At 38.9% G+C, this 144,179-nt stretch overlaps 6 protein-coding genes across 8 annotated transcripts; 4 read left to right on the top strand and 2 right to left on the bottom strand.

The window, feature by feature from the left end:
* Window positions 1-42,468: 42,468 nt before the first annotated feature.
* Window positions 42,469-48,032, bottom strand: cdk9 (cyclin-dependent kinase 9 (CDC2-related kinase)). Its single transcript, XM_042509270.1, has 8 exons — window positions 47,962-48,032; window positions 47,715-47,828; window positions 47,096-47,177; window positions 46,260-46,350; window positions 45,871-46,037; window positions 45,449-45,620; window positions 44,848-44,996; window positions 42,469-43,436 (listed from the first exon to the last, which is right to left on the bottom strand). Exons 1-8 carry the CDS (start codon window positions 48,000-48,002, stop codon window positions 43,071-43,073), a joined length of 1,182 nt encoding a protein of 393 aa, XP_042365204.1. The 5' UTR covers window positions 48,003-48,032; the 3' UTR covers window positions 42,469-43,070.
* Window positions 48,033-49,729: 1,697 nt separating this feature from the next.
* fpgs (folylpolyglutamate synthase) lies at window positions 49,730-75,229 on the top strand. Its single transcript, XM_042509238.1, has 15 exons — window positions 49,730-49,879; window positions 56,738-56,866; window positions 56,978-57,031; window positions 57,199-57,263; window positions 58,850-58,964; window positions 60,533-60,610; window positions 60,919-60,980; window positions 64,894-64,996; window positions 66,038-66,115; window positions 66,209-66,356; window positions 67,881-67,964; window positions 68,687-68,837; window positions 69,605-69,680; window positions 70,839-70,905; window positions 72,495-75,229. The coding sequence occupies exons 1-15, from the start codon at window positions 49,730-49,732 to the stop codon at window positions 72,869-72,871; spliced, it is 1,737 nt and encodes a 578-aa protein (XP_042365172.1). The 3' UTR covers window positions 72,872-75,229.
* Window positions 75,230-75,899: 670 nt separating this feature from the next.
* Window positions 75,900-84,527, top strand: skp2 (S-phase kinase-associated protein 2, E3 ubiquitin protein ligase). 2 transcript variants are annotated; one of them, XM_042509240.1, is made up of 10 exons: window positions 75,900-76,023; window positions 76,671-76,921; window positions 77,019-77,130; window positions 78,176-78,319; window positions 79,268-79,402; window positions 79,935-80,033; window positions 80,201-80,328; window positions 81,825-81,876; window positions 82,799-82,906; window positions 83,474-84,527. In XM_042509240.1, exons 1-10 carry the CDS (start codon window positions 76,010-76,012, stop codon window positions 83,679-83,681), a joined length of 1,251 nt encoding a protein of 416 aa, XP_042365174.1. In that variant the 5' UTR covers window positions 75,900-76,009; the 3' UTR covers window positions 83,682-84,527. The 2 variants fall into 2 exon arrangements, with proteins under 2 accessions (XP_042365174.1, XP_042365173.1); XM_042509239.1 differs by having other exon boundaries at window positions 77,016-77,130.
* A 5,328-nt stretch (window positions 84,528-89,855) lies between these two features.
* Window positions 89,856-100,766, bottom strand: nadk2 (NAD kinase 2, mitochondrial). 2 transcript variants are annotated; one of them, XM_042509271.1, is made up of 12 exons: window positions 99,990-100,766; window positions 98,921-99,009; window positions 98,703-98,791; window positions 97,842-97,923; window positions 97,539-97,622; window positions 96,036-96,175; window positions 95,800-95,893; window positions 95,500-95,643; window positions 92,273-92,328; window positions 92,137-92,190; window positions 91,487-91,610; window positions 89,856-91,378 (listed from the first exon to the last, which is right to left on the bottom strand). In XM_042509271.1, the coding sequence occupies exons 1-12, from the start codon at window positions 100,236-100,238 to the stop codon at window positions 91,240-91,242; spliced, it is 1,344 nt and encodes a 447-aa protein (XP_042365205.1). In that variant the 5' UTR covers window positions 100,239-100,766; the 3' UTR covers window positions 89,856-91,239. The 2 variants fall into 2 exon arrangements, with proteins under 2 accessions (XP_042365205.1, XP_042365206.1); XM_042509272.1 differs by having other exon boundaries at window positions 95,500-95,595.
* Window positions 100,767-107,208: 6,442 nt separating this feature from the next.
* LOC121960205 (excitatory amino acid transporter 1-like) lies at window positions 107,209-124,607 on the top strand. The gene is made up of 10 exons (XM_042509822.1): window positions 107,209-107,355; window positions 110,481-110,623; window positions 110,763-110,900; window positions 112,537-112,741; window positions 112,829-112,871; window positions 115,392-115,672; window positions 115,768-116,001; window positions 120,552-120,746; window positions 121,574-121,708; window positions 123,773-124,607. Exons 2-10 carry the CDS (start codon window positions 110,485-110,487, stop codon window positions 123,981-123,983), a joined length of 1,581 nt encoding a protein of 526 aa, XP_042365756.1. The 5' UTR covers window positions 107,209-107,355; window positions 110,481-110,484; the 3' UTR covers window positions 123,984-124,607.
* Window positions 124,608-127,819: 3,212 nt separating this feature from the next.
* LOC121960206 (sepiapterin reductase-like) lies at window positions 127,820-133,009 on the top strand. The gene is made up of 3 exons (XM_042509823.1): window positions 127,820-128,180; window positions 129,225-129,515; window positions 132,767-133,009. The coding sequence occupies exons 1-3, from the start codon at window positions 127,859-127,861 to the stop codon at window positions 132,955-132,957; spliced, it is 804 nt and encodes a 267-aa protein (XP_042365757.1). The 5' UTR covers window positions 127,820-127,858; the 3' UTR covers window positions 132,958-133,009.
* Window positions 133,010-144,179: the final 11,170 nt, after the last annotated feature.

Here is a 144,179-nt window from a genome sequence, read left to right as displayed (position 1 = left end):
TCGTGTGTGCGTATGCACCCGTCAGTTCAGAGTACTGGCCTTCATGGAGTCTCTGGGACTTCAACACTCACATGGGCAATGACGGAGAAACCTGGAGGGGCGTAACTGGGAGGAATGGTCTGCCCGATCTAAACCCAAGTGGTGTTTTGTTACTGGACTGTGCCAACCATGGACTGTCCATAACAAACACCATGTTTGAACATAGGGTTGTGTATCTGGTACCAGAGCTCCCTAGGCCAAAGATCGATGATTGATTTTGTGATCATATCACCTGATTTGTGGCCAACTCAACTGATCACCACCTGGTGGTGAGTTGGATCAGGTGGTGGGGAAGGCTGCTGGACAGACCTGGTAAACCTAAGCGTGTAGTGAGTGTGAGATCTTCAACTCATGCCTCTGGAGGAACTTTTCGTGCATCCTGGGGTAGGTCGGGGACATGGAATCTGAGTGGTCCTTGTTCAAAACCTCCATTGTGGAGGTGGCTGCTAGAAGCTGTGGTCAGAAGGTCGTTGGTACCTGTCGTGGCGGCAGCCTAAGGCTGAAGAAGGAGGCCACCCGGGCTTTGTTGGCTCGGGGGTCTCCGGAAACAGCGGACAGGTACCGGTTGGCCAGAAGGACTGTAGTGGAGGAGGTCGCCAAAGCAAAAACTTGGACTTCAGTCGCCCTCAAGAAAGTTCTGGCAAACCGCGAGACACCTCCGAAAGGGGAAGCAAGGCTTTTCTCAGGCTGTCCTCAGCAGGATTAGAGAACTGTTGACCCGGCCTGGGGATATTGTCAAAAGGTGGAAGGAACACTTTGAGGAACTCCTGAATCCTGCCTTCACGTCCTCCGTGGAGGAGGCAGAGCCTGAACACTTGTGTGAACCATTTTTCATATCCCTGGAAAAGGTCACTGAGATGGTCAAAAAGCTCCTCAGTGGCAAGGCGCCTGGTGTAGATAAGATTCGCCCTGAGATGCTCAAGGCTCTGGACATTGTAGGGCTGTTCAGTGTCACGTGGAGGTCGTGTATGGTGCCTGTGGAGTGGCAGACCGGGTTTGGGGTTCCCATTTTCAAAAAGGGGGACCGGAGGGTGTGCTCCAATTATCGGGGTATCACACTACTCAGCCTCCTAGGGAAAGTCTACGCCAGGTGCTGGAAAGGAGGCTCCCTGCAATTGTCGAACCTCAGATTCAAGAGGAACAATGCAGGTTCCGTCTAGGCCATCGAACAGTGGATCAGCTCTTCACCCTAGCAAGGCTGCTGTAGGGATGTTGGGAGTTTGCTCATCCAGTCCACATGTGCTTTGTGGACTTGGAGAAGGCTAACAACCACGTCCCTCAAGGAGTCTTGTGGGGAATACTGTGGGAGTACATGATGGGTCACTTCTACGAGCCATTCAGTCCCTGTATAACCAAAGTGAGAGTTGTATCCGCAACACGTTCCCACTTGGTGTTGGCCTCCACCAGGGTTGTCCCTTGTCTCCAATCCTGTTTGTGATTTTCCTGGACAGGATGTCAAGGCGCAGCCGCGGGGAGGATGGGGTCCTGTTTGGGGACATCAGAATTGCATCTCTGCTTTTTGCAGATGATGTTCTGTTGGCTCCATCACACCATGACCTCCAGCATGCACTGGGGCAGTGTGTAGCCGAGTGTGAAGCAGTCAGGATGAGAGTCAGCACCTCCAAATCTGAGGCCATGGTTCTCTGCCAGAAAACTGTGGACTGTTCCCTGTGGGTGGGGAGTGAGTGGCTGCCCCAAGCAAAGGAGTTTAAGTATCTCGGGGTCTTGTTCACGAGTCAGGGTAGAATGGAGCATGAGATGGACAGATGGTTTGATGCGGCATCCGCAGTGATGCAGGAGTTGCATCGGACTGTATTGGTGAGAAAGGAAGGCGAAGCTCTCGATTTACCTGTCCATCTATGTTCCAATCCTCACCTATAGTCGTGGGCTCTGGGTAGTGAATGAAAAATTGAGATCGCAGACACAAGCGGCCGAGATGAGCTTCCTCTGGAGGGTTGCTGGGCTCAGCCATAGAGATAGGGTGAAGAGCTGTGCCAGCCAGCTGTGTGGTGTACTCCAGCACCTCTTCAACCTGAGCCTGCACCTTCAGAGAGTCCCAGTGCTATGGAAAACATCCTGCCTGGTCCCAGTGCCCAAGAAGAGACATCCTGTAGCACTGAACGACTTTAGGCCAATAGCACTGACCTCTCATGTTATGAAGGTCATGGAGAGACTGGTTCTAGCACATCTCTCAGACCGCTGGTGTGCTCATCACAAGACCCCCTGCAGTTTGCATACCAGCCCCGAGTTGGTGTGGACGACGCAGTGCTGTATCTGCTGCAGAAGGCCTACTCCTCCCTGGACAGACCCAACACCTCAGTCCGCGTCCTGTTCTTCGACTTCTCCAGTGCCTTTAATACCATCCAGCCCAGACTGTTGAAGGCCAAACTGGAGGACATGCAGGTGGACGCTCCCCTGGTCACATGGATCGGTGACTACCTGACAGGCAGACCGCAGTTTGTGAAACTGCAGAGCTGCGTGTCTGAGCGACTGACCAGCAACGTCGGGGCCCCACAGGGAACGGTGCTGTCCCCCTTCCTCTTCACCACCTACACTGCTGACTTCAAGTACTGTACAGAGTCGTGTCATCTCCAGAAGTTTTCAGATGATACGGCCATCGTGAGCAGTGTAGAGAATGGGCGGGAGGACGAGTACAGGGACCTGGTGGACCGCTTTGTCAGGTGGTGTGGGGAGAATCACCTGCAGCTGAATGTGACAAAGACTAAAGAGATGGTGGTGGACTTCAGGAGGAACAGGCCCCCACCCTCTCCTGTCTGCATCAGTGGGACTGATGTGGAAATTGTCACATCATACAAGTACCTGGGCGTCCTTCTGGACAACAAACTGGAGTGGTCCACCAACACTGAGGCAGCCTACAAGAAGGGCCTGAGTCGGCTTTACTTCCTGAGGAGACTCAGGTCCTTCAATGTCTGCAACAGGATGCTCCTGATGTTTTATCAGTCTGTTGTTGGGAGCACCATCTTCTTTGCTGTGGTGTGCTGGGGGGCAGGCATCAAGGCAAAGGATGCAAACAGACTGAACAAACTGATCAGGAAGGCAGAGTCTGTTGTTGGCTCTAAGCTTGTCTCCCTGGAGGAGGTGGCTGAGGACAGAATGCTGCAAAACTGCTGGCAATAACGGACAATGTCACCCATCCCCTCCATAAGACACTGGACAAGCTGAAGAGTAGCTTCAACAACAGACTCCTCCAACCCCGCTGTCCTAGGGAGCGATACAGGAAATCATTCCTGGACTAAACTCTGTCACTCCACATCCAAACAGTACAGACTGCAGTATGTGTGTATGCATATCATGTATATATATGTACAAATATATAACATCGGATCGTCGCCTGTATTGTATTATAAATATTATATTATACATCACTACTATATATATATATATATATATATATATATATATATATATATACCATTATAATTATTCTATCATTATTATTATATTATATTATACATAACATTGGTCATCAGACATAAAAATGTCAAGTGCTAATGTCATGTTGCTGATACTATTATTAATATTAGTATTATGGATATTATTACTACTATTATTATTATTATTACTACTATTATTAATACTATCACTACTATTATGTGTGCGATGCCTTCAAACTGATGTTATTACCATTATTAGTATTATATGTACACCTCTAAATATTCCCCGGGGCAGACCCAGAACACGCTGGAGGAATTACATATCTTGTCTGGCCTGGGAACACCCTGGGGTCCCCCCAGGAGGAACTAGAAAGTATTGCCGGGGAGAGGGACGTCTGGAGCGCTCTGCTTAGCCTGTTGTCCCCACGACCCAGCCTCGGATAAGTGGACGAAAATTGATCGATGGATGGATATTTTACTATTTTCTTGCCAAGCTTCTCTATGTTTGAATGCTTATGAAAGGTGTCTGAATGCAGCACAAGAAAACTGATGTCTATTTATGTGTGAAAGGGTTATTAGCCAGACACACAGAACAGAACACTTTCGTTCAACCAAAGCCTTCAGTTTGTATCATAAAATGATAAAAAGCAAATCTAGAACACTGAATCTGTATCTTAGTGTAGCTGAGATAAAGTGAGACAAAAATAATAACCATAATCCCAAAATTAAATTTGAATGAATTGCTCCCAGATGTTGACACACAGCTGAAGCATCCTCCATGCGTGGTGTCATACATGTATGTACATATGAGGCCGAGCGTGAGTCATACCCTCTGAAAACTTTTGTTCCCCTCACCTTGTATCTTTGCAGTCTTGCTAATTGGCTCTCGAATTCGTCAGGCTAATTAATGATATGCAGATGAGGCTTGATTGGTTTGAGGGTGGCGTGGAACTCGCACCATGGAGGGAGATTGGGAGACCCCCCTCCTCGCTTATCAAGATATGGAGATAATTGCAATTAAAGTCATTTGCATGCGTTAATGAATTTGTCTTATGCTTTTCATGATCACAGACATGGAGTAAATAATTGATTTCCTATCAGCACCGAGCATGTCAAACTGCCTTTGTCACGACTGTGTGAAATCAACAAACTAAAACTGCCTGCAGTATTCCATTACTAAAGAGGGACATCTGCTACAGGACATGCAAAGCAGTATATAAAGGTAAAGATGTTTTTTTCCGTCTGTAAACCAAACACCATCACACAGACCGGGCACAGGCCCAGGGGCCAAAAGTGTCGGGGGCCCCCAGGCCTTCACCTGCAAAATGTCACTCTAATTAACACATACTGATTAGAAAGAGACTGAAGATGACCACAAAAAGGTTCAAACAAATTGACTGAAAGACAAAAGCACTACAGAGTGATGCACAACAACCAAAAAAAAAATGACCTCAAAAAGACTCAAAGCACTATAAAAAGCAACAAAACAACTACAAGGAGATACAAAAATACTAAAAAGGACACAAAGAGACCACAAAAAGACATACCACAATGGCTGTGTGTCTTACTCCTGTGTAGGACATGTGGTGGGGCTGAGCAGACTGGCTTGATTTCTTTCAAAAACATGGGAAGAAGGAAATATGCAACTTAATGACATATAATCCATAAATTAATGACAAATTAGTAAAAATTTACAAGGAAATTACTTGAAAAGTAGCCCATAAAAGGAGAGTAATTTAAAAAAAGCAAATTAACCTTAAAAGTGCTAAATATTATAAAATAATATATATTAATATGTTATTCCCTATCATCCCAAATACATTTATTGAACATTGGACATTTTCCCCCCTTTTTGATTTTTTTCTTTCTTTTTCTCTCTCTTTCTTTTATTTTTACATTAATTTCAGGTTGTTTTCTTGTCGCCTTCTACCAATTTCTTGCAATTAGCTCATGTGCTTTTTTTTTTTGCCCATGTGAGTGTTGAAGTCCCATTTTGAAGAAAATTAAACCCAATTTGCTCGGGTTTTAAAGGATGGAATACTTGTGAAATGCGTCTGAATGCAGCACAAGAAAAACTGATGTCCGTACAGGTTTCGAAGGGTTGAAGGAAAACTGCACTTCATTACGAAGTAAAATAGGTCCAACAGGACATGATCAGACATGTCCACCAACAAAAACTTTTAATTTGTGACTTTGGATCTACCTCTTCGCCATTCAGTGCTTTTAAATGTCTGCATGTGTTAAATCCAGAAAAGGTTGTGACAGATGTTACCTCCTGCACACTCCAGATGTTTAAAATCCCTGCATTTTACTGACAGCTAACAGCATGATGTGGCACAGCTTTTCTGCTAATGATGCACAGCCTCTTTACTCAGCTGTATGCTTTTAACATCCACTTCCCAAAAATCACAACAACACGTTTCAGGTGATTCAGACAGACCTTGTGGAATTTTCCATTAATTAGTTTCAGCGAGGCAGTTTTCCAAAGCCCACAACTTGGTAATGAATTTCTGAAGTTATCACGTGTTCTGTAGTATTACATTCAGCAGCCCCAGATTCAACAAGTGGAAACAAAGAGTTAAAGTGACAAATCAAGACAATAGGCAGGTTTCAAAATTGTGAAAACTGAAATTGCGAATATAAATACGTGTAAAAAAAACATGCAAAAAGCATGTAAATTAAAATAAAATCCCATTTATTTTATTTATTCATTGCAAAAAAGTTTTTCACTCACATGAGGTGGTATTTCAGGTGATCTGAAAAAGCCATATTTCACAAAACTGCAATGGAAACACTTTTTTGTCTTTTCTAGGTCTCACGATGCTATGGCTATGTGCTTGACAGTAGAAACTGTCTCCCTCAAGAGGTGTTATTGCACCACATAAAGCTTCAAAAGTTCAGTGGATCATCTGGAAGTTTTGAATCCACAATTCCTCTGTGAAATTGTGGACTATCACCTCCCAGAAATCCCTCATATGTGGCCGCTCCCACGTATTAGGGACTCTCCTTTCCATTATGGCTCCATAACATGTCTACGTGGCCTTGGATTGGAAATAATGACGGCTAGTGTGGTGGCTGCAATAGAAATAAAGCTGCTAATGTTTTGAACATCCATCGCCATGGCTACTGAATCTTATCACCAGAGGAGAAGTCACAGAACATTACTCAGTGGAAACACAGTCATCTCGCAATTGTTCTTTATTTTCTAAAATATCGCTTAAGGTTTGTTCAAATTTGTAATGGAAACATGCCTATTGCTGTGCTTGTAGCAATACACACTGACAGGGTAAAATATTATATAAATATAAATATATAAAAATATACAGAAGACTACATGACACAGAAACCTGTTCATCAACACGCTTGTGTGCTCAGTCGACAGACTGAGGATTCAGAGGGGAGGACAGTGAGGATGATGGGAGTGTTGGTGCCAGATGTGGTGCTTCCTGCATCAATGAAACCTGCCGCCCTCCTGAGGTTTTTACACACACATCGTGTGTACAGTACAGGCTTTAGAGAGGTTTAATGAATACAACAAACAAGCAGTCAGCAGCAGCTCTGTTGAGATGTCACATCCAGCCAAGCTAAGGTGTATTTTTAGCCAAACAAGCAGCATGGCTCTTGCAATGATGGTCTGTCAGGTGATCAAGTAATGCGCCAAACTGGTGGAGTCTGGAATGTTTCAAAAACTTTTGGATGGATCGCCATGAAATATAGTCTTGAGTCAATTATCCTCTGACTTTTCTTTGAGCGCTGTCATCAGGTCTATGTTTTTCCTGCTGTCACAATGCCACAATAAAAAAGACCTGTTAGACTGCATTCATTGTAGCTAGGCCTATCTGGTTACTGCGTGTTTAAAATTCCTGTTTTTTGTTGCTATGGCTACTTATTTATGAACTCAACTGACTCATCAACTGACTTAGTGGTGCATGTACAGAATGTTTCGATATGTGTGTACCATTAACCCTTTGAAACCTGGACCAATTAGTTTGCTTTCATTCAAAAACATGGGGAGAAGGCAATGAGCAACTTAACAAGACATGGTCCAAAAATTTGCAAGAAATGAGTGAAAGGAAAAAGTTATAAGAAAATAACCTAGAAATAAGAAAAAAGAAAAAAATCCAAATAATTTTGAGTGCATTCTCTTATCACATTTATTCATCTCTTGAATTAGTTAGTTAGTGTCTTGAATTAAATTTGTGGGACAATTCTCGCCAAGTTCGCAATTGCCTTTTCACCCCATGGTTCATCAAAGAAATCAAATCAATTTGCTTAGGTTTTAAAATGATAAAATAGCTTGTGAAAGGCATCTGAACCAAGGTTGGAAATTATCAGCAGCCACCAGCCAAATGCTGGTAAAATATGTAAGTGACTGCTAGACTTGCTGAACACAGGCCAAAAAAAAAAAAATAACAAAGGCAATCAAATGAGTGGCTTCTAAATTTTATAATCTAACAGCCACACTGGCTGGTGGACAAAAAAGTTCATTTCCAGCCCTGATCTGAGCGCAGCACATGAAAACTGATGTCAGTCCAGGTTTCAAAGGGTTGATCATCCTTGGCGACCGTAGGTAGAAGGAAGAATTTACAGCAGCTGATACAGGTTTAAATGCTTTGGTGGTATTTTCCAGATGGCAGCAGTGAGCTGGCTGCTATCCTCGATGTAAATATTGCTAAGTAATGATGGTACCTTCAGTCCAGTTATTTCTGCTTCTCTCCTGCAGCAGTTTGCAGTGCTCTGCAGTCAGTTTATTATTGATGCAGGTGGTGTTCATGTGAGTCAGTTTGTGATGTGTAGCCCACACTGTAAAATGTATTCAATAACTGACGCATCAACAAATGATCACAGTACATCTGTTCACGCTACACATGTTTGGCAAGTTAGCTGAAAGCAGTAGGGGAGAGCGGGGCCGGTTGGATCAGGGGGAAGTGTGGAACAGTGCCTTTATAGCAAGCTAGAAACAGACTGAACCTATGTCACTCACCATAGAAAATGTTCCCACTGCAAGCCTTTGCGCTCAATTCAGATTTTTTCTTCATGCAATTTTTTATTGTTGCTGTTCACATTAGCATTTAAAATGTGGCCAGTATTAGACTCCAATGTGAACTGGTCATGGCCCTGATGTGGACCACATGCCTAGAAGAACAACAACACATTACACACAGCACGCTGTGTACACTGAAGTAAACAAGGAGAAGAAGTCCATAACAAACATGGAGGCCACTGATATGATCAATTTTTTAATTGTGAAGTGAAGGAAGCGATTTTTATGAAGTAGTAGTAACAGTGCTGTTGAGCGTCTCCAAACCCTCCACACACATACATCACATCTTTGGTCATACAAACATCTTTAAATCAACCCTTTGAAACCTGGATCAACATCATTTTTCTTGTGCTGGTTCAGATGCCTTTCACAAGCATTTAAACCATCAAAAAAATGAGACAATATGTTTGATTTCTTTAAAAATGAAATCATAATTTATTGCAAATTTTTGGGCAATTTCTTGTCAAGTTGTGGTTGTAGTTTTTTGAAAGAAATTAAGCTAATTTCTTCAGGTTTCAGAGGGTTATGTTGCCAAGGGGATCTGCAGTTGGGCCCTAAAATGAGACAGGAAACATCTTATAACTATTAATGCCGCCCTCCACCCCTCCTGAAGGTCAAAGGATAATGAAAGCTGTAAAGGAGACTCTTCCTTTTTTGTCGTTGTGTTTAAGGAGCACAAACATTGTTTGTGATTTGATAAAAGATTTGAGCTCCTCCAGCTATCACATATTATGATATGGAATTGATATGCTGTGTGAGTGTGAAGAATGGGAGTTTGAAGCTGGGATTTTTTTGGTTTGTTTTTTTTTTTTTTTTGTGGGTGAGAAGGGGGGGCGGGGTAGTAATTTCATCCAATCACAGTACTTTGAATAATTAAACTGATCAACTTAATTAGCTCAATTAAGTTGATTTGACCACGGAACATTGCCATATGGCGCAAGGAAACAAAAGAGGGGGGAACTAATTAAAAGTAAAATAATGAGGATTTTAATTAACTGGTTCCCCAGACGTCAGCAAGCGGGATGTGGAGTTGTAATTAAAAAGTCCTGTAGTGCTGGCAACATTCTCTCCCTCTCTGTTTTAATAACGGCAAGGGCTCCATCCATCTAATTAAATCTGTAAATGAATTAGCAACATTGAGGGTCCCTGCTTGAGTTTTACACCCCACCTCCCACCGCAAACCTTCCACATACTTCTCATCATTTTGTAATAATAGGGAGGAAAATAGGGAGAGGATGAATAGAGGAGCATCCTTCTTACACAAGCAGAACGGACGAGACAGTAAGCTGTTCGAGCATGGACTCATACATGGATGTGCTCACATATGCACAGCCTCTGACTCACTTAATTTTCATAAACTTGGTATTCATGTGTGGGAAAACAAGATGAATGAGTTAGAATGTGTAAGTAATTCATTTTTAGCTACATGTTCACACAGAGAATATGGACCACATTGCTCATATACTTTCATGCCTCTGTGTGTAAGCTACCCAGAGGTTTGGGATGGGTGAAAAAAATTCATATAAGAATCAGGATTTTGAATCAGTTTACATATTTAAAATCTATTTAAGATGTCAGTAACATTATTGTTTTCTCTTGCTATGGTAATCATTTGAAGCCTGCAAGTGCTTACAATGTTATTTTTGCTTCTTGTGATGCCATTTCCTGAAGTATCTTGAAATGCTTCATGTCCCTTAAATCTGCACAGCCTGTGCTTGGTACGTCAATAAAACAACAATTGATCATACTTCCAAACACCTTGTTATGACACTTTGTAACGAGTTAAGTTTTGTCTGTATACACTGCAGTCATTTAATATGAGTTTTTTACACTAATGCTCTGACATCAATGTGTTTGTGAATGAGAACTGTATAGCACTACATAAATGCAGTCCATTCACCATTTTATATCAACAACGTTATTGATACAACTTGGTTTTCACTTTATTAGTTACACCTGTACACTCTAATGCAGCCCAATACAACTGTATTGCCATAACCCTTTAAACCTGAGCAAATTGGCTTGATTTCTTTCAAAAACATAGAACAGGGCAATAATTGACTTGGGAAGATAAAACCAAAATTAGCAATAAATGAGTAAAATGTACTGGAAAATTGCCTGAAAACTAGAAAGAAAAAAAACAAAAAACATTTAGATACATAATTTCACATACTTTTTAATACATAATGATTATCAAAAAAAAATTTCCAAGATGCTCATTGTCATTTCTCTCTCTTTTTTTTTTTTTTTTTTTTTTTTATCAAATGAATTTGCTCAGGTTTCAGATATTTAAATACTTCTGAAAGGGCATCTGAACAAGTGCGAGAAACTACCATTTCTAATGTATAATAATAATATTTATCAAGATTTCTGGACTTATTTCCATATCTTATTCTTAATAATTTTCTAAATCTATTAATTTTCTGCAATATGCAGGACACTTCTTTCTAAGAATCTCATTGCCTTTTTTATTCCAATGTTTTTCTTTTCTTTTTAATAATCTAATGAATTTGCTCATGAATTTGTGAAAGGGCATCTCAACAAATGCAAGAAACCATAATTTTTAATATATAATAATAATATTTATAAAGAAATATTTCCATGTCTTATATTTGTACTAATTTTCTAAATCTACTTATTTCTTGCAATATGCAGAACGTGTCTTTCCAAGATGCTCTTTTTCTTTTTTGCCTTGTTAAAAAAAATGAAAAAAATAAAGAATAATAAAACAAATTCAAAAATTTAAAAAACTTGTGAAAGACATCTGAACAAGCACAAGAAGACACAATTTTGAATATATAATAATGATATCTACAAAGTTTTCTGGACATAATTCCAAATCTTATGTTTAATAATTTTCTAAATCTAATAACTTCTTCCACATTTCTTTCCAAAATGCTCTTTTTATTATTTCCCATGTTAAAAATAATCAAACAAATAAAAAATGTAAATACTTGTGAAAGGCATCTGAATGAGCACAAGAGAAATGATGTCGATCCAGGTTTCAAAGGGTTAAAGACTACATTTATGATGCAAGAGAGTTTCTTTCTGGTGCTACACAATAAAAGCCTTGCTAGTTTCTGGCAGAAAGGTTTTAATATAAAGAGAGTGTGTCTAACTATTTATAAAAAATATATAGACAGTAGAGACAGCTGGAAATACACACGGCTGTTGTCAACGACGCTCTGAAGACTAATCTATTTTGGAGTTGTAATGGGATGATGAAGACAAGCTGTGCAAGGACATCCAGAGGACTGCAGTTAGGAGAGGACAGCAGCTGTCCTTCCATGATCCCTGCGATCAGCTGATGCCCATCACCTCTCTGTCTTCATCAGTCTTCAGTATGTACTCTATCTGTTTCATGTTGCATGCTCATGACTCTGCGAGTGGCGTCACTCTCCTGCCTCCTCTGAGTGGCAGAGGCGAGGTGCCAGGCCGGTCCTCAGTAGGCCCACCAGGAGTACAGCCTTTCATTAGCACTCTGTAATTAGGAACAGATGCAATTTGCAGCACGGCACTCAGCTCGCGTGGCTCACACAAAGTGGCACACACACACACACACACACACACACACACACACACAGACCTACGCACACGGAGGCCCGCTGATACTGTACTTCAGTCACTGACACAGACCTGTGCCCTGTTTCACCTTAAGCAAACTTACAGGCAGACATATGGCAGTGTTTTGCTTATTTCCTGTCACTCTTTAGCATGACTTTCTTTTATTCCCAGGAGGAAATCAGGAAAATGAATTGAATATCGTCAATCTGCATTCATCGATTTTTTCTCATTACACTTGTGAATAGTGTCACTTGTAATGCTGAAATCTCAGAGTTTATTACCCAATTCTGCAATTCTATGGAGTTTTTTAGCCTATTTGGCTTATTATTTTTGGTTTATTAGCACATTTCACTCCACCCCCATAGACAGCTGATTTCAAGAAAAAATAAAAAAACAAAAAAAGAGATGATTTATAGACAAACTCCAATCAATAACACAAGCGAGGAAATGTTGAGAGTTTCAAGATTTCAAACCAAAAAGCTTATTTTATTATATATACATCAGTAGCAGGAGATATGATAGGGATTGTGAGTATCATTCATTCATTCTTTCATTTTCCGTAACCGCTTGTCCTAGCAAGGGTTACACCCTGGAAGGCGGGGTACAACCTGGACAGGTCGCCAGACTATTGCAGGGCCGACACATATAGACAGACAACCTTTCATACACACAGTGACACCTAAGGGCAATTTAGAGTCACCAGTCAACCTGACTGCATGTCTTTGGACTGTGGGAGGAAGCCGGAGACCCCGGAGAGAACCCACGCAGACACGGGGAGAACATGCAAACTCCACACAGGAGAAAATGAGAAAACAACACATGGAAAATGAATTTCACAATTCTCTTACTCGTTTCTTAGGCTTTTTAGTTGATGAAAAATTTAATTGAAAAAAAAAAAACAAATTTTTGTTTGTTTGTTTGTTTGTTGTTATTTATTAATAAATCTACTCTGTATACTCTGTACTTCTGTTTGTGAACTGTGAAGTCACTGCAGATTATGAGCAAACTACAAAGTTTTGTAAATGTTACTTGTTTATTGACTTTAGATTTTTCCATGATTTATCCCTATTTGATTTATGGTAATATTGTTATGGCAAATACATACCCCTTTAATAACGTGTAAAGAAAAACCACATATGTTGTGGCTACATACCGCACTGAAGACAGAGTTAGAAAAGAGGATAAAGATTTTAATGGAGCAATGCATAAATGCGTTGAGTGCGATATGTAGCTAAAACATATGTGGTTTTTCTTTACATGTTTGTACTTTTGCCATAGTACCAGCACCTTGACTAAAGCTGTGCATGGGCAGTTTTACTATTTTTGATATATTCCTTTAATCTTCATGAACTTTATTTGCTGCAAAAATAATGTATTAAATGTATTAGACTGACTTGAGGCTTCCAAAAAGTGTATGCAACAAGGAAGAACAACAAAGGGTATCCAAAAAGGGTATGCAACATGTTCTCTTCCCAACTGGTCACATGGTGCCATTCTGTCAGTGACCTTCCGTATCTACTCTGCGTTTTAGATATCCTTCTCTTTTATGCTTTGAGATGCCCCTACGGTGATGTCAACAAATAAACATGGTGGGAATGAAGCAGCGGGTCCTTATGTTAAGACAACAACGCAGACTAACAATGGTTGAGATTAGGCAAAAAAGTTACAGATGGTTAGGTTTAGGCAAAAGAGGCACATGGTAAGGTGAAGAAAAAAAAAATATGAAGCAGCTCCAAGAAAGTCAGTTGTTTGTGGGACCCACCCATCCTATGAGCACACTATAATAACTGGGATATTAAAATATATATATACATACATATATGAATATGATGTTAACAATACACAAATGATGATACTGTGTAAAAAATCCAACTTCTCTTGAAAAAATTCTGTCTGTTTTTGCTTTTTCTCCCTCCCGATTGTGCCACCTGGTTGCCTTTTCACTATCAAACATGTGTAATTGCTCTTTTTGTATGATTTTGTACAGTTATGGTTTTAGACTCTCTCTCATCTTCCCTTATTTCTATTTTTTTGTGTAATCCATTTGCCAAAACAAACACAAAATGTACATTAAACAAAGTGAAGGATGGATTTCATTAATAGCGTTAATTTCTACAGATATTGTGATAATATCAACACTATGAACGCTTTTCATCTTGAGATGATGAAATCTGATATTGTGCCAGAACTACTTTAAAACAGGGTCCACAAACCAGTTGGTGACATCACATTTGCTCCCTCCATGATTATGTCCAGCCTCTCCTTAGGCTAGCTGTTTCCCTGTTTCCACTCTTTATGCTAAGCTAAGATTAGCTTGGCAGTCATTTTCACATCATTATCCACTGAACGTAGACGGACTGATGTTTCCCCTTAAACATTTATAATGAACATTATTTATTTTTTACAGCTGGTCATGGAGTCCACCAAACATATGTGCAACCCGACACCCTTGCCCTCCCAGTGCCCCCTTGGCCTGCACCACACTTCCCAGTTCCCCCTCAAATCTCCTGATAGTCCAGATACAATATCACTAATATCCCTAATTGCCTCATTAAATTGACACACAAGCCAGGACTGAAGCTGAGGCAAGGACCCTAATTAGACACCTAAACATGAAGCCAAGGGCGTTTTATGGAGGGGCACTTTGGGGAATGTTTTAATGAGGACATGGTGCTGAGAATAGCTTTAGAGTCATTTGTTGACGCAGGAGCTGCACCCGGTGGCCAGCTCTCCCTAACCTTATTCAGGCAAGCACGCATGCACGCACACACACACACACACACACACACACACACACACACACACACACACACACACACACACACACACTAAAATAAAGGCAAAACCTAAAGCCATAAGACCTGTTAGTGTCCCCTGGAGGCTACACTGTCCCAAATGGAGAAATGTGAGACTGAAAAGTTTCCACTTATTGTTTTTGTTGTAGTCAAATTGTGTTGTTGTGTGAGTAGCACAAGAAGAAAACACTATAGGGTCATTAAATCAGAAAGGTTCATCTTCTAAGAGGCATTAAAGGCTTAATCAAGTGATTTAAGCCCCTTTTACACTACCGGTTTTCACTGCCTGCTTTGGAAACACTATGTGTATATATATATATATATATATATATATATATATATATATATATATATATATATATATATATATATAGATATAGTGACACTGTAGTATTACACACCTAAACTTAAACCAAGCATTTGAATACATCACAAAAAACTCCTCAGTTCAACTGTAAAAGGTGAATTTTAGTTTTCTGAAAACTGGTCCTGTGATGTCACTGTGTGTCTCTTCCTGTCCTGCACAAGTGTTCCACACATCTGTGATGGGACTAATGATGGAGTCAGAGAGTTAAAGGGCAAATGATAAGCTGATATCTCTGCCAAACAGAGGTCATTATTTCCATTCCCCTCTTCAACAATAAAAACCTGTGTGTTTATCTGTTTCACTGTCAGCAGTCTCTGCAAGAGAACCCAGATCAGCTCAGGATACTTGAGAGACACAGTGAGTCCAACTGCAGCAGAGTGCGGGGCACAAAGAGCCCATTCACAGGAGCAAAACAGGAAACAGCTATACAGCATGCTTCCTCATGGAATCGCTTCACATCCCAATTCTGCAACACACTCAAGACTTCAGCTCCCTGATGAATCATGAACCTTGTTTTTCTCACACGACAGATCACTTTTAGGAAGAATAATTTCATGCAGTTATTATCGCTGCTGCTGGAGTCAAGTTGACTTTTCAGCCAAAAATATGTTACTTAAAATAACATAGTGAAGATATATTTAAACCTTTGGAACCTGGATTGACATAATTTCTCTTTTGCTGCATTAAGACGCCCTTTACAAGAAACCTGAGCATATTGGTTTGAACTGGTAAGAAGGCAACAACAACTTAACAAGAGTTGATCCAAAAATTTGCACAAAAAAAACATTAATAAAAAAGATATAAGGAAATTTCCTAAAAAATAAGCATATCATTAAATAAAAACAAAAACAAGAAAATTACAAAAAAAAGTGCTGAAAAAATATTATTATTTTTAATAACAGAATTATAAAATTAAAGTTCTCAATATGTTAATATATTTTTAAACTAATTTTAATTTTCTTGTCATCTTCTAATAATTTCTTGCAATTTTTGGCACATCTCTTGCCAAGTTGAAGAAATTACCAACTTAAAAAGTTGAGGAAGAGGAAGAAAGGATTAATGAAAATCACCAGAAAACAATTATGATTACAAATTTTGTAGTCATAATTCTGTGTTATATATATACTGTGTGTATGTGTATATATGATTTATTTATTTGCTTATTTACAGGTAATTTTCTTGTATCTCTTTTACTTTTTTTTTTTTCAAAATTTTTAGGCCACTTGTTAAGTTGATGTTGTCTTCAACCCATGTTTTTAAAAGAAATCAAACCAATTTGCTCAGGTTTTGATGCTGCTGCAGTCCAACCCAGACAGAAAAAAACTTCTTATCACATAGCATCACAGATATTTTCCTCCCAATATCCCTCTGACATGCGGGAACCATATCATATATTTTTTAACCTTCAGGCTGGAATATGTGTTAGCCCAGAGCCATGTGACCTGACCTGACTCTGCAAAGCAATTAAAAATGAGCAAACCTGCAGGATCCAAAGAGACACGTTTCATATTTCCCCTGGATAAGGCCGCCATCTGTTGACTAAATAAACCTCTTCATTGGGTGTGAGGTAATGCAGTTTAATTTGATGTAATGTGATAGTCATCCAAAGGAAATTGCTTGTGAGCATCAAAAGCCACTGAAGCATTATGAGGAAAAGCAGCTGGGTGACCAGATGAGTCTGCAGCTCAGGAAGAGCGCTCAGGTTCTATCACGCTTCCTGTCAGAGGTCTTTACTGATCAGCAGCAGCGTGTAAAGCAATCATCAGGAGGTGGAACTTTACGTGTCCTTCTGTTGCTTAAAAGACAATTTAGGAGTCATTGCTTTTAGAATGTAATGACTTTATTGTACAGGATTGAGTCAGGCTTACGTCATCAACGCTTTATGTTGATGTGGGTATAAAATGATAAGCCCCATGATCATTAACCCTTAGGGACTATTTGCTGCATTGTTCACACTTTTTATTCTTAATTTTTTGGCTGAGTTCATGCATATGACATACATTTTGGCAAGATTGTGTATTTTTGTTTAATCCTATAATTTCCGTCTCAGCTCCCACAATAAGCCTGAAATACACTGTGTAAACAAAATTGTTACATTCAGACTGTTAAGTGTAAAAAATACTCCACTGAAACCCATTCAAACTGATTTTTGATCCCACAGGCATCAAAGCATAAAAATGTACATTGTATTATTTCCAGGTGTCATTCTGGGCTTTTGCCTTGGAATTTTTCATTTTTTCAATTTTCCACCTGATGATTTTTTTTTTTACCACATTTGGCATATGCTAATTCTACTATTTGCACTGTCACAATCAGTGTCGCTGCATATTATTAACATATCCCAGGCTGTCATGAAAAAAAATCTACTTTGCGGTATATTGTAAACAATTCTATTTTTGTGTTTTGTTTTTTTGTTTTCAAAACATAATGGCTGGGGCGCTGTTGACTCAGTGGATAGAGCAGCGCCCCGTGTGCAGACGCAGTGTCCTCGCCACAGCAGCCGCAGGTTCGAGTCCGGCCTCAGCCCTTTGCTGCATGTCTTCCCCTCTCTCTCTACCCCTTTCACACTCACACTGTCCTGTTGATTAAAGGCAATAAAAGCCCCCAAAAAATAAAAAACAAAACATAATCATGACAAAAAACTGGCGTTTAAAGGGTTACAATTCAGATAACTGATGAATATTTGATATTTATGATTAGGACTGATGTTGCTTAAAAAATGTACTCAGTGAATTATTATAATTATTATTATTTTGTTATTTTTAAATTATTATCACATAAATCAGGTGCACTATATCCCAGGCTGTGATAACCAAAAAAACGTCAAAGTAGCATGTGGTACATTGAAAATAATTCAATGTATAATAATAATTAATTCTGCTTCTGATCAACTTTTGTCTACGTTTTCAAAAACAACTGGCTTGGAGTTTTCATCACACTGTCCTGCTGCCAAAAATCCTCACTGGAGCACCAAATGACTGATTAACAAAGATCAGCTGTTTCAAGATCAGCTGTTTCCCCTCAATCACACAAAGGAAAGAATAAATATGATGCAGAAAATAAACATCTCAAAGTCACATCAACTGTTCCGTACAATGAGAATCTCAAACACATTGCAATCAGTGCTGTACACAGTGTTTCTTATTTGTGTTGTTATCCATGGCCTAAGTCCATGTTGTGGCTTTAAAATAATCCAGTAAGTTTATTCTTCTTATCTTCATTTATTTAAACATCATAAAAGCTACAGTTCAGATTTGACCTCAGTTTCTAAATGTAGTAAGTTTTACAACTCAGCTTTGTCCAAACTTCTCATATTTTATGTGAATATCTCAGCGTGCTGCTTTTTCAGGCTTAATTGACTCCAAGACTCACCAAATCCCCTGTTCACCACAGACATTACATCTAGAGTGTTTATTCTTAGGCTTAAATGGACCCCGTGTTGGCTCTGTGCTGCTTCTCTCCCCAAGGCCTGTAAGGGCTCACTCACACTAGGCCCAGTTGCCCTGTACCATGCCCATGCACGTTTGGCCCCCTTCCCCAGTCTCCTGCCAGCCTGCACTTACATTGCTCCAGATTCAACTGGCCCTGAGCACAGTTACCTCTTGTAAGATACATCATCACGTCGTAATACGATACACGCGTGGCTTTACATCATCATGAAGCATCCTCGTGGTCTCAGAGTCAGCACAATGGAGAACAACGGCACAATGGGAAACAACACCGAAAATTTCAAGTAAACACTCGACTTCAGCATCGGACCAACGTGAAGCCTTTGCCGGCATTGTTTAAAATGTTTGTCAAAAGGAAAAGTTCCATCGATTATACATCATGCGCATTTTGTGTATCTGTGTTTGTGCTTGTGCATGAGCAAGCATACCGTGCTGAATCTCATCTCCTCCTTGGTACACGTGTACAGCTCACACTAGTCAAACGAACTGGACTTTGGGGGTGAAACGTGCTTGGGCACGGTACAGATTGCCTCGTGTTAGTGCGCCCTAAGACTGCTGTAGCTCAGGTTTGTGAGAGGCAGACAGGTCGCTTTCTATATCTTGCAGCTTTTATAACCCTTACATTAGCAGCAGTAGCAGTATTTATTGTAGAGCAGTTGTTCCGAACTGGTTCAGTCACAGAGTCCAGATTTCTCCTTGGTCATTAGAGATGGAGATCATGGCAATGAGTGGGCACACACTGAAGCGACATACTGTCTGATCAAACTGACTCTTCTGAATCACACAGGCTCCAAAGTGTCTGTTAACAGACTTTTATTTCACTGTAAACACACAAATAAAATTTCATGATACTAAGCAGCCGGTCTGCGTTTAACATGTAGACCTAGCTATCACCAAATAGCAAGCTAGTGTGTAGGAAAATGTCAGTGTGTTGCTAGGCAACAGCTGTCAGTTACAGTTTGCAATTTGTGACGCTGGAGCCAAAAAATCATTTAATAAACAAACAAATAATTTTCTGTTGTCGCTTCTTATAATTTTACTCATAATGGCACTTGTAGGACAATATCACACTTGGGGTCATGCTGTTGTACTGTATATCATCAAGGCTGTGATTTGGTCATAGGCACAAGGCCAGAAGCAGGTTTTGAAAAATTAGACCAGTACAAGAGTCTGATCTCTCTGCATTATCCGCATTTAGGAAATCTATTGTAGTTATTTAGATTATACTATTTAACAAAACAATGCATGGTTCCAATTAAAAAGGACAATAAAAATGAAAAGAAACAAATTTTCTCTGTTGTTTGGCTGCTGAAGGGGGAAGTTTCTTTGTGCTCAATTAAAATTACAGTTTAATACACGACAGCAGGATTTTGTGACATCACAACATGTTTGGGTTCAGTGTGCAATGAGTTGTGCTGTGGAAACTTTAAATCTCCAGCACACATGCATCCATAGATTTCAATAACTGAATAAGGGGCAGATTTTTTACAAGGTGTATGTGCCTTTTGGCTTGACCTAAAAAGGATTTGTAGCGACCTTTAGGAGAGAAACACTGCCAAGATGTCAAAATACTCAAAACCCCCACCTTAAATCAGCCTGCAGTGTGCTGGGCAGGAGGACACAGACATGTTGTTTTTCATCAGAGACAAGTGGACCATCACAGAGGAGGCAATGAAAAATAAAAGTTGAGACAAAATGTGGTCTCAGTCAGTCAGCCCCCCCCCAAACCACAGGTCATCACTGCTATTTGTTGAAGCACTATTGGCTTTCTTCTACAGATTGAAATCCATTTAGGTTTCATTAGAAATAAAAGTGCTATTAATGAGGATTTTTTTCAGTATCATATTAAGATTCATAAAACTGAAATGTTGAGAGACAAATTCATGATAATATGGTTTGGTCCTCAGAAAGGAGTCCTTGGAGTCCTCAGAAAGATTTGGACAGATCCTAGGTGAAACAAAGTGCACTGAGATAAGAAGATATTAATGTGTGAACATGTACACTGAACGAAAACATAAAGCTGAATGTTCATTTTGCTGCCATAAGCCATGTCTTATGTTGTTTCTGAGTATTTCGCAGTATATCCAACCAGCCTCACAACAAATGAGCTGGCATACACTATGAACAAGGAACACAGGTGCATTTTACTAATGGTAGTTTAGATACACAGAGATATCTTGATAAGACCCATAGAGTGGTGAAGGGTTGACGTATTTTTGTAGCCAACCAGGAAGTAAGCATCGGACTGGTGCCCTCGTCAAAAATATGGGATGATTTGATTTGGATTTTCGGTTATTGCCAAAAATAAGCTCTGTGACGAACACAAGTTTATGAGACTTATACATTTTGCTGAAACATCCCGGTTTGTGCATGGCCTGCATACTCACCTGACATGTCACTCTTTGCACATGTTAAGGATGCTCTGGACGGTCATGTATGAAAGTAGCTGTGTTCACATGCAGACGAATACTCCGCTATTATTCTAAATATGAAAATATTCAGAATTTGACACAGTCATATTAATAGCATTTGGTTTACGTATTCCGAATTAGGCCATTTTCCAAAATTTAGCATTTTCCAATTAAGACATGTGTGGCTTTTAGGAGCATTATCTCGGCATGTATACAGCCAATTTGGAATATTCATCTCAAATGGGGTTTTACTGCAGTTTGCGACACACGGCCTCTAATATGTTTACGGCCAGCTATGTGCGTTGTCATGGATACATTACACACAAACCAACTTGCCAAGAGTTCACAGTGCTGTGGGGTAAAAATGCATTCAAAAACAAAATAAAATCTAACAATTCTGGTCAAAAGGAGAAACACATCTGCTTTTAAACTGTATAAAAGACTTGGATATCAACAGGTTTTGGATATGCACAAATATTGTAGCGCCGACCTTTTTAAGAGGGTAAAGGAAAGAAAGAGGGAGTCAAACATCAAGTCTGCCACCAGTGAAAAAACTCACCAATTGTGAAAAAAAATCATATTTTGATGCAAAGAAGCAAATGACGAGCGGCTCCAACTGTTCCACTTTTCCATATTTTGATGAAATGAATGACATGTAAGCATATTAATTATGGTATGCATGGCTGCATGAAAATAGAAGTGTTATTGGAATATTTGTTTTCATTAGACATGTAAGTTTAGTAGGAATATTGTCTTTTTCAGAATAAGGGGGGAAAAACTGACTATTTTATGCATGTAAACATACATGTTCCTATTCCTGCCATAACCAGCAACATCACATAGCCACTGAAGATGAGTGGGTCAACAATCAGCAACCTGATAAACTCCCTGTAAAGGCAATGTGTCACACTGCATGAGGCAAACCATGCCAACACCACGAGATGAAATGTGAACTGGCTGCCATGTTGGAAACAGTCGATCGAAGTACCAAACACTGCCCACCAGCGGGGCCAACATTTATGCCTGAACAGTACATTAAAATATGTTTCTGCTAACATTTGAGGTGAGACATATGAAATGTAGCAACACAATTGTGATTCATATTTGATTAGCGCTGCCTAGTTTGACAGTTTGACTGCAGATCATGAACAGTGACAGGAGTCTGCATTAGAGACTCCTCAGCTCTGATTGGATGTTTTCATTCACATGCTATAATGCCACTTAAAATGCAACAAGGAAAAAGAGTATACAGAGGAAAAATATTTTTTTTCACATATTATTTGTCATATACTGCTGTGATGTAAAGTTAAAAATAAAAGTTACAGACTACAGCTTTAGAGCACACGCACACATGGCTTAATGTGAACTCAAGGCTGTGTGACTAGAGAGCTGTGATAGCATCCTGATGAAAACTTTGGCCTGTTGCCATATGGCTAGGTGTCCTCTAAACAGTGCACACCACACACACATACGCACACACATGCACACACACACAAAGTCATCCTCAGCAAGGAGCATCTCATAAACTCAAATTTCCTTGAGCTTTTCCTCACCAAATCAAATTCACCTGTGAAAGGCAAGGCGAGGCAACTCATACTGCTTTACAGATAAGTCAAGTCAAATGCTGCTTTACGTGCTCTTTGGAAATATTGTATTTATTTTACCATAGTTACAAGTTACAAGCACATAAATGGCCCTCCAAAGTCATAATTTCAAATGGGAAAGTGGGAAATTTTGATGATACCCGAATTGTCAAGTTTAGATTTGCGTAACATTTCAGGGCAGCAGAAATGTTGGAAAGCGTGGAAACTGTGTCAGCAATTGACAGTAAAACTTTTCACAATTTTCACTTGCCTCAGCAAAATCATTGCAAAAAAACTACCAACAACAACAACAACAAAAACCATGCCTATAAATATTGCAACATGTATTGCAGTTTTTTGGCAAAACTATTGTGAAATCAAGCATCTCAGGCTGCAACAATCACAAAAACAGCCTGTGAAATTCTGGAAGGAGTGCTATACACCTAATGTCATGATGTATACTGTATCCACATACTGAGATATGATGTGAAGGCCCCTTTCTGCCAGGAACAGAAGAAAATGATGACTCAAGAGCTCATAATGATGACTTAGTGACACAAAATTGTAAAATTTGTCTCTTTATTGTTATGAACTTCTGCGATAAAGTATACTGAGTGGGGGAGCTTTCTCCCACAGTGTCAGCACCTCGTCCTGATGGCAGTGGGCTAAAATGTCATCACCATTATCTCAACTGGAATCTAGTTTTTCAAAAAAGTTGGTAGAAAAAAAGGAAGATGTGCAAGTCATTTTGAGCCAAAAATAGCTTCCCACACTGTTCTTTATATTTACCTACAATAAGGCCACAATGAGGACAACCAAATCCTGCTTAAGGCCCCCAAAAAGTCTACAGCCAGCCTCGTTTCAGTGTAACTTGCTTGTTTGTTTTCATTGTGGTTGAAGTGAACCTTTAGGCCCCATTTACACCTCAACATGTGATCCGTATCTGGACGCATTATCTGGATATTGACATCCAATCCATAGTTATAAATAAGCATTGTGGTCATCTTGAATGTGCTGACACTGTGATCAGATCTCAGTGTGGACTGTGTTGGTGGGGCCATGTTGTTTCAGGTACCGGGGGACATGAAATATCATCCAGGGAGTCCGGTTGGAGTAACAGATTAATGAGTTTGCAGCTTCTCACAGACAGGATTTTACAACTCAACAACTTTCATCTGTGATTATTTAATCTTTCATTGCGACCAACGGAAGATAAATTGTTAATTCTACCAGGAATGTGAGCTTGCCTATATTTGTTTGGCCATTGCAGCATCTCATTATTCTACGAGAAGTTCGCTCTGAGAATGCAGGGTTACTTCCTAAAGTCTCCAAAAGTAGAATAGGAGCCAGAGCCTTCAGCAATCAGGCTCCACTTCTGTGGAACTATCAATCTGGGCAGTTTGGGGGTTAATGGAAGCCTGCCTAATGTGGTCCGTGTGCATTTATGCCTGCTCAAACATGCATTGAGTCAGAGATACAGAACTTGGTTTTACATGACACAATGGCTGTCACTAAACATTTATTTGACATTTATGGTTGTCACTAAACATTTATGTTTGCCAGTGATTAACAGACTGATAAAATACCACTTATTATTAACTATTGTGCAATAAAATGTACAGTATTTGTGAAGAACTGCAAGCAATTTCTGGGTGCAGGAGGTAAAAGTTGAAGGAAAGTTCAGAGAATCAGTCCTCACCCTTAAGTGATAGACATAAGCCAATGATAAGAAGTTTACCTTTCCAACAAGTTCATGTTGTTGCAAAAACAAGAGTTTTTGTTTTAATGTCCCAGTCTGTTCCCTGAGGGGGAAACATGCGCATGTTGAATGTTAAAATCTATCTCCAAATCCTGGCTAAAAGCTCTAAAAATATGGGCAATAAAAGGGCAGTTGTCCTGTTGGCAGGCCCAGCTGGCCACCAAGAGGGCATACTTTATTGACTCGGCTGATAGAAATCTGCACTGACATTTCCCTCTCCTTTCTATCTGAAAGAGCCCAGGACTGACATTACAGCTAAGCATTTCAAAGGCCCAGTCAAATTGCTCTTTTTGATATGCAGTCAGGGCAGCCTTCTGGGGACCCAGGGCTTGGGGAATTATATAAAAGAAGAGATGACAAGGAGTATCTAAGACCCAGACACTTTTCAACAAAGCAGGGAAGAAGCCGCAATATAGACGGACAGAAGCCGAAATACATGACCTCAGTGAACTTTCTGAACTCAATAATCTTATGTGTCACACTGAAAAAGTCCAGAATGTCTACCTGTAAAGTCTCTAAAGGGTTTCAGGTTAAGAAATGAACTTTACAGAAAATGTGTCTGTTGGGTCTGAGTGTTCATGCAGAGGAGAAAAAGACAAGGGTTGTGTTGAGGGCTGGAGCCAGTCCCACCTGTCATTGGGCAGGTGGGGGTAAACTCTGGACAGGTTGCCAGACCATCGCAGGGCATTTTCCAGACATTTTCTTTCTTTTTTTTCAAAATAATTTTGAAATAATTGCACCCATTTTTTTTCTTCAAAATTTCAGGTCATTTTCTTCATCACCTTTGACAAATGTCTTGCAATTTGTGGGACATTTCTTGCCAAGTTGCTCATTGTATTTTTCCCATTGTTTCTTTATAAGAAATCAAACCAATATGCTCACATTTCAAAGATTTCAATGCAAATGAAAGGCCTCTGAACGCAGCACAAAAAAAAACTGATGTCGGTCCAGGTATAAATCATGTTTTACACTGGCAATGCGTTACCTCAGAGGTCAAAGAGAAAGTGATGGCAAGCATGGATAGTGCTGTAACAGTCAGCATTCACAAACATGACAACAAACAGCTGAGAACGGAGCAGCTGAACATTTCACTGTCTGCTGAACTGACCACAGACTTTTTCTGGCATTTATAGAGCAACAACCTCACAACAACTGCACTCCTCCACATAAAGGCAAGAGATGACAGTAAATAAGAGAAAAGATAGAGCTGCAATACTTCTCAACAAGTCCATGTCCCAAAACCTGGCCAGCTACAGTGGCACACTTTACCAACAAAAGTCCACACACACAATGGTGCTCAGCAGTGACCTGACTCCAAAATATTACCAAGCTTTGAAACAAGGGAACAGCAGCCCAATCGATACCCCAATTCCCCCTGAAAAGACACATTTACTCACCTGTTTGAATGCTTCTGTCTCGGACTGGTAAGGCCTGCAACGCAAAAATATGTAAATATAACAGTTATCTAATGCTAGGAACAGCTAGCATCTGCTAGGCTATTAGTTAGCTCCATGGGCTTGCTATGAACCTGGGAGAGACATTAATTTATTGGCAGCCTACAACTTAGCCTACATAAAACATGTATGCCTTGTATTTAAATGTATATCTAACAGAACATCCAAATGTCAGCATGGCCTGACTGCTCGCTGGGCTTGCCTCCATATCCTCGGCTGGTCGATGTTCACAGATTTTGTCCATTCACCTTGTCACGTGATCAAATAGAGACTTGTGATTGGACAAAAACTTCTATATATTACATCTGTTATATTAAATAAATAATTTTGATTAAATTGTTTTAATAGTTTGTCGATAGTTTTCACAGTATATGTAGAATAAGTCCATAATTTCGTTGCAGTTTGCTTTGGACCAACCTTTTTTTATTACCACAATAAAGATGAGTTGTATATTTAAAGGTATATATAACAAATATAAAACTAATTTAATAATGATCATATAAATAAATCTCACTATCTTGATCATGATTATATGCAAAATGTTGTCAGAGGTGTGGCTTGCTGACCCAATGTTCTCAGGTTTCAGAGTTTGCTTTTTAAGGGTGTCTCAATGCAGCACAAGAAAACTGATCCTGATCCAGTTGTTAAAGGATTAAAATATACCCATTTTTGTCATAACAAATATGACTGGAAATGTCCCGATCTGCCATTAAAAAATACCTGCTTTTGTCATTAAATGCACAGCTGGAAATGTCCTGGCTTGTCGTTAATAAATACTTGCTTTGGTTATGACAAATATGGCGGCAAATAAAGAACCTTGACATCTTGGGCCCATTCCTAAAAAAACTGTTTGCTCATCCACCCAGATGTTTGATCATATTTCATGTATTTCAGAGGCTCGAGCCTTTAGGTTTAACTTGCCATTTCTACCCTGATTACACCATGACACTGACATACACTCTTTGTGTTCCAGTAACACCATGCTGCTCTCTGCTGGTAAAACATCAAGGAGCCAATCCAGTCTGTTCACACTGAGATTATCCAAAAGCTCATGAACATCCACATGTTGCCGTTGGTTTTATATGATCATTCTAACATGCTCTGGCTGGATCACCACAAATTATAAGAAGGCTATATATATGGTCTACATCAGTCATCACCAATGGGCGGACCGTGGTCTGGGATCCGGACCAAAACTTTGTCCAATCCAGACTCGTGGTGAAGTTGTAATAAAATGTCAGAATGAGAACAATGTTTTTTAAGGAGTAGTGCTGGGCAATTAATCGAAAAATAATCAAAACCGATATTCAGAACCTCTAATCGACATAATCTTGACCATGTTGGGTATTTTGGTTATTTAAAAATGAACCCTTTCCTAAATGGGGCTGCCAGCTCCCACACATCTGCCGGGCATCTCACATTTTTGGGCTCTGTCTCACGCTCTCATGACACCGAGGAAAATCTCGCGCCAAAACACAGCGAGGGCAGAGGTGTTGAACAATCATGTAAAAAAGTGAACGACTTTGACTCTGGAACAGTTGAGTGTTTGACAGCCACAGCATTTCATCATCGTGGATCAAATAGCTGATGGTCTGACAGCAGCGCAGTGAGACAGACAAACAGAGCGCAGCTTCTCCTCAGAACACCAAAGTGTCTGAAACAGACACATTTGCAGAGGTGAAAAGTGATTTCTTTAGACTTCTACACTTGTGTTAGTTTCAGGTTTAATCAGACTTTGGATAAATTATTTTAGAAACAGCAGGACACATCGCTCCATGTCTCATCCAGTCGCTCGCCCTGAGCTCTCATTATTTTTACCAGGGGCAGATGTAATGTTTTGGGGGCCTCGGGCCCACAAGCACATTACCTTATTTGTACCCCTTCTCTAACTGGGAATGTTGGCAGGCTGTTGGCAGCTATAGGAGAAGTAGGCCTACTCAAAAGTTTTTAATTCCTGAGTAAAATGATTAGTAGCACAGATGTTTCACAGAAGTTGTAGTCAGAGTCCTGCAGTCAGGAGAGGTTGGCCTATTATCAGCACAATGCTCTTAAATTTACCTGAAGTTTGTTTAACATTTCATATAATGCTGGGCAGTTTAACAAATAATTCAAATAATTTATTACACTCCAACACACCATGGTCACATGAAACTGTGTCAGTGAACTATGAGGGCAAAAAACAAACCTCTAAAAAAGCAAAATAATCATTCATTAATTGTAATTGAGGTAAAAATGTTCAATTAATCGTGATTCTGATTTTAGGTATGAGGTTCGGACCTTTGCTTGGACGGGAATTTTATTTTAACTGGACCCCTTTGAATTTTAATTGAATACCCCTGGTCTACATGGTCATGTAGAAAGAAAGCATGTCAACAGCAAGCATCACCATCTTACTGCATGTCACTACACATATTACTTGGGTATGAGACAAACAATCATTGAGTCCTTGATTATCTATATTCAGGGGGTGAAAAATACAGTTGTTTTTTTGTTTTGTTTTTGCACTCTGTTTCAGATAAACACAAAATCACAGCACAGACTTCACACATAAATGTCAGTTTAGTTCTCATAGACAGTGCAACTCAGTCTTGATATATTTAAAAAAAATGTCATCAGTGTGATCTGAGTTTGATATTGGAAAAATTACATTTTTATCCAGTGGAAAAATTTCTAAGAGAAATTTCGGGGCTGCAGAGTTTGCAAACTGGACTTGTTTAGGTCTAATGCTGTTTCACATGCTTCTCAGAAATATTATATTTATGAGTTACAAACATGTGAATGGGCCTTTAAATTCGTAATTATGAGTGGGCAATTGGATAATTTGGTTGATACCTGACTTGTGATATTTGTGTGACCTTTCAGAGCAGCAAGTGTCAACAATGATACATCATTATTTTGTTCCTATAGCAGCTATCATTTATTTTAAGTAGCTGCACATTTTAGTATGCATCTATTAGCTGTTACAAGCAAGCAAACTTTGAACTATAAAGCATGCCAGGCAAATAGAAAAGCCTTCACAAAGGGCACCTCAGACATCGAGGAGCAAAGTGTACCCTCAGCTTCCCCCTCTGCATGTGTCTGCGATTTACAACAAGGTCTCTGGATAATCTTGAGTAACCGGGTCATTATTTCTGGACAGAGACATTGCTTTTGAGTTTTTTAAATGTATTTATTTTTGCACTTTGAGCACCACAAACCCAGTGACATCTAGTTCTGTTATATTGGAGAAAAAAAGCAAACAAAGCAAATCTTTACAGACAATATATCCAACACTCTGCAACTGACACCAAAATTATTTAGACTGTTAAACAGCACTACAGGTAAGAGGGAAAATATGATTTTTTTTTTCATTTTGGGATGAACTGTCCCTTTAACAATCACATTTTCCACAAATGTGTTTTTATTTGTGTACGTGTGTAAACCGTATGTGGGGTGTGAAGAAGCCAGGCTCCAGGGTTGTCCAGCTGACCCTCTTCTAATGAAAAGCAGAGATTAAAATGGATCATTAAAGCTGTAGAGGAGAGAGACAGTTTCTCCTTTTATAATACCAACTCCTTGGAGCAATGGAACACACACACACACACACACACACACACAGAGAGAGCACCGCAGGATTTTGACAGCTCCTGTGTGTGTGCCCTTTGATTGATGAGGCCTATTCCAAATGTTTTTTCATCCAAATCAGTGGGAGTTTAAGTGCCTTGTGCATGTTAATACCAAACAAAACATTAGCCGGGGCGGTCCCATTGCTAACTCCCTCTCTGCTGATTTTATCACTCATCTCTCTGAGGCTCCACATGACTCCGGGACACACAGGAGTAGAGATGGAGTGGAAATGAAAGGCAGACACCATTAGAGGTTGGTACACATGCTGCACAAGTTTTATGGCTATGACTCTGGATTTGTCCTTAAGATGTTTGAAATCATTTAGTGACCATTTGTAAGTTGTGCGTGAAAGCCTGCTCATCTGTTAACAGGATCAAGCCATGATGGATGACTCTGGCTGAGCTTTACAGCGTCTCACATGTTCTTCATGAGGTTGACAAGATGTAAACCAACACAAGAAACAAGACCTTCATATGCAGATGCATGCATGACGCTGGTCTACACAACATGTGTTGGGTTCATGTTGGGATGATTTATGTGAGACAGCTGTCACTCTGGCTGTCGCTGTTAGCAGAGACTCCATTATATAGTGTGGTATATACACTTCACTGTTAGAACATAGAATTACAGGAGATTACATTGAATAATTGCCAAATATTTCTCTCATCCTTGATCATTCTCAGTGTTGCCGGATGTAGAATAATTATCATATTTGTACGATGTACAATCAAAAATTCCAAAATTGCCCTAATGTACAATAATTTGACTATTGTGACACTTACAGTAAGCACTAGTTTACTCGTGTCATTTTAACTCATTTTCTGACCTCTACATCTGTGTTTACGCATCACCTCTCACATGATCGCCATACAGCCAATAGCGTTTGGTGTAGGCCATGATGACATGAGCGTGAAGACTTGTCATGTTTTGGGCCACGTTCATCGAGAACGCGCTGCTGTCGTTTGTTTTCCTAACCACTCGGCCACCGCTGAGTTTCTCTCTAAGGCAGTGGGTACGCGTAGATTTGTAGATGTGTCAAAAAGTCGTTTACTTGTTGCCAAAGTTATGAATTTAACCTATTCATTCTCGTGATTGTGACTGGCTCACGATCATTTTTCTCAACATACAATCATTTTGAGCCTCTGGTACGACAGTTTGACATTTCAAATCTGGCAACACTGATCATTCTTTCTCTCTTGTCACCAGCTGACCAAAGGTGGGTAGCTTTAGCATGAATTTTAACACAATTTCCAGAAAATCAGCAAAAAGAATGAATTTGAGTTTTCATCCACTACCGGAAGCTATTATTATGCTGCATTCACATTGCAAATGAAACAGCAACAGGCTAAAGTTAACTTTCAACTGCAGCCGGTGACATGAAGCTGCAAACTGATGCCTGACACTTGTCGCTGGTGACAGGCGCGACACGCTGCTAATAAAAACTGAGCTGACCTTGACTTTGTTCAGCGCTCCAATGACTTAATGAAGCATCAGCCAACCATTTGTTTTAGTTTCTAGCTGTGATACTGTATTGTTTTAGAAAAGTCAGCTGATGCTAATAACCATTTCCTCCCCAAATTAATGCCTGCATGAAGGTTTTTCAAACACGCTTAAACTCACTATACAAGGTAGATTTATTTGTTGAAGTTAAAATTTGGCCCTAAATCCTGCTAGAACTTTTGGCATTGAAGGAGGAGTTGAGGAGTCTCACAGCCTGGGGAAAGAAGCTGCTCTGTAGTCTGGTGGTTCGGCAGCAGATACTTGTGTATCTTTTCCCAGATGGCAGCAGGGTGAACAGACTATTACAGCTGCCCTGTAACCTGTACTTTTATCTCATTTTAAACTCCTTTTTCTCACCAAAATCTCTTATTATGGCACTATTTTTATTCTGTACAACTTGGTTACCCGGAGCGGCACAGTGGCTTTGTGGTTAGCACTGTTGCCTCACAGCAAGAGGGTCCCTGATTCAAATCCCAGTTTGAACAGGGTTCGGTCCAGGCGTGGGCCCTTCTGTGTGGAGTTTGCATGTTCTCCCCGTGTCTGCGTGGGTTCTCTCCGGGGTCTCCAGCTTCCTCCCACAGTCCAAAGACATGCAGGTCAGGTTAATTGGTGACTCTAAATTGCCCTTAGGTGTGACTGTGAGTGTGTGTGGTTGTTTGTCTATATGTGTCGGCCCTGTGATGGTCTGGCGAACTGTCCAGGGTGTACCCGGCCTTCCACCCAATGACAGCTGGGATTGGCTCCAGCCCCCCCCGCGACCCTTACGAGGACAAGCGGTTACAGAAAATGACTGACTGACTGACTGAACTTGGTAACCCTTTGAAACCTGAAACGACATCCCTTTTCTTGTCCTGCATTAAGACAATTTTCACATGGACTTATACCTTTAAACCTTAAACATTCCTTCACCGAAAAAAATGGGGGAAAAGGCAATAATTCAAGAAATTTCCCACAAATCTAAGATTTAGTAGATTTTGAAAATTGTTTTTAAAAACACAAGGGGAACGATTCTAGAAATTATCAGAGTATCAAATTTAAGATTAGATTACAGAATCTTTTTTATTTTTAAGCATGCTATCAGGTAATTTCCTTGTTTTGTTTGTTTTTTACTTTTTTTTAAGTCATTTCCTCAGAAGTTGCTCATTGTCTTTTCCCATTATTTTTCCCTTTTTTTTAAGCATCTCTGATAAAATTCTGGTGATAGTGGTGTTGAAATTCATGATCTCTGATGTTGTTCTTCCCATAGAGATAAAGACACTGATCAAGATGCAGTGTTAAAACTCTTCACAGCTCAACTTTGGAGTCAGTCCCTCAACCTCAACAGAAATACATCCAGCGACACAGGATAAGCAACCGGGAGCTGCCATTAACTCCCCACAGCTCTGTGAGCCGCTGCAGAAAAGCTGAATATGAAATCTGCCTCAGGAGTGAAGCTGAGGGCTGGAGTGCTACTAATGGCTTGATGTGGCCCCTGACTGTGTTCATTTCAGAGCAACCCAAGCTCATCCTCTCCCTACTGGGCAGCTAATGCAATTACACCCTTGCATCTGCAGGGGGCTCCCTCTGTCTCCACCTCAGCCCACTGCTCTCTTTCTGATTTTGTGTGTGTGTGTGTGTGTGTGTGTGTGTACAGTGATTCGAGGTAGAGGCTGGGACTGCTAGGTCCCATGCTCACGATTTACGGTTAATCAATCATCGTGCCGCCTTAATGACACCCTGCTGCTTCCCTAATGTCTTCTGGCAGAGGCAGCCTGCCGCTGGCACGGAGCTCATGCAGGCACACATATGGTCGCCTCAAGTGAGTGACAGGACCCCTTTCATGTGTGCTGCCCTGCACGCCGGATGCCATCAGCCACATACAGCCGCCGCTGGCTAGGACTGAAAAGGTGGTGGAGGGAGGAAAATGAGAAAAAAAGAAAGAGAAGGAAGAAAGTGATGGAGAGAGTAGAGGAGAAATCTCATGCCTCTCCTGATTGGCTCAGCCTCCTCACCTTCTAAAAGTAAACTGTCGAAAACAATGCAACATGTCTTGTCATAGTCTTCCTCCAAGATTCTGTGCTGGCAACACTTGCAAAAATAGAGTGAAAGCAGCATTTGAGGAAGGCTGATATGAAAAGATAAATCATGAGATATTGCAGAAGAAGCTTGCACAAAAGTACCTCTGATGACAAGGGGTAGGAGCTCATATGAAATGTAATGAAAGTTAATGTGAGGGCCCAAGAGGCACATTTACAATATATTGACATATATTGGTGAAATACAGTGCATTTTCAGCCATGCTAGTGGAGTGACTTTATAGATGAAAATTTATATGTGTCAGTAGGTCGTTTTTGTCTAGACTTAAATATCTCAACTGTTTGATGGATTACCATGAAATTGCGTCCATTCATGGTTTCCTGAGAATGAAACCAAATGACACTGGTGATCCCCTGACTTTTCTTCTGTTGCCACATTTACAATTTTGGTTTTTAGTGATATGACATAAAGACTATTGGATGGATTGCCATGAAATGTGGTAAAGACATTCATGGTCCCCTCTAAATATTGCCATCAGCTGTAGTTGCACTTTGGATTTTGTGCTAGCGAATTAGCAGAACAGACTTGACACATCTAGGGAAGTGTCTCATTATGATAGTCCCCAAATTTCAAAGGGTACTCGGCAAGGAAGGTGTAATGGATGCCTGAAATCAAATTCAAGAGGCAAAAACTACAGCAAAGAAAGGTTTGCAGACAGAAAGCTAGCCCAGTCCATTGTTATTTACAGTATATTCCCAATTGATGTTCATATGGATTCTCCAGTCCTTCAACCAGTGGTGTAGTGGAGGGTATATGCAGGTATACCATCCCGCTCTTACTCCAAAGTCATCAAATGCCACTGCTTTGACATTGCTGTCGGCAAGAGATCCCAGCGCCAAAAGCCTCTTTTCACAAATTCTCCATGTGCAAGTTCAGATTCATTGGGCAACCTATCAAGTAGAAAAACTGATGGAGACAGACAGAGAGACAGAGTTTTCTTCATTTTGTGGTAGGATTTTGATCTAGAGTGAAGTAAAAGTCGCATTGAATTCCAATATGGGTCACATGGCTGTTCAGACTGAGGTCGCATTTCAAATAAATCAGATCTGTATCTGATTTAGAGCCAAAGTGGCCCGAATCTGATTATAAAAGATCCATGTGCAACTTTTTCTGGTCATTTGGGAAATGATTGTGTTGACAAAGCTCTGCAAAAGCATCTAACCCAGTGGTTCTCAAACTTTTTAAAGTACGCACCACCTCATACAATATTTGGCTCTCCAAGTACCACCATTACGGGAGACATTAAAATTGAACCTATTTCTACACACATTTCACACAGGAGGCAAATGTATTTCTAAAACGAATATGATTTATTATTGACTGTTATATATACTGTAGTAGCCCACAACAGTAATGAAACATTTTTTTTTAACTGTATAGTTGTCAGGCCAGTAGGAAGGTTCAACAGCTTGAGTTTCTAGTCAGCTACATTTTTTTTTAAACATTCCATCTATGTCTCCTGATAGAGACTGACATTGGCCCAAAATCAAATCATGAATCATTAAACGCAGAACATTAAGCATGACAACTTTATACCAACAAATGATAATAAAAAAAACAAATAATGTTCAAAGTTGGCCAGCATGTTGGTGACTATTGACAACTTACATATTACCTAATGAGAAGGGTGTGGCTGCCTCTGCGAACACAGTCCTGCAACGTCTGGGTCAATAGAGGTCAGCTTTAGTCTCAGGTTTGGCTCAGCGTCCATCCCGCTTCTGTATTTCGTTTTTATGACAGCAAGTGAAGAGAAGCCTTTCTCGCACAGATATGTGGTCGCAAAACGGAGGAGAAGGCACACAGCCTTGTCCGAAAGTGCAGATTATCACTGTGTTGCTGTATCCAAAAGTCCAACGACTGGCATCTGAAGGCCGACTTCAATGTTTCATCGCAAGACTAGTCTATTAACCTCTCCTGCTCAGCAACAGTGATGTCGGTGGGTATTTCAAAGGTTTTTATGCTGAAGGGGTTTCTCATTTGCTTCAGTCGCTAATGGGAAATATTCGTGGAACTGTGAACTGAATGTTACGAGGTGCGCAACAATGTTGCGCATGACTCCATTGTCAAGTGTCAGATAGGAAACTCTCCAAAGCAGGGAAAGCTGAAACATCATCTGCCTTGACTTTGATTTCGAACAATTCCATCTTTTTAAGCATCGCATTTGTCCTGCACATGGAACACATTGATGGAGAGTCTCTGTAGTCCCAAATTCAGTTTGTTTAAATGAGAGAAAATGTCTGACAAGTATGCCAGCTGACTGAGCCACACAGTATCTTCGAAGATATCTGATAAGGGGAATTTTTTGTCCTGCAAGACCATTTGGACCTTTTGCCCAATTCAAAAGGTCTTGAAAGTACCTTCTCTCTTGAAAGCCACCTTACCTCCATATGAAGCAAGAGTTGGACATGCTCACTGCCCATCTCATCACAGAGGACGTAAAACAGGCGAGAATGCATCGGCTGGGTCTTAATGAAGTTTACTGTCGTTTTCACAGCTGACTCCAACACATACTTCAATTCTTCAGGCATCTTTATCACTGCCAGGGCTCTGCAGTGGATGCTGCAGTGAGTCCACACCTCGCAGATTCTCACTGCTGCTCCGCTGTGGCGACCTGCACAGCACACCTTCTCCAATCGAGCCCATTCTCTTGGACAAGCGTGTTTATGAGCTGGAATATGTCCTGGGCTGTAGTTCTCATCTGCAGAGATCAACAGAACAGAAAGTCGTCCTGAGCTGCACCATCATATTCGTATCTGACATATCCAAGCAGACTAGCCATACCTGCAATATCAGCAGTCTCGTCTAGCTGGATGGAGTAATAGCGACTTCTTTTAATGTAGGTAATCAGAGTGTTTTTGATGTCATTTGCCATGTCTTGTAACAGATGATTGAATCGTGGACTTGGCCAGCTTCATTTCATCACATTTTCATATTAAAAAAATCAACCAGTTTGTCTTTCAGCACTGCTTGTTTGGTTGTAAGATGCCGTTTTAGATGCAATGGTTTCATTGATTTGTTGCTAAGGACATTACCACATACCACACACTGCGGCCTTGAATCTTCTACTGTTCCACTCCAGCTGAATCCAAATTTGATGTAATTTGAGTCATATTTCCGAATGGTTTTGCGCGGTTCGCTGCTAACAGGTGCTGTCGACAGTTCAGAGCTAGGCGCCGCTGAATGATTATCACTAGTGCTGCTTGGTTCAATGTCGTCCACTGGAGTTTCTGCAGGGCTGTCTCCTCCTCACCATCACACACACAGCACTCATGTGGCCAGTCTATCAGTATCATTCACGTACTCAGTCAGTAGGTCTACATTCATTAGGTCACTAAAAAAGAAAGGAAAAAAGGCTAACATTATAGTTACATGGCAACAAGAAAAAAATCATAAATACATAAATAGTTAGTTTGTAAACTACCTTGTCAGCCTTTTCTATTCATTTTGCCCCTTTCAGAATTGCATATTATGCATATTAGTTGATTATGTCATCTGCCTACTTGCAGCTACTTTTTGATTTAGCAGTGTCTAGTGATGAGGATTGCAGATTGCACTCAGCTGAAACTTCACCAGGTAAGAATTTCTTGAGTGTTCATTGCTCAGGAGGTTTTTACTGGGAGCTGAATTATCCACAGTGGTCTCTTCCTTTCTAAAATAAAAGAACCAGGTGATTTAAATCATTAACACTGAACAAAACAGTTCTCACGTTACAAATCAGTGTTGCGTTGCTCGGTATGTCGTAGAAGGCCGGCCCACCCACCACATGTTATTGTATGCTCACCCTTTTTGTCTGATAACTAAATGTGTGCTCACCTTATTTCTGATCCAGACATTTAACCCTTTAACAGGCATTGTGACTTGCACACCTGACATTTGTTACAATCAAATTGCCTCACTTAAAACTTGGCAAAAGCCAATTTCACTTTTTGAAGATGTTTCTATACAATGCATTTTAGTATTTTGATTATACTGTAATTCTGTTCTGTTCTGTATTCCATCATACATTTAAACAGATTTTGTATTTATTTGTTTATTTTTATATTTACTTTATTTATTTATTTTATTGAGTTATTTTTATTTTGTTTTTATTATATAACGCTGACAATTTGTTTTTATTAAAAATTATACAGATTTTTTTTTAACTAGATTCATTTTTATTTGTGTCTATTATTTTTCATTTATTTATTTTTATATATTTATTGTATGAAGTCACTTTATTATCAGATTCTTATTATATAATATTGACTTTTGCTCATTTTACAATAGTAGGAAAATGTTCTTTTCTTAATAAATTGATGCATTTTGTTAACTGTTTCTACAGTCTATAATGTATAATTTTTTGCAAAAGTATGTCTTAGTGTGACTATTAAATGGTTAAAATATATAACATGAGTCGTATTATCCACAGAGGTCTCTTCTGAGTTTAATTCTAGTGAGGTCCATTCTGGGCTACTGGGCTGAAGATAGTTGGTGGTGCCAGAAGGCAAGACATTGAATGTTTGCAGCCCAGTAACAGTGGCAAATATTAGGGAGTCCCATACCTCTGTCCTTTTTTGTCTCTGAAGAAGGGACTTGAGTGACTTGAGTGGAGATACCTATTTGTGGTTTTGTTGTTTGTTATATGCTTCTCCCACCTCAACAGTTAACGGTATACCCTCCCAACCTTTAACCCTAGGTCGTGGAACGCGCCAAGGCTGCCCACTAAGTCCGATCCTTTTCGACCTAGCCATTGAGCCGTTGGGCAGTACGCTGCTCCATAATTTCTGGGCAGTAGTCCTCGAAGATCGCCACTGGTTTCCCTGGACAGCTCTCCTCTCCTTCATGGCTTGGACCCTGGGCCTGGTTTAGCGGTCAATTCTCTATGAGCCTGGTCGAGCTCAGGAGGCGAGCCCAAAACCTCGTTGCCGAGAACCTCCGACAGCAGCTTGGGAAAAAAGGCAGTGTTGTGCACCTTCAATAGACTCATGTAGGCCAGCTATCCGTATGTTATGGCGGCGGCTGTGTGATTTGAGGCAGATGGTTTTAGCTCAGAGCTTGTTGTAATTATCCTCCATGATAGCATATTTAGCCTCCATAGCCTCAGTCTTATCACTGAGCTGGTACGCGTTAGCTTCCAAGGAAGTCAGGGGTTAGAGCCAGTGTTTGGTTTGTCTGTTCTGGGCTACTGTAAAAACATGGTGGTGCAACAATCTCAGCAGATGAGGACCTGCTACATATGTGGATATAAACAGCTCATTCTGAGATCACTGAAACACAATTATTCTTACTTCCAGGTGATTATACATTAAAGAAAACATACTTCTTAAATTAAATTCAATTTCTGCCAATATATCCCCCTAAATCCTACACACTGTACCTTCAAACAGTGTAACAAGAAGTTAAACAAAAGAAGAACAGTTGTGCGAAACGAAACTGGGTGCAGATCACTTGCTGCTATGGAGATGGTTTGGTGAAAAAGGGAAATAGATGAAGGGTTTTATCTGAGTAAATGAGGTTTTCATTCCTCTGAAGATATAATGACAAGTAGACTGATGGAATTCAGAGTATGTATCAGGCTGTTCAGATTAAATTACCTCGGCAGAGCAGAACCTCACCAAATATAGCAGCTGGGTTTTTTTCTAGTGGTCGGGAGGAGAGACCCCTGAGAATGTGAAATGACATTTATCCCAATCTGACATGGCATTTGCCCCAAACAAATACTGAGGCCGAGTGTCATCACATCAGTCAGAGAGAACACCATAATAAGCCCTGTGGAGCCGGTTCACAGCGTGCCCTTCTGTGGCCCAACACTGGCACAGTTTACAGTGCCAGTCTGCATCCTGGCCTCTCGTCCACACACATCGTCAACTGTGCTGTTTCCATGGCAAAGAATCGGGAGGCCATTTGCATGCAGGCGGCTGCAGTCAGAGGCCCATCTGTCCAGTGCTTTCTAATTTTTGTTAGTTGCTGTTGTCATCGTTGTTGATACAAGCACACACACACGCACACACACACACGTCTTCAATACAAGTGACAGCGGAGGAGCTCTGGAACTAAAAGAGCAATCCATCATCTGAGTAAAGCTCCACTCTGACACCACACACAGACGTTTGTTAGACTGAGGAGAGTCAAACTATGAGCCTCAGGTGATTCTTGACAAGTACATGCACTATATACATATTCATAAATGCCTTCTCAGAGTTTTTTTGCGGTATAATTTATATTTTATCAACTGCATATATACTTTGGTGTTTTGTAGACCTGACCTGAATGCTTTGAAATGGTGCCATGGTAATCAGTGTTCAAATGCTTAAGTTTTTTGTTTTGTTTTGTTTTGGTTTTTTTACCAATTAATTGGTGGAAAAAAATCAGGGTGTCCAGTGTAATCAGGGTAGTCACTGACCCTCGCTTCAAGCAATTTAAGAGGCTGCTTGAAGAGAAAAGAAATGGGTGAGAGCAATTGCTAAAAGTTATCCACAGCTGGAAACTGTAGTAAAGCACCTGCTTTGCATTCAGTGATGTGCTCTGGCCCATGGCGCCTAAGTTATTACTAAGTTACAGACATTGCATACAATAGTCCACCTTCCACCTTCTCTTCCGCCTCTCTATCACTCTGTCTTTCACACACACGCACACACACACAAAGGTACAAACTCCTACTAAAGTTGGGTCAGGTTTGGGTGGTCTTTTCACTGTGAAGCTTCAGATATTCACAGGTAATTATTTACAGGTGTTATTCGGGACAGCCCTCATGTTTTGCTATTTTTGTTTTAAGTCCTTCACCAAACAGGTTTTAAAGTATGTAAAAATACTAATAACCATGGCATCACCCACTGGCTTGTGGAAGCCTCGAGTTCGACATTTCGGCCATCACCGACCTATTTTTATGTGGCCAGAAGTGACCATATTTTGAGCTGTGGAGGAGTGAGAGGTGGATCTGATTCACAGACTGTGACAAGACCTCGCAGGCAACCTGTCACTCAAGCCTTTGCTTAAATAGGCATAACTTTAAGCCTTCATTACGTTCCATTTGTCAGAGAGACCAAAACCATTTTTGTACCAGGCTGGGATTGACCATGGATGAATTAACAAAATCTTGATACAGCCATGGAGGCAGGGCTGCGTTCATCCCTATGAAAACTGCTCATTGGTGCATGAAGCAATAATCGCTCTTTTCTATGGGCCCATGAGGCGCACTAGAGACTTACGACCACTGAACGCGGCCAAGAGTGTAAGAGTGGGTATCTTACGCCAACGGAGGGACTGACTTCCGGTTTAGTGCTATTTACTGATTTACAGACTTCTCACGATTTATGTCAATGGGAAAAAGTCTTTTTGGACCTGTGGGCATTAAGTGACCAACCAAGACAGTACAATTTCCCTTTTGGCTACTGTGTAAAATTTGCATCAGAGCCTGGCCCACTTCCTGGGGGCTGGAGCAAGCATCAAGTGGCCAGAAAAGCAATTTTTGGCACTTTGGTTTAGCCTGGAAGGATACTGCTTGTTTACTGTCAGTGGAAAACTACAATGGTCAAGGTTAACAGTAGTTTTTGGGCAGGTAGAGTGTGTCAAGTGGCTTCCACATGAATGCCTGGACCCAAGGTTTCCAAGCAGAACACTGAATTGTAACAAGATTATCAATGTTGTTCACTTCATCTGTCAGTGGTTTGAATGTTTTGACTGACTGGAGTATAGTTATATTTAGGTCCACATTTTGAAGTAACCTATTGTTTTTAAGATTTGTCTTTGTAGCATACAGGGGGAAAACATGCATGGAAGGTTCATTTGGTGAAATTATTGCTAAAGCGAGAGTAAAGAAGGTTGTTTGGGATTTAGTGGTGAGCACACAAATATTTATATCTACCTATTATTTAATAATACAGTAATATGATGCTGCCACCTACTGGAGGCAGCTTATCAGTGTGTGATGGGTACTGTCTTTATCATCTTATAATCTTCTACAATACAGTGTTGTTGAAAAGTCTGGATATGTTGCTTACAATGAAAGGAGATTTAAACTCTATGAGCATCTGTAGACAGCAGCCTGCCCTCTGTGCTGTGTGACTGTTACATGGGTGGCTGTGGCTCTGAGTCTGTGGTTCATTAATCAAGCTGTTGGTAGTTTGATCCCAGCTCCTGCTGGCCACACTTGTCCAAAATGTCCTTGAGCGAGACACTGTACCCCAAATTGTTCTAGATTTGCAGGCCAGCACCTTGTAATGCAGCTGTACTGCTATCAGTGTGTGTGTGAATGGCTGAATGAGAGCCATTGTGAAGTGCTTTGTCCTGATTTACATAGAAAATTGGAATACAATTGCACAACCCATTTACCATTTAACCTTGTGAGCCCTGTAAACCACAGCTGCAAAAATAAACACTAACACTAATAAACTATCTAAAAAAAAACTGCAGCTGGTGATTATATCAATTTTAGCCCCAACCAATGACACACACTATACCCTGTGACAAGTATCGCTGGCTAAAAAAGGGACTGTATGAGTCCCAATACTGATTTTTTTCTGGATCAAATATCACCAAAGGTTCCCTCCACACACCACTTGAGTGTTCCACAAGTGTAATATTCACCTTTTTTTTCAAAAGAAAGAACCAAATTTGGGACTACCATTGCATATGAACATTGTTGAACACTGGGTCAAAGACAAAATTCAGCTTTGTAAATAACACTTTATCCTCTTTTTTTAGTCTGCTTATAAAAATATGTCTGTTGTGTGATTATTGTTTTAACATATGCTGCAATAGTGCTAAATATGCAACCAACCCAACAAATAAACCATATGTTTTCTGAATATTAGTGCAGACAAAATATAGCTTTCTTCACATTATTCTCTAGCTTATACAAAAAAAAAAATTGTAAACCTATCAAATCTTGCAATTTGCAGGACATTTCTTGCCAAGTTACTAACTGGATTTTTCCTGTGTTGTCAAAAGAAATCAAACCACTTTACTTAGGTTCAAAGGTTTAAATACTTGTAAAGGTGTTGGAATGCTGCACAAGAAAAGTGATGTCCATCCAGGTTCCACAGCGTTAAAGACATTTTAGTCCCATATTATTAGGTATTTTAATATTTCACAGGGAGAGCTGACAGGCAAAAAATACTTTTTGAATGTATACTGTTACTTAAATGTAGCAGTATATCATGTACACCTCCAGGTCAATCCTTTTTTTTAATCTTGATATGTACTTTGAAAAACTCTTATCATATTTTTCTACTATCATTTAGTTGAAGGGGCCAAATGGAAATGTACCAAGATAAAAAAATGTCCCTCTCAATTTTTTTTATCTGTTACAAATATTACCAACTCTGAAACAAGCTTTAGCTCCCTTCAATATGTTCTTACAATTCATGTTTCTTTGAAACAAATATACAGGATAGCCCGCTTACATACAGGGTGCATTTCTACCATGAGTACCATGATTACACAAAGTCAATGTTGAGTCAAGCTGAGTGATGACCATTTTATTTTGGGAATGTCCACATGTTCAACAATGTGTGTAGCATCCTTGTAAAATGGTCTAAATAACAGTTTGTCACTTTCTTAATATAAATAAAACCCTTAGTAAACTGCACAGCATTTAAAGAGAGCTGGTTTTATACAAAACAGTGATAATCATGGGTGAAAGTAAAAAAATAAAATAAAATGTGAAACTCACAAAATTAAAACAAAAGAGCCTTGTTTAATCAAGGCGACTGAGCGAATAAACCCGAGCCAAGTCTACAGAGTTAACCATCACATTCTTCTTTATCACTTGGGGGGAAAAAAGCACAAAGTGGGAACATAACTCTGCTGCAAAAGGCTCTGTATAAGTTTGAACATTACAGTGCTGTCCCTGGTCAACATTAATAACCTGCCTCCTCTGCTGAAGACTCACACAGAATGGTGAAAACAAGACAGAGATCTCCAGGTCATTCCGCCAAAACTCAACCATCAAAGGAATGTGTAGCTTTCCTCGTTATCAGGTCGGTTAGAAATTATTTATTTTTGATGAGACAAAAAGTCAAACTCCTGTCCGTAACATTCTCCACCCACTAAAACACTCGGTCAAACTCGGTCTGACTGGTGGTCGCGGGGTTCCTGTTCTGGTTGGGTTGCTGCTGCGGCATGTGGCCTCTCCGTCTGGGCGGGGCCAGGTATTCAAACATGGAGGTGTTGTGGGTGGAGAGCATGTTCTTCAGGTCTGATGGCATGGGGTCGGACCAGAAGAAGTCGTGGTTGAGGGCGTCGTCGCTGTCTATGCGCTGTGCCGGATCCAAGACAAGGAGTTTATCGATGAGATCCAGCGCATACGGGTCTTTGACGTAGGCTTTGAGACGATCCTTCACTTTCCTCTTTTGGCCTTTGGGCAGCTCCATTTTCTGGTAAAGCTCGTACTTCTTATCCACGCCAGGCCACACCTGATGGACAGAGAAACACACAAAGCAAACACAAAGTTTTACAACTTCAGTCTGAACTGTAACTACGTTCACACCAAACATGAAAAAAAAATGTCTCACCTTACTGGCTTGTATTTGGTCACTTGTTTAGTTAAATAATAAAACATATTGCACAACCTCGGTTATTCATTTTCCACAATAAAAGACCAACTTAGATTACTCAGAGCGTTTAGCTAAGAAGCAACTCAACAAAACTAGCTTACACAGACACAGGTGTGTTTTCAGAGGTTACCATGTAACTTTATAGCTCTGCTCAGTGATCTCTGAGCCCTTCAGGTCCTTATTTGCTCTGTCTCTGTACAGCACTGATGCTGAGTGAAGCTCCATGTCTCAGTAACGTCAGAGAATATCAACATCCACAGGGACGTGTCCTTCATGTCTATCACGCCTTCGCCCAAAATTTGCGTCTGTCCGTGTCTTTGCATTGACTTTGAATGTAAAAATGCTGCATAAAGCACTCACGCCACGTCCAGTGTGAACACACGGTAAGGCTGCAGTCAACCACAGAAAATGTTGGTCTACCAATCAGTTGCTCTGATAGTGTTGTGTATCAATGAAAGTGTTTTTTCCCCTGAGGTCAGCTTATTTTTTTTTTAGATCTTTGCAACAGGGGCACCGCTTATGTACTGCTGTAAAAAAAACCCAGTGCCATAATATGGCGTTGAGTGCTTATTTTGTGGTGACAGCTGCACTTACTCCGTGCTTTTTCAGTCTCCTAGAGTTTGAAAAATCTTCAGCTTTGAATGAAATGTTGCATTGGTGACTGGCAACAGCCATCCAATCACAGTTGAGGAGGGGCGAGACCACAGACTGTATATAAAGATGGACAGCATGACAGTTCCCCAAAAGTGTAACTTTTAAATCTGGATCGCCCCCTGGTGTCTGTCTGCAGTATAGGTCATAAGGCCCACCCCTCCATGTTAGTGAATGGACATAGATCAAACTAAAAACTCAAAGTACACGCCAAATAAATTTTTCCCAAAGATGGTTTCTGTCACTGAAGGTAGTTCTCATCACCGTGATGTTTGTTCAAGAGACCTTTTTTGAAGTTCAATTTTGGTGAGTTATTCGATCCTACATAAAGGGGACTTTTCTGCCATGATTGACAGCTATGACAGCAAATCTGTGTGCTCGCATTGAGTGGGACAAAATAAATTGGTCTGACGGGTGTTTTGGCGGGAACTCCCCCACTGCAGGTATCGCTACTACACAGACTCTGGCCCCAAAAGCAGCCATATCCAGGATATTTTGACTTCATTTAAGCAGAGTGGGGGTATGTACAGTCTATGTAACCGACCAATGAAAATTTGGTCGACCAACCGACCAGAAGGTTTAAAGATTATGATTGATTATGATTATGATGTCATCTTACCTCAGCAGTGATGGAGCCACACAGCTGGCTGATGAGAGTGAGCTGATGCTGCTCAGTATTGCCTTGCATTATGGGACTTCTGGTCCACATCTCCGCCATGATGCAGCCCGCTCCCCACAGGTCAATGGGGGGGCCGTAGTCTCGCTCACCTATCAAAGAAATAAACAAATAGGCAGCACATCTTTAGTCACAATGCTCCAAAATTATGGAATATCCTTCCTAAAGCTGTAAGAGAAGCTGGCTCTGTGAACATGTGTGTTGATTTTTATTTTTTTTTAATGAAGCACTTTGAGCTGCATCTCTTGTATGAAAGGGATCCTGCACAGATGTCCTGGGATATAAATAGAGGTAAATATTTTCTTACTGTGTTGTAATGTGACATCTGTGGCCTGTGATCACTTTAAAAGAGCACTCCACCACATTTAGGTAAGCTGATTCTTTTTGGCTCTGTTTTTTTCCCCCAACTAAAATACAGTCCACAAAATAAAGGAGCTGATGGGATCTTCAACAGAGTTGTATGATGTATAGTTCCATGTAACAAAAGATTAATTAATTAGGAGAAGGAGCTCATGTGCATGTATTTCTGTGTGTTATCTCTTACCGAGCAGCAGCTCTGGAGGTCTGTACCACAGTGTGACCACACGGTTGGTGTAGCGGTTCCCCTGGCTGTTTTTAGCCAGACTGAAGGCTCGGGCCAAACCAAAATCAGCCAGCTTCAGGACTCCGTCTCTGGTGATGAGCACGTTGGCTGCCTTCATGTCTCTGTGAAGGATCTAATCCGAGAGAAGGCATTATTATATTCAGAACTACTAGAGACTGTTATCAGTGAGGATAATAGATAACAAATGAAGTTAGATTCAAACTGTTAAATAATCTACCTTAAGATGCTGACATGATTTAAATAGATGATATAGTACAGCAGTATACTGAGCTATATTCAAAGAGATTTTTAAATGTATATGATATTTAAAGGTTTTATCTGTTCAAAGAACCAGTGGATGGTCATCTTCACCAGTGCCTCACCTTGTTTCTGTGGATGTAGTACAGTCCATTGAGCAGCATCTGCATGACCTTCTTGATCTCTGCCAAGGTGAACTTGACGTTGGCGTTACTGAGCAGCCCGGCCAGGTCGTGCTCACAGAAGTCAAACACCAGGTATATGCTGCCTTTGTATCTGTTGAACTGAGTAGCTTCAAGAGCAATGAATAAGAGGGGGAGAAGAAGAGGAAAGAATGAAAAACATGAGCCAACAAACTAATTTTACACCATTAGAGTAAGAACTATTTAAGCTACTTCTTACATGGTAGGGCAAACAAGCTACCAAAAATTAAACCACACATAATTAACAGTCAAACATAGATGAAGGTGGAAATTGATAGCAAATTCATAGACTGGAGACTTGTGATGCCAACCTTTAGTTCTGCAGATCTCAATCAGATTGACCACGTTTTCGTGTTTGAGCAGCTGCAGGATCTTGATCTCTCTCAGAGCTGTGATTGGAAACTGAAGCAAAGCAGTTGGAGGAAACATCTTAATGTATGCATTAAAAAAAATGATGCATTCAAATGAATTCAGCATGTTGTCAAAACTTAAAATCTATGCAGCCAAACATGCAGCACTATGAGCACAGGATGTATGCAGCAGCCTCTTAAAATAGCGTATGCACCACCAAGTCAGTCAGACTTCGTGCTCTTTTGTTTATATGAGGAAAATAAGCAGCAGGCACATTAATCTTTTGCAACGTGGTTAGACATTGGACATGGTTGGACATTAGACATGCAGTCAGACGCCTCATCCAAGCTATCAAACTGTTTGAAACAAGAGCAAATCATTTCCAGTTCTTTTAAAATGTGGGGACAAAAGCCAATGACCAACTTGGCAAGATTGAAAAAAAAAGAAGTAAACAGTGATGATTTAAAAAGGGAGAGAATTGTTAGGAGATTATCAAAAACTAGTGAATATTTCCAGAAAAATATAATGCTACAAATATCTATCTATCTATCTATCTATATTTATTAAGACAAGAGACAAATATAGAGGATATTAGAGGATTATTAAAATTGATCACAACTTAAGTCTTACTTGCCATCTGATTTACCAAAAGTGACTTCCCAGATCTCAGCAATTAATAATAACAATACTAATAATAATGACAAGAAGGCAAAGCTGTCAACAGCTGCAGACAGTGCAACATATGTGTCCATATCGTGGGATAAAATCCATGTTAAGACAATGAATGGCCTCTTACCCCCTCTTTCTCATTCTCCATCAGCACTTTCTTCAGTGCGACCTTCTTCCCAGTCTGTCTATGCTTTGCTTTGAACACCTCCCTGTGAAATCAATAAAGACACAAGATACTGCTCACAAACACAACACTTACTTTCATAACAACTTCATTTTGGAATAAAAACAAAAAGAAATAAGAATTCCAAGCTGTAGCAATAAACTGCGTTAGTTGATCGTTTCTCGCTACATTTGATATTCTCATTTCCACTTGGATCTTCACCACACGTGAATACTTGAAATGTCATTTATAATTGTGGCGAAGTGTTTTCTCTGTGGTGATTTCTGAAAGTTTTCAGTGTATCTATTCAAACGACAGTTTGACTCTTATACAATGTAGCGTTATAAAAAAACACAATCCTCCTTTTTAATAAGGTTGAAATAAGGTTCTTTGACTTCGTAAGCCACATTTTAGGAAGTTTCCCGAACATATTACAGATTTCTAGTCCTCAAAACAGTTGCCCACACAGAAAAAACACAGACTATGGTTAGCCATTAGCATGGCTAACGTAGCGTTAGCCACACGAACACACAAAACGCATTCACAGATAAAATCATACGATAATTGTCTGTGTATAACTCACCCAAAGGTTCCTTGTCCTATTTTTGCCATTTTTTCATATTTAGAGAACTCGTCACAGAAGGGAAATTCAACTCCATCGTAGTATTTGGACATTATGGCGGCCTCCCGGTCAGGCCTGAAGAGACATTCCATTGCATATAAGGACATTTACATTCAAACACGACCTTTGTAATACATGTCCCAAAATAAATAAATGAATGGAAACACGTATATTTAATAGGTTTTAATGTAAGTGGCTTTATTCTTACTTTTCAGCCCCGCCGGCATTGCTTGTTTTGTCGCGCTGCATCCTGCTGTTGTCTCGTCGTATCTGACCTCCTACGTATGAGGCGTTTACGTTCAACTCAGGCTCCTAGATGATAGTAGTGTCATGAATTGTTTTATCAATGAATAAGGATACTATGACGTATAATTACGTATAAATTATCATGAATACTTACTGATAATGCAAATCAATAACACAACTAATAAATAAAATATTATTTTTGGTACAACGCTTTTTTATAAAGCTGATTATCAGGGCGGTATCTGAAGGCAGCAACATTAGTGAATTGATCTGGCAGCGACACCTGACGACCGGGAGGAGTAATATCGCTTGCAAAATTGTTAATATTAAAATGTATTGGCGCTACTATATTGATATAAATACTACTACTACCACTACTCTTACTACTACTACTATTACAACTACAACTAATGATAATAATAATAATAATAATAATAATAATAGTAAAAATTAACAAAGGGTTTTTCATAAAAAGAGCAGATTAAGCGGATTAAGATGAAGACGAGTAGATTAAGCATAAAGTAAATATTTAAAAAAGTGGCATACAATACGGAAGGATGATAAAACTAAGCAACATTGTATAAGAGAAAATTTGGAGGGATTTTGAATATGTCATGCCTTAATGTGGGCAAATGTTTGTTCAAAATAAAATATTATATGGTGATGAACAGGCCTACATGTTTTAATCATTTAATAGTGTGAGCATAAATTTATATATTTTTTAATATTACTGTGGCTTGTAAATATAATAAGATTTATAAAACATCAAATTCATAATTATCCGAAGCAACTTAAATTTCCCTCTTTTTCATAATGACAGTTTTCTCATTTTTTGCACAGTGAAGGACAGTGCTAACTTTTGCTATGTAACGTAATATGAGCAACATTCCATTTATAAGATGTTTTATATGATATTCAATATTCAGGCAATATAGAAGGTAATACTGTTAGTCAACATTGTTTCATACACATATAGTACCCAGTCTTTATCGATTTATGATTTATTCATGTCTTGCACGGCTTTACACATACACTGTCGTAAATAATTCATAAATAATGTATACATATGAATATTGATTTGCTTTATTTTTACTTTAGTAGGTCCCTGATATAATGGTGGACTTAATGTGTGTAGGCTGTCTCGATATAAAATAAGCAGTGATGATCAGGACAGCACTCCAGTTTAACTCTTCTTTTATTGCCAGACGGATGTCTCAGGCCAGAGGCCCTTCTTCAGCGTGTACAGTCAGCAATATCACAAAGAAACAAAACACATACAGTGCATCCCAGCAGGGGAGCCAACATTTTTAAGACACAGAATCACAGTATTTTGTATTGAAATGATGAAGAAATAAAGAATCAAAATACAAATAAATCAATAAACAAGTAATAATAATGATAATGATAACAATAATAAAACAATAAATACAAAATAAAATAGTGACATAAAATAATTAAATAAGAAAATATTTTAAATAAAAAAAAGTTCATTGGGCGCACTGTTTCTTACTTTTGTTATAACATAAGACCATCTTTAAAAAAAACGTTAAAAAAGTCCGTTATTATTATTATGTTTCTTATTTGTATTATGAGAAATATAACAGCTTTTAAAAAGGCCTGTTAAAGTCATGGCTGTATTGGTTAAAGTGGGGGCGTGTCGTGACGTCACTGCGTAAGCGTACGTTACCACCCATATTTGGTTATAGCTTCCTGTGACAGCTCGACGCCCCATGATGGTGTGCATGTTGAGCGTGCTGCAGCGGGGTTCCGTGTTTGCCGCGCGGCTCCGAAACAAGTGCTGGGCGTCTAGTTTGGCGGGTTTTTCAGTCAGATACTACAGCACCAAGACGGCCCCTCACATACCGGGCATGGAGTACCAGGTACGCGCTCTTTCTGTCTCTTCTACCTATCTTTGCACCGGCTGCTAAGAAGCTAGCTAGCCACGAGCGCTAGTTTGACAAGTTTGTAACCCGGGTCTGAATGACTGGCACAGTTTAGAGATGGACAGAAACATGGCTGACCGGACCATATGATACCACATAAACTCTGCCTGGCATGGTGGAGGCCGGTGAACATGAGCTGCCGGAGGAGCTCTTAGTCGCTGAGTGACTGTGCTATGAAAAGTTACTGTGTGAACAGAGCTCACTGTCTGTGCTGCTATCTGTTCTGCCAGTGCTGAGTCAAAGTTCAGCCAGTGTGCTTACACGTGCTCCAAACCTCTGATACCATATGTTGGTTTGAGCGGGGCCACTTTCACGTTATGTGTATTTACCTTTATTATGTTGCTTGTGAGGTTTTAACTCAACATAACTGAAACTGCTGTATCTCAAGAGCCATTTAAACATGAAACTGTTCAGAAAGTCACAAGACTGTTTTTCACTTGTTGCAGCTTTACATTAATGCAAATCAAATGATAGTCACTGTCGCCATTATGTATTATGATACCGTCACCTCAAATAGATCAAGTAGCACGTGACACTGATCCTCCCATATTTACTCCAGCACCATGGCATTATTGCCTTCCTCTCTATAAATTCCATTGTTATTGTTTTATATACAGTATACAGTGCTGTGAAAAAGTATTTGCCCCCTTACCGATTTCTTACTTTTTCTGCACCTTTGTCACTCTTAGCCATTTTAGATCAAGCAAACTTAAATATAAGTTTATAAGATAACTCACAAGTAAACACAAAATGCATTTTTCAGTGCCGATTTTATTTATTAAGGGAAAAAATGCCATTTGAACCTACATGGCCCATGTGAAAAAGTAATTGCCCCTTACACCAAAATAACTTGTTGAACCACCCTTAGCAGCAACAACTGTAGTCAAGCATTTGCGATAACTGGCAATGAGTCTTTCACATTGCTGTGGAGGAATTTTGGCCCACTCTTCTTTGCAGAATTGTTTTAAATCAGCCACATTGGAGGGTTTCCGAGCATGACCCGCCTTTTTAAGGTCATGCCACAGCATCTCAATTGGGTTCAGGTCTGGACTTTGACTAGGCCACTCCAAAACCCTCATTTTGTTTTTTTAAGCCATTCAGAAATGGACTTGCTGGTGTGCTTTGGATCATTGTCCTGCTGCAGAACCCAAGTGCGCTTCAGCTTGAGGTCACGAACTGATGGCCGAACATTCTCCTTCAGGATTTGTTGGTAGAGAGCAGAGTTCATGGTTCCTTCAATCACAGCAAGTTGTCCAGGTCCTGAAGCAGCAAAGCAGCCCCAAACCATCACACTACCACCACCATGTTTCACTGTTGGCATGATCTTTTTATCAAATGCTGTGTTCATTTTACACCAGATGTAACGGGATGCACTCTTTCCAAAAAGTTCAACTTTTGTTTCATCGGTCCACAGAATATTTTCCCAAAAGCTTTGGGGATCATCAAGATGTTTTTTGGCAAAAGTGAGATGAGCCTTTATGTTCATTTTTGTCAGCAGTGGCTTTCGCCTTGGAACTGCCATGCAGGCCATTTTTGCCTCGTCTCTTTCTGATGGTTGAGTCATGAACACTGACCTTTACTGAGGCAAGTGAGGCCTGCAGTTGTTTAGGTGTTGTTCTGGGTTCCTTTGTGACCTCTTGGATCAGTCGTCGCTGTGCTCTTGGGGTAATATTTGTAGGCTGGCCACTCCTGGGAAGGTTCACCACTGTACCATGCTTTCTCCATTTGTGGATAATGGCTCCCAAAGATTTAGAAATGGCTTTATAACCTTTTCCAGACTGAGACATGTCAATTACTTTTCTTCTGATCTGCTCCTGAATTTCTTTGGATCGCAGCGTGATGTGTTCAATATGGCCTACTTCACCCTGTCAGACAGGTTCTATTTATGTGATCTGTTGATTTGAAAGGTCTGGCAGCAATCAGGCCTGGGTGTGGCTATGAAATTCAACTCAGCTTTCCACAATAATATGATTAATCACGAATGCAAATTGAGGATATTATTCCAGTAGGCTACCAAAAGCTCAGTTTGCATTTGTTGTATCAATGATTAATAGGCTATAAAAAAAGTTTGGCATTTGTGTGATATTGCCACAAAAAATACTGCAGTACTATGCTTTGTCATTTTTTCCCCCCAGACCGAATATAAAAAAAAAAGAATATTACCCCCCCCCCTTTTTTTAACAGATATTAACATCTGTACATAGTAATGAAATGTTTGCTTACCATTTTTAGCTTTCTTGTGCTCATTTAAACTAACTAATACTGGATGAATAAAGCTGATTTAGCCAATTGATGGGTTTTCCCCCGAGCTAGTTTGAGCTGCAATAAAAAATTATTTTCATTGTTGATTAATCTGAGAGTTACATGGTAAGATTAGTACCACTCTCCTGTATGGTAAATATTAAGCTACTATGAACGGTTAGTTTGTTGGGTATAAATATTGGAAAGAAGGGAAAACATTGCCTTAAAAATAATCCACCTACCAGCAGCACCTTTACAAAAATCATTTACTGACATGTGAGGTCTTGTTTGATCCGTGTGAAAGCTGAAGTGTTCACTGTTTTACGATGGGTTATGTAACTTACCAAACTGTCTCTTACCTGGAACCAGCTGCGAGCCAAGCAACACTAACATCAATCTTCTGATTGTCATTATTCTTTAAAAAAAAAAAAGGAATGTCAGAGTCTCTCAGTGCTGCTCCTGCAGTGTCACTAAAAGTGAAGAAATGTTACACACACCCACAAAAATCACCAGCAGGAGACAGTGAGGTGGAGCCAGAGGGGGTGTGTGTGTTCGTGCGTGCGTGTGTGTGTGTGTGTGTGTGTGTGTGTGTCTTGATGTGGACGTCATCATACCTGCCAAAAAAGGTGATGCAGCATTGTTAGAGCACATGATCCTGCCTCGGGTTTAGGAGGCTTGACAGAAATGGTAAGCTCTGAGACAAATTTTTTTCTGCAGGATGCCCAGTTAGAAATACTCAATCTATGAGTACATTTATTGTATTTGAGTGAAAACGTCTTGTATTAAAATGATAATAGCATCTGTTGTAGTGTCTGATAGCAGCCGTTGTATTATTTGCTTGAGTTGTAGATGCTTCAGGCTTTTGTCTAATTGCTTGAAGGACAAGGCTGGTGTTCTTTTGTATTTTTTTTTTACAGTAAACTAGGGATAATTACAATTAATCATTTGTTAAGAATTTTATCAGATATATGAACTTTAATTAATTAATCAATAGGTTATGCAATGTCATCGAATTATATGCAAAATGTTGCTCTTAAGTTTGATTAAGGAAAAAGTGCTGTTGTTTATGATAAACAAAGTTTTCATATTTTTTCAAGTAACAATTAATCAGTCAGTCAGTTGTTAATTTTACCAATAATGGATTAAGGATGTTTGCAATTTGCAGCCCTACTATAAACCAATGTCTCTCAGTGCACTCTGACTTCCCTGCCCTGTCTGGCTCTCAGCCCCAAGCTCACTGGTTACTGCTGAATATGTTAAAATATGTAAATCTTTAACAAAGGATCAGTAATTTTTTAGTACCAGCTGAAAACACTACTAAACTTAGGGACTATTTTCAGAAGTGGATTAATCCAAATTTGTTTTTTGCAGCAGAATGTTATATGGTAATGAGTCCTAAAACTCTGAAAGTTGGCAATCTAGGATTTCCGGTTCTCGTGTCTCAGAGTCGACAGGTTGTTTTGAATGGATTTTTGGTTAAAAGCCTGAAATAAGGTCTGTGGTTAACACAAGCTGAAGGGACATTTACATTTTGTTCTAAAACATAAATATGTCCGTAAATACACACTTGTGATTTCTGACGTTTTTATGTCTTAAAAAAGGCGGTTACTAACAAATGGCTTCATAAAACTACAGAACGTAAAACTACAGAACACGGCTTCACAGCCTCATTGTGGTAGGGATGATAAAGTCATGTGACTGTGGTGTAGTTTGTTTATAGCCTACCATTCACTTTTTACTTGGTGAATATATTTAGACTTCCAAAAATTCTAAAAGTGGCGTTCATTTATGAAGATGGTCTTGCTTAAGAAAAATGTGTAAGTATCATAAATGTTTGTTTCCCACAGGGTTTATTTTAAGCAATAAGTCAAAATCCAGTGGAAAAATCGCACATGGTTTTTGACGAGGGAACCAGACTGACCCTAACTTCCAGGCTGACCTACAATAATGGAAAAATAATGACGCTCAGTGGCACAGAGGAAGAGGATAGTTTAAGTTTTGTTATACACTCAGTGCTTGTACTTGATAAATTTCTGTTGGTTTTAATTTGCTCATGGAATTTATTGAAGAAATGTATAGAATATCATCAGACTTATACAGCCGTAAATCATCATCAGACATTTCCTTTAAAGACAGTCTTGTCCAAATTCAGATATTAAAAAAAACAGCTTGCAGGTGTAGAAAAGATTGATTTGGACTGCAACTAATAATACATTTTATTATTGTTTAATGTGTTTTAATGCATGTCAGAAAACTTTAAATTCCTGAAGCATCTTCAGATTTTTTTTAACTGACCTACAGTCTAAAACTTCACAATGTTAGATAACTGAAAACATTGGAGAAGTTAGAGATGATGCTTGGCACTGTTCCTTTAAAAATGAGTAACTTTCTGGTGATAGACTTAATAGTGAACAGACAGATCATTTCGGGACTAAATCTTTCCAGGTCCAGTTTAAGGAGAAGTCGGACCTTCTGATCTGTTGTTAGCTAACCAAGACAGCGGGGTCATCTCTGATGGATAACAGCTGGACTTTAATAGATTCTACTGTCAGACAGCCGGTCACGAGACCCCGACTCTCCTCAACCTCAACATGTCGCTCTCAATTAACATGTGCGTGTAAAATTAAAAGGTGTCTGTATGGTTACTTCCATGGCTGACGGAAAAAGTACACAAACAGATTTTCTCTTTTTTTTTGCTCCTATATAGGATTTGTTCTTATGTTATTAGTGCACATTGTTTTTTGGGAATTACTGATGTTAACTTATTTTATTTTTTAGTTAATGTTATGAGTGGTTTAAAGCACTTGTACCAAGATGAGAGCAAAACATTTCGTTTTCAGAGGCCATTCATTGTCACCCAGCACAAGGAAAAATAAGTTTTACATTTGAGGAACATTTAAAGAAATGCATGAATATCATTTAATAAAATTAGGATTTTTTTTTAGAGTAATTATAATGACTGGATTAAGGAAATATACTGTACTGTATGCATTTATCCATATGACTGTAATATCAGTTACCACTATCAATGTGGAACAACCTGTTGGAATGAATGCGTTAAAGAGTCATGTTTCATCTAATTTTACAAAAACCATTTAACAAAAGATGAAACATAACCTTCTGCAAAACAAGAAAGTTCTGTCAGATGTCAGTGTTTGATTGCTGGCGCTTCACTTGAATGCTTGTTTTCAGTTTCATGAGTGTCAACCCATTCTCATTCCAAACTCGTCAAATAGCGCCTGTCAGTGCTTTCAGCGTACGAGTGTGACACCAAAAGCCACCTTTCATGTCCAGCACACGCGGTAGACGAGAGTGCCATCGAATAGAACCGGTGGTGTTGTTATCATGGCAGAAAGCCGGATGGCAGTGAGCATGCCCACATGCAACACATGTGGGCAGGACAAAACTGGTTGTGTGCGCTTGAGACACTAAAGGACAGCATCAGGTAATAACTGCCAGTAACCACATAAGGAGTGCAGGACTTCACCTACCTAAAACTTCATAGGTTGACGTGGAGGGTACAGTCCGAGTGGCACCATGTGATGAGTTCAGAGTGAGAACAAGTTGGTCTGTCAGTCTCCTTGTGTCTTTCCTGACACAACTAAAATCAAACTTATGTACATTAAATTGTAGAGATAAATGGTGAATCCATAATGGTACATTGTTGCCTCAAGGCAACATTTGCATTTTAACAAGTTTCCATTACTTAATTAGCAGATAAAGTACATTAAATGTCTAAAAAATAAAGCTTTACTCATATATTATCAGGAATCAATTTTGTTCTAGACTGAAAACGGCCAAGAAATGATAGTTCAGAAATGACAATTCAGACAATTTTTGTGAAGCGAAATCGCTGAGCTGATCGTTTGAGAAAGTCTGCAAAAAAAGGGATTCAGCATGGCCTCCAGAGTCATGTGACAAATTTAAACACTGCTGTTGGTTCCTTATGGTCCCATTTCTGTTTCAAGGTTTTGCATTATAACTGGGGATGTATTGTATGAGTGTAAAAGGCCAAAAATGGGTATGTTGCCTTGAGGCAACATCGTACCATAGAGGGTTCAATTAATTAAACCTTTTTGCATGCATACTTGTACTGTTAGCAGCGTGCTGCATTACTTTGAAATCACATTTACTTTAAGTTTATTTAACAGTCGGCCTACATCAGTTTCACTCCCGCTGAAGTTCTTTTTCTTACAACCTTTTTTCGCGTCATGTCTCCAGTCTTGTTCATGTACCACACGTCACACCACGTCTTTGCACATGGCACAAAACCTGCCCTTATGTAGTGTTTAGGTGGTGTTACCTGTGCGAACAGGTGACTTATGATGAGTGGGATTCATCATTGAGCGCATGTGGGTAAGAGCAGATTTGATGCATCTGGAGTTGACTTTTCTTATATTTTATCTTACCTGAGAATTAAGTGAGAAAATGTAAGAGAAATTTAAGAGAATAACAAACTGTGACAGAGCAGCGGTCCTGTGCTGTGCATGTTTTGGTTGGTTGTTTTTAAGCGTGCTATGATTCTAAACATTTCACTCTCTGGTGTTACTGCAGGACGCCATTTGCACTCTGAACACACTGCAAACCAATGCCAGCTGTCTGGAGCAGGTACGACAGGAGCGCAGCAACCCTCAGCTGCAGCTCCAGGCCATGAGAGGCTTCCTGGAACGAGCCGGCCTCACAGTGAGTCTCTTACAGATCCAGTACTACACATGGAACAGTGACGACATCAAAGATCACATAGATATGACAGAGCTCTTTGTGATTTATCTGATGTGTGTTTGTGTTTCAAAGGTGGAGGAACTCGACCACCTCAATATCATTCATGTGACGGGAACAAAGGGCAAGGTGAGCTAGCTAACTCCTGCTAATATTGAGCTCTAAGCTCCCATTATGCAAGCTCTGTCAGAAGGTCATGCAAACATGTTTTCAAACGTGCGTTCATTCACTGAGGACACAAACGGTTGTGACAGCTACACAAGCGTGGCCTCAGAGTGTTTGCGTTTGTTTTTCAGGGGTCAACATGTGCGTTCACTGAGCAGATTTTGAGAAGTTATGGCTTCCGCACAGGATTTTACAGGTAAAACTGCAGTCTGTCGAGAAACTCTACACTATTTGGGGGGAAGGGGGGATTTGCAAGTACATGGGCCTCATGCTCTTTGTTTGTAATTAGATATAGTAGAGCAAGCAAGCAAGCAAGCAAGCAAGCCAGCAAAGGTTATTTATATAGCACCTTTCACAAGACACCATTCACAAAGTGCTTCACAAACAAAATAAAATAAAATAAAAACAAATCATAATAAAATATATAAAATATACAATGAGAGCAAATAAAAACACAATTCCAACATAAAACACTATGCTACCCAAATACCTGTCTGAACAGGAAGGTTTTTAACTGCTTTTTTAAAGACTCCACAGAGTTCAAGAATCTAGCTGGGAGACTAGTTTAGGGGCTGCCAACTGGAAGGAGCAAGCGTTCCCTGGGAGGAGGATCTAAGGGCTCGGCTTATACAGTATTACAGAGTATTACTATTTAACCACCACTGTACCTGACCAGTAACCCCTCCTCCAATGGCAAGTACACATAAATAAACATAAATACACAATAATACAACAGTACACCTTTTGGATTTAACTGTCTCTCAGTCATGGTTTACTGGGTTAATTACATCATAAACTCATCATCATCACACTTAATTCAAACTCAACAGAAACAAAGTAAAACCTAACTCTTCTTGATTACTCTTGTTAGTGTTCGAGATAGTAAGTCCACTGTTCAAACCATCACCAGCTCTGGTTTGTTAAAAAAAGCTTAATTCACCAAGTTATAAGTAAAAAAAAAAAACCATGCCTTTATTACCCCATCTCTGCCAGCTGGCCGCCAGCTGTTTACAGTCTTGTAACATACTGCAAATGCTGTATGTAACACAACAGAAGTAGACAACTTAGCTTTTGTGGCTACGAGGTTAGCTTTAGGTCAACCATCTTGAAATAATATGTGAACGCTCCCGAATCGGAATAGCAGGTGTTTTTCTCGCTCTTTCCGCTTTACTAACATTGCACGAATGCAGTATGAGCTGGGGATCACGTGAGGTCAGTTCATGTACCAGAAAGAATGATAAAGGTGTAAAATGCCATAATGTCTGCTGTGAGAAGGATTCTTTTTTTCACTGAAAGCAGGGTGACTTTGCTTTTGTTTATTTCCTCAGTTTTGCAGGTTGTGAGTCCTCTATCATAAATAAGTCCTTTTAATGTGCACTGAAGACCACAGCGACAGTACCATATTGTTGACAGAAAGCTGCTAACATAGATAGCTAGGTATTTTTTTCATTTTTATTTTATTGTACTATTTTATTTTCTTTCTTGTTGCTACGATTTATTATTTGTATGTGCGTTTGCCGAACTGTGACTAGTTCTTTTTTTCTTTCTATTTTCTGGGAAAGAAGCATTCAATTTTGAACAAACATTTAGTTTGAAAAGAAAAGAAAAACTCCATGTGGCGATACAACATCATTGATAAGGGTCTGTTGTCATAGACCTGCCAGTGTAATAATATAAATCCATAAATTACATGTGAAATAGGCAAAATAATGCATGTTTAACATTTATATTTATTGATTTCCTTACACTGGCTAAACACTCTTCTTTTGATGTTTGTCATAGCTCTCCACATTTGGTACAAGTCAGGGAGAGGATTCGAATCAATGGACAGCCCATTGGAAAAGAGCTCTTCACTAAATACTTCTGGCAGGTTTATGGACGGCTGGATGAAACTAAGGTAGGCCATGTAACAAGGCACAGATGCACTCCACACAGTCATTTATTCATGGCTGCCCGCCACAATGAAAACATCTGCCTTTTGTATTTTTGGAGCTGGACCATTCATTAGACTGGACCATTCATAGAGCGAGAGAGAATTTCACTTATCCACCCCGTGACACAAACTCCTCAAACTGCTGCTGAGGAAAAAAAGGAACTAACCCATTGCTTATGGACCTGTGAAAACATCAGAATTTAAAGAGGGGATACAGAATGATAAAAGAGACACACACAGATTCTAATTCTGTAGGAAACAGTGGATACAAAGCTTTAAAACAGCCCTTTAACTGTTGTCTGTTGAACTAAAAATGGACACGTTGGACACACAGACTAACCATGGCTACTAATTGGCTTCACTCATGAAATGATTCAACAGATTAACCTTTAACTGTCTGAAAGAAACAGCTGGCGTTCCAAGCAGTCATGTCTGTGGCATTTTACCTGATGTGCATCAGGTTTTTGTTCTGCAGAGCTTCAGCCTGTATTATCAGTGTCACAGGTTGTAATGGAGTCAATAGAAAATGAGACTCCTCATGTCAGGATGAGCATGACCCTCATGTGACAGAGCACTTAGTCACATTACTAGCACTCAGTGTGCAGTTTGACTCATTAAGGAGGCTCTCACATCAGGGCCACCAGCCCCCAAACTGAGTACACTTTACCATAAAGTCCAGTTTGTTTGTTTAGTATGGAGTCTGTATACCGTCCACTTAAAAGAAAGTCTTGAACGGCTCAGTGCACTTGGATACTGTGGTGTAATCACCTGTAATCAGGTGTGAAAACCAACTGCACCAAAACAAGGAGTGGACTGCTATTTAGCACAAGTAGAAGCAAGCCAGTAGATTTGACAAGGCGTTTCTTAACATAACATCACTCTTCTTTGAAATCTGCTTACCACAATAACAAAAATGCAATCAGATATCAAACAATATTACTAATGTGAACGCTGAGCAGCAAGGTTTTGGGAGGGAGTGGTTATCATACTCAGGCATGGTATGAATCAATCTTGTCTAATAATAAAACACCCTATAAATATGACATTTGGCACATTTTCAACCTTAAAGTTTACACTTAAATGTTTTAGAACGAAGTAGTCATTCATCAGACACTGAGTCACATCAGCACTGATTGAAGTCTCCTTTCAGGTTGTCCACCTAAAGAATGTTAGTCCAATATTTACTCTCCTTTCAGCTCTGTTCGAGCCTCAAGCAACTCCAGAGGGAAATCTCTGCTTCCTCAACTATGTTCACCAGCTGGTCTCTAACTTTGTCTCTCTGCTCTTTGATGCTGGACAACAAGTGGACAGTTGGGTTGTTAGAGCTTTTTTACTAAACATGAGCCAAACATTAGTGTTGTGGGCCCTAAAACCAAAACGATGAATGCTAAAAGACACCAATAACCTCTGTAGAGATGAGAGGACTGGTTATTCTGTTGGTTTATATCACAAAGAGCATCTTTCACATTACACTGCATAGCAACTTTGCAAACAGATGTTTTATTCATTCCTTTTTCCTTTGATGTCTTCAGGAAGCCCATGGAGGAACGATGCCGGCATACTTCCGCTTCCTCACCATCTTGGCCTTCCATGTGTTTCTGCAGGAGAAGGTGCGAGTATGGACTCATGTTTCTTGGGAATATACATATGCAGAAGAAAACAAACCTTTCTTCAGAGATGAGCCATTTTGGTGGTCTGTTTTAGTGCAGCGTTTGAAAAGCTCAAAGACTGTCCACAATGAAAAAAGTTTCATCCTCGGAGCAAACTTTCCTGGCTTTATGGCCTGTAGTTGTTGAGATGTCTAGCTCTGGTTCAGTGTGTCTCATGGACACACTGATGTACTGACATGCTCGTGAGCAGGACAAAAAGTGTTTAATTACTAACTTGCTTGAATCTAAGTATCTTTTCTTTTTTTCAGGTGGATTTAGCTGTAATTGAAGTTGGAATTGGTGGCGCTTATGATTGCACCAACATTATAAGGTAGGACTCAATATTTATAAAATGATTGTAATTTACTCACATGTTTCAAGCTGGAAAGACTGAACTACAATTTCACTGTCTTTGCTAGGGCACAAATTGTATTCATACTTGATATTTATTTGTCTCAAAATAATTTAAGTTTCAGAACAGACTTCAGATCAGACTATAGGAGCATCATGTTACATATTAACGAATGAAAGCTTTAGCTTTAGTTGTGCATGACTGAAATGTTACTTTGATACAGCTGTAATATCTGTAAAGGTTTGGACCCAATAAATGCTGTCTGTAGTATCACAATAAAAAAATGCTCAATCACCACTATCACACTTTATCAGAGAGCAGAGATCACTTAGAGTGATTAGTATGGCAGAGTGTTGGCACTGAAGCTGCTTTATTGTAGACAAGTTTACTGTGCATGTAAACTTTCTGTTCTTGCATAGTCACATGTTCAAGTTCTAAAACCAGTTACATTTTAAAACATAAGGCTACTGTTAAAGGATGTTGCTATATTTTCCATGGCTCTCTGTTCTCCAGGAGCATGCTCACCAAAACTTTTCTCCATGCTCCATAAGATTAGTTCACATTTTGGATATGATTAGGATAATAATATTAAAGATAATAATGTTAAATGGAGCATAATGCTGCAATATTGTAACAAGAAGCTCTGACACACAGGTTTTCGAAACAGAGCCTTTAGTTTGAATAGAGGAGACATTAGGGGTGGGAATCACATCACGATACGATATGATACACGATACATTATACATGGTCCACGATGCCGATATTATCACGATACAGCAAATCTGCGATAATAGATATATTGCAGGAAAATCATATAACGATACATCACAAAATATGTCTAACTAGAGAATACAAAATAGTTGTAAAACGGTCAAGTGCAGGAATAAATATTTCTGGTTCGGTACTTCATACCCTTGGCTCAAGCATTATAGCATCTGGTGAAAGCCTTCATTTTTGACCACGTGGTAGGGTCGGAGGTCCTTGCAAATAAAATTCGCAATTGACTTCATAATGTTGGCGACCCTCGGGGACGAGAAAGGGAGCTTTGCGCTGAACATTGCATTCACGGTTGCATGTTTGCTAACGTTAGCATTAGCATCAGCCACTTTCTTAGCAAGGAGATCAGGGTGGTGGCGCTGCAAGGGTCTCTGCATGTTCGTGGTATTTCCTGTGTACTTCACTTTTGTCAGACAGTTCTTACATACTGAAAAGCCTTTGTCATGTTTGTTTATCCCTTCAGTGTTGTAGAAGCAGAAGTGTATCCATAGTTTGGATTTAAATGAGGCTTTTTTTGTATGAGCATGTAAATACGCACAAACATAGGCAAGACTGCATACACATGTAAACATATGTCCATACCTGTGTAAACATACACACACACAAACACAAACAAACTCCCAAGAACGATGAACAAGATGACCCCCCGCCCCTTCGCCCCACCTCACAAAACACAAAACATTGGTTATTTATACTTACAGACACAGAAACAGGCACAGATTTAGATGGGCAGTAGCTTCAAGTTTGTGAAGTAAGAGATAAAAGGTTGCCATTTGTGAAAAAAATGTATCAGTGCATCCTCTTAAAGTATACTTAATCTTCTCAAGTTTTGAAAAGAATATGGTGTCCTTAAGCCACTGGGAGATGGAAGGATACTTAGCAGACTCCCAGTGTAATAGTTGGCAATGTTTTGCCAGTAAAGATGTAAAGGCTATAATGTCCTTTTGAATAGAATTAATGCAAGTGAAGCAATCAGGAATACCAAATATGGCAATCAATGGGGAAGTCTGCAGATTTACTCCAAAAACAGGGGACATAGTACTAAAATACCCTGTCCAAAAATCAGTCAGGCAGGGACATATTGATTTTTTTTGTCCCACCCCTAGGAGACATTGCTATGAAGTAGATGAAATAGATTTAATGTTTAAATATTAAATATGTTCACACTCTTTTAAAAAATCACTTCATAACCTGGCGAGTATCAAGTCACCATGACTGGCCAGTATGAAGGTAATAATGGTCACTTGGCTCTCATACAAACGGTTTGTTACAACAGGTCACCCAGTGAATGCCTCTCCCTCCAAAACACAATTTCCTTTGTTGAGCTCTTTGGCCTCAGTCCAGAGCTCCACTGACCGCCGCACTGAGTGCACTGATGTATGTCAAATGTTCTTGGGTCATTCAGTGTCAAGTTGGAAAGAAGCTTTTGTTTTTCCTGTTAAATATTTTGGCTGAATTTATAGAATTGCATGGGGTATTTTTTGCCGTGGAAATGTTATTAGTCGATTTGGCATAATAAGCCTCATATCTTGTCCAATTTAATCATGTAAAGAACCTGTAACTTTACACACAAAAGGCACTCAAACAGACTCCGTTTTCACACAAATAGTCATGGTTCATTGGTCATTTCCATGGGCCTGTAATGCATTATATGATATTAGCTTGTGCCTCTCATTCGTTTGGATCTGTTGCACACCCTCTTCCCTGTGCACTCTAGGAGTTATATTTATGAAGATATTGAATCCTAAATATAGTTTTTTGTCCAGTATGGGTTTTGTCAGGGTGCAAAAATAACAAAATTTATTAAAATAACAAAGTTGTTCTTACAATCTAGCAAGAATATTTTACAGAATTATCTGTTAGTTGTCAAATAACACATATAAGAAGAGAAAAAAAAATCAAAAATGTTAACAAACCCAGATGTGATTCGCCACAGCATGACCTTCATATCTTTTGGCAAGGAGTGCAAGTACATGTTTTGTACTTTGCATCCAGTAACTGCACTTTTTGAATTTATCCCTGAATAATCTTTAATGTTTTCTTAAGTTTACTGAGTGGTTGAAAGCACTCGTACCAAGATGAGAGCAAACGGTTTCGTTTTCAGAGGCCATTAATTGTCATTCAGCACAAGGAAAAATAAGTTTTACATTTGAGGAACATTTAGAGAAATGTGTAAATATAATTTAATAAGATAATAATAATTAATAAAATAAATAATTATAAAGACTGGGCTGTACTTGGTGCATTGATCCATATGACTGTAATATTACTTACCAGTATCAGTGTGGAACAACCTGTTGGAATAATTGCCTTAAAGAGTGTCAAGCATGTTTCATCTAACTTTACATGAACCATTTAACAAAACAAAAAAAAAACTATCATAACCTTCTGCAAAATAAGTAAGTCAGATATCAGTGTTTGATAGCTGATGCTGGCGTGCCCACATGCAACATGCATGGGCAGGACAATACCAGTTGCGTGCGCTTGAGACGCTGAAGGACAGCTTCAGGTAATAACGGCCGCTAACCACATAGGGAGTCCAGGAGTTTCGCTTCCCATGGATGTGTTTGTGTGTGTTTCTACACTTTACCATGTGCCTTTTTTTGCCTAAATATAATAGTTTGTGACTGCCTAATCCCAACCTAATCCCAACCATGACAGTCGGCAGTGATGTATAAACATTAGGACCGTGCTGCTTCATCCCACTATGTGCATTTCTTGGGAAATGTTTGGTGAATTGACTGAAAGGGGGTCCACACAGCAACACTATTGTAAAAACAAACTCTCACACAACCAGTGCAGTATAATCCAAACCTCATTCATCAAGTCGTATGCTCAGTATTCCCATGCTCCTTCATGCGCCTCTTCAGAGCCAGACTCCATTGGTCTACCACAGCTCCATCAGTTACTTAGTTTGTGTTATTGTGTGACTTTGATGTTTTAAAGAGTTAGTTCACATTCACCAAAATCACATTGAAGTGTCTGTTGTTTGGCAAGATGCCAGATGACCACTTGTAGTTACTGACACACTGTCACCATAAAGTTTTAGTTTTTACTGTCATCAGTGTTATAAAAACATTTTTGTCTTTTCTCCTCTGTTCTTGTGTGTCCACAGGAGGCCGTGGGTGTGTGGCATCTCCTCTCTGGGTATAGACCACACTCAGATTCTTGGGGACACCATTGAAAAGATCGCCTGGCAGAAAGGAGGCATCTTCAAGGTGTGTTTGAGCTGCGTGTCAGCTGCAGCACATCTAGAGAAATGGTGGTTCACCGTTTTTGTTTTAGGCGGGACGCTCACATTTGTTGACTCTATACCACTTTATACTGCAGTTTAAGGTCTCTCTCTGTCACAGAGATGAGGAAATACAAAGATGTTTGTTTTACCTCAACTTCCTTGCTTCCCTTTCAAAACAAAAGCTATCTGACTGTGTCTCTGTGGACAGAATGCCATCAGTTGCTATACAGTGCATTTTATTTTTAAACATTTACAGGATGTGGTTGTCAGCTGTGCGGGAGCTTGTATGACTTCATAAATGAGAGAAATAAGTGCTTATAAATATGAAAATACAGTACTCATATCAGCAGGCAATGTATGCCTTAAGGCCCAGTTAAGGCTGGTCTATTCTGATGCAGAAAGAATGTACTGGTTATAATTATTTATGTTAGAGAAAAGTTATAGTGTTATTCAAATTGCACTAATTTTACTGTAAAAACTGATGTTTTGTTGAACTGCTACATTTGAGGTTTGTTATTGTAACAAAGAGTAACTGTTTTGTTAAGTGACTTGAATTTTACAATGTTTTTTTTTTTATTTTACTGTTGGATTGCTAAATGTAGATTGCACTACATTCCTTTTACTTGAGTGGAACAAGCTCATGCATTCATTTTATTTTGAAGAGACTTAATATCAGACTGTAAAACTCAGATTACTGGTTAAGACTGGGCTATTTTTGTTGAGAAATAATACCCTGCAGTGTATGACAAGTTTGAAAGTATTATTTTTGGTAAATTTGTTAATATATTAATCGAGTAATAAAAAATGATAGATCAATTAAAAAAATTGATAGGTTAATCAAAAAAATAATCAATAGGTTAATTGATAAAAAAATAAACATTAGGTGCAGCCCTAGAAGTAATACGATAAAAACATTCTAGCTTTTTGCGCTTTAAGTGTCATCATACAGTCTTTACTTTACTTCTTGTACAGTATTTTCTACTCTGCTGCTCTGTCATCTCATTGGCTGTTGATGTGTTTCCAGCCAGGGGTTCCTACCTTCACAGTCAAGCAGCCAGAGGATGCCATGGTTATGCTCAGGAGCAGAGCCAAAGAGATCAGAGTGAGCCATCATTCAGACTAGCACCTCTGTCACCTCAACCTCTGTCCTCCAGCTGCTCACTTTTCTCTAACAGACTCTCGCCTGTTGTTGTAGTGTCCTCTGTGGGTGTGTCCAGATCTGGAAGACTACCAGGCAGATTGTGGACCTTTGCGTCTGGGCCTGGCAGGCCAGCACCAGCGCTCCAATGCCTCCCTGGCCCTCCAGCTGAGTCACACTTGGCTGCAGAAAAGATGTCTACCAGGTGGGATTGGATGCCTACTAACATATTAACAGTATGTCAGTTCATAAGAAAAGCAAACTATCTTTGGGATCAGCCTCGCTGTGCAAACTTGGCAACAATACAGCATGTTGATCTAAATACATGCCTGAGCCACTTTCCCATAGAACCGCAATCTGGCATAGCTAGACGTAAAGACTACAGCAGCTCAGGTAAATCACGAAGAGTTTAAAGGCACGCCTTGTTCCAACTTCTTAGAAACACTGTGATAAATGTGTTCCTCAGATGTCAGCTCTTATGTACAAGGAAAACAAAAAAAATTAATAAACCAAAAGAAACATTGTTAAAGGATCAGTTCACCCCAAAATCAAAAATCTATATATTTACTCCTAACTGTCATGCTATTTCTCAGTCCAAACAGTTTTTGTGTGAGTTGCAGAGTGTTTGAGATATCTGCTGTAGAGGTGTCTGCCTTCTTTCCAACATAATGGAGTTAGATGGCACTCAGCTTGTGGTGCTCAAAGCACAAAATAAATACATATGAAAAACTCAACAGCAATGTCTCTCTCCATAAATTATGACCAAGATAATCAAGCTAATCCTTTGAGCGTGTTGTGAGCAGTTTATGTAGGAACTATTTTCTTTTCTTTCTGCTTTCTTTCTCATCTCAACTGCCTGTTCTACTAGCAGTGACTGACCTCTGGTGGTTTGTGTTGTGCACTACATTTCCTCGATGCTGTATATCAGTTTAGCAGAAAGAGGGGAGTCTGTGTTTTTGTTGAAAATCATATGTTATGGATTTCCAAATACCCTCATAAACCATAATACCTTGATTCCACCCCAAGACTATAAAGTGCAAAAAAATAAATTTAAAAAACTCAACAGCAATGTCTCTTTACATAAATCATGACCCGTTTGCTCAAGATAATCCACAGAGCTTGTTGTGTGCAGTTCCATGCAGGAACTATTTTCTTTCAACCAAACTACACCCACCATTGGTATCGCTGTGAAGACAGAAGCGTGCATCTACTGCTAGCTCATCTAACATCACTGAGCTAACAAACGTCACAGCATAGTCAAGGAGGACATCGTTAATGTTTACATGTCACGTTGTCATGAGCCTTGTTTTCCATGAGTAGATACACACTTGATTCTGTGCAGTGATACAGTTGGTGGGTTTCGTTCAGCAGAAAGAGAATTATAAGCTCTGTGGATTATCTTGAGTAACCGGGTCATGATTTCTGGAAAGAGACATTGCTGTTGAGTTTTTCAGATATATTTTTATTGGTGCTTTGAGCATCACGAGGCAAGTGCCATCTAGTTCCATTATACATCTGTAGACATCTCTACAGCTGAAGAAGTTAAAAAAAAAACAAACAACTTTGTAAAACCAGAATTAAGCGGGTTCTAAATCTTGTTTCTGTAAATGTCCTGATTGAAGCCAAAGCTGACATCTGAGTCTGAATGGGAAAGAAAACCCAAACAGACATCAGTTTTGTGTATTTCCTGCTTGAAAAGTTTCCACAATAAGCTGTCCTCTCTCAACAGATAAAAGCTTCCCCTCCACCCATGTTGAGAACACAGCTGTACTTCAGGCCACTTCCTTTAAGCCCAGCCCCATCATGGTGAAAGGTGAGTCCTGAAGAACAAGTACAGTAATCATTGTCAAAAAAGGTAATAACAGATATCATTCTGCTGTTGCATTTTGGATCTCTGACTGAGCCCATTCAATACGGTAACATGTTGTCACCCTGGAATGATAAGGTTCTATCTTACGTTTTTGTCAAAATTGAGTTATTCATATATGTTTTTAAAGATATTTGCATTTATTAAAACTTTTTGTTTAGAAAATAAAAAAGTTCACATAATTTTTGTCTTCAGAATGGCAACTGTTCAGAAAGCATACAGAATCTTATGTTTCTAAAGTGGTGATGTGACAATTCAAAGTAAGACGAAACAGCATCACAATAGTTACTGTAACATGAGCAGTAAATTTCACTGGCGTGTCAGTGTGTATGAATGTTAAAGCAGCAGGTGGCACCTTGTACAGAAACCTCGACCACCAGTTTGTGAATGTGTGTGTGTGAATGGGTGGATGTGACATGTAGTGTAAAAGCACTTTGAGTGGTCCAACAACCAGAGAAGTGCAGTAGAAGTGCAGGTCCATCTTAATTATGTAAAAACATCCTGTCCTGATTCTGTTTCAAATACACATTAAAACTCTTAACATGTAAAAGAGCCACAGTTCTACTTGTGACATTTGTGAATCAGGATTTTTAGAGATCCAACATTAAGCAGTTGCCAGGTTTAATGGGACATCATTCAGAACGGTTGTGTGTGTGTTTTGCTGTCAGGGCTGGCGGACACAGAGTGGCTAGGAAGGAATCAGACTCTGAAACACGGAGCAGTCACCTACTTCTTGGATGGAGCTCACACCATGCGCAGCATGCAGGCCTGCGTCCACTGGTTCAGAGAAACTGCAGCCCAGCATGAGAGGACTGCAAGGTGAGCGTCACATGAAACTCTATGTGACTGTGCACTATTCACTGCTGATAGGATGAGAGTAACTTTACACAGTTATTACAGGAGGTGCTGACAGTACTTAGGCTGACTGTATTACATCAGAGTTAGAGTGTATCTAGTGTCATACATCGCATTGTGTTTTAGATCACTCAGGTGACGGCTGCTTCATCATTAGGCAGCTTTCCATTACAGATTTGTGCAAAACTTTAGTGATATTTTCAAAGTATCAATAATGCACAATTGTGAGATGACTGTTTCCACTGAGTGATGTTCTGTGACTTTTCCTCTGATAACATTCCAAGAAGCATGATGATGGATGTTCAAAACATTAGCAGCTTCATTTCTATTACAGCCACCACACTAGCTGTCATTTTTTCCAATCCAAGGTCACGTATGCGTGTTATGGAGCCATAATAGAAAGGCAAGCCCCTCATACGAGAAAACGGACACGTATGAGGGATTTCTGGGACGTCATAGTCAGCGATTTCACAGAGGAATTGTGGATTCAAAACTTCCAGATGATTCGCTCAACTTTTGAAGAATCATGTGATGCAATAACACCTCTTGTAGCTGCTGCATCTTGAGGGAGCCAATTCTTACTGACAAGCACATAGCCATAGCATCATGAGACTGAGAAAAGACAAAAGAGCTACCTCTTGTGCTAAAATGAAGGCTCCTTGCTTTTGCTGAACAGTTTCTCAATCAGTGAAATGTTGCTGATATAAAGTTTTGTCCCGTTTGTGTTTCAGTGGACCTGTGGTCAGAGTGTTGCTGTTCAATGCCACAGGAGAGAGAGACTCTGCAGCCATGCTCAAACTGCTGGTGGTGAGTAACGGCTGCTTCCAGCAATGTCTGGAATCATTGTTTTCACAGCTAATAGGAACAGTGTAATCATGGGTTTTGTAGTCTGTATGTAGCATCATCTTGTATAGAAAATGTGCAAAGTGTGAGGGTGCCCAGTAGCTCACATGGTAGAAGAAGCCACATGTGCAAAGGTTGTGTCCTGGCTGCAGCAGCTGCGGGTTCGATTCCAGCTAGCACCCCTTAGCTGCATGTCATCCCCTCTCTCTCCCTTCTTTCACACTTAAGATGTTCTGTCATATGAAGGTGAAAACACCCAAAAATAGTCTTGAAGAAAGTGTCTAAAGCATGTTTTTTTTACCATTCCAGGTAGTTTTCTTTTTTTTTTTTTTAAAAAAAAAAAAGTATTCCAATCTGTAGTCGTGCTACAGCTTATCATTATTTTCATTTGCAATTAATCTGTTGATTATTCTAAAAAATTAATCTAAAAAAATTGTCAGAAACTAGTGAAAAATATTGATGTTTTCCAAAACCCAAGAGGATTTCCTCAAGTGTCTTGTTTTGTACTCAACCCAAAGACATTCGGTTTGCTGTTTTAGAGTAAAGCAACTAGAAAATAATCCTATTTAATGAGCTGAAATGAGTTTTTGCTTTAAAAAATGTAATAGTTGACAACTAATTGATTTTTCATTGCAGCTCTAGTTTACACTATATTTGCATATTAGAAATATATTAGACTGTTGTTTATTTCCCATGTTCATTGCTACTGGATTTCACACAAATAAAATGAAAATACGTTCGGGATAGACAGAACTATGATCCGATTCATTTATCTGTCCTCTTTATTATTATCTGATGTACCTCTTGTTAATATTTGTGTATTGCTATTTATTAGTATATCTTAAGTATAATTTTATGGATCCGAGAGATGCTGTGCTCTTTCGTTGTTTTATTGTAACTGAAAAAACAGACTGAAAATTCCTGTTCAGACTGCACCGTGGCCCATCAAACAATTTGAAAACATCGTTCTCATTTTTAGTTGCAGCACTGGAGGCAGTGGAGAATATTAGCTGAAACTGATTTCTTATGCGATTCTTACATTTTTTTGGGTCGTATCTACATGGTTGAATGAAATGATTGTTACTTATTAATGTCCTTTTTTTTCTCCTTGTTTCTTTCCAGCCGTGCCATTTTGACTTTGCTGTGTTCTGCCCAAACATCACGGAAGCCATCGCGTCTTGTAATGCAGGTGAGCTCACTGAGCCTGTGGATTTTTGGCTGTTGGCAACAAACATTGAAGTCTCCCTAACAGGATTACACCTGTGGTTTTAACTTGTTATCTACAAATCACATTTACTTTCATTACTTATTATTTCCAGAACATAGTTAAGTTTTAAGATTTATCTAAAGGAATAGTTGAACATTTTGGGAAATATGCAAGTTTGCTTTATTCCAACTCTGAGACTTAACTACTTAATTTTTGCAATTTGCAGGACATTTATTGCCTAGTTGCTCTTTCCCTTTCTCCCTCATTGAGAAAGAAATCTATCCGATTTGCTCGTCTGATGGGTTTGAAGGTTTATTTACTTGTGGCAGGTGCCTGAATGCTTCACGAGAAAGTGATGTCATCATTTTACATCTTTTGTTTTGTGTAAGATTAAAGAAAAGTCAAGAAGCACGTTAAAATTGCCCTTTCTTCCAAATCCTATCTGTAATACTGTTTCTTGATTCTGTAAAATATTAACCCCTTGAAATCTTGATCGACACAAGCATTTAAACTTCTGAAACTTAAGCAAGTTGGTCTGATTTCTTTTAAAAACACGGGGTAAAGGAAATCGGCAATATGGCAAGACATTTCCCCAAAAATGCAAGAATTTTGTTAAAGACAAAAAAGGAGAGGTTATGGAAGATAGTGAGAACATTTTCAAAGTTAAAAGTTTTTTTTAAAAAAGTCATGTTTGAAATAGAGTGACAAAACAACCTTTTTTTGAAAAAAAAAATGCAAGGGAAAAAAATGTTGCAAGAATTTTTTTTTTTCACTGGTTTCCACACATGAAAAAAAAATTCAGAAGATAAATAAGGCTCATTTTTCGAAGTGTTTCTTTTTGTAATACTAACATTGACCACAAGAGGCTGAAGCACACCACCACCCATGTCCTAAACTGGACCAAAAGCATCCATCTTCTTCCAGGGAACTTTTCATTTCTCTCTGCACTCTAAACACAACATGCATCTTTGTGTTAGCAGGTTATGTAACATGTATGTCACGTCTTTCTTTTGGCCATGTGCCATACTTGGCGCTAATCTGCCGTTATGACTGTACTGTATTGTCAGCAAGTCAGATTGAGGATTAACATTTTATGGCCTCATGTAGAATTATTCAAATTCTGATATATGAGTACTTTCATGTTACATAAAAGGTTATGGTCATAGTGGTCACCGTCACTTGCAGCAGTTACAGTACACTGTGTTTGTGTTTTTTCCTGTTTATTATCTTTAAATAATTATAATTATGTCTTTAAAACTACGTTATTTCTTTTTATTATTTATTATTATTATTATTATTATTATTATTATTATTATATTATTTATCAAGTCATTGCTTCGATTTTTTTCACATATTTTTGTTTTGTATTTTAAGGTTATTTTTTGTAACTTTTTTTGGTATTTTCTTGCAAATTGCTGGATCATTTTTTGCTAAGTTGCTCATGACCATTTTCTATGTTTTTGAATGAAGTCAAGCTAATTTGTTCAGGTTTCAAAAAGTGGATGTGCTTTTGAGTTACAAAAAACCCCAAACAATTAACTTCAGCCGTCCTGTCATTTCAATACTCCCAGACCAGCAGAACTTCAATGTGTCGGTGGAGCACATGTTGACCCGCTGTCTGGACAACGAGAGGAGCTGGCATCTCCATAACCGCCCGGGGGACAACAGAGGTCCCCAGCTGCTGATCGAGACCAGCTTGCCCCTGGTCCCTGAGAAGAAAGCAGACACCTTGGTTTTCCCCTGCATCCTCAGCGCCCTCCAGTGGATCACCCAGGGCAGGGACTCGGTGCTGGCTGACGCCGCCAAGAGAGTCTTACCAGTCAAACCAAGCGTCATGGCCAAAGCTGCTCCGCTCTGCGACGCCGCAGAGATCCACGTCCTCATCACAGGAAGCCTCCACCTGGTGGGAGGAGTCCTCAAACACCTCGACCCCGCCTCGTCCAAGTAAACGGAGCGTGTGAAATTGAAAAAAAATTAATTCAAACCGTGAAATAATGGGATGTTCTGTCAACACGCACATCTACCTTGAAATCCTTTCTTTCTGTATAGATGAGGTCATAGTGGCATAGGCTTTTTTTGGACGGTGACTTTAAGGACTTAGCTGCACCCAAGTATTGTTATTGTCTTGTAGCTTCCCTGTAGTGGCTGAGGCTGGGAGCCTGCTTGTTTTGGACCAAGGCAGCTCCAGGCCTTACAACAGCTTCACCCAGAGCCTTACAGACGAGCACACACACGTGGAGCTCGCGTCTTTAGTCTTACTTGAAGCCAAATATGTTTACAACGGGTATGTTCATGTACGCCACAGTGTGAGCTGAGTTGGCTGAACTGGAGCTGTGTGTGTGCCTCAGTGATGGCAGAAGCCACCAGGATCAACCTGTCAGTGGTGTGGTGGTTATCACATTACATTTATACAAAAACTGTAGATTAACAGCACCAAAAAGTGCTACTGGAGTTGGGAGTTTTTCTGGTTTTTACTTTCTATTTGAAACACTTGACTATTACATGTCACAGTCTTTTTTAAATGAAATCCATTTTGCACGGTTTCTACTTTTATTTTGCCAGGGTTTGACGATGTGTTTCACACACATGCCTGCTAATTTGTTTTTGTATAAGTGTACATATTCTAACACTTATGTTGTAATCAGATGTAACTAAATCAAATTTTGTGTAATTGGGTTTACATTGGAATTATATTGATATTTAAATGGTTCTTAAAGGTCCAGTGTGCAGGATTTAGTGGCATCTAGTGGTGAGATCACAGATTGCAACCAGCTGAAACTCTTCCCATGTGCCAAACGTGTAGGATAACTACAGTGTGCGACAGGAAAATGTGAATGTCCCTATCTAGACCTAGTGTTTGATTGTCCATTCTGGGCTCCTGTAGAACTAACATGGTGGACTCTGTGGAAGAGGACCCGCAGGAGGCTTTGCGCCCATTTTCATAGTGGCCAAACAGCAGTACTCCAATTTCCAGGGTTCATTACGTGATACCATTGTGCCCAAAAAGACTTCTCCCTTTGACTTACAGAAGCTGCTTTTACACAGAGATGGCGATATATAATACCTTACTTTATACCATACCTGCACTTTTCATAGAACCAAACAACAATGACATCATTCCGCTCCAGTGTGTTTTTATACACTGCATCACAGCATCCTGCTATCAAGGGAGGCATGATGAGCGTGACGTCTGTTTCTCGCATGACTTAAAACATATGCATCAGCAGCACTTTATAAACAATATCAATATTAATGTGTCAATCTCAATCGCTTACCGTCTCTGTTATATGGCAGCTGTTGTCGTAGCTCCTGGACCCTCATTGTTTTCCCAGTTTGGGAACATTTATGGCTGCTGTTCTTCTAATTTGAATTAGCCGCAATGCTAACAGCTGCTTTTTAAACTTCCCACAGTGGGTCGCACACATAAACACGTCGTCAATACGTCACACTCATGCCACCCACGATCATGGCAATTTTACAATTTTTGAACATCAAAACCTCCACAAATGACTTGTTTCATTATCAGGGTTTAATCTATTCAGTTTGATAATATTTCGAAAGTCTAAAAGAGCCAAAAGATTAAGTTATTTGATCCTCATTCAAGTTAGCGGAGTACTGAACTGGAAGTCAAGCACTCCGCTGGCTCTGAGTCCAGTAATGCAGAAGCAGCGCTGATCATCTGGGTAATTTGATACAGCGGCGGTTAGATCAGTTTTGCTTCATGAAGCACTGAACAGCTTCCATAGGAATAAACAGGGCCCTGCCTTCAGTGCTGTATCCATGTCTCTTTATATATCCACGGGACGCGCTCTGTATATAGATATAAATGGCTCATTCTAAGTTAACAAAAACACAACAACTATTAGTTTCAGGTGATTATAAACTAATAAAAGTATAGTTATGAATATAATACTGCATTTCTGCTAGTAGATGCCCATACATCCTACACACTGGACCTTAAATGCAAATGAATGATATTTAAATTGTCTGTACTACATACAGGTAGTGTATGTATTAAAGTGAGAGATGTTGAAACTGTATAAAATACACTTTTCATCAGGGTCTTAATGTCTTGGTGATGGATTCAGAAGTCTGAAGCTTCACAGGTGGTTCAGACACGTCCTGTAACCCTGTGACCCCAAATGAGTTTTAAAGTATAAAATAAACCTCACAGACTTTTTTTAATGTTCATGCGGACCCATCGAGACACAAAGCACTTAAAATGAACTTGTCACTTGTAAGTAGTGAAGATGAAATCTGCTGTCCTCTTAAATAGGAGTTGAATAAAAAAAATATGAATATGGAATTTGTGTCTACCATTGTTTTGAAAATGTCTTGGTCTCATCTTTGTCGAGCTAAAACAAGCTAAAAATATGTTTATGATTATAGAGCTATTGTCTGACCATTGTGATCAACAACATAATGATTATAAATACAGTTTCTGAGCATTTTCCCCCTTTTTGATAATTTTCTGTTTCTCTCTCTCTCTCTCTCTCTCTCCTTTTTTAGACATTAATTTTCAGATTGTCTTCTCACCTTTTTCCCAATTTCTTGCAATTTGCTCATTTCCTTTACCCCATGTTTTTAATGAGAATTATACCTACTTGCTCAGTTTTAAATACTTGTGAGAGACAGCCCAAGAAAAACTGATGTCAACTGATGTCAGTCCAGGTTTCCAAGGGCTAAGAAGGCTTAAGAAACTGATTTTTTTCCTCACTTTATGGTTTCTCTTCATTATGAACATTGTTCCCTAAATGTCTTCATAGGAGCGTATGCCTTTGTGCTCATTATCAGATTTATAACGTCACCTCATCAGACAGTATTTGCTTTAATTTCAGCAAATTTGTAAGCAAAACTATAAAGAGGGGAAAAACGAGCAAGACATGAACGCCACATGAACCACTCAATGAAACGTATGACGTAAGACGTACGGCGCGGGTACGTCAGTGACGTGGTAAGCGCAGGGCGCCCTGCAGTTCCTGGCGGTGAGTTTAAAGAGTCTCGGTTGGAGGGATGCAGTGAAAACAGGCAGCTGCTTCATGTGAAATTTCCCACATATTACACATTTGGGTCTCAACTGGAGGACATGCAGAAACACAGGTACGGTTACGAATTTTTTTGAACTTCGTAAATGTCAAACATTAGCACGAAAGATACAGTTAGTTAACTTTCAACGTGCCATACATGTGAAATGAGCCAACACTATCGCTACCTGGTTAGCTGTTCCGACTGTGTTCAAATTTAAGAAATACCACTTATCTCTTACATCAAATTTGAAATTAATTTAAAGCCTGTAGTATTAGTCGTGTGTAAATGTGTTTGTGAACCGCCGTTCTTTGGGAGCTTTAGTGTAAAAGTGAAGCTAATAGCAGTCGATACCGCGCTTTCATAGCAGCAGGCCTGCGTTCAGACTCAGCGCTGTCTGTTATTTCCTGGTTTAATAAAGCGTAAACTAACTGCGGAATGTTAAAATAATAAGCCATTGTGGCCATGAACTCATATATTGCTTATTAAAGAAGCGACACGGTATTAGGGATTACTTTTGCAGTTAAAATTTGCGCGGTCTCGCCGCTGGCAGCAGCAGCAATATGGCGGGCAGAGAGAGGCTGTTTTCTGGAAGAAGCTAACTTTAGGTCGCGAGCGAAACTTTATCTGGGATGTAGCTGTAAATATACATACATAAAATATTGTGTTTAACCTCGCTAACATTTTGTATAAATGTGTGGTTTGTGTCTCCTTCTCTCCAGCATGCCACTGCAGGATCTGCCCTGCCTGGGTCTGCAGGGCTCCATGTTGTCTCAGTCTAAGAGGATGACCAAACGCAAGTCCAGAGGCTGTCTCAGTGAGGGTCTGGACACTGAGTGCACCCCGACAGAGCTCATCCACCAGTGGTCACCTCCACACAAGCACCAGCGGCTCAGCAGCAAGGGCAAAGAGAACGACAGCAATCAGTTTGTCCTGGCCCGGAGATCTAGGAAGAGAAAAGAGCCCATGTCATGTATGAAACTTCTCTCTGACCACCATCAAGCAGCTCCACTTTTTTTGTTTGTAGCTTTGATAAACTTTGCCCTTTTAACTTTTCCGTCTCTCAGCAGGCCTTTCATGGGACCACCTACCCGACGAACTGCTTCTCAGGATCTTCTCCTATATCCCTCTGCAGGATCTCCTCAGGATGTCTGTGGTCTGCAAGCGCTGGCATCGCTTAGCGTGAGTTTAATCACCACTGATATTCAGGGGAGGACACAGGAGTTATATGTACTTTCTTTCCAGCTTTGCCTTAATGAATCTCCTTCCAAAACCTGTTCCACTTTCACCATGTCGTTTTCATTCTTGAGGCTGTTGCAGTCCCCCAAATTATTGACAAATACAGACGTTAAACCCTTGATATTGTCATTTATTTATTCTTTTCTTATAGTTGGTTATTTAGGGAACGCGGTCACTCATTGGTAATGGGAGGTGAAAAAGAGAAAAAAAAAAGCAGCCCCGATTCTCATATTTTCATATCTTTAGTAGGGTGACCAAGCGTCCTGTCTAGGGACAGTTTTTGTTGGCCTGTCCCTGGAAATGTCCCCAAATTTGACCACCCAGTTGCCAAACTTTACATTAACTGTTAGTCACACAATTGACAATTTTCGAATGCTCTTACTTTAAAAAAAGAAAGTTCTTTTATTTTACTTTTAAAAGCTCCTCTCAGATCCTCCAGCAGGCTGTTCCAGCATTTTGGAGTGTAATGTCTAAAAACATAATCACCAAATGTTTTAGTTCTACTCTGGAACAGCTAAAAAAAGACAAGTCAGAGGATCTTAGGAGCCTTCCTGGTTCATAGACCAAAAGCATCTCTCCGATGCAGTCTGGTGCAAGGCCATGCGGTGCCTTATAAACTTAATAAAAGACTTTAAAAATCAATAAGAAGACTAACAGCAAGTCAGTGTCAAGTTTTTAAAGCAGGCGTAATGAGTGCTCTCCTTCTGATTTTACAAATAGCGATGAATAGTTGCATTCAAGATAATTTAAGTCAACTGAACTCAGACTGTCACAAAGTAGCTTCTAGAAGTCAAAAAATATTTCCACAGCTCAAACTCTGACTGTATATTTTCCTGATGGTAGTGAGCACCACATATTTAACAGTGTAAAAGGAGGTTTAGTCTGTGCAGGTTATTACTGCAGACAGTCTTATATGTGTGTGTGTGTGTGTGTGTGTGTGTGTGTGTGTGTGTGTGTGTGTGTGTGTGTGTGTGTGTGTCTCTCTCAGGTTTGATGAGTCTCTGTGGCACAGTGTGGATCTGGAGGGGTTGACCCACATGGGTCCAGCTCTGCAGCAGGTGTTGAAGTTGGGAGTCCGTATGCTGCGCTGCCCTCGCTCCTTCGTGGAAGAGCCTCACTTCACAGGCACAGAGTGAGTCCGGCTACTAACACCGGCCGTATAGCACGGCCTGATGTATCTCCTTCCTCTGTGCAGTGGAGCTCAATTGTTGTTGTAAAAACCCTTCAGTGAGTCACACTGTTGCACTGAGTGACGTGTCCATTCATTATCATAAACATGTATGTACTTTATTTGGACTTAGTCCCACATACACAGTCCTGCTGCCACAATCGCCCACTAGAGCGCCAAATGTGGATTAATCCGCCACCGAAATAGTCCCGAGCAAATGCCCTATTTCCTCCTGTTGGAGTAACATTTGTTAAAAACTACAGTGCCCAGCTGTTACACAAAAGTGAAACATTTGTAAAATGAAACTACATATTTGTTTTTTAAGATTTACATTTTCAGTATGAATCAGTGGGCGTGGAGCTGAGAGGTACAGACAGGGCAGAAGAGTCATATAGAGACCAACACGTTGTTGGTTTTGAACTTTTCATTAGATTTGTTGTCTGTAAGAAAAAAGATGCCACCAACCTTAGCCTTTTTAATAAGTGTTTGCCAAATTAGTGTAATGTGATGACTGAGGCATGTTTAAATGCATGTATGAACACCACGTACCGACTCAATACATCGTTCATGTTTTCTGATGCTGTTGAGTTTGTTTCCATAAGTGCTCGAACATCATTTATGTTCAGTTTTGACCCCCAAAGGCTCTTTGCTTTTGTAATTTATCTTCCTAGATGTATATAAACTGGGTTTTTTTAAATTATCTTTTATTTTTTACATGATTGAATGATTTCACATTTCAATGTGAGCTAATTAAAGCTGCAGTTACATGTGCTGCTTTCTGTTTTTCTGAATGAAACATTTCAAAGCAAAAGGGGATATAATTGATCTACAGTGATTCTTAAAAAAAACACACAAAAATGAACATTGCAGAACTTGATGGAATTGTCGTTTTTTCTCTCTTCTGTGGTTCAGGCCTCTGCAGATAACTATGATGGATCTGTCCAGTTCCATCATCCCCACCTCAGCTCTGGAGAGCATCATCAGTCGCTGCAGGCTGCTGGAGTATCTGAGTCTGGAGGGTCTGCAGCTCTCAGACGCCGTCATCAGGTGAGTCTTCGAGTCGGCTCCACTGCCACCGCTAAGAGGGGCAAAAGATGTTGCTGCCTCCTCCCGCGAGACTGGGGGAGGAGGCAGGCTAATTTCTACAATTGCTCTTGCAAAAAGCTGTTAACCCTTTGAAACCTAAGCAAATTTGGCTTTATTTATTTCAAAAACATGGACCAAAAAGGCAACGAGCAACTTAAATAAACAAATTGTTAAAGTTACAAGAAAATTAGCAGACTTTATTTTTTTAAAGGGAATTTATCTAACCTAATTTTTGGATACACAATTATAATCACTATCATTAGTTCTTAAAAGGTTAAGATGCATTTAAAGGACCAAAAAAACTGATGTCGACTCAGGTTTCACAGGGTTAATTCTATCTTGTACTCTGTTTATCAGGTGTAGAAAAAAGGAAATAAAAAATCAGATAATTATTGAGGTTTTGGCTTTTTTCCTGTTATAGGATGTGTGCGTGTGATCTTCTCTGATGCAGTCGGATTTCTGATTTAAATGTTTTGTCCCGTCTCTCGCTCAGCTCTCTGTCCCAGAATCCAAACCTGCTGCAGCTCAACCTGAGCAGCTGCTCGGGCTTCTCTGCTCCCGCTCTGGCTGACATGCTCAAATCCTGCACCAGGTCAGCTACGAAAATTTCACACCAAACTCCCATCCTTTCAACAAACAGATGTTTTTTTTATGTTTTTTTTGTATCTCTGCGATTCACTAACTCTCTCTCTCTCTCTCTCTCTCTCTCTCTCTCTCCCTCTCCCTCTCTCTGTGTGTGTGTGTGTGTTTTCTGTGCAGAATAGAGCAGCTGAACATATCATGGTGTGACTTCAACAATGATCACGTTCAGAGTGTTGTTAATAACGTGAGCTCCAGAGTTACTCACATCAACCTCAGTGGATACAGAGAGAACCTCATGCTAGACGGTAAGTGAGGGACGACGGTGCCATGTTAGTTTTTTTTTTTTTCAGTTTTTCATTGTGGCGTTGGCTTCGACAGGAGCATTGATACAAATTAGAGCCACTCTCATGTTCATCCTTTTCTCTTTTAGAATGTGTATCTAAAGCCTCCTGCACACTGTGAGATTTTTGCAGTCTTCTAAGTTTAGTGCAGCTACACTCTGTGACATGGATCTTAATAAACTTGGGTACGACATCAAGTTTGATGTATGCAGACTGAACAGTGACGTCACTTACTGAATCACAGGCTACAACGTACGTCCACTGACGTCGATACACAACAAAATGTCGTTGGCATGTGTCATCAATGTACGCCGCTGTAGTGTTGAGAGGAACAATGTAACACATGAATGGAGCCCTCACTGTTGTGGCATTTATGTGTTAAAGTCAGAAGAGGAGAATGCAGATGTGGCTGGAAAAAAAGAGGCAAACTGGGGGTGACAATTTTGCAACAAGAGCTTGAAGTATTTCTGAGCATCTACTGGCATTAAGCAGAGTGGCACTATTGTGCATCATTTCATGCTGCATTTCTATTGGTTAGTCAGTAGATGTTGTAACAGCAGTCACAGTGAGATTGTCATCCCAAATTTCTGACAGTCAGAATTTTATCCCAGGCTGTCTTTGATCGCACAACTTGAACTTCTCACTGTGACAAAGGGCCACAGTTTTAGAGCCACAACCAAAGATATCACCACATTTCTGTCACGATGGTCATCTTTCAAATGAGACAGCCCAAAATCACACAGTGTATACTGCGCTTAAAGCATCCTTAACTTTGAACTTCACACCGTGTTGCTTCCTGTCTACTTTCTATTTATGCTTCAACACTTAAAATGAGGGACACAATCTAGTGCACGCAGTCTGTACACTATTCGAGCTGTAAGTGTACCTCTGTGCCACCAAAGCATCGTCTTCATGTTTATCGAGCAGGCTAGTTGCACTATTTTCAGCGCACGTCTAACCTCATGAGTTACTGCAGAAATCCGTACTTGCACACAGCACATTAATGACAAAGTGAGGGCCAACAGGACCACAGAATCCAGTGCTGACGAAACTGCAGACGGGGCTCTGAAGAGGCAGGATTTTGAGTTTGGCGAGGTACACATGATAAAGTCATGGCAGATATATTATTGGCCAATAAACAAAAAATGATGATCATAGGTCGTGTTGGCTCACGATGTTCTACAGCGGCATACCTGTTTAATAACCAGTCCAGCTCTACAAGACAGTGCTGTGGTAGTGATGGATGTGGCCATGAGGGGGCACTACAGTACAAAAGATTCTTCATATGCAAGGTGCCAAAACCAGACCTGCCGTTGTTGGATTCTGTTCTCTTGCTCTCCCGCTGCCAAAATATTAGTTTTTGATCCTTTTGCAGACTTTGTGATGCAGTGTAAACTTGTAGTTTCACCATGCTGCAGACAGACAGATGTGAGATGACCGTGTCGTGCGTCTCTTTACAGATGTGAAGGTGCTGGTGACAAGATGCCCCCATATTCAAACTCTAGATCTAAGGTAAGATTTTATTCCTCATGCACATGGAATGTTTTGTATGGTGTGAAATTATGTAGGAACGATCATATTTCATGTATTACAGTAACAAATAAGCTCACTCTTAAGGTCCGAGTGGGAATAAAGATATGGATTTAAAAAAAAAAAAAAAAAAAAAAAAAAAAAGATTAGGTGGGTTAGTATTTGGGGATAGCCGGGAAGTTAATATTTTCCCACAGGCAAAGAACGGCCCCCACAGCTTGTTCCAAAAGCTTCCAGATCTGCTACGAGGCAAAGACAGCCGAGGGATGCCTGACGACTCTGACAAAGTACTGAAAATCAGTCCAGTAGTTACGCAGCCATGTACACGACCAAAACACTCGCACATGCAGTGCAGGTGTTTCAATATTTTCCACAAGCAGGTTCAGTATTTTCATAAAGTTTGAAAAGCTAAACTTTGGTCCAACGAGTGCGATCAAATACTTTGCATTGAGTTGATTGTCGCCGGGCGCAGACAGATGACGTATGATACGTTCAAGAATACTCCCCCAAAGAATTGTCCTCCATCCTGGATCTATATATTTTTGCCATAATCTGGGTGTTGGCATTGTATTCCATGTACATTGTTTTATGTGAGCTTATTTGACAAGTTCTAGCATTAGTCTTTACATATTTTTTTTATGTTTTATTTCAAGTCCATTCCAGTCAATCTTTACCTAAAACCAAGATGGCGGTCAATGCTCAAACGAAATTCTCTCAGCAAATTTCTGAAAGATTGCATGTGTTTTCTCATCAGCGTTGTTTAACTAGCAGCAGTCAGTTGTTTAAAGGCTCTGCACCAAACTGCAGACAAAGGCTTCACACATACCTCCAAATAACGCTGCTCTGTGTCTGCTCGAGGTGTAAAAAGCTGCTGTTTGTTAACAAGCTGCTTCCTCTGCTGCAGTGACAGCACTCTGCTGATGGCCGACAGCTTCCCCGTCCTCAGACAGCTGGAGGGTCTGGTCCATCTGTCCCTGAGTCGCTGCTATCACATCCACCTCGCTGCTCTCACGTGAGTTCCCCTGCTGCCCTCCCTGCCTCTGTTTCCTTTAACTTTCAAAGTCTGCAGGGTTCAGACGGCCATGAAAAACGTGGAAAAGTCATAGAACGTGTAAATTGTTATTTCCAGGCCTGGAGGGGTTCTGGAAAACTAAATATACCCTGGAAGTTTTGGAAAAGTCATGGAATTTAGTTTGTCTCTTTATCATAACACACAGTGTGATGATGTGTTCACGGACTGTCAGAAATTTACAAAAGTCAGACCATAATTTCCCATTTTTTTACAGTTTGATAAATGTTATCATTTATGGTCATTTTCTTAAAAAAACCTGTGCAGGTGTGGAAGGTTTTTTATTCAAAAATCACCCAAATAAATTTGTGTGTGTATATATATTCTTTATTTGCACCATTATCTAATCCTGTTCTGATTTAATTATTTTTCAGTGTAATATTTTTTTAAAAAATTAATAGTAATGAAAAAGAACCTATAAGGAGTATTGGTGGTGGTCTTTAAAATTTGCCTCAGAGTCATGGAAATGTTTTGGTGAAAATGTGTATGAACCTGCGGTCATATTTGCAGGGACTTGGGGCAGACGTTCCCCATGCTGAGCGTGCTTGACGTGTTCGGCATCGTAAACGGCAGCCACCTGTCCTCCCTGAAGAAGGAGATGCCTCGCATCAGCATCAACTGCATGCCCTTCTCCAGCATCGCCCGGCCCACGCCCGACAGCCGGCCCGTCAGCTGCCTCATGTGGAACAGGAAGTGTGGGCTGAGGGTGAGACTGTAAGCGCCGCAGCTCCGTGGTGTTTTTGGTTCATCGGTGTTGTGAGGTGTTTGGTCCTGCAGTATTCATACACACACATACAGTACAGGGAGCCTGTTGTGTGGTGATGCAGCCATCTTTCAGTGTTTGTTGCTGCTGCTGATGTTTTTAGTGTTTGCTGGCATAAAGGGTACTAAAGGTCAAAGGTCAAATACTGGACCGTGATGAAGTACTGAGTGCAAGCTTGTAGAAAAGTGTAATACTTTATTTAGGGAAGTCAGATTTGGGTGTTGAATCCAGTTCTTGTCGGAATGTGTTAAAACAAGCTGAATGAATTTTTGAATCTGTTTGAGGTTCTAATAATGTGTTAATTTAAAATATTTTGTAAGGGAAACGTGGTTTTAAAGACTCGAATGAAATGTTTGAAGACGTCTGTAAGTATTTTTGATATTTTGGATCGTTGATTCTACAGACATCTCAATATACTGATGTCAGAAATGTTTTGTTCTCAGCTGTAATAATGAGAGGACGATGGTTTTAATGAGAGAATAAGTTTTAATGTGAAATGATGTACCTGGATCTTGAATCTCCAAACAGTTGATGATCCTGTTGAGCAGTAGGTGTGTATGTTTGTGTGCAAGCGTCCACTGTGTGCTACTGTAACAACTGGACAGCCGTGAGCTCATTATGACGTGTGTCAGTGTGGACAGCTGTACGTCCAGTGATCTGTAATCACCATTTCATTAAAATGTCACATAGACTGAACTTTTAATTCACCTTGCAACACGAGTTTTAACTTGTGAAATGTTTTATTTTCCCCTCCGAGTCTTAACAAGTAAACCACTGAACACACAAACTGTTCCGTGTCGCAGCCTGTTATTAATAAAGTTCAAGTTAATTTGTGACCCTGGATGTAAGAGTTTTATCAAAAATCTCACATCTGTTGTACATCATCATTTATTTATATATATATTTATATATATATAAATGAGATTTTTCTTTGAAAAAATCTCATGATTTTTCTTTAAAAAAACATGTAAAGAAGGCAATGAACAGAAGAGTTGACCCCCAAAAATTTACAAGATATTAGTAACATATACAAAATAACCTAAAATTATTAAAAATGAATAAGTAAAACAACAAGGAAATAGTGCTTAAAATATTATAATTTGGTAACATCATTTTAAATATGTAATTATGATAATTATACATAATTTTTGCTAGAAATTTTCCTCTAGCTCTTTAAAAAGAATTTCCTAAATGAAATTTTTTTGCAATATGAGGGACATTTTTCATCACCTTTTTCCTCCATGTTCTTTAGAGAAATTCACCAATTTGCTCAGAGTTCAAAGGTTTAAATACTTGTGACAGGTGAAAACAGCACAAGGAAAGTGCTGTTGCTCCAGTTGTCAAAGGGTTAAAACTGATGTGTTTTTAGATTAACCTTTTAAAGCCTGAGCAAATTGGTTTAATTTATTTTAAAAAGAAAACGTAAGGAAAAGGCAACGAGAAACTTAATTGGACATGACAATTTGTAAAAAAAAAAAAAAAAAAAAAAAGTAAAAAAATTACAAGAATGCCACCTGAAAATAGGCACAAAAAAGAAAAAAAGAAAGTAAATGACTTGAAAACATTGCTAAAATAATAATAAGAGATAATAATAAGATATTTTTACTAAAACCTAATGTTATATAATTATAAACATATAAATGCAGTTTTCTTGATATTTTCATTTGGTTATTTTCTACTGATTTTGTTCAAGTTCTTTTTTGTTGTTCAAGCCTGACCCCTAAAGAAGCAGGAATATATATATATATATATATGTGTGTGTATATATGTGTATATATATATATATATTTATCTCTAACATCATAATTTTAAATACATGATTATAACAATTCTAAGTACCATTTTCAGTATTTCTTTTTTTTTCTTTTTTTTGGTAATTTGCCCTCTCTCTTACTTCTTTTTCAGGTCATTTTTCTTGTCACCTCTTACTAATTTCTTGCAATTTGCTGATTGCATTTTTATCCATGTTTTCAAAAATAAATCAAAGCAATCTTCTTGGGTTTCCGAGGTTTCAGTTGTGCTTGTGAAAGATGTCAGAGTGCAGTGCAAGAAAAGTGATGATGGTCCAGGTTCCAAAGGGTCAGATTCCTGTGATTATGCACATGTTGCACACATAGTACAGAAAGTACTCAGAGCCCTCAAAGTACCAGCTCATCAATGTAAAAAAAAAAACCTGATTATTACAAGTCAATGCTCTGGTTAATAAAAATGTTCCACAAGTTCAGTCAAAAATATACACTGTCAGCAGTAACATGTCCCCTGTAGCTGGTTATTATAATGATTATCATTATTATTGTTGTTGGTGGTGGTGTTTTTGTTGTTAACACTGCATTAGTATTATCACAATAATTAACCTTTGAGAGGATATTTAACATTATCATTGAACAGATTTATATTCAAAGCATCCTGCATTAAAGTGACTAAATTAACTTTTTAATGGGTTTCTACAATGGAAACTAAAGGGTGTGTTCACTCAAACAAAAATAAAAAATGCTTAAACACTATAACTGGGCCTTTTATCAAAAAATCCCAAACACTGTCTCCCAAAAGAGAATATTTGCACCGTTACAGAGTTTGTAGCCGTGACAGGTTTTTAGGAGTATTTGGAATGTGTGGCGGTTATGTTGTCGTATCATGTCACATGGTTTTTAAGTAGAGAGTTTGCTTTTGAAATTGTGAAAATGAGTGTGCAGATTTGCATTTGTGTTAAGAATTTTGAGAAATGGACCATAATTTCAAGAAATCTCTCAGCAATTGAGAAACTGTAAAATATCTGTTAGAGATTTCTGTCTCCACAACCATTCAACGGAGGTGAAAGGAATTTCACTGAAAAAAATCAATAGTAACATCTGTTAACACGATCAATATGTCCATTGGAACTGAATGATTAACAAATCTCAACACTGGAACTACCTCCTCTGAAGAAATAAATGGCCGTCCACACCACGAAATTTAACTGAATCTCTGGCTCTAGACAGCTTTACAAAGTTGCTCCAACACAAGTGGATTGCTGAGTCTGTGTTACAACTATATCGACAATGACAGTGGCAAACGACATTGTTTGAAACGCTTATTTAGACGTCACATCCATCATAGATCCTTACACTGTGCTTTTATGTTGAGAAACATCTATTTTGCTGTTTGGTTTTCTTTTTGCTTTCAGTCCTGTAAATTTAGTCATCAACAGTTGATTTGTCTCCCTGACTGTAGCAGATTCTGGCCAGTAGATGGAGCTGTTGAACGCTGTCAGGAGAGGATGTTGAAAGAAATTAGCTCCCAGTGTTGGTTAAAAAACATCGCTTTAATATGATGATGTATGAGCTGCATAACGACTTTTGAATTTGGATCCAAATCCTCTAAATTTAAAATGTTCAGGTTGGGTGTCATCAGAACATTTCAGGAACATTTTATTTTACAAAATCAAGTTTTAGGAGTGGTTACAATATCGCTTCTTCATTGCAGCAGATCTCTTTCAGTTGGGATTTAGGAACAACCTTTAACATGCCAGAATCACTTTATCACCAAATAAACTGGGTCCTTCAAAATAAAAGCACAATGGGTTCTGCTTTATTTCATTATAACAGTACTTTATTTAAATTTATACTTCACTTTAACATTATAACAGTATTTTATTAAACTTTATTATAACAGTAGATTATGTAACTTTATTTTATGGAAGTAGCTGCTTTATTTGTAATGGTAGTTTATTTAATAATTTTGCATTTAAGTATTTTACAGTAATTTAGAGGCGATTTTAAAATAACGGGATAAGCAGTATATTGTGTATCGCGACACAGCCTGAAAATATTGCAATGTTATTTTAAAGCCATATAATGGTTATAGTTAAAGTGCGTAGACGGCCTTCAAGCCCAACAAAAACTGTCTTAAGAGGCAGATATCTCAAACTACAGCTCTCTGCATGACCAGATACCACCAGAGCCACACCAACACTTTTTTGGGGGGGGTGAACTAACCCTTTTAGTCTACTCATTGCACACAAGTAGAAGTGCATTATAATAAGCACACACAAGCATTTCCTTTTCATACCATTTTATCAGATTCAGAAACAAAACACATACTGACACATTAAATTCATGAGGACCCCTGCCTTTGGCACGCTGCAGATTACAATCTCCTGTTGGTTTATTTATTTATGTTTTACAAACAAGTCCTCAAAATGAGCACTTTCTGGTTCAGATTACGAGCAGGGAAGTGTTACAAGGTGCACCAACAAGGTTTTACTCATCAAGTGGAATTACAGGAGACCTGCTAGATTTGTGTTGAATATCTAAAATCTTTAAGACTACTCCACTGTGTTGGTCAAACTGTGTCCTTTTTATATTTTCAGCATCACCATACAGCATTTTCAAGCATTTAATCAGGCAGCTTTCTGGATAAAAATATTTGTTTTGGATCACTTAGCATCCAATGGGGTTTAAACTCTGGATTTTTATACAGCCTGTCTGCTTCAGGCCCATGCTGCTGTTTCAGTAGCACTTCCAAAGCAAAACAATCTGGTCTTGTGAGAGATTACAAGACATACTTTTGACCTAAAACATAGAGCAAAACACCCCTCTAAGCATGGAGTTCTGTTTTTAGTGCACTTAATTCTTTCCTCTCCTGACATAATTCTTAGCTCCAAACAGCTAGAAAAAAAATAGATGCTATGTTCCAAAAATATCTTTAGTCAACAAACCAGCCGTAACAAACAGCCACTGTGCTTTCATTTAACCATATAGATAAACCTTTATACAAGCCAGACTGCACTTTAATGTTTGGTAATATTCTATATTTTTCTTTTTGTCAACAAATCCCATTTGCAAAGTAACACTCAAGGTATCTACTAACAAATTTAGTGTGTGTATCAAAGCCTAATATATCTTCTTCCTCAGCCACAGAGCTCAGTTGGTGTCAAAAAATGATTAAAAACACATTAGTGAGTCAAACTGTTGCACTTGATGACTGATCACTGAAAAATATCAGTGAACGACTGTTCTGGGAAAATGCTGAATCGTTTTTAAAACTGAATTAAATATTTGTCAGCTGTGTTCTAGGACTGCCCCCTATTTTGCAAAAATATTTTAATCATCAGACTGAGTTTTGTTTAGGGAGTGTGTAGTGTACTAGCTGCAGAATCAATGCTCCTCGCTTTAAAGCTGCTCTGAGCTCACTGAAGATGTCAGTGAGGGGTGCAGGCAGCTGCAGACCCAGAGCTAGGTTGAGTCTAAGTGAGACTGAGGAAGCTTCTTTGAGTAAGAGAGGTTTTGCAAAGTTGGGCTCCAAAAAAACATGATTTTCTGTCCTCTGCTAAGAAGTGATGCATTTACAGCTCACAGCCTGCATGTGTATATATTATGGGCGTAACCACTGTGATGTCACCCATTGGTTTGTGGACTGCTGTTTTGAAGCCCAAAAACCAATGGCATTTCTGCCATCGCCATCTGAATTTTTGGAGCCAGACCATATTTGGGGGAAAGGCTGGAGCTTTGGAGGAGCAAGGGGTTGATCTGACTGAGAAGCCGAGGACAGTTAAAATACCATGCCCTAAATTATGCGTGACTTTAAGCCTTAACAAAATGTAAAAGGTTGGGTGATTTAAAAAAAATTCAACCCTGTAATGTTGTCATGAATGGAAAAATTAGCTACTTACACCAAAAACATTTCTTGTATGAGGCTGTGAACACATTTATATCTGCTTTAAAGTTGGACATTTTAACCTATGGGGATTGACTCCCTTTTTCAGTCAGCCTCAACCGGCCATTAGAGGAACTACAGGTTTTGGCAGTTCCGCACTGGCTTCATTTTTGAGCCCTGGCTGTTGCCGTTGATCACAACAGGGTTTCTTGCACATTTGCGGCGGCCCATCAAAATCAAAACATCGGCCATCGCTAATTGATTTAATATTTTCAGAGCTTAACCATTTATTAGGAATCCTGTTGGAATACATATATAATTTGGTTATTCATTGTATTTATTGGATTCCAATTTCTGGGGGAAAACACTGAATAGCAACTCGATTCACTAAAGTCTCTGGCTTTTGTTAGATATCCACTGTCGGCTAAAAAAGGTTGCAAATTTCCGATCCATCATTAGCATAGTTAGCACGCATTAGCTCAGAGAGCTAACTTTAGGGCTTTTTTACTATTCAATGAGCGTTGCCATCACCCTGAAAGTCCTGCCGAACCTTGTTCAAACTCTATATGGAAACAAAAGGAACAAATACTCAAATATTCGTATTGAACAACCAAATTTGATTCAACTGACGTAATATTAAATTGTGTAGAACCATACAGTTTTTAAAGATTTATGCCTTCAGTAGTAACCAGTGGACTTTGGACTAAGTGACAGACACAGGTGGTGCAGTCAGACAGTAGTAAGAGTCTGAGTAATTGGGATTTGTTGACAATAAAATTAGGAAAAAAATCTGGAACTAATCTTTCAAAAGTCATTAATCAATGTGTGAAAGCACATTACTAAATCTAATCTGAGGCAGACACAAATTTAAACATCTGTTTTTTATGAACAAAATTCTATTGTGTTACACCCAATTATCCTACCTGACCTTCCATCTCTTGCTCTCTGTTGATTGGATGCAGTGAAGGACACTCAACAGTAACATGCTTTAGATGTTGCTCGACATTAGGCTTGGGCGGTGTCACGGTATGAAGGTATACCAGGTTATAAAGAAATCCTGAAGTTATGTTTTTAATACCGTCATAAATACAGGTGCTTCTCTCTCTATTTGAAAGACACAGCCACACCTAGTGGTGGAGGGAGAGGTTACAGGACTGTAAACGGCTGGTGGTCAGCAGGCAGAGAGCGAATATGAGGAATAACAGCATGTTTTTTACATCTGACCTGGTGAATTAAGAATTTATTTCTACTAAACCAGAGCTGGTGATTGTTGAAACAGTGAACTTATGAACTAGATAACTAACAAAAGTAACAATTTGGGTGAGGTTTATTTTGTTTCTGTTGACTTTGACTGAAGTGTGTTTTAAGTGTTTTGAGTTAATGAGACAATTAAACCTCATTAGTCTTCCGTGAGTGAGAGAAAGTTAGATTAAAAAATTATGCAGGTGTATTTCTCTGTTTAATAAGGAAAATATGTGTGAGAATATTACTTTTCTTCACATTTTGTGGATTTCTACTGTGTAGTTATTAGTCTAAAACCTGCGAGAAAGTAGTGAAACTTCAGGAAGGTATGAAATATTACATACCGCCCAAGCCTACTCGACATAACATCTACAGAATGGATTATTGCCATTATAATCCAGAGGATTATAACCCGTTTTTAACTGGGCATATTGGGATGGACAATAAAAAGAAAAAAAAATGTGATTGGAAATAATGTAAAAATTCAATAAAACAATAGTAACAATCATACCTTTCTTTCAAGGTATAAAAATATTCAACACTGTAGGCTAAGGCTAAAAAGTGGTACTTCCCTTTGACCACGTGCCTTTGAACAGTTGGCTTGAGAGAAACCAGTCAAGTTTTGTGTGTGCTGGACTCAGTTTTCAAGAATGACCGTCCGCAGCTGATCCTCCTCGCTCATGCTGACTGTAGCGATGGCACCGTCGTTAAACTCGAATGAAGTCCCGCCGTCGACTACCATGCAGGCATCCCAGCACCGCGAGCGGACAGACACCCTGACGCAGCACAGGGATCATTAGATTAGATTCAAACAGCTCTAGAGCTTCTGTACAGTGTCGGTTCTGATTTAGCTTTTGTTCTGAGAATGAGGGACATGCACTGACTTGCTGGCGAAGCCTCTCTGCTGGCTGCTGGAGAACACTCTGTTGACGATGGGCTCCCTGATGCTGTAGAGCAATCGTCTCGCGTCCGGACTGAACACCAGAGACTCGTTGTACTCATCAGTGACTGAACACACAAAAACCTCATCACATAAAAACAGTGCCTTAACCCTGAAACACCTGAAACAACATCAGTTTTCACTAGCATTTAAACCTTTGACACCTGAGAAAATTAAAAACATGAAAGAAAATCATAATAACCAACTTTTCAAGAAATGTCCCACAATCTGCAAAAAAATATGAGTAAAAGGTAACAAGGAAATGATCTGAAAATTGGGGGATCATTAGATACAAAAAAAGACGAGGGAAAATAAAACTATAATTCTCTTAATTATATATATAAAATTATGTCACGGAAAAAAATGCTTTTTTTTCTTAAATTCATTTTCTTGTGTTTTGTTTGGGTTTATTTTTTTCACTTTTTTCTAATTTTCTGGTGATTTTCTAATAACTTTTTACTAATTTCTTGTTTATTTTTTTTTAAATGCTCATCGACCTCGTTATGCCTTTGAAGAAATCAAGCTAACTTGCTCAAGTATCAAAGGTTTAAGATGTTCAAGTCCAGAACTTAAAAAAGAAGATTATCGACTCACCCTTTTCAATGAAGTCCCGATTAAGTGGGATATCAAGCCCTGTTTGAGACTTTCCTGAAAAAAGACATTTGTCAGTGAAGTCAGGTGAAGTATTTGGAGACATACTTCAGACATCAAGACCTGCATGTGTACATACCGATTTTGAGCACCTCTTCCACAGCTTGTTCAGCCAGTTTGTTGATGTTATATGACCTGTGGACACCAGGAGAGAAAAACACCACAGAGCAGACAGGCACAAGTGGTATTAATCATCTCATCTGACTCTCAGCAAGAAAGTAATTGAGCGCATTTTCAAAAATTTCAATGATTTCCTTTATCATCATAATTGGTGAAAACAAGACAAGAAATTTCACTCAAGTCCCATCAAAACATTTCTAGTGAGGACTGATACTGCTGTTTTCCCACAGGCAGGGTTTGGCCCTATTTAAATGTTCTGTGCTGCTCTAAAGGCGTTTTTTTACATTATCAGCCTTTGTGTATTTAGGTTAAACTTGTTGAACAGCAAATTCTGTGACCACTGCTTGAGCTAAAAGATGGATGAAAAGTAAAGACTTCTGTCTCTGAATTTTCAGAACTGTAACAGTGTTTCCAACAGGATTACAAGTACAATCTGTGTGTTGCGGTAGCTGATGATGGGAGGGTCACGGGGTTAACAAATTTGTCTCTTTTTTTTCTCTTAAATCTTGCGTTTGTGTCTCTTTTCTACTATTCTGTGTCCTCTCTCTGTATTCCAATGTTTTGGGGGGTAGGCAGAACTCTTCATGAGTTCTATTTTTCCTCGGCAGCACTTTGGTGAGTTTTAGTCGAGGGCTGATCTGATCAGATCAATGGATGACAGGAGCAGCTGCTACGGAGAAAGCAAGCATAGATCCCGCGAAATGAAAGTTTCAACTTTTACTGCGCCTGGCAGTCTGCTTCTCTGTCTGTGCCCAGAGTACACTCTGCACTCTGAGAGTGTGAAGCAATGAACAACTCAACTGCATATATATTCCAATAGAACTCCTAACAAATGGTCTAGCCCAAACAATACAAAATCAATTTGTAGTGGCAAATGTTTTGATCATGGTGGGCAACCAAAATAAATTAATGTGTGGGAAATAACAAAATGGCCCCATATCAGGAACAGAAGAAAAGGTATTCACTTAGTAAAACACTGGCATACAAATGCAGTTACCAGATTTGTTACAAGAAAATTGTTCGATTCACTGATTCAAAGCAATCTACCGCAAGCAACATTGTTATGGTAGCTAAAGCCTCTTTCCCACTGCACAAAAACCCACTAACATTTGGCATTTTTATGCAATGGGAATAAGTACAATTACTACAAATTACTTTATATATGCTTCCTCTAGGCAACATAATTAGAAATCACTCTGTAAATTTCCATTGTTTTGCTGATGATATGCAACTGTATCTATTTATGAAACCAGGTGAAACTGATCAGCTATCTAGACTTCAAACATGTCTTATGGACGTTAAAGCCTGGATGAGCCGTAATTTCTTGATGTTGAATTCATACAAAACTGAAGTTATTGTTCTTGGCCCCAAACACCTCAGAAACTCCTTTTCTAACGATGTAATTTCTCTAGATGGTATTACCTTGGCCTCAAGCACAAATGTAAGGAAACTTAGAGTTATATTTGATCAAGATCTATCTTTTGCCTCCCATATAAAACAAACTTCAAGGACGGCTTTCTTTCACTTGCGTAACATCACAAAAATTAGACATATCCTGTCCCAAACAGATGCTGAAAAATTAGTACATGCATTTGTCACCGCTAGACTGGATAACTGTAACTCCCTTTTATTCGGTTGCCCCAATAAATCTCTTAGGTCTCTCCAACTGGTGCAGAACGCTGCTGCACGTGTTCTAATGGGAACCAAGAAAAGGGACCATATTTCTCCTGTTTTAGCTTCTTTGCACTGGCTCGCTGTGAAATCCTGGATTGAATTTAAAATCCTCCTCCTTACTTGCAAAGCTCTAAATGGTCAGGCTCCATCCTATCTGTCGCAACTCATAGTTCCTTACCGACCCTCAAGATCACTGCGCTCTGAAAATGCAGGGTTACTTGTGGTTCCCAAAGTTTCCAAAAGTAGGATAGGAACCAGAGCCTTAAGTTACCTGCTCCTCTCCTATGGAAACATCTTCCAGTTTCAGTCAGGGAGGCAGACACCGTTTCAACTTTTAAGGGTAGGCTTAAGACCTTCCTCCTGATAAAGTTTATAATTAGGGCTGGCTCAGGTTGCCTGGACCAGCCCATAGTTAGGCTGACATAGGTTTAATCTGCCAGGGGACTTCCTCTGATACACTGAGCTCCTTTTTCCTTCTCTTGCTCCCACTATCTGAAAACACTTGTGTGTTTACTCCATTTCGCTAACTCCGTTGCCTCTTCGGAGCACTCCTGCTCCCTTAATTCCTAGTTTTCCTGGAACCTGGCTGCAATCTTGCCTGTGCCTGATCGTGGTGATAGCTGCACTGGTGCTGTGACCCGGCCTTGGGTCATGCTCGTGCTTTGGCTGCACTGATACTGTATGCCGAGCTCGCCCTAATCATGGTCTTGGTTTTGCTATTGCTGTGGTCCTGTCTGAAGCTACGCCTGTGTTCGTGCTTGACGCAACCTTCTACTGCCATTATTATGAGCCATGAGTGCAATTTACATCTATCGTTATTGTAATATAACATGCGTCTGTTTCCATTATTGCTGTGCATCTCTCCCCCTCTCTTCCCCTCTCTCCTTCTCTTTCCTTTTTGTCATAATTGTAATTCAATTGTTATTTATGATATCTATTGCACATCTGTCCATCCTGGAAGAGGGATCCCTTGTCATCCTCTGCCGCTCATCCTGAGGTTTCTTCCCTTTTTTTACCCCGTCACAGGGCTTCTTTTTCTGGAGTTTTTCCTTAGGTGATGTGAGGGTCTAAGGGCAGAGGGATGTCATATGCTGTAAAGTATCTGCGTGCACATGCTTATTTTGGTTGGAAAATGGGGACACGTTGGCCACTGGGAGCTCTGTAGTATTAAATACTGTGCTGACCAAGACCTGTTTTTTTCCTGCTGTAACGCAAATATGCCTCAAGCCTTGAAATGACTGACTGGCTCAACATGTGTGGCGGTTCTTGGCTCTTATTCATGTTTACTGATTGCTTTAAAGCAGACTAAAGAGTGTGTAGGCCTGTTGATAGGGAGTTTTAGCTCCTTCAGAAGTTTTGAATTCTTATTCAGAGAGCTGTCAGATTAGCTGTCTCTTAGGTCTTATGTTGACCATGAGCCACATCCCAACTTCAACTCTCTCAAATACACAGTGGATGAGGATTAGGCAGTGGTGAAAAGTTAAACTGAATGTAGAGTATAGTTATATTTACCAGGCTTTGGATCCTGTCCCTGTGCAAATGCTGAGTCCTGAACTCTTCTGCTTCTCCCACGGGCCGTCATCCACAGAGATTTCGTAATAGGAGGCCCTATGAAGCAAGAGGTTAACATGGGGTTTGAAGGAGTTTAACTTCATCCTGTGGTGGACAGAGATTCCCCCGATGAGTGGTGGAGACGAGCAGGGTGATGGTGATGGGGGGCTGGAGATTAATGAGGGTTACAGCATGCATGCGGACATAGGCACACCACGATTAGATGGAGTTAACGTGCATTGGTTGGGATGACAGAGGTACCTGGAGGACAGAGACTCTCCAATGAAGATTTCATTCAGGCTTCTGACAGGGAGGAGGCTAGACTTGGAGAAGCTCTCAGGTAGTGTTCCTGTCCCTGAGAAATGTCACATAGTTAGTTGAAGAACAGTGAGAGCAAAAAACATCAAATGACAAATACATAATGATCAAGTTCCTAATTGGAGGTGATTCTCAGTCCGGACTGAGACAAGTGCACATGATGGGTGCTGGAGTCGTACTCTGCCGGCCGTCCACAGTGGTTATACGGTGAGCCTGGCTGTGCTGCTCCAGGCTCAGTTGCTGTTCGTGCAGGTCCACGGGGGTGGGGTTGATTCCTGTGCCCTCGAGATGTACACGGATCCTCTGACGCCACAGCCACCTGAACACAGCACAGGAACAGAGCAACATTAGACTGACTCTAAACCAGTGGGTCATTTTTTAATATTGGACAGTTATAATCTGAAGACCATAGTAAATGCAGCATGACAGCTCTTTCACTAAATTACAGACATAGAAATAGACTGAATTACAATTTCGTTTACAGTGACTTCTAGGTAGAAAACCCCCATGGCAAATACATAAATTGAAATGGCACTAAGCAAGCATTGCCTCAATCGGTTAGTTTTTTGTGACCTAAAAAAAAAAAAGAATTACAGTTTCAAGGCTCATTAATACTCCCTTTACGTATAAAAACAGATGCGTCCGTTTCAAACATTGTAAACGTCTCTGTCCTCATACTTCTATACATTCTTGATGTTGGCATAGATACAGCCAATAGATGGTAATAAAGGGCAGAGTCAATAGTTTCTGACAACAAACAAGGTGACGGTGGAGGAAGTCCTAATATTGTATTTTTTTTTTCTTTTTGGGTGGCTAAAATACATCCACAGCAGTACATTGTTTAGCTTCACTGTACAAAATCATACAAAAATATCAATTACAGTTAATAGATAGATTCCTATATGGCATTGGGGGAGGGAGACAAAGTGAGAACATAAACTAAAATGATTTAAGAGGCACTGGATCATTCACCAAAATGTTGCAACACCCCTAATCTGGGTATTAATCTAAACTGGAATTTGACCTAAAAACCACCACATAGATTCTGACAGGGACTTTTACTGAACACTGTGACTAAACTTCAATTAAAAAGTCCTGGGCAGCAGCCTTAGAATAAATCTCAGATACAGTGACCTCTAGTAGCAGAGAGGTCAATCATACAGACACACTAACTGGATTTAAGATATCCCACAGGTTGTGAGGACACAGTGGAGGGGTATTAGACACCTTGTGACTTTCTCTAGACAAAACAGGTTTAAATTTGTCTGGAACTACAAGCACAGAGCTGTTTACCAGTTTACAGACAGACGTATTGGCACTTGAGACACTACCAAAGACACTCACTCGTAGGTTGTCAATAATGAGCTCGGTATGATGACTGAATTGAAGTGCGTCTCTTTTTTCTCTTTGTCTTCTTTTACAACTTTATATTATCATGTCATTGTGCTGTGTGTTTGCTCTGACCTGCCGAGGGACTGCAGGTGTGAATATGCTCTAAGATAGAATCTGGTACAGAGCATCAAATGCTAACAAAACTGTATGTGATCCCTTTGAAATACAAATAATTTTTTAAATTTTTTTCATTAAAAGCAAAAACAAAGTAGGACAGGGCAGCATGCTGACTGACATAAAGTCACAGTGCAAGGATTTTTTTGTGGGATTGTTTGTGGGTAAATACGCACCTGAACTCACCACGACAGAGTTTCTCCAGTGCCTCTGGGAAGGCACGAGTGTATCGCACAGGCAGGCACAGGTGACCCTCTGACCTGTGGTTGAAAGAGAGAAATGTAAAGAACTCAGCTGAGTCTGAGAGGGCTGTTAAATACTAACAATGTGGAGTAATGACATGAAATGTTATGTGCTTGTGGACAAACTTCCAAACTTATTTCTCCACTACTTTGTCTTTCAGAGTATATCAGTTATGACTATTCTTTACACATTTAACAACCCCAGCCCTTCCCAAAAAGTGCTGTCCAGTGTTTTACCTCTCAGGGTCTGTGTTCACTCCAACAACTGGTTTATCTTTGCTTAAAACCTTGCTGGCAACAAGTAGCATTGTCCCATCACCTAACAAAACAAACTGCAGTTAGAGAACTTGTATTGTTGTCCGAAGCCTTTGTTCACGTGACTTTTTGCCCCCTGAGTTGAATAAGTTAAAGTCCTGCCCATTCTCTACATCAACAAAAATTGGTATTCAAGGAAGATTCTTAAAAACAGAGTTTGTTTATGCAACAAAAATGAATAGCTATTCACCATTAGCCACAAATTTTGACTTCCCTGGAATGAATGGCAAGTACTTTCTATATATTGCATTTAACTCTTTGAAACCTGATTGGTTTGATTTTATTCAAAAACATTGGAAGAAGGCGATGAGCAACTTAACAAGCGTGGCCTATAAATTACCTAGAAATTTGTAAAAAGTAAGAAGAAAATTACTTGAAAATAAGGAATAAATAAATAAAGTAGAAAAACAAACAAGAAAAGGACCCCAAAGGTTCTGAAAATGAAATATTTATGTTTTTTTCCTATAACAGAAATTTAAATATATAATTATAAGAATTACAAATAAAATTTCCTGGACATTTTCTCTATTTCTGATAATTTTCTAATGATACCCCCTCCAATTAAAAAAAAAAAAAACAAAAATCCCAATTTGAGGAAAACTTCTTGCTAAGTTGATCATTACCTTCTATTCCCAATGTTTTTGAAAGGAAGGGTTAAATAGCTTGTGAAAGGCAGCTGAACGCATTGAAAGGCACATGAATGCAGCAAGAGATAATTTTGTTTGATCCAGGTTTCGAAGCCTTAATGTCAGAGGCCAAATGACCAGATCATAAAAGTCCTACCTCCAGCAGAGATGATGGCATCTGCCCATCGAACGACTTCTTCATCATATTCTCCTCTTTTCACAACTCGTACATCAATGCCTTGTTTCCTGCAAACATATAACCATAAAACAGTCTTTTATGAGTCTTTCCCTGCTACAGAAAAAAAACAAAATCTTCCTTATCAGCTTCTTGGAAATGTGACTGAGATAATGTTCCTGTAATGGGTCACATCTTACCACAGACTCTTCACGATGTGTTCCACATTGTTAGTGTGGATGTTGTGTCTTTCCAGCAGGCCGCTGTAGCTGGAGCCCTTCATAGCAAGCTGCAAAACACAGACAAGAAAGTGTTTGTTTTGCTTGGGAAGTCACAAGTAGGGCAGCAGCTGTATACCAGCTTCAAGATACACTGTGGTATGATAAATGGCGGTTATCAATTTGTGTACATTTCTGTGGTATTGAAAGAAAATGTAACTGGAGGGAGAGTCTTACTTTTATTTTAGCTTTTTTAAATTTAAACATTAACCCCTTAAAGCCTGGAACAACATCAGTTTTCTTGTGCTGCATTCAGATGCATTTAAACCTTTGAAACCTTTTTTAATGATAAGTAATCAAAATGTCAATCAAATCATGTCAAGAAAACATTGTTGTTGTTGTTTTTAAATTTGTTTTCTTCATCATTTGTTTTTTTCTTTAAGGTGTTTTGTCTCTTATACACACAAGAATGTTAAATTATTATTATTATACATGAATGAATGTTAAATTATTATAATCATAATTCTTATGTTGATGGTGACTATTATTGTTATCATTTTCTTTAATTACTCATACCACAAGGTATAGGGGGGTTGTGGAGGGTAGGCTTGAATGAGTAGAGGAAAGTGGGCATATTTAATGATTTGTTATCTGTCTATTTCTGCTAAATAAATAAAACCCAAAACATTATAATACAAATAATTTCCCAAAAAAACATGGAAATCAAATTATAATACTATTTATTACTATTTATTAGCTCTTACTTGAAACCTTTTCCAATGTTTTTGAAAGAAACAAAGCCAATTTGCTTAGGTTTCAAAGTGTTAAAGGAAGTTGTTTCGAGTTTCAATCATAGAATTAAAAGGTTTGTTCAATCTCCCCAAAACTTCTGATTTCATTTCTTGAAAGGTCATTGTTAATGATTATAATACTATTTCTATAACACCGAATACCGTGAAACCGCGATATTTTCTGATATGTCATACTATAAATATCTCCTTCAGATGCAACCCTAGTCAGGGTCACGCCTGAAAGTGAAAGCCACACTTACCAGCTGCTTCAAGTCCTCCTCAGAGAGTCCTGCATAGCGATACCGCTGCTGTTCAAACTCATATCGAGTCGTCTTTGTAACCACGGCGACTTTCTCCGGTTTGAATCCAGCTTTGGGCTGAGATGAGGTGTTGCATGCTGAAGTGTGGAGGGGCCGAGCTGAGCTCCCAAACAGCAGGCTGACGGCTCGATTCCCAACACACACAAAGTTCACCACTGAACGGCGAGTCATTCTTACAAGTGAAACCATCAACTTAATTACATGTCCGGGGTGTTGAACGAGGGTTATATTGTTATGCAGCAGACATTCTGGGACATATGTCAGTTCCTTGTCCACATGAAGTTAATGTCCATTCACAAAAGTCACACACCCAGCTGCCAAGGACGGTCACCAGGTCCCCTAAGCTCTTCCCTAACTGTTAGGGACCCGTTTAAAACTTCAAAATATTACTTTCCAACTCGAGTGTTTCCTCGAGCAAGTATCAAAACAACTTACTCGCTATTTAACGAGAGTTAGTAACCATACTAACCGTATTTGGTAAGGTTAAAAGACAGCCTGACCAGCTGAGCTCACAAAGCTAAATGTAGCTAGCAGTTTGCTCACAGGGCGCACGCGAGTAGTCCTTCATATGACACTTCCGGCTGGGTTTACTCCAACTACGAACCCAGCTGAGACCGAATCACACTCCTCAGGTCCGAAACATGTTTAAACACGAGTTAACACACATGTGGAGAATAAACGACAACACAAGCGAGCTCTGTCCACTCTGCACGTACACGCAACCTGGAACGAACCCTCTTTGTACGTACGCAACGTAGCGTTTCCTGTGATTGGCTGCGGAGCGGTGACGTTTTGTTTTGGCCGCTGCCCCCTGCAGCTCGTGCTGCGTTCACTGACACATGAAAGACTGGAGAAATAACAGGCAAATTTAACTAGAAAAGGCCATTCATTTCATTTTGGGGTTAAGTTTTATTTAGGGGCTGTTTGCGATTTGTGAGAGAAGAATTTAAAACGGAGCAGCACTTTAGACATTTTTTCCTAAGAACTGAGTAGGGAGTTATACTTTTTGATTTGGCTTAGGGAAGAGATACTCAAATTTAAATGTATTTTGATTTTATTTTAAATACCTTCGTAAGCACAAGTGGGTTTTAAAGGCATTTTTTTCTCAAAAAATCTCCCAAATCACAGCGTTTACAATAGCCAGAGCAGTGAATTACGGTTATTTGTGGAGATTTATGCATTTTCCCTCAGTCACTCAGGGAGGCTCAAGGAACAATCTTTGTAGTTCCAGGGAAGGTTATGATATTAAAACAAGCAAGAACACCAATAAAAAACCATAAAGTCATACCACAGCCATTCCCCTACTGTTATGTGTAAACATAGGTCCCTTATTTATTTTCATTGTTATTTAACCTTTAATTCACTATGAATATTCCTATTTGCAAAAGGAGTCCTAAACAAAACAGTAAAAAAGTTTTACATAAAAGAACAAACAGACTAAAAAGAAAACAGCAAAAAGTTAGAACAAACAGCATAAAAATGAGCCCAAAATATGTCCACTTGTGGCTGTGGCTACTTTTTTAGAAGTATTGAGTTCACAAATTTTAATTATTTTAATTCCTCATATTTTGTTTGTTCAGTTAGGTGTTCACTTACTATTTGTGTACGTTTTATTTCCCAGTGGACCTAGCACATTGGGTGCCCTAGGTAAGCTTTCTGTCACGCCTCCCATACCCCCCACACCCTCCTATCCCTTAAAAACTAAAATAAAATTATAATACCAATAATAACAACAACAAGAAAATTAATAGCAATCATTTTTAATTGTGATTATGTTTTATATTTATTGTATTTATTGCTAACAGGAATAAGAGACTATGAGAAATCTAATCAAATTTTTATCTTCTTATTATTTTAATTATTTATTTATTTTTGCACTGTGTCCCACATGGCATTTGCAGGTTGTTGTTTTTTGTTTGTTTGTTTTGTTTGGTTTTTGTTTTGTTTATGTTTTTGGCACCATTTTTGGCCTAAAAAACATGTTTATATTATTTTTACTTTTATTTTTTATTGTAATACGGGAAAAAAATCCATGAAAGGTCATAACCTCAGTGTCCTTAATAGTAGATATGGCACTGAGCCATAAAACACAGTGTCTGAGTTTGTCTCCGGTGAGTCGACACTCGTGTTTTTTTGTTATTCATTTGTGTTCTGTTTGCACTAAAATATTGATTAGTTTTTATTTATGTCACTTACTAACTAGCTGCACATGTGAAAGTGTGACTGTAGCTGTCGAAGGCTAAAGGAGGGGGTCCAGCATGTTCAGCTGTATACAGCAGATAACAGCATTGGCCAGAGGGAGACACAACTGCCTTCTCTCAGTTATAAATTGCTTAAATTGCTTTAAATAAAAAAAATCAGCTACCTGTATTAAATACATACAAGAAGGTAGAGGTTAGAAGATCCTCAGAAGCCAGGTGAAGACTGTTAGAAAACTATATAACACTTCAGGCCTTGGCAGCTGAAAGGAAACAGCATTCATGTCTGGTGATTTCTCTGGGGTGTAGATTTAGCCTTTAGCATTAAGAGTGATAGAGTTAAATGAGGCCACAATCCCCTCTGAATCTGTTGTAAGTTAGAATGGAAGCTTTGCTATTCAATTCAAATGGACCAAATCAACATCCTAAACCCTTGTGGAAATTGACCTGTTTTCACTGTTCTTGTCTCATGTTGTTTTTTCAGTGTTCTGTTTTTTGTCTTTCAGTACTAAAAAAACATTGAGCTGTTTTTTTTTTTTTTTTTTTTTTTTGTGTGTGTGTGTGTGTGTGTGTGTGCGTGTTAACCGAGTTTTATTTCTAGGTGTTTTACCTGTAGTCTTGCATCTTCATTTGACTTCTTCTCTCATATAAAGTTTGGTAGATATTGCTAAAAGCTGTTAAGTTTTTAAAATAATGAGAACTTATGAAGAGCAACAAACTCACCATCTAAATCTGAATGACCTCAGAAAGCCTCACAAGGTGAGCTTTGAGCTTTGTACACCTGAACTCAGGCTGGACTCACTATTGACACAGTAACAGACTGCCGTGATGACACAGAGAAACGCAACATGTGAGTCAGTGGGCCCGGGTGTTGGTGATCCTGAGCAACAGCAGACCTTTCATGTGCTTGTTATCTGGAGATGGCAGTTGGCATATGACTGTCAGGTGCTCAAGTGCCAACCTCGCAGAGTAGGTAGCTGTCCTGGACCCCAGATACAGAGGGCCCAAAAACCACAGTTGCACTGTTTGTCCATTTCTTATTTTATTTTATTGATCATTTATTTTGTTTTGTTTTTGTTTTTGTTTTATTTTACTTTATTTATTAATTTTAAATCCATTAGAGAATGTTCACTAATATATTTAGAACATGGCCTTAAATTTCATTTCATATCATTTCCTTTGAGAAGCGAACCAGCGTCTCTACTTCCTCCGCAAACTGAGGAAAGCTAGAGCCCCGGCCCCCATCATGCACACCTTCTACAGAGGCACCATCGAGAGCGTCCTGACCAGCAGCATCACCGTGTGGTACGGCGCCTGCTCCACGTCCTGCAGGAAGAACCTCCAGCATCGTGAGAGCAGCTGAGAAGATCGGCGGTGCTTCTCTCCCCTCCCTCCAAGACCTCTACACCTCTCGTCTCACCCGCAAAGCCCTTGGCATTGTGAGTGACCCCACCCACCCGTCACACAGCCTCTTCAGCCTGCTGCCATCAGGGAGGAGACCGCAGAGCCTGCGGGCCAGGATCAGCAGACTGCGGGACAGCTTTGTCCACCAGGCTGTCAGGATGCTGAACTCTATCCCTGCTCTGCCCACCCCCCTCTCCTGCTCTGCACCCCCCCCCCCCCCACCCCCGACGCTGAAATCTCTCCCTGCTCTGCCCCCCCTTCCTGCCTTGTCTATTTTTAATGTGTCATTGTTTGAATTGTCATTGTTTTTATCTCTTTTACAGTTTTATATTTATGTCTACTCTCTGTCACAGAGAGTTGAGAGTAATGTAATTTCAATCCTCTGTCTTGTACATACTGCAGAATTGACAATAAAGCTGACTTTGACTTTGACTTTGACTTTGACTTTCATTGTTTCATATCTATTTAATTTTATTTAATTTTATTAATTTCAAATCTATTAGAGAATGTTCACCAATATATTTAGATACGGGGGGCAAAAGCCTCCATTGCACTGTTGGTTAATTTATTTTTTTTTCTTATTTTATTTAATTTTAGTTTAGTTTAGTTTAGTTTAGTTTAGTTTAGTTTAGTTTAGTTTAGTTTAGTTTAGTTTAGTTTAGCTTAGCTTAGCTTAGTTTTTTTATTTTATTTTATTTTTTATTTTTTAGCAATTTATAATTAATTAGAGAATGTTCATGAATATATTTAGATACAGAGGCCAATAGCCTCAGTGGCAGTGTTTGTCAGTTTCTTATTTTTAGTTTAATTTAATCTTATTAAATTTAATTTAATTTAATTTTATTGATTTATAATCTATTAGAGAATGTTCACAAATATATTTAGATACAGAGGCCAATAATCTCAGTTGCACTGTTTGTCAATTTGTTATTTTTATTTTATTTTATTTTATTTTATTTTATTTTATTTTATTTTATTTTATTTTATTTTATTTTATTTTATTTTATTTTATTTTAAATCTATTAGAGAATGTTTGCCAATAGAGTGCAACAAACCCCTAACATACTGTCCAGCAGTGCTACCTCACAGCTCTGTCACAGTGCACAGGCACTCAAAAGTGCTTTACAAAGTTTACATATAACCAGATCATTTAAAGATACCATTAAAAATCACCGGTGTATTTTTTATTTATGTAATTTTTTTCATTATTATTATTATTATTTTATTTAGTGATCGATTATTTCATATATGGATGTACATGAATATTTTGATTTGATGACCATAGATGACATTGGTTAAGTGGAAAACAGTTTAAAAATATTAATGGCACTCAACCCTAAAAGCCCCACATCTACTGCATGTCATTTGGTTTTAGAAATTAGATTATTTGCAAAGTTGTTACAGACTTCTCATCTCTAAAATACAATGTCAGTGTATTCCTGCAGTTGTAGGTCATTTTAATAGCTGTGTCTTGTAGAGGGGCCCTGTGTCAAAACTTTATTTTAAGAGCTATTTTTGGGTTTTTCATATTGTGCTTATATGTTACATATTCCTACAGAATATGTTTAATCAAATAATATATATCCTGTTGAAACAGTTTGTATAATATGTTACACATTAATGCACCGACTCATTTTGGCAAGACTGTGTATCCTTGTTTAATCTCTGAATTTCCATCTCAGCTCCTACAACAACTCTAAATTACACTGTGGAAACTAAATTGTTACATTCATACTGTTAATGCTCCAATGAAACCCATTTAAACTGCAATTTTTGATCCCACATCAAATCATAAAAACATGCATTGTATTTTTTTTGGCCGTCATTCTGGGCTTTTGCCTTTGTCATTTTTACTATCTTCCTCCTGATGACGTTATTTTTACCATATTTGGCATATGGAGAAAATACATGCTATTTCAATTAAGTGCACTGTCACAATTGATGTTGCTGCTAATCATTGACATATCCCAGGCTGTGATCATAATTTTTTTGTGTGTGTTTTTGTTTTCATCTAAAAACATAGTGAAATACTGACAAAAACCATTTAAACCCCATTTAAAGGGTTTATATTCTGACAGTTAATGCACATTTGATATTTATGATTAGGACTGATGTTGGTTAAAAAAAATAAACTCAATGAAAGTCAAAAATAATATTAATGTATAATTTTTTTTTGCGCATTTTGTGCACAGGATGATATACAGCAAGTGTGTGTAATGTTAAAGCGGGCCCTAAGGGTCAATGTAACAACGTAACGGCATGAAAGCATGACATGAATATGTAGCATGTTGTGACACATGTACATAATTAACACTATGTCACCTGACTTCCTCCTTTGCTGGAAGTATTAACATAGATATATTTACGTGTTGGGTTGAAATGTATTAGATTACAGGTTACCCTGTCAAAAAGTGCAATAAGTAATATACAGTAACTGTTTTAATTACTTAATCAAAGTAACATATTACTATATTTGATAACTTTTTAGTAATTCTTTTAAACAAATGTGTCAAACTGGGTAATAAAGCTGAAACATGTCCAAAAGTAGACATACCTGCACAGCAAAAAGATGCAAAGTGACAGAATGGATGCTTTATTGTACTTATAAACTTTTTATCGAAAAGGATACTTTCAGATTTGTAATTTCCAACATTGTCTCAGTTACTGCTACTGTTTACAACTAGTTACTTTCCAATACTGTATATTAATGCGTGTGGGCTTAATGGTTGTGTGAGTAATACTGGGCTTCTAAAATCTTCCATCATGTCTTTGGTTTTGGTCCATTTTCATCCTGAGATCAAACTAATTAAGTCCTCAACTTCTGGACCATGTTCAGTCTCTCTGTCCTTAAGAGACTGACAATAACAACTTCAACACAATCCCTATTATAATCAAAATAATATTATATAACAGTTAGTTCCCACTATGGAGTTTGATTGGTTTGAGGTTGTTTGGATCTCTGACAGAAGGTTTTATTCACTGGTGTGACAGTGAGAGACTGGTGTTTGTAAAAGGCTCTGTGACCTGATTTGAGGGGTATTCTTCACTAATTATATTCCCCTTCACCAGGGAATATGTTTCCATACAGTGAGGTCACTTATTACAGCACAAGCTCTACTTTATTCAGCTAATTGTGGTGTGTCATTTCCTCTGTGGGATTACCCCGAACTATAACACGTCCCCAGTGACACCATGTGTATCGCTTTAACCTGCTTATTGTTTTGTGCTGGAAACAATTCAATATGTGTGTGTGCAAACTCCATGAAAGCAAGAAAAAAAGTGTTCAAAACACAGGAGAAAGAAAAGAGGAGATGAGAGAAAGTGAAGCGAGGATGAGAGCAGCTTTAGATGGATCACTCCAGAATCATTCTCTTCTCAACAAAGTTTTTGTACATCTTCTGGGCTTTACCTGAAACTGTGTCACAGGGCTAACCGTGTTATTATGGGAGGACCATTTTCTAATTTGTACCTCCCTCCCTCTCTCTGTCTCTCTCCTGGATGTCTCCCCTCCCTTGTTTTCCAATTACAACACACACACTCTGAGTGCTTCACCTCCCAGTCACTCTGTTCTCCTGATTCCCAGACGCTCCAGTTAAACACACCTCACACACTGTTCAGCCGCTGCTCCACAATCCAGTCAGGTACAACTACAACGCTGAGACGCTCTGCTCTGAGAACTGAAGGACAGACACTGCACTGAAGAGGTACGTGACAAATAAGTTCTATTTCCCTTCTGCTTTCCTTAAAACTCAGGTGCGACTGATATTGTTTTTTCAGGGCCGATACAGATACAGATACTAAATGGGACCAATAAACAAACTGTTTTTTATCTGTTGGACATCTGTCTGTCCTGGAAGAGGGATCCCTAGTCAGTCGCACTTCCTGAGGTTTCTACCACCCCCCATCCCCCGTTACAGGTTTTTTTGGGGGGAGTTTTTCCTTAGTCGATGTGAGGGTCTAAGGACAGAGGGATGTCGTATGCTGTAAAGCCCTCTGAGGCAAACTGTGATTTGTGATAATGGGCTTTATAAATAAAATTGACTTGAATTTAAATTGAAATAACCAATATTTGGAACCGTTATGCATTTACAATAAAAATGAAAATGTTTCTGTCAATATTTAGAATTTGGATTTTAACAAACTCCAATGTAAAACATTGTTTAAATGCCTTTAGCAAATGTTTAATCAAAATTGAAATGTTCAACATCATATACACCAAGTTAGCAAGTTATTTTTTTATTCAATTATATTAATGCACCACTGAAACCCATTTAATATAATAGTAATATCACAAATCACAATTTGCCTCAGAGGGCTTTACATCATCCCTCTGTCCTTAGGCCATCAAAGTGGTTAAGAAAAACTCCCCAAAAAACTGTATAAAAGGGAAAAATGGTAGAAACCTCAGGAAGAGTAACCGAGGAGGGATCCTTCCAGGACATACAGACGTGCAATAGATGTTGTGTTTACAGAACAAATAAACATGATAAATTACAGGAATCAATATGACAAAACGATACACAGGAAGGAGAGAGAGAGTGAAAGAAAGGGGGAGAGAGAGACAGAGTAAGAGATGCATAGCAGCAACAATAACAATATTGACTACAATAATAGTAATAGAAATATCAATATTAATGCATGCAGTTTTTGATAGTATGTATTTTATATGCATACATTATAGGATATAACAAAGTTTATGATGAAAGATAAGATAGTGTAGTATAATGTTCAAAATGGCATAAAAATGTCACAGTATACTATGTCATCAAAAATTGCATAAAAACATCATAGTATCGTATGTTGTCAAAAATAGCATTAAAAAGTCATACTTCAGTATGTCATCCAAAATAGCATAATAAGTCATAGTATAGCATTGCATTGTGGGCCATCTGACCCTGTACTTTGTTACTTGAACCTGGACTATGACCTTGAACCTAAACCTGAACCTTTTACCTGTAGGTCTGTGTACCTGCTTTCTATCTGCCTGATCCACAGACTGGTGATTCTAACCTCTTTGGTTATGTTTGCATGTTCACACTGACTTCCTGGTTTTCACCCTTGTCTATCTTTAAATTTTGCATATAACAAGCATATCTCTCTCCATGACACTGTGTGTGAGGAGTGTGTTTGTGTTTGAAAACTCAGACTGACTGAATTAAAAACGGGCCATAAACTTAAAATGTTTCTCTTCTTCCCTGTGATCATCTTATTTTTGCTCCAGCGTCTGGGCAACACAAGGACAGATTAAATTGTTCACTCACAAAGAAAAAAATTGAATTTGAAATTGCAAATGTAAAATACACCTAATGGAAATATATCAATTTAAAAAAAACTCCCATTTATTGCAAAAAAGTTTTACACTTGCATAAGGGTTTAAGATAATTTGAAAAAGCCATATTTAGCAAAGCTGCAATGGAAACACTTTTTTGTCTTTTCTAGGTCACATGGTGCTATGGCTATGTGCTTGTCAGTAGGAACTGGCTCCTTCATGATGTAGCAGGAGCTACAAGAGGTGTTATTGCATCTCATAACTCTTCAAAAGTTGAGCGGATCATCCGGAAGTTTTGAATCCACATTTCCTCTGTGAAATTGTGGACTATCCAAAATCCCTCCTATGTGGTTGCTCCCACGTTTATGGGGCTTGCCTTTCCACTATGGCTCCATAACACGCCTGTGTGGCCTTGGATTGGAAATAATGACAGCTAGTGTGGTGGCTGCAAAAGAAATAAACATCCATCACCATGCTTCTTGGTTATCACCAGAGGAGAAGTCACAGAACATCACTCTGTGGAAACACAGTCATCTCACAATTGTGTTTTATCGACATTTTGAAAATATTGCTTAAGTTATGTGCAAATCTGTAATGGAAACCTGCCTAGTGATAAACTGGCAAATAACTAGAGAAAAGGGGCTATTGCAGCGCTGATGAGGGAAATAAAGAACAGGTGAGTAGTTGGGCGGGCAAGGTCATGTGATGGAGAAGGCAGGAAAGTGTTTAGTGTCGGGCTGATTAGGGAATATGGAAACACTTGAGTGGGTGATCTTGAACGCCTGATTGGACAGTTAATGATCACATTAATACTCAACCCTGTCTCTTAGATATTAAATTGCTAAACAACTAATTTGAAGAATTTTAAAGGGAAACGTGATGCAGAATGATTTACATTTTCTTTTAACAAAATGAGGAAATGTTGCAATTTTGTTTTATTACTGAACATTCACTAAAAACATATGCATTTGTTATTTGCCAAAATAGACAATCTTGGAAAAGCATTATGCTTATGTTGCCTTAACCACAGATGAGTCTGGATGTTTATGTCCACCTCTCATCCTGTCCACCTAAACGTTAATCCAGCACAGTACATAAATGTTTCATAATCAGGCAGTGATTACATTGTCACCACAACCAACCAAACTATTGTTAGACCATTTCGAGGAAGATTTGCAAAACAATCCAAGCTTTGCAATTTGAACATTATTCCGTTTTTGAATTTTCTCTCTATTGTTTTGGTGGTTCAAACCAATTGTATCATGCAAAGTGCTCTGCATCATTATTTCTGAGGCAGGAATTATAGAAAAAAACAATTAAAAAAATGGTCCACCAAAATATTTGCACAACTTGAACGCAGCACACTACTAACTAACGTGGACATATTGTGTTTAAAATGTGTTAAAACAAACTTGAAAAAAGATCTAAACCTATCCTTTATAACCAAAAGAACCTTGATAAACATTGTAGACACCTGTGCTCGACATGAATTGACCAGCCTGCTGGTGGGTCTTGTATACATACTATTTGCACTAATGAACATATTTTGGTTCACAACAGCAGGATGCAGCGAATCAGGGAAGGCATCCACATACGTACGATGAAGGCAAAGAGGAAAGTGGAGGAGATCTCCAAAGAGGACATCCAGGCTTTCTTCAAGAAGAATGCTTTTGTGCTCTTTACCGTGGGGTCAGTTATTGTAGGTGTGTATGCCTCTGTATGCTAAACGGACATGTTTCGGACTTCATTAAGTCCTTGTCTCCATTGCATTGACAAGACTCTGACTTGCCAACACAATGCAGACACACATATTTAATGCACAGGTTATCATTCTGTGTGCAGGTATTGTTCTGGGCTTCGCGCTCCGCCCATATAAGATGACCTATCGAGAAGTGAAGTACTTCTCTTTCCCCGGAGAGCTGTTAATGAGAATGCTTCAGATGCTTGTTCTCCCTTTACTGATCTCCAGTCTAATAACAGGTACAGCACTTTCACACATGATGTCAAATATATCTAACTGATCTGTTAGTGGATATAAGACTTAGAATTCACTTTGCTTTGTAATCACAGAGTTAAGATTCAATGTCTATTCAGAAGACTTAAAAGTTCATCTGACTCATCAACCCAATCACCAGAATAACTATTGACACGAGGGATGCCTGCCAATACTGACTCCTGATCCAGTAATTCTGATATTTTTCTAGATAATGCAGCTGCACAGTGCACACTTTAAGTAGGCTTCTTTTAAAATCAATACAATGTATAGCATATATTTGACAATATGAATAATTAGTACTAGTATTATTTATTTTACAAAATAAAGTATAAAATGACAAATCCTTCCTTTAATCTTTTTATCTTTGTCATTGTCTTGTTAACAGAGCACTCTCAAGTTCTGGTTTATTTGGTGCAGCCTGTGTCTGAGTTACTTGAATGAACTGTATTCTCTCAAGTATCTATTTTTGTTGTCCTCACATCTTTTGGGCGGATTATGGTTCATTAATACATCGGTCATGTTGGCTTTTTGCTCGTGCTATTTTAATTGTACTGAGTGATGCTGTAGCAAGCTGTGCACCGCTCTCCTCTCCCCCTCTCTCCTCCGAGCAGGGCAGAGAAACACTGTGCGCTATAGTTGAAGGCAAAACGCGAGACTCTTGCCCTGAGCTGAAATGCAGCGAGTGCTCATACCTAAATAACCTAAAGAAAAAGCCTGTGTTTTCGTTTATGGTGTGTGGTGCTTTGCAGGGGCAGGGCTTAGCTCTGCTCTTACACACACAGGAGCCTAACAGAATGAAAGACAGAGACAGCTGAATGGAGGAGAGTTAACAAGGGTTGTGCTGTGTTGCTATGCATTCATTTAAAAACACCTGTGTGACAGCTGTCAATGAAAGTATTGGATTGCTCTGCATGCTAAATATAGCTGATTCCAATAATAAAAAAAGTTGTCTTGATTGGCCAAGATCCCAGAGTTTGAGATGGAAACAGGGCATCCCTAGCTGGCACTGTACGTCTTTGCAAACCACAAGATTTTTCATTTGTAAATTCCATATATTACATTTGTACATTTAGCAGCTATATTGAATCTTTCTTTCTGTATGTTTCGATTTCTAATTATCTGTGTGCTTAGGTTTAGGCATAAAAAACACTTGGTTAGGATTAGGAAAATATTATGTTTAGGATAAAAAAATCCACCTGATTTGGTTGCAAACAAGGCTGGAAATGTCACAAGTTGTTAACAAATACCCAGTTTGTCATTGTTTGTTGGTCTCGAGTAGCACTCTGCTGCTGCCTGCTGCTTGTCAGCCATCTTTACCTGAACCCTAACACCATCCACCACCCCACCTCCTCCTCATGAAATAGTTAGTCAGCTATAAATAGCATTTTATCGAGGAGGCACTAAAGCTGCAGATTGTTACAGTATCAGATTTCTGTAGCATAATAATTTGCTTCAGCTTGCAGCTATCTGCATTTGCAACCAATTCGTTTTGGTTAATTTAAGTGCTGTTTCTATTGAAATGCATCTTGGGAATGGTAACTTCTGTGCTTTTTGTAAAGATTATTTCTAATAAGTGTTAATACTTTGATATGAACTACATTTACCCTCTCTGTCCACTAGGAATGGCAGCTTTGGACAGCAAAGCCTCAGGAAAGATGGGCATGAGAGCTGTGATCTATTACATGACCACGACCTTCATCGCAGTCTTCATCGGGATCATAATCGTCCTCATCATCCACCCAGGGAAAGGATCCAAAGATGAGTTTGGAAAGCAGCAGAAGATAGAGCAAGTCAGTCCTGCTGATGCCTTCTTAGATCTGATCAGGTAGTCTGCATATAAGAACCGTAATATTCAGTTTGACTCGAAGCTTTCAACATCATTTCTTACTCACTGAGTGATTTGTCATTTCAGAAACATGTTTCCACCAAACTTGGTCCAAGCCTGCACACAGCAGGTGAGCTTTATTATGAATTCTCCGTAGCAGAAAGTCTTTTTAAATTAGGTGACCTTTTCATTTCAGCCCACAAAATAACAAATCTCTCCCTTGCCCAGTCCAGTCTTTGTATTCTCCATTACATAGCCAACAAGTCACCATGTGTTGGTTTGACTTCATTTCTCTTTAACATATTTTATTATGCAGCAGTCAAATTTGTGAATCCTAGGATAGAGAAGGAATGACCTGCCCACCTCTCCTTATGATTGGCCAGCCCGATCTGATTCCAAAGTCATCAAATACTGCTGCTTTGACAAGGTGTAAGATCCACACCCCAAAAGCCACCTTTCATGTCTGACCGGTCGCGATGTTAATATCCAGCCAGAAGGCACCTGCTGTAGCATGTGGAAGGCGGTGTCACTTCAGAACACAGCTGGACACAACCTGCCGCGTGCACATGATACACCACAGAATAGTGTCAGGTTGGAACGCTGCTGGTAACAATGTAATATAGGGAGTGCAAGGCCACCTATAAGGCAGATGGAGGGGCGGGGCATGGGTCCAACAATCCCCAGACTTTCATGTGGGAGTCCAGTGTTCACTTCCTGTCGCAATGTCATGTTTTTTCTATGCTTTACTATGTGCCTCCTCCTATCTATCCATCATAGCATGTGCTTTTTTTTATGTCCCCACGTTGGTTGCAATGTGCTTTTGTTGCCTAAACATAACCATGTGCAGCATCATCCCACCATGTGTTTGTGATTACATCCTGGTAGCAGCATCTCAGAGCGTAAATAGACACAGAAGGAACATAATATATAGACACTGAAGTCCACTGCGAGTGGCAATATGAGATGACTTGGGATGAGAACATGTTGCATGTTCTAGTAGTTGGGCCCAAGCATCATTCGTGTTCACAAATGAGTTAGCATGTTCAATATAGCACCAGATTTTCACCATAACAATTTTTCATAACAATATGAGCTGGGCTAACTTAAATTGCATAGTTTAGCTAATAGACAACAACCAACAAACTGCCCCAGTTTTTGTGATTAAACTTGCACTTTGGAATGTTTTCTTCATAACTGACCAGATTTAGACTCAAATTAGACTGTAACTTGTTGATCATACTGGCCCAGCATAAACATTTTTCATATCGTCATGGTCTCATGCCACAAATTAATGATTAACAGAGGGTGAATCCTCTGGAGGCCATGCATATCCACTTTGAATTTTCTTAATCTCTTATTAACTGAGAGGTAGTCAACCTGAGAATGGTGCTAGATGAAAGGTCATTGGGTCACTGATATCGTAGATTCATCCTCTGGGAACCATGAATAACTGGGGCAAAACTTGTGAAAATCCAGTAAATAATTTTGTAAGTCAAGTCAAGTCAAGTCAAGTCAACTTTATTTATAGAGCCCATTATCACAAAACATGTTTGCCTCAGAGGACTTTACAGTGTACGACATCCCTCTGCCCTTAGACCCTCACATCACCCAAGGAAAATACTCCCTAAAAAGAACCCCTGTAACGGGAAAAAAAAGGAAGAAACCTTAGGAAGAGCAGCAGAGGATGATGAGGGATCCCTCTTCCAGGATGGACAGACATGCAATAGATGTTGTAAATAACAAATGATATACAATCGTGGCAAAGGGGAAAGAGAAACAGAGAGGGGAGGAGAGGGAGAGAGAGGGGGAACAGACGCATGTCATATTACAATAAAAATAGGTGTGAAATTATTAAATGCAATCTATGATTATATTGAGGGTGTTGATAAGAGTCTGTAAAAATACTATATTTGTTTACAGATCAATATGTTGATAAAACCAATGATTTGAGCTGATAGTGCCATTAGAGAGAAGATCAAGTGACCATTAACCCTTTAACACCTGGTTCGAGATCAGTTTCCTTTAGCTGCATTTCAAAGGCCTTTCACTAGCATATAAATGTCTGAAATCTTTTGGAATTAGTTTGATTTCTTTAAAAAAATGTGGGGAAAAAACATTAAGCAGCTTGGCAGGAAATGTTCCGTAAACTGCAACATTTTTTAAAAAGTTGACAAGTAAGTGATCTGAATATTACCTGGGGGATAATATGATATTATCAAAAAATAAGGAGAAATTTCTATAAAACTATGTTTAGAATTCTCTCTATTATATTTAAAATCATGTTACAGATAAAAGGAAAAATTTTTAAGCACTTTTGTGATGTCATTTTCTTGTCTTTTTTCTCATCTCTTTTTTTTTTTTTTCAGGTAATTTTTTCTGTAACTATTACCTGATTTCTTGCTGGTTTTGGGACCATTTCTTGTTAGGTTGATAGTTGCCCTCTTCCGATGTTTTTGAAAGAAATCAAGCTTATTGGCTCAGGTTTTTAACGGTTAAAACTACTGACAAACTATGTCCCTGGTATAGTGGTTAGATTGAGCTATGACATAAAACAGTGTAAAGTATAATCACCTGATTTTAAAGGCTCAATTCTTTTCAGCTCTATCAATCTCCACTGATAACCTCCTTTTATAATTCTCTCTTTCTCCAGTTCAAAACCAAATATGGAAAGCGAGCAGTCCATGTGACCGTGACAGTGAATGACACCCTCTTCAACTCAACCAACGGCACCCAGGAGGTCATGGAGATCACCCGGGAGGAAGTGGTCCCTGTGCCGGGTCAGGTGAACGGGGTCAACGCCCTCGGGCTGGTGGTCTTCTCCATGTGCTTCGGTCTGATAATTGGCAACATGAAGGAGCAGGGCCAGCTCCTCAGGGATTTCTTCGACAGCCTCAATGAAGCCATCATGCGCCTGGTCGCCATCATCATGTGGTACGGATGAACTGTCAGTGAGAGGTGTTTCCTGTTGAACAAATGTTACTGACACATTTACCTTGAATGAGTCGCTGTTCCTCTGCTCCTGTCAGGTACGCTCCTGTTGGGATCCTGTTCCTGATTGCGGGGAAGATTGTGGAGATGGATGATCTGACGCAGATGGGCGGTCAGCTGGGAATGTACACCATCACAGTGATCATTGGCTTACTGATTCACGGAGTTCTCATTCTTCCAACTCTTTATTTTGTCATCACTCGGCAAAACCCCTTTATCTTCATTGCTGGGCTCCTGCAGGCTCTGGTTACAGCTCTGGGGACCTCCTCCAGGTGAGTCCTATCTAACCAGCCCTCTCTCACTCCGAACTCATCAAATAGCACTGCTCTGTCAGTGATTTCGGTGTATGAGGGTGAAGCCAAAAGCCATCTTCCATGTCCAACCAGAATGGTGCTTGGACAGAACCAGTGGTGTTGTTATTGTATGTTGATGGTCGTAAGGTACAGGACCCATCCACATGCTATACGTTCTGGCGTTGTCATCAGGCAAAGTGGTCAGATGGAACCAGTCATGTAAATGGTCAATGGACTGTACTTGTATAGCGCTTTGCTCGTCTTTTTGACCACTCAAAGCGCTTTCACACTACATGTCACATTCATCCATTCACACTAACATTAACACACTGGTGGCCGAGGCTAGGGTGCCACCTGCTACTCAGTAATCATTCACACACAGTCACACTCCAGTGACGCAGCATCGGGTGCAATTGGGTAAAACAATGTTGACTGGAGGAGCTGGGCTTTGAACCACTGACCTTCTGATTAGAGGACAACCCACTCTATCTCTGAGTATGAAACACAAAAGGACAACCACATAATATAAGGAACACAAACAACCAACTTTCATATGGGTGGCCAGAGTTCGCTTTCCATGTGGATGTGTATTTTTTTGTTTGCACCTTTCCATTTGCATCTTTTGCTAAAACCTTATCATCCATGACTTTGTTGCCTAATCCCAACCAGCGTGACAGTCCATGCTGTTGTGTAAACATAAGGACCATGCTGCTTTTTGCATGCAGTGACATCATGGTAACGGGCTGCATCATCCCACCATGCACATTTGTTGACATCACTGTAATGGCATCCCATTGCGTTAACAGCTGACACAGAAGGATACCTAAAACATCATAGGTAGACGCGGAAGGTCGCTTACATAGCGGCACCATGTGACAAGTTCGGAGTGAGAACATGTTGGTCTAACACTACCACACTTCAACAAATAACTCCCAATTATTCCTGAAAAAAAACAACAGTATTTTAAACTATACTTGTTTGCGACCACTTTTCTTGTACTGCATCCAGATGCCATAATTAAATATTTCAACCTTTAATGCTGTGCAAATTGCTGCAATTTCTTTCAACAACATTGGGAAAAAGCCAATGAGCAACTTGATAAGAAATTTTCCACAAATTACAAGACATAAGTAGAATTAGAATTAAATTCCCTAAAGCTGTTTTTTAGAAACTAATTTTGTGGTAATCATCTTGTAGGTTTTTTTCTTCTTTATTTTTTACTAATATTTTACTAAATTTTGGGTCATTTCTCTTTCTGTTGCTCATTGCCCTTTCCTGTGTTTTTGAGAGAAATCAAGTCAATTTGCATATGGTTTCAAAGGGTTGACGAACCTGTCTCTAAACCAGAGACCTTTTTGGGCATGGGTGACAAGAAAAATTGAAATTTTGCAGCATTTCAAAAAAGCTAGGGAAAAATATCTAGGGAAAAAAGAAAAAAAGCTAAGGAAAAAACTGTATATCTACAATCTACAATCTTTCTTTTACTTTCCCTGATTTCTTCCAAATGTGAGTAATTTCTTCTTTTGTCATTGCCTTACTCTTGTTTACAAATGGTTTAATACAGTTTCTGTCTAATTGTCAACGAGGACCCACAAACACTTTTTTGTATTGGAATTGTGAGGGCCTCATCTAAGGTGTGAAAGTATGAAGGTTTGGACTTCTTTTTTTCTCTTTCTTTTTTAATTATTCACACAATTCCTTCTGAATGCCTGTGATGAGAGACCCTCTGAACTGTTAGCAGCTAATTAGTTATAGTTATTATAGTTAGTATTACTCACCATGTGCTAGTTTGTGGTTCCCAGTAGGGTGTTTCTTATAGTGTGACAATATTGTGAATGATTTAAAGCCAGGGCTGTCAACTGTCACACAGTGACCTTGAGTGTCACACAAAGGACACTTTACACACGCTCTAATGCCATACACTTCTCATGCAGTGAAAAAATGTATAGCTGATAACATAAATTTGCAACAGCTGCTGCTGATTCAATCAAAACCAAAAAGAATCCTGTCCTTACAGTCAGCAGCTGTCAGTGCTCTCTCTACATCGAGCATTTGTTTTTATCGCCCTGTTTCCGCAAAACAAAGGTAAACTGTTGTCCTGTGAACACAAGAAGACACTGCAGGCTCTATTTTTATGGACCCAGCAGCGCGCCCAGGTCACAGTCAGGTGTGCCCTGCCAAGTGCATCAGAGACACACCACTTTTGGTAATATCATGGCTAGGCTCCCTTGGCTACCTTGTGGCACATTTGGGCATGGGGTGGGATCAGAAAGATTGGGCCTCATGCAGAAACATTCTCTTAAATTTCTCTTGTATTTTCTCTCAATTTTCAGGTAAGAGAAAATATAAGTGAAGTCATCTCCAGATGCACCAAATGTTCTTAACCATCCAAATCTACTCTGACCAGGTGTTCTCAATGATGAATCCCACTTAAAAGTTATAAGTGACCTGTTAACAGGTAAGGCCCCCTAAACACTATATAAGGGCAGGTTTTGTGCCTTGTGAAAAGTCTCTGACACATGAACAAGACTGGATGACACCAAAAAAGGCTAAAAGAAGAACTTCAGCAGGAGTGAAATTGGCGTAGGCCAACTGTTAAATAAACTAAAACAAATTAAACTTGACTTCAGGGCAATGTATTGAAGTATAAAAAGTAGAAGTACACATGTAAAAAGGTTTAAAGAAATTTAGTAAATCAAAGTAATTCAAGTAATTGGAATATAATGCAAGTCCTCATACATACAGTTTATATGAGAAGCTGGAACCATGAAATGTTTTTTCATGAAAAATGACTTACATGATTACAGTATAATGGCTGCCAATTAAATTTTTAATTTACTGACTAACTGTTTCAGCTTCACTTGTATACTTTAATATGGTTTTTGCACAGAAATCCCAGTTGTAAAGTAGGTATCTAATTACAGTGGTGGAGGAGAAAGTACAATATTTCTGTCATAGAAGTGAAAAGTGGCATAAGATTAAAATACTCAAGTAATGTAAAAGTTTCTCAGATTTGTAGTTCAGAACAGTACTTGAGTAAATGTACTTAATAACAGTCAGCACAGAGGGACGCAAAGTAACTGAAATTACAGTAACTGGGATCAATAGAGCAAAAATCATCTCTTAACTCAGAGAAAAGCAAAAATAAGAAAACACTGGTGAATCCCAAAAATCAATGGGTACTAAAAAATATGTAGAAATCCTGGAAACGAGCAAAAACAAGAGAAAATCTGTTCACGTACCATTTCTTGCATGAGGTCCAATGTGTTATTATAGCGGGATGCATTCTTTTACAGTCTTGGCTTTAATGAAAGTTAAAAAAGCACTTATCTGGTGATATCAGTTCAATTGAGGGTTCAAGGATTCAGGCCTCAGTGTGGAGATCGGGTAACTGATGCATGACAGACAGAACTTTATTCTGCTGGCAAAACACCATGCCAAAACGAGCAGTTGAAAGGTTAGCATTGTCATGTTGCAATATAAAGTTTTGAAACATCACCAGAGTGCACAAATTACAATATTTCTTGTTTAAAGGATGTTTTTACACTTAAAGTGAACTCAGGGTGATTAATTTATCAGCATCATTTAAGCTAACTCATGAGGTTTGCAAGTATGCTGATCAACCATATTAAGTCATCAATGACCAGGTTTATGGACTTGGCTTTTCATCTTTAAAAAAAATATGAATGTTGCTGCAGAATTTACAAAAAAGACAGCACTCACTCATTGGAATGGCTATTGATACAAAATTTTACTCCAATCTAAAATGACAAACAACTGACTTTCGTGCGGGAGTCCGGAGTTCGCTTCTTGTGAAAACATTTTTTCTGCAGATTACCACGTGCCTCTTTTGCCTAAACCTAACCATACATGACTTTGTTGCCTAATCCCAACCATCACAACAGTCCGCGCTGGTTGCCACGTGCTGTTGTGTAAACATAATGGCGTGCTGCTTCATCCCACCATGTGCATTTGTTGACATCATGGTTAACGACATCCCAGAGCATAAACAACTGATGCAGAAGGATACCTAAAACGTCAAACGTTGAGCGACACCATGTGACGAGTTTGGGACGAAAACATGATGGTTTGTCAATGTAATTTCTTTCTTCTTCTTCTTCTTCTTCTTCTTCTTCTTCTTCTTCTTCTTCTTCTATCTCTTCGTCTTCCTTTGACATGCTGATTGATATTGGATGTTTTGATTTAGCTACAGGCCCTTTGTTAGTACTTCAGCCCTTGGTTGCATATTGTGGCGCCAATAGTCCCCCTCCCACTCCGCCCCATCCCCGGTGCATGCAGAATATGACATGTTGTACTGTCTCTATGGGCTCTCCACACGACCAGCCAAACAAAAGCCCATTTAGATATGACTGGTCAATGCCACTTGGACTACAAATGGACTACAAACTGAAACCAAAAGGCTCTGACACTAAATCTTGTCAATTTGCCTACAGATTCTGCTTATATTTGCAGACTTTCTTTTTTTTATTTATATGATTTTTAACCTTTTTTATTCTGTCATGTCTCAGCTCAGCCACCCTCCCCGTCACCTTTAAATGTTTGGAGCAGAACAACAAAATAGACAAGCGAATCACGCGCTTCGTGCTGCCTGTGGGGGCTACCATCAACATGGACGGAACAGCTCTGTATGAGGCACTGGCAGCCATCTTTATTGCACAGGTCAACAATATGGAGATGAACTTTGGTCAGATCATCACCATCAGGTACAAAAGAGCAGTTTAGTTTAGTTTAGTTTAGTTTAGTTTAGTTTAGTTTAGTTAAGTTAAGTTAAGTTAAGTTAAGTTAAGTTAAGTTAAGTTAAGTTAAGTTAAGTTAAGTTAAGTTAAGTTTAGTTTAGTTTAGTTAAGTTAACTTAAGTTAAGTTTAGTCTAGTTTAGTTTAGTTTAGTTTAGTTTAGTTTAGTTTAGTTAGTGGCTTAGCTTAGCTTAGCTTAGCTTAGTTTATGTTAGCCTAGTTTATTTGTTTCACATAATAGAAAGCACAATGAGGATAAAACACATAAAAAGTACATGTGAGGGTGTGGTGGAAACCTAAACTGGCTTATATAAAAACAAAACCCAGAAAACACATGAATAGTGAAATATCAATACATTTAGTTGCTAAAAATACAAAGTGTCACAGTATAACTATAAGGTTCAAAAATAAGTACAAATAATCATTTGAATGTGTGAACATCAGTTCATAGAGGGGTCATTCTTGATCCAAACCAGATGTTTTTGATCGTGGAGCTTTTTTGAGTTTCTTTCTGTACACAGAAAATGACACAGAAGAATCCAGTAAATAAACATTTTCATTCCATAAGACGACTCCACGATATTTGACATAAAACTGACCGTGGGAAGTGTTGTGAAAAGGAATATAAAAATTCTGAGCCTGTCTAGTTCTATAGTTATGGAATTGACAGTTTTCAACAGAATAGTAAAACTATGGGGTATATCTGTAGCCTTATATCTCACTTTACAGACAAATGTATAGATGTTACCAATAAGAATGATGCAGATATGTGTGTGTGTGCTTCTCTTCCATCCAGTATCACAGCCACTGCAGCCAGTATTGGAGCTGCTGGCATCCCTCAGGCAGGCCTGGTCACCATGGTGATTGTACTGACCTCTGTCGGACTTCCGACTGATGACATCACTCTAATCATTGCAGTTGATTGGTTCCTGTGAGTAGCTCCCTTGATGACAAACATGTCAACACTGATTTATTATAACATCCGTCAAACCAGCGTATGAAGAGCTGCGAGTTTCACTTCATCCTGCATGAATCATCTCTGTCATCTTAAAGGTCAGAGCAGCTCCGTCTCTACTACCACCTAGTGACACACTTCTCCTCCCTCCCCAGAGTCTCGCTCCACATCTTCCCTTTTGTATTGAATATTTTTTCGCGATGAGTTTTAACATAGAAACATAATTAGGTTTCCCAAATTAATCATTTCAATTAGAATACCCTTCCCAGAAAGTACGCCGCTAACTGGGGTAATAAGAAAAAACCCTTCTCTCCTTTAACTAGGATGGACCAAATCTGAATGTCTGTCAAAGCCTTTCTGCATGAAGACAGCTGCTCGCTCTGAACACAAGGATATACAATAATTCATGAATAAAAGGCTATATTTTCCAAAGCTGACATGTGTTGTATAAAGCAAGATACACATGAAACCAATTCTACTCCAGTGAATCAGGCTTATTTTTGTTAGAAAATTACTCATGTTCTGTTTCTGTTTCATAAAGGAGGTTTAAATGAGTCTGGACAAAGTTACCATAGAATAGAATAGAATAGAATAGAATAGAATAGAATAGAATAGAATAGAATATCTTGTCATTGTCATTGTACAGATGACACAACAAAATACATTTGCACTGCCTGAGCGGGTATCAAATAGAATAAAAGAGCTTAAGATGAAATAAAATTTCAAAAATAGTAAATATTATAATAATAAATAGTGTTGGAAGAGGTATCCCCGATCCACAGTGGGGCCTCTTTGGTTCACACTTGGCTCTGAACTGTCGAGGCCTGGACCCAGGACCTCTGGGGGGAGTCCTGTGATGTCTGGAACCAGGACATTGGTGACAAATCCTTTGAGTCCTGTGGGCTGTGGGGTGGGGTACCAGCACGTCCCACATATGCTGGATGAGATTGGGATCTGGGGAATTAGGAGGCCAGGAAGACGCCTTGAGCTCTTTGGTTGCGGTGCACTGCTTGACAACACTTAACAACAGTGATAGCCCCACCTGTTACACTGATTGGCTAATCAAGCCCCCCAGAACTTGTTTGCACACTATTTTAAAAATACAGAATTTAAACAAATTAGGTACAACATGTTAGTGACCTGTAGAGGTGCTGTTTCAAAGATTTGTTTTACTTTTGCACAGAGCCAGGCTGGCTATTTCCCCTGCGTATCCTGGTTATGCTAAGCTAAGCTAATAGCCTGCTGGCTATCTGGCTGTCTTCTCATCTACGAAATTATTTTAACCCTTAAATGGGCAGACACATTAAAAAATATTTAGAAAGTCAGTTAATTGCAATTTTCTAATGTATCTAGACTAAAATAACAGAATTTCATATTTTTTTTCCAAAATATGACCTTTAGATTTCAAGTTACAGTTTGTATCTCCTGGGATACATTGCCCATTTAGGGTAAAAATGTAACACATTCCCCTTTACTGAATACTTCGAGTGCCAGCTTAAACAAGCAATTAGCTACTTTCTTTCATGTTTTGCATACAAAATTTAAAAAAAGTGAAAAACCTGAACAAAAAAAAACAAAAACTGAACAATTGTTATTAAAATACAGTATGTTCCAAATGCTCAAAATTAATCTAATCTTTAAATAAATGACCAATTAACATTTAGAAACAAAACAATAATCCCTGTTTTTATACCATCATCTTCATCATCAGAGAGTTTATCTGGAGCAGTGACACAAATTAGTATTGCAGCCCCTAAATCTGGTGAACCATTGGGTAGAAAAACAATAAGAATAAAAAATAAATAGCAATCAGTGTTTCACACCTGTAGGTTATTGATTATCTGTAGAGAATAGGCCTAAAGCTAATAGTTTTGTGACTATCTGACCTCATTTCAGTTGCATACAAACTACTTGAAAATATTAATGCTGCCCTTAAACATAGCTGGAGTTACGATGCAATACGATATGATACGATGCACTTTACGATACCTAACATGTTTCCTCACTCCTTTTTATTTGTTTTGTGGATGCTGGGCGTAGGGACCGTCTGCGTACCACCACCAATGTTCTGGGGGATTCGATTGGGGCCGGCATCGTGGAGTTCCTGTCTCGACACGAGCTCCGCAGCAAAGACGTGGAGATGGGAAACTCGGTGCTGGAAGAGAGGGAGAGGAAGAAACCCTACAAGCTCATCTCCCAGGATAGCGATTTTGAAAATGACAAACGAGCTCACAGCGAATCCAACATGTAGTTCAACCCATCAACATCTCCCTCATCTGTACAAACACTTGCAGCTGGCTCTGTTTGGAGGAGTAGGGACCTAATTATGAGATGCAGTTTCACTGTCATTATTTCACACGTTTTGATTTATTAACATTCCCTTATCATCATGTGCAAGAAGTGAATTTCTCATATTCCCCTTTCATCCAAAATCACCATGATGGCATCCTTTGTAAATGCGTCTTTCATTTGTTTCAAATAGGATTGATAGTTTTTGTTTTGTTTACTATACTTAACTAAATATTTGAATAAATCACCCTCATGTAGCCAAGAGGTTAATGCTGGATAAAGGATTCATACTCTGCATTAAAAGCTGTGTTTTGAAATATGCACAGAACAAAAATATTATATGAAGAAATTTAAGATTCAGACTTTTATGACTTAGACTTTTTGCCCACAGACTGAAAATAAAATTAAAATGTATATAATCTATGTAGTCCCAACCATTAGCTGGTTAATATTGTGGTTATTACAGGTTATTACAAGCATTTTGTGATTTTTATGTTTCATTTGTACACACTCAAAGATTCTATCCAACACCTAGAACTGGACATGCATGTATGTGTGTGCACATTCTGACTCTGTCTGACTTGCTGATTTATTTATTATTATTTATTTATTCATTTATTTATTTATTTTTTAAACCAAGATTGTTCATTTACTGAAAAAAAGGCCTGTATGACACAAGTGAATTTGTTGGGTGATTAGTCTATGTTAAAGCCTCTGATTTCAGTATGAATGTGTGAAACAGTCTTGAGTGTAATTCAACACGTTTTTGTGAAAGTAGTTGTTTTTGTTTATTATGACTTCAGTGAATTAAACAGAAAAAAACCCTCCTGTCTGTCTCTGGCTAAAATTTCAGTGGATTCAAACAAACTCTATTTCCTACAGTTTGCTCAGACAGTATGCAGCTTTTTTTTGTTTCAGTAACTTTCTTCGTGTGAAAATACTGCAGTGTCATATCTGGCCAGGCTGTTCTTTCAATGTTGATTATTAGGACCCCAAGAAAGCCCCTGTCCGGCCCCGAATCTCACTGATGATTTCCATATTCCCATGAAAACACTGGCCTTTATTTGAACCAATTTGGACCTGAGCAAATTGGCTTGATTTCACAAAAAAAAAACATGGGAAAAGTCAATGAGCAATTTAAGAAGAAATAACCCAGAATTTGGGGGAGAAATTAATGAAAAGTACAAGAAAATTAGTTAGGATAATTACGAATATACTTTCCTGGACATTTTTTCCTTGCTTTTTTCTTTCTTTTTTTAATTTTTAAATTTAAATGTACTAATTTCTTACAATTTCACACATTGCATCAATTTGCTCAAGGTTCAGAGGTTTACATATTCGTGAAAGTTGTCTGAGAGCAGCACAACAAAGTGCTGTCAATCCAGGTTTCAAAGGGTTACAGAAAGTAGAAAACCACACCATCCGACCCAATACAATCAGCAGAAAAAAAACGTTGGCTTGGGATGTTTTTGTTAAGCATGAATCCAATGCATCAGCACAGTGTCATACATACATTAAGACTTTACGTTTAAACAGTGCTGCATGTGATTCTCTTTAACCAATACACTATGACTGTGCATGGAGACAAGTTTTTAGTTTTACGCTGACTAAATGCTTGATCATATTAAGTACAAGAATTATTTACTGTGGTGTCAGCTCATTGATCCCAGCAATGACTCAGGATCAGCTGCTGATGAGGCAGCTGCACTAACAGTCTGTGTTGCATTTTGTAATCTGCGATTGATTACTGAAGCAGATTAGAAGATTACTGAAGCTCGTGATTAGATTTCATGCAACACTAATCACTGAGAGTCTGGGAAATAATGTAGCATGTCAGACTGAAGTGCATCATTGTAGTTGTGTGTAGTTGTGCAGTATTAATTGTAAGTGGCAATTTCCACTGGGGTAGAATTTAAAGGTTTGGAAAAAATATAGATAAAGTAAAAGTTAAAGCCCACTTTCACATTAAACTTTGTTTTGCTGTTTGTGTTTTTGTTGTTTATTGAGGGTTTTTGTTGTTTTTGAGGGAGGAGGTGGGATGAGTTTATTTGAGTATTATTACAATAGCTATTATTAATTTACTTTATTTTTTAGGTATGTTGTTGATTTAAAGATGATTTATGTTGCTGTTTGTCTTTTATATAAAACTACTACAAATAAAATGCTCAATAAAAAAAAATTGTTTTGCTTATTGTTACTTCATGGTGATATTTGAGCTTTGCACTATGATGCAGGTTGTTTTCACATCCGTCTACTGCAGAGTTTCTCTGTGCTCAGCAGATTTCAGTTGAACACTTTTATGCATGAGCATGATTTAGTGACTTCACAAGCGATCTTCTTCCAGTGTGAAAGTTATACAAGTGTGATGTGGAAACCTAAAACCTCCAAACTGAAGGTCTGTGCACTAGGGACCAGTACACAGACACTGAGAATGGACTTTTCATTCAGACATCATGCGTCCTGCAGTTAGACTTAATGAAAAATATATATTATAAAATATGTTTTACCACAAAATACAGCATACTGAGTTTACAAGTTTACGTGGGTTTCAGTTTGAGGAAAAACAGACTGAGAGTGCCCCCCTTTCTCAGGTAAAAAAAAGAGTATACATTGGTGTATTAGAAATTTAATTTAAGTATATCAAATTTATTTCAAGTATATTTTTACTTATACTGCTTAACTGCAAGTTAATTCAAAGTATACTTCAAAATAGATGTAATGAAGTTTTACTTTAATTAACAAAAAATAAGTAGGCTATGCTAATTCTGCAATAGGCCTACTTAAAGTGGTTTTTCAGTGTAATTATAAAAAGTATGCTTTATTTTAAGTGTATTGTAAATTATTGTATCATAGTGCACCCTTAAATTTTATACTACATTGGAAATAGTAATAGTGGTAATTTTGTGTACTTATGGAAATTACATTTGTTTTTAAGTCCTTTTAGCTGTATTTCAGTGTACTTAAAAGTATATTAGAGTGCAAGTCATGAAATTAGGCCTTTCAGGCCTTTTGATTACTAAGTAATGTAAACTGGGCAATAAAGTAGAAAAATGTCCTGAAATCTGCCCCAAAAGAAGGCCACTCTCTAAGCACACCCCTGGTATGTTTCCAGGATTTGTGCACATTTTAAGGATTTTAGGACATTTCTAGGATTTTTGAATGTTTCTAAGGTTTTTAGGATTTTTCTAGCATTTTGGGATGTTTTGGGGAATTTTTTAAACATATTTATGGGATTTTAGGACATTTCTTGGATTTTAGCACATTTCTTGGGGATTTTTGTATGTTTCAAGGATTTTAGGGCATTTCTAGGATTTTAGGACATTTCTTGGATTTTGCTCTCACTCTGGCACCTTATGTAGCCTACACTAAAAGTACAAAAACAATTCCCAGTGTGAATCACTTTATTTTTACTTTGAGTTAGAAAATGGTTAGGGGAGCCAGATTTGGCTGTAAGTTGAGTATTTCTGCTCTGAATAATGTAACAAACTCCTTGAGTGCAAAACATTCATAGTTTTTTTTTTAAAAAAAGGAATTCAGTCATTAGACTATTTATGGCTCTTCTGCATGATAAAAGGCGCACAAATTATATATATTATTAATTATTAATATTTACATAATATTATAAATTATTATAATAATTACAAATTATTAACAAACTATTTTCATAATGATAACTTTGCATTTTGGGGATTCAGCTGATGAATGTGAATGGGCGTGAAACCGAGAGATGGCGACAGGGCAACAAGTGAATTCCCACTGCTGGTGAAATCCATGAAGAAGAACAGTGACTGACTCACACTCATACAAACACACTGCCCGACCCTGTAATTCACAACCATGTCGTCCGCTGCCAGTGCAGACCTCGGCCGGGCGCTCTGTATCATCACCGGGGCCTCCAGGGGCTTCGGCCGGACCGTAGCGAGGGAGATGTCTCGGCTGGTGAAGCCGGGCTCGGCGCTCGTGCTGACGGCCCGCTCCGGTGATGAGCTGCGGGCTCTGCAGGCGGAGCTGACCGGCTCGGAGGCAGGCAGAGCGGGGCTGCGGGTGGAGAGTGTGGTGGCAGATGTGGGACAGATGGAGGGACTGCAGAGCGTGCTCCAAGCTGCTAAAGAGGCTTCTCCCGAGGACGTGGATCACCTCATACTGGTCAACAACGCTGGTAAGACCCAACCTGTGGAGCTGATCCCCGAGCCACAACCAGCTAGCGGGAAACGTTTCCGCAACATTGACTAACGTTACCTACATGTTGCAGTAATGCTTTAAAGAAAACATTTCAAGCTAATGTTCAGAGAACGTTTTAAGGATGTTAATCATTTCCAAAAAGGTACGTCTGAGGTTAAATGCGGACTAAGGCATTACATTTTAACTGCAACACTCTGAGGATGTTTTGTTAATATTGAGAGGTGACAGATCATAGTGTTCTCTTTACAAAACGTTCCCACAATGTTACATGAGAACAAAGGAAGAAAGTTTTCAAAGCCACATCAGAAAATGTTATTGAGGACTGAGATTACAGAACTTTGTCTTTTTAGATGAAACTGTAATGTCCTCATATATTAACAAAAAAATATTTTTTAGAGAATGTTGCCCGAACTTTAAGAAGAACATTCTGGGAACATAAAGAAGACTTGCCACTGAAAACGTTACTAAAACATTCAGTGGTTGCATTGGGCAGTCATTCATCATCAGTTAACATTTGTTCAAATCGCAAGTAATTAATAGATTTATAAAATTATTTTAATTTCTCCTTTTTTTGCTCATTATTTTCCTCCCATGTTTTTCAGAGAAATCAAGCCAGTTTTGACCAGGTTAATAAGATTAATTTGTGGTGTTCACATCATACTCAAACATTCATCTCTGTGTACAGTTTTTAGGGACTATTGATTCAATAGAAAATAGTTCTCATAAGAATTGTAGTCTATGAGGTCCAAAAGGTGCCACATGACTTGGACGTGTTTCTCCATGGCACTGTTTACATTCTTTTTTTTTCGCTCAGGTGTGTTATCATGTCAACATGGGTTAACTCTGAGCAGGGCCGGCCCCAGCTGTTTGGGGCCCAAAGAAGGATTTGAGTGAAACTGTACTTAAATTTTCAGATCTTGTTGCTTCCTCTTGTGCATATTTGTGTATTATTAGTTGATGCAAACACTCAGGTATGTGTGGTGATGTAGACACACACTGACACCTCCGTCCCTGTCCCCAGCCTCTTTGGGTGACGTCTCCCGCTATGCCAAAAGCTTCACCGACATGGCCGAGGTGGACTCTTACTTGTCCCTCAATGTCAGCTCCTCCCTGTGCCTCACCGCCAGCGTCCTGCAGGCTTTTCCACAGCGTGCGGGTCTGCGGCGCACCGTGGTCAACGTCACTTCGCTGTGCGCCCTGCAGCCTTTCCGCTCCTGGGTGCTGTACTGCACCGGCAAGGCTGCCCGGGAGATGATGTTCAGGGTGCTGGCAGAGGAGGAGCCGGACCTGCGGGTGCTGAGCTACGCTCCAGGTGAGGAACTTCCTGTGTGTGTTTGTTAATATCAGTCATCCTGAGCTGAGTTAGAGGAATTGGATGAGGTCTACCTAGACACCAAGCAGTCAAGTAATGCCAGTTTTCATGTATTGCTTTTTTAAATTTAAAATTGCCTCTGTCTTTTTGGGGGGATTTTTTTTTTTATTTTTATGGAAAGCAGTTTATGGTACAAAACATAAAGCAAGACAAAAAAAAATCCCCTACTGTTCAGATTTTACGATTATTTTTGCAATACCGCTACAAAATCTGGCTGTTGAGGGCTTACATATTTCACCCACTTATTCAAGAGCCCAATAAACACACTTTTCTGAAGGTGAAGAAAGAAAGTAATCTGTTCCATAACATAAATATCATTTATTATATCTATCCACTCCTGTTCTGCGAGGGGTGCAGGAAGTAGCCAACGCCTTGTGAAGGCTTTTTAGCAAACAGAAATCCAAATACCAAACATATATTTATCACAGCACTTTGCCTGAAATTTGAAAGAAAAGTATGGAAAATATTGAGTATGTTTCTAAGTGCTTTTTGAAATTCTGCCCAAAAAGGCCTAATCACTGGACGCTCCCAGAATACATGCCAATGACTGGCTTCCTTAAATCCACATTGTCTCCAACATTTGGTGTCCCCTTCAGTAAAATGGGCCTTATGCTTCAGTGTGATTAAAAAAACGAATAAGACATTTCCTCCCAAACTCACGTCACACATTTGAGTTGCTGCATTTCCATGGGAAATTCCACACATTCAGCCAGTCTTTAGCCTTTATCTTTTTTTAAATGAAAAATCTGAGTGGCTGCTTGAAGGCAGGAATCTAACTAGAAACACTTTTTCAAACTCTTTCACAGGATGAGAAAATATGTAGGACTTAAAAGAACCACACAAGTGGTTACAAATCAGATTATTAATTTGATTTTTATAATGAGGAGTTATAAAACTAAAGAAATTATTAATGAATATTTACATTTTACATTATGAGTATTCAGTAGTATGCATTTTAAATGTGAAAAATTAGAATTGATAAAATATTTTACAGATAAATACTTAAAATAGATGCAATACATTGCCACTCATTTATCTGTTAATGTTGATATGGACAATGAAAAAAGTTTTAATTTTGTATTGATTTATGGACAACTTTTTGTGATAAATTATCAGATGATATTAGTAATAACAATAGTAATTAATCATAATCATCATCATTAAAAAAAAGAAATAATATTTTGTGATTAGGATCTGAGTTTGAAACTATTGGAGTGTTGGTCCTGGTTGTATTACAACATTAATAGCAAAAAAAGTTTGGTCACTGTGTTAAACACAAATAAAAACAGAATGCAATGGCCTATGCTCAACTGAATACAGAACTAAGACAAGATATTTGATGTTCAGCAAATAAACTTTATTGTTCTCTGTAAGTATACACTCACTCTGAATTTGATGCATGCAACACATTCCAAAAAAGTTGGGGCAGGGGCCCTTTTAGTTTTTAAGGTGAAATTCTTTCTCATTCTTGCCTTATATATAACCTCAGTTGCTCAACCATTCAGGGTCCCTATTGTCGTATTTTGTGCTTCATTATGCTTGGGAGACAGGTCTGGACTGCAGCAGGTCAGTCTAGTAGCTGCACTCTTTAATCATGAAGCCAAACTGTTAGAATACTTGCAGAATGTGCCTCATTGTCTCGCTGGAATATGCAGGGACGTCACTGAAAAAGATGTCGTCTGGATGGCAGCATATGTTGCTCCAAAACCTGTATTTACCTATCATGGTGCATTCACCGATGTGCAAGTTACCCATGATGCCATGGGCTTTAACACCCCCTGATACCATCACAGATGCTTTGAACTTTGAGCTGGTAACAGTCTGGATGGTCCTTTTCCTCTTTAGCATGGAGGACACGACGTCCATGATTTCCACAACCAATCTGAAATGTGGACTCATCAGACCACAGCACATTTTTCACTTTGTGTCAGTCCGTCTCTGATGAGCTTGGGTCCAAAGAAATCAGCCGTGTTTCTGGATGTTGTTGATATCTTTACTTTGCATTGCAACGGTTTTCCAAAGTGTTCCTGAACCCATGGAGTCATATACTTTATATAATCATATCGGTTTTTAATGCAGTGGGCATTCTGTGTTTTATTTCAGCATTGCCCCTAACATGCAGAGATTTCTCCAGATTCTCTGAAACTCTTGATGATATTATGAATTGTCGATGGTGAAATCCATAAATTGCCTACAGTTGTGCATTAAGAAACATTGTGCGATATCTGTTGGGCTATTTGTCCACACAGCACCATCCTTGCTCGTGAACATCCGAGTCTTTGAAAGATGCCTCTTTCGACCCAGTGGTGATACTGTCATCTGTTACCACTTAACCTGTTGACCTGTGCAATGTTCCATGCTGTTCCATAATTCCACAACTTTCTCAATCTTTCATTGCCCCTGGCCCAACCTTTTGAAATCTTTTGCAGGCATCAGATCCAGAATGAGTGTATTTTTCACAAAAACCAATGAAATGTAGTAGTTTGAACATTAAATATATTGTTTTTGTACTGTATTCAATTTAATATAGGTTCAAAAGCATTTTTTTCAATCATTGCATTCTGTTTTTATTTACATTTCATGCAGTGACCCAACTTCTTTGGAATTATTAAATTTTTGTCTATATTCATTCATGACAGTTTATTTTGTAATGTCTAACTTTATATTTATTGATTTTTAATTTTGACCCCTATGTGTCTCCATAGGTGGGAATGTGTTGTAGGCATTTTTCAATATTTAAAAATAAAATGGTATTATTATTATTTTTTTTATTTTTATTTATTTATTTTATTTTATTTTATATTTTATTTTTTTAACCATATTTATACATGACCCTTTATGTGGGTGTTTTTTCAATATGTATGTATTATTTAGGCTGTGTTAATTTTTCAACTTCAGTTGTTCGATTCAATTGTATTTTATACTGTCGTCTTCTTTTGTCATTCTTAGGAGCAAGTGAGTGATCTATGTAAAAGTTTTAACACTGCTGTTTCTGGAAACACAAAAAGTCAAAATTGAAATAAATAAATAAATAAAATGTCACACTTATCAGGCTTTATTTGACTTTGCACTACTAGGGCCAAACAATAAGCAGTAATGTACACCCTCCTCTCTTCTTTGCAGACGAATGTTTTTTTCTGTCCATTCTAACCTCTGACCCCCATCCATCTCTGCACTCCGTGTCATCGCAGGGCCTCTGGACACAGCCATGCAAGAGGTGGCCAGATCCAAAACAGCCGATCCCAACCTTAGGAAGTCTTTCTCAGACATGTTTTCTCAGGGCCAGCTGCTCACCTGTGAGGCATCCTGTGCCAAGCTGATGAAGCTGCTGCTGGAAGACAGCTACACATCAGGAGCTCACATCGACGTCTACGACCTGTAGACACAGCACAAGTACTTCAAGCCATTCAGCATTGGGCCAGTTTAATTCTATGTGCCTTGATTTAAGTGGTTAAGTGAAATTCTATTCATTTATACCATCTGCTTACCTCTTACACTGCAGTTAAATGTGGAAAAGTTAATAGTTTAGTAAGACTGCACTATCAATCTTAAACTCTGTAGGCTGCAGACTTCATTTTTTACAAATGATCAAATTTACACTTAAAGGCATTGGAAAAGTAGCTTGAAAATTGTAAGAATGCACATATTATATCAACCTTGAGTGTCTCATTAAGTATCTACAGAAATCTGAGTGAAGTTAAATGTGCCCAACTATTAAAAAAGCGAATTGAAAACAGCTCATTTTGAGGATAACAGCATTTCTCCAGACTGTGTGGGCATGGCAGATCACTTTTTGATTGACAGCTTGTTAGATCCCACCTTTGCCAACCACCATTAAACCCATAGGAGAAGAAAAAGTACAACAAAGTCACATGACATTCTACAAAACATGGCTCGGTATGTGTGGACCGATACAAGACAAACTCACAAACAAGACAGAAATTAGGGCGATATTAGATTGGCTTTGTTGAGTGAGCGCAATAGAAATAAACCTGCCAATGTTTTGGACATCCATCACCATGGTTACTGAAATGTTATCGTGAGAGGAAAGTTAAGTAACATCGTGTGAGAAGTCGCAGAACATCACTCAGTGGAAAAGTAGTCATCTCACAATTGTGTTATATGGCAATTTTGAAAATATCACTCAAGTTTTGTGCAAATCTGTAATGGAAAACCGCCTTCTATCTCATCAGCCCTCTGACTCTGCCTGTGTTCCTGAATCCAATACATCCAGTCTGATGCTCTACACTAAAATGAGGGAGCTGTTGTTGGAAGCCAGAGAGCATTCTGTTATTAACTAATAGTTAAGTTCATCACACATTCACTCCGTTCAGTGCTTTGCTGCTCCTTCTCCCCACACAGAGCAGCTCTGACACTCCCAGAGTGCATTGTTCTTGATAAGCAAACAATACATTACAACAGCGCTCCATTTTACCAAAGGTCCAGTTTGTGCCAGACTGTGCTCCTGCACTCACAGGGAGTGCAGCTTCTCAAAATAATGTGTTTCACTCTGTCACTGAATAGGGAACTTATAAAATGTTTTGTTATTGATGTTACTTTAGCATACAGTTAGCGTTACGTAGCACTTGCGACGCAAGCTGAGATGCACCCATTTGTCACCAAAATTATAAATGCATTGATGAATTATGACACTGCAGGGTTAGTTTACGCTAGTGCCACATTGTTAATATATTCATAGTAATTTATTGCTTTCCTATTTGCCACATCCTCACTGGTGTGGATCTGTGTAAGCCTGGTTCTGATTTGTAGATGTTCTGGTGTTCTGTTCTTTTCATTTTACACTTAATTCAGCTGTGGAATATCACCAATTTTGCAACGCAGAAATTAGGCCTCATTCATTTCTTTTCACTTAAATTAGTAAATAAAAATTTAAGCAAAAAATAAGAAAAACCCATCTTTGACAAGTTCTTAAATTGAATTCCCATTCCTGGTTAACTGTCATAAGCCGAAGGAACTAAAAGTGGTTAATTACTATTAAAAAAAAAAAAAAAATCTGAATTTGTCTTTGCCTTATAGTGACAGATAGTATAATACAGATTCAGGGAGAGAAGACATGTAACAGAGTCTCGGACAGATTCACATCATTTAAGGGTATGTGTCCTAACGACTCTGTCAATAAAAATACTTTTATGAAATACCCAAACAATAAAACAGAAACTTTAATTTAAAAAAAAACATTTTAAAAAAAGAAACTACAAGCAAAAATATTTTGTATACCAAAAAATGAAGACCAAAAAAACTCACCATAAAACCATAAGAATAACCCCCAAAAAGGAGCTAGACCAGTTTTGGATGGTTTCAGATGCTGCATCCAAGTGCTTCATGTCATTTTTGAGAGGATGAAGCACCAGCTATTTCAGCCCATTTCGACAAAATAAAATATTGGCATTGTACATTTCTGCAAACTGCAATTATGTTAAATTTGTATGTTTTGTATGTATGAAATGGGTAGGATTATGTATATCATATGAGCAGAGTTTGTCATTGTGGAGGAAGGGAGGGTGGATGATGTGAAACTGAGGGGAGACAGCTGCCAAGCTGCAGACAGCAGGGACATGTTCAGCTTTTTGTTTAGGGACCAAAGTGGGTATTTTAAGCCAAAAACATGATATTTTCCTAACCATAACTAAGTGGTTATTGTGCGTAAATGTTACCACATGTTGATCACACCGTCACAAAGTAAAATAAAATATAAATGTAAACAAATGTAAAGTTTCAACATATCTGCTATATATAAAATGTACCAATGTAATAATTATGTGGTAATTGGCACCGACTTGGGTTCAACATTGAGGGGCCAAAGAAATGTTGGCAAAGTGTGATCAAGTCATTATGTTATTAGTACATTAGTTTCAGTCTAATGGTGTGTTTATACCTCAAATGAATAATATATAAAATATATATAAAAAAAAACAAACAACAAAGCTGCTTCAGATGTAATGGGATCAGCGTGCTCTGAAAGACTGTTCAGAGTAAATCTGTATTCATATGATTTCATGTCACCTTGTGATAACATTTATTAAATGAAGTGCTAATATTGTCAGAAGACTCTCCCCTAAACTGTTTAGTGTATGTTTATGTTATCAGTTGATATTGTCATTTGAAACTGATGTTCTTATTGTGCTTTGACCCCCGTCTGCGATTCTCTGGAGTGATTGAATCACGCTTTTCCATCTGGCAATCTGATGGACGAGTCTGGGTTTGGAGGTTGCCAGGAGAACGGTACATTTCAGACTGCATTGTGCCGACTGTGCGAAATTTGGTGGAGGAGGAATATGGTGTAGGGGTTGTTTTTCAGGAGCTGGGCTTGGCCCCTTAGTTCCAGTGAAAGGAACTTTGAATGCTTCAGGTTACCAAAACATTTTGGACAATTCCATGCTCCCAACCTTGTGGGAACAGTTTGGAGCGGGCCCCTTCCTCTTTCAACATGACTGTGCACCAGTGCACAAAGCAAGGTCCATAAAGACATGGATGACAGAGTCTGGTGTGGATGAACTTGACAGTTGGCCTGCACAGAGTCCTGACCTGAACCCGATAGAACACACCTTTGGGATGAATTAGAGCGGAGACTGAGAGCCAGGCCTTCTCGACCAACATCAGTGTGTGACCTCACCAATGCGCTTTTGGAAGAATGGTCAAAAATTTCCTATAAAACACTCTCCTCAACCTTGTGGACAGTCTTCCCAGAAGAGTTGAAGCTGTAATTAGCTGCAAAAGGTGGACCGACATCATATTGAACTCTATGGGTTAGGAATGGGAATGGCACTTTTTATTTTTTTAACCATATTTATACATGACCCTTTATGTGGGTGTTTTTTCAATATGTATGTATTATTTAGGCTGTGTTAATTTTTCAACTTCAGTTGTTCGATTCAATTGTATTTATACTGTCGTTCTTCTTTTGTCATTCTTAGGAGCAAGTGAGTGATCTATGTAAAAGTTTTAACACTGCTGTTTCTGGAAACACAAAAAGTCAAAATTGAAATAAATAAATAAATAAAATGTCACACTTATCAGGCTTTATTTGACTTTGCACTACTAGGGCCAAACAATAAGCAGTAATGTACACCCTCCTCTCTTCTTTGCAGACGAATGTTTTTTTCTGTCCATTCTAACCTCTGACCCCCATCCATCTCTGCACTCCGTGTCATCGCAGGGCCTCTGGACACAGCCATGCAAGAGGTGGCCAGATCCAAAACAGCCGATCCCAACCTTAGGAAGTCTTTCTCAGACATGTTTTCTCAGGGCCAGCTGCTCACCTGTGAGGCATCCTGTGCCAAGCTGATGAAGCTGCTGCTGGAAGACAGCTACACATCAGGAGCTCACATCGACGTCTACGACCTGTAGACACAGCACAAGTACTTCAAGCCATTCAGCATTGGGCCAGTTTAATTCTATGTGCCTTGATTTAAGTGGTTAAGTGAAATTCTATTCATTTATACCATCTGCTTACCTCTTACACTGCAGTTAAATGTGGAAAAGTTAATAGTTTAGTAAGACTGCACTATCAATCTTAAACTCTGTAGGCTGCAGACTTCATTTTTTACAAATGATCAAATTTACACTTAAAGGCATTGGAAAAGTAGCTTGAAAATTGTAAGAATGCACATATTATATCAACCTTGAGTGTCTCATTAAGTATCTACAGAAATCTGAGTGAAGTTAAATGTGCCCAACTATTAAAAAAGCGAATTGAAAACAGCTCATTTTGAGGATAACAGCATTTCTCCAGACTGTGTGGGCATGGCAGATCACTTTTTGATTGACAGCTTGTTAGATCCCACCTTTGCCAACCACCATTAAACCCATAGGAGAAGAAAAAGTACAACAAAGTCACATGACATTCTACAAAACATGGCTCGGTATGTGTGGACCGATACAAGACAAACTCACAAACAAGACAGAAATTAGGGCGATATTAGATTGGCTTTGTTGAGTGAGCGCAATAGAAATAAACCTGCCAATGTTTTGGACATCCATCACCATGGTTACTGAAATGTTATCGTGAGAGGAAAGTTAAGTAACATCGTGTGAGAAGTCGCAGAACATCACTCAGTGGAAAAGTAGTCATCTCACAATTGTGTTATATGGCAATTTTGAAAATATCACTCAAGTTTTGTGCAAATCTGTAATGGAAAACCGCCTTCTATCTCATCAGCCCTCTGACTCTGCCTGTGTTCCTGAATCCAATACATCCAGTCTGATGCTCTACACTAAAATGAGGGAGCTGTTGTTGGAAGCCAGAGAGCATTCTGTTATTAACTAATAGTTAAGTTCATCACACATTCACTCCGTTCAGTGCTTTGCTGCTCCTTCTCCCCACACAGAGCAGCTCTGACACTCCCAGAGTGCATTGTTCTTGATAAGCAAACAATACATTACAACAGCGCTCCATTTTACCAAAGGTCCAGTTTGTGCCAGACTGTGCTCCTGCACTCACAGGGAGTGCAGCTTCTCAAAATAATGTGTTTCACTCTGTCACTGAATAGGGAACTTATAAAATGTTTTGTTATTGATGTTACTTTAGCATACAGTTAGCGTTACGTAGCACTTGCGACGCAAGCTGAGATGCACCCATTTGTCACCAAAATTATAAATGCATTGATGAATTATGACACTGCAGGGTTAGTTTACGCTAGTGCCACATTGTTAATATATTCATAGTAATTTATTGCTTTCCTATTTGCCACATCCTCACTGGTGTGGATCTGTGTAAGCCTGGTTCTGATTTGTAGATGTTCTGGTGTTCTGTTCTTTTCATTTTACACTTAATTCAGCTGTGGAATATCACCAATTTTGCAACGCAGAAATTAGGCCTCATTCATTTCTTTTCACTTAAATTAGTAAATAAAAATTTAAGCAAAAAATAAGAAAAACCCATCTTTGACAAGTTCTTAAATTGAATTCCCATTCCTGGTTAACTGTCATAAGCCGAAGGAACTAAAAGTGGTTAATTACTATTAAAAAAAAAAAAAAAATCTGAATTTGTCTTTGCCTTATAGTGACAGATAGTATAATACAGATTCAGGGAGAGAAGACATGTAACAGAGTCTCGGACAGATTCACATCATTTAAGGGTATGTGTCCTAACGACTCTGTCAATAAAAATACTTTTATGAAATACCCAAACAATAAAACAGAAACTTTAATTTAAAAAAAAACATTTTAAAAAAAGAAACTACAAGCAAAAATATTTTGTATACCAAAAAATGAAGACCAAAAAAACTCACCATAAAACCATAAGAATAACCCCCAAAAAGGAGCTAGACCAGTTTTGGATGGTTTCAGATGCTGCATCCAAGTGCTTCATGTCATTTTTGAGAGGATGAAGCACCAGCTATTTCAGCCCATTTCGACAAAATAAAATATTGGCATTGTACATTTCTGCAAACTGCAATTATGTTAAATTTGTATGTTTTGTATGTATGAAATGGGTAGGATTATGTATATCATATGAGCAGAGTTTGTCATTGTGGAGGAAGGGAGGGTGGATGATGTGAAACTGAGGGGAGACAGCTGCCAAGCTGCAGACAGCAGGGACATGTTCAGCTTTTTGTTTAGGGACCAAAGTGGGTATTTTAAGCCAAAAACATGATATTTTCCTAACCATAACTAAGTGGTTATTGTGCGTAAATGTTACCACATGTTGATCACACCGTCACAAAGTAAAATAAAATATAAATGTAAACAAATGTAAAGTTTCAACATATCTGCTATATATAAAATGTACCAATGTAATAATTATGTGGTAATTGGCACCGACTTGGGTTCAACATTGAGGGGCCAAAGAAATGTTGGCAAAGTGTGATCAAGTCATTATGTTATTAGTACATTAGTTTCAGTCTAATGGTGTGTTTATACCTCAAATGAATAATATATAAAATATATATAAAAAAAAACAAACAACAAAGCTGCTTCAGATGTAATGGGATCAGCGTGCTCTGAAAGACTGTTCAGAGTAAATCTGTATTCATATGATTTCATGTCACCTTGTGATAACATTTATTAAATGAAGTGCTAATATTGTCAGAAGACTCTCCCCTAAACTGTTTAGTGTATGTTTATGTTATCAGTTGATATTGTCATTTGAAACTGATGTTCTTATTGTGCTTTGACCCCCGTCTGCGATTCTCTGGAGTGATTGAATCACGCTTTTCCATCTGGCAATCTGATGGACGAGTCTGGGTTTGGAGGTTGCCAGGAGAACGGTACATTTCAGACTGCATTGTGCCGACTGTGCGAAATTTGGTGGAGGAGGAATATGGTGTAGGGGTTGTTTTTCAGGAGCTGGGCTTGGCCCCTTAGTTCCAGTGAAAGGAACTTTGAATGCTTCAGGTTACCAAAACATTTTGGACAATTCCATGCTCCCAACCTTGTGGGAACAGTTTGGAGCGGGCCCCTTCCTCTTTCAACATGACTGTGCACCAGTGCACAAAGCAAGGTCCATAAAGACATGGATGACAGAGTCTGGTGTGGATGAACTTGACAGTTGGCCTGCACAGAGTCCTGACCTGAACCCGATAGAACACACCTTTGGGATGAATTAGAGCGGAGACTGAGAGCCAGGCCTTCTCGACCAACATCAGTGTGTGACCTCACCAATGCGCTTTTGGAAGAATGGTCAAAAATTTCCTATAAAACACTCTCCTCAACCTTGTGGACAGTCTTCCCAGAAGAGTTGAAGCTGTAATTAGCTGCAAAAGGTGGACCGACATCATATTGAACTCTATGGGTTAGGAATGGGTTTATTTTATTTTATTTTTTTAACCATATTTATACATGACCCTTTATGTGGGTGTTTTTTCAATATGTATGTATTATTTAGGCTGTGTTAATTTTTCAACTTCAGTTGTTCGATTCAATTGTATTTATACTGTCGTCTTCTTTTGTCATTCTTAGGAGCAAGTGAGTGATCTATGTAAAAGTTTTAACACTGCTGTTTCTGGAAACACAAAAAGTCAAAATTGAAAGAAATAAATAAATAAAATGTCACACTTATCAGGCTTTATTTGACTTTGCACTACTAGGGCCAAACAATAAGCAGTAATGTACACCCTCCTCTCTTCTTTGCAGACGAATGTTTTTTTCTGTCCATTCTAACCTCTGAACCCCATCCATCTCTGCACTCCGTGTCATCGCAGGGCCTCTGGACACAGCCATGCAAGAGGTGGCCAGATCCAAAACAGCCGATCCCAACCTTAGGAAGTCTTTCTCAGACATGTTTTCTCAGGGCCAGCTGCTCACCTGTGAGGCATCCTGTGCCAAGCTGATGAAGCTGCTGCTGGAAGACAGCTACACATCAGGAGCTCACATCGACGTCTACGACCTGTAGACACAGCACAAGTACTTCAAGCCATTCAGCATTGGGCCAGTTTAATTCTATGTGCCTTGATTTAAGTGAAATTCTATTCATTTATACCATCTGCTTACCTCTTACACTGCAGTTAAATGTGGAAAAGTTAATAGTTTAGTAAGACTGCACTATCAATCTTAACTCTGTAGGCTGCAGACTTCATTTTTTACAAATGATCAAATTTACACTTAAAGGCATTGGAAAAGTAGCTTGAAATTGTAAGAATGCACATATTATATCAACCTTGAGTGTCTCATTAAGTATCTACAGAAATCTGAGTGAAGTTAAATGTGCCCAACTATTAAAAAAGCGAATTGAAAACAGCTCATTTTGAGGATAACAGCATTTCTCCAGACTGTGTGGGCGTGGCAGATCACTTTTTGATTGACAGCTTGTTAGATCCCACCTTTGCCAACCACCATTAAACCCATAGGAGAAGAAAAAGTACAACAAAGTCACATGACATTCTACAAAACATGGCTCGGTATGTGTGGACCGATACAAGACAAACTCACAAACAAGACAGAAATTAGGGCGATATTAGATTGGCTTTGTTGAGTGAGCGCAATAGAAATAAACCTGCCAATGTTTTGGACATCCATCACCATGGTTACTGAAATGTTATCGTGAGAGGAAAGTTAAGTAACATCGTGTGAGAAGTCGCAGAACATCACTCAGTGGAAAAGTAGTCATCTCACAATTGTGTTATATGGCAATTTTGAAAATATCACTCAAGTTTTGTGCAAATCTGTAATGGAAAACCGCCTTCTATCTCATCAGCCCTCTGACTCTGCCTGTGTTCCTGAATCCAATACATCCAGTCTGATGCTCTACACTAAAATGAGGGAGCTGTTGTTGGAAGCCAGAGAGCATTCTGTTATTAACTAATAGTTAAGTTCATCACACATTCACTCCGTTCAGTGCTTTGCTGCTCCTTCTCCCCACACAGAGCAGCTCTGACACTCCCAGAGTGCATTGTTCTTGATAAGCAAACAATACATTACAACAGCGCTCCATTTTACCAAAGGTCCAGTTTGTGCCAGACTGTGCTCCTGCACTCACAGGGAGTGCAGCTTCTCAAAATAATGTGTTTCACTCTGTCACTGAATAGGGAACTTATCAAATGTTTTGTTATTGATGTTACTTTAGCATACAATTAGCGTTACGTAGCACTTGCGACGCAAGCTGAGATGCACCCATTTGTCACCAAAATTATAAATGCATTGATGAATTATGACACTGCAGGGTTAGTTTACGCTAGTGCCATATTGTTAATATATTCATAGTAATTTATTGCTTTCCTATTTGCCACATCCTCACTGGTGTGGATCTGTGTAAGCCTGGTTCTGATTTGTAGATGTTCTGGTGTTCTGTTCTTTTCATTTTACACTTAATTCAGCTGTGGAATATCACCAATTTTGCAACGCAGAAATTAGGCCTCATTCATTTCTTTTCACTTAAATTAGTAAATAAAAATTTAAGCAAAAAATAAGAAAAACCCATCTTTGACAAGTTCTTAAATTGAATTCCCATTCCTGGTTAACTGTCATAAGCCGAAGGAACTAAAAGTGTTTAATTACTATTAAAAAAAAAAAAAAAATTCTGAATTTGTCTTTGCCTTATAGTGACAGATAGTATAATACAGATTCAGGGAGAGAAGACATGTAACAGAGTCTCGGACAGATTCACATCATTTAAGGGTATGTGTCCTAACGACTCTGTCAATAAAAATACTTTTATGAAATACCCAAACAATAAAACAGAAACGTTAATTTAAAAAAAAAAAATTTAAAAAAAGAAACTACAAGCAAAAATATTTTGTATACCAAAAAATGAAGACCAAAAAAACTCACCATAAAACCATAAGAATAACCCCCAAAAAGGAGCTAGACCAGTTTTGGATGGTTTCAGATGCTGCATCCAAGTGCTTCATGTCATTTTTGAGAGGATGAAGCACCAGCTATTTCAGCCCATTCGACAAAATAAAATATTGGCATTGTACATTTCTGCAAACTGCAATTATGTTAAATTTGTATGTTTTGTATGTATGAAATGGGTAGGATTATGTATATCATATGAGCAGAGTTTGTCATTGTGGAGGAAGGGAGGGTGGATGATGTGAAACTGAGGGGAGACAGCTGCCAAGCTGCAGACAGCAGGGACATGTTCAGCTTTTTGTTTAGGGACCAAAGTGGGTATTTTAAGCCAAAAACATGATATTTTCCTAACCATAACTAAGTGGTTATTGTGCGTAAATGTTACCACATGTTGATCACACCGTCACAAAGTAAAATAAAATATAAATGTAAACAAATGTAAAGTTTCAACATATCTGCTATATATAAAATGTACCAATGTAATAATTATGTGGTAATTGGCACCGACTTGGGTTCAACATTGAGGGGCCAAAGAAATGTTGGCAAAGTGTGATCAAGTCATTATGTTATTAGTACATTAGTTTCAGTCTAATGGTGTGTTTATACCTCAAATGAATAATATAAAATATATATAAAAAAAAACAAACAACAAAGCTGCTTCAGATGTAATGGGATCAGCGTGCTCTGAAAGACTGTTCAGAGTAAATCTGTATTCATATGATTTCATGTCACCTTGTGATAACATTTATTAAATGAAGTGCTAATATTGTCAGAAGACTCTCCCCTAAACTGTTTATTGTATGTTTATGTTATCAGTTGATATTGTCATTTGAAACTGATGTTCTTATTGTGCTTTGACCCCCGTCTGTGTCCAGTGATTCTACGACAGGAAGTTTGGGGGCTGTAGTTTTCAGTCATGTGATATCTCTTAAAATATACTGATAAGATGCTGCCTTTTCTGAATAGTTGTGATTAGTAAACATTGTGATTAATGCTGCTATAATGCTGAGCTTATAGGCATTTCTACATAGGAGAGAAAAATGATGTGGATATATTCCAGATTTTTCCTTTCATCTCTAAATATTTTTTTTAAACACTCTTCAGTGTATGCTTGACATTTTTATATAAATGTTTGATGATGAATGATTTTTCTTATCGTTGTCATTATTATATATAATATTATTATATATAAAATATTAATGTTATCATTATTAGTAGTATATTATTTGTGGGTTTTGTAAAATTGATACTAAATATGAGGAAAATTTAATAGTGGGGCTATCTTTCTCACAAACTATATACACTATATTACCAAGTATTCGCTCACCCATTCAAATGATCAGAATCAGGTGT

Source organism: Plectropomus leopardus, chromosome 20, assembly GCF_008729295.1.
Source record: "Plectropomus leopardus isolate mb chromosome 20, YSFRI_Pleo_2.0, whole genome shotgun sequence".
Classification (NCBI taxonomy): domain Eukaryota; kingdom Metazoa; phylum Chordata; class Actinopteri; order Perciformes; family Serranidae; genus Plectropomus; species Plectropomus leopardus.
This window is presented reverse-complemented; position numbering and strand designations above follow the sequence as displayed.

Excerpts from the sequence above, each read along its gene's own strand:
- cdk9 (XM_042509270.1), bottom strand. The coding sequence starts at position 48,002 with ATGCAGCGCGACAAAACAAGCAATGCCGGCGGGGCTGAAAA. Across the intron at positions 46,038-46,259 it reads TGAGATCTGCAGAACTAAAG|CTACTCAGTTCAACAGATAC; the intron begins GTTGGCATCACA and ends TTGCTCTTGAAG. Across the intron at positions 43,437-44,847 it reads GTGGCTCCATCACTGCTGAG|GTGTGGCCTGGCGTGGATAA; the intron begins GTAAGATGACAT and ends TCTGTCCATCAG.
- skp2 (XM_042509239.1), top strand. Across the intron at positions 76,922-77,015 it reads GAGAAAAGAGCCCATGTCAT|CAGGCCTTTCATGGGACCAC; the intron begins GTATGAAACTTC and ends TCCGTCTCTCAG. Across the intron at positions 80,329-81,824 it reads AGAGAACCTCATGCTAGACG|ATGTGAAGGTGCTGGTGACA; the intron begins GTAAGTGAGGGA and ends GTCTCTTTACAG.
- fpgs (XM_042509238.1), top strand. The coding sequence starts at position 49,730 with ATGATGGTGTGCATGTTGAGCGTGCTGCAGCGGGGTTCCGTGTTTGCC. Across the intron at positions 60,981-64,893 it reads GATTGCACCAACATTATAAG|GAGGCCGTGGGTGTGTGGCA; the intron begins GTAGGACTCAAT and ends GTGTGTCCACAG. Across the intron at positions 67,965-68,686 it reads CAGCCCCATCATGGTGAAAG|GGCTGGCGGACACAGAGTGG; the intron begins GTGAGTCCTGAA and ends TTTTGCTGTCAG.
- LOC121960206 (XM_042509823.1), top strand. The coding sequence starts at position 127,859 with ATGTCGTCCGCTGCCAGTGCAGACCTCGGCCGGGCGCTCTGTATCATC. Across the intron at positions 128,181-129,224 it reads CATACTGGTCAACAACGCTG|CCTCTTTGGGTGACGTCTCC; the intron begins GTAAGACCCAAC and ends CCCTGTCCCCAG. Across the intron at positions 129,516-132,766 it reads GGTGCTGAGCTACGCTCCAG|GGCCTCTGGACACAGCCATG; the intron begins GTGAGGAACTTC and ends GTGTCATCGCAG.
- nadk2 (XM_042509271.1), bottom strand. The coding sequence starts at position 100,238 with ATGGTTTCACTTGTAAGAATGACTCGCCGTTCAGTGGTGAACTTTGTG. Across the intron at positions 99,010-99,989 it reads AGGAGGACTTGAAGCAGCTG|CTTGCTATGAAGGGCTCCAG; the intron begins GTAAGTGTGGCT and ends TGTGTTTTGCAG. Across the intron at positions 98,792-98,920 it reads CACATCGTGAAGAGTCTGTG|GAAACAAGGCATTGATGTAC; the intron begins GTAAGATGTGAC and ends ATATGTTTGCAG.
- LOC121960205 (XM_042509822.1), top strand. The coding sequence starts at position 110,485 with ATGCAGCGAATCAGGGAAGGCATCCACATACGTACGATGAAGGCAAAG. Across the intron at positions 110,624-110,762 it reads CGTGGGGTCAGTTATTGTAG|GTATTGTTCTGGGCTTCGCG; the intron begins GTGTGTATGCCT and ends TTCTGTGTGCAG. Across the intron at positions 112,872-115,391 it reads TCCAAGCCTGCACACAGCAG|TTCAAAACCAAATATGGAAA; the intron begins GTGAGCTTTATT and ends CTCTTTCTCCAG.